The 107,526-nt window shown below is 43.8% G+C and overlaps 2 protein-coding genes and 1 pseudogene across 2 annotated transcripts; all 3 read left to right on the top strand.

The window, feature by feature from the left end:
* The first annotated feature begins 10,320 nt into the window (after window positions 1–10,320).
* On the top strand, window positions 10,321–15,808 carry LOC130834088 (40S ribosomal protein S12-like; annotated as a pseudogene).
* A 62-nt stretch (window positions 15,809–15,870) lies between these two features.
* Window positions 15,871–92,271, top strand: SLC4A8 (solute carrier family 4 member 8). Its single transcript, XM_057701185.1, has 25 exons — window positions 15,871–15,976; window positions 33,511–33,592; window positions 40,627–40,773; window positions 41,283–41,418; window positions 42,759–42,919; window positions 45,682–45,870; window positions 53,848–53,939; window positions 55,027–55,184; window positions 56,099–56,186; window positions 57,111–57,257; window positions 58,045–58,145; window positions 65,033–65,207; window positions 65,798–65,931; window positions 67,026–67,271; window positions 69,907–70,012; window positions 70,648–70,809; window positions 73,362–73,475; window positions 75,782–75,943; window positions 76,862–77,113; window positions 79,778–79,846; window positions 82,549–82,722; window positions 87,201–87,338; window positions 89,025–89,116; window positions 90,975–91,070; window positions 92,205–92,271. The coding sequence occupies exons 1-25, from the start codon at window positions 15,932–15,934 to the stop codon at window positions 92,215–92,217; spliced, it is 3,279 nt and encodes a 1,092-aa protein (XP_057557168.1). The 5' UTR covers window positions 15,871–15,931; the 3' UTR covers window positions 92,218–92,271.
* Window positions 22,815–24,151, top strand: LOC130832648 (iron-sulfur cluster assembly 1 homolog, mitochondrial-like). Its single transcript, XM_057701187.1, has 2 exons — window positions 22,815–22,988; window positions 23,047–24,151. Exons 1-2 carry the CDS (start codon window positions 22,907–22,909, stop codon window positions 23,400–23,402), a joined length of 438 nt encoding a protein of 145 aa, XP_057557170.1. The 5' UTR covers window positions 22,815–22,906; the 3' UTR covers window positions 23,403–24,151.
* Window positions 92,272–107,526: the final 15,255 nt, after the last annotated feature.

The following is a 107,526-nucleotide window of genomic DNA, read 5'->3' as shown; positions in this document are numbered from 1 at the left end:
ATCCAGGTGGCTAGTCGCTGCATCCAGGTGGCTGGTCATTGCTCCCCGTGGCCTTTTGTATCAGTTCCCAGAGAAGCATCCCCCAGAGTTTGGTGACCTTGGCAGCCACTGGGGAGGAAGACATCTGCCAGAATGGAGGAGGGCAGAATTGCAGGTTGGCTGCCTTTATACCCCAGGCACAGCACCCCCAGAAACAACAAAAATACCTCATAAGGCAATCATTCTGTTACTCAAGCCAGGTGACCCGAGTCTAAAGTGCAAGCCTTGAAATTCTTCCTGGATCAGCCTTGGGGCAGTCTGTCTCCCTTTATCTGTCCCTGTGCTGCAGGCAGGCAGTTCTTAGTCCGTAAAGAGCCTTACAAGTTGTGGGCAGGCCCTCTTTCCTCTGGGCAGATGCAGACCTGTGTCTGGTCACAGCTTGGCAAGCTAAGCATGAACCGGGTACAAGCTGCACAGCCACCCAGGATGGCCTTGGAGTTCCCATCTCTGTCCAGGGCCTGCCTCAGTGATCTCTGCCTCAGAGGCAGGGGAAGGGGCTTCACGCAGGGTGAAACCAGACTCAGGGGCAAACTCTAGGTATCCTCCTGCTTAGCCACTGTTGCTGTAAGAATGGACCCAAATCTCATGTCAGGAGCTGCATGGAGGAGACTGATGACTGCCTTGAACCTGGACTGCCTGCTGAACATGAACTTGTCAGTCTGTGAGGGTGAATCCCGACCAAATGCAGGAGAGACTGGGGAGCTTGACTTTGTACGGGGACAGATGGAGGTTGGGATGGGGCCAGTCAAGCGTAAAGGACTTGCTTTCTTTGTCCAGCATGTCTTCAGGGAACCACCTTCAATTCTTAGTCCACGGAGTTCAGATGAGGCCCACCTCACTCCCCAGCACCAAGGGTGGATCTATGATATGTATATTTATATATATGTATAGCATACCTATGGGCAAAGATCCTCTGGCCACTGTGATTATGGTTTAGGGTTCAGCACATGACCCAAGCCAGGGTACTTAGAGCCTTTCCTGAGATATTTCTTGGAACTAGTAAAAAAGATGACCCTCTCCCCCAGCCCCACACCTCTGATCCCCCACCCTACATGACCACTGATGGACTCATTAGCTGGGAAGGTGATGTAAGTTCAGAGCAGATAATGGAGAGTCAGCCTGAGTGTGAAGATAGCACTGAGAAAGCAAAGAATAAAGATAAAGCACGAGAGGACCCTAATGTTATATTTTTGTACTCCTGGATCCTGCTATAGCTGAAGTCATTTATTCCTAGATTTCTCCCTTCTTCTACTTTCTCTTTTTCCCCTTTCCTTTCCTTTCCTTTCTTTTCCTTTCCTTTCCTTTCTTTCCCTCCCTCTTTCCCTCTTCCTCTTTCCCTCTCTTTCTTCCTTCCTACTTTCCTTCCTTCTTTCTTGTTTCAGTTGAAATTTGTTTGAGTGTGTTTTTGTTACTTACAACCCAAAGAATCTGACCAATAAACAATATGATGCACTGAATTAACTTACTGCTACAGGGGAGAGGTAAAAGGGCTGTCTATGTTCATTTAAACCCAGGCCTGGCAGAGAGAAAGCAGAGAGAAACTTCTAAGAAAAGCTTAGGAAATGATGCTTCTCACTCTCCAAGGAGCAGAGAGTTGAGTGTTAAACTCATAGTGTGGTGGGGGGGTGGGCACTTCCTGGTTTGGGATGGATGGACCACCCATCCTTCTAGGCTTTATCCTGTGAGATACCCTTGAACCAGACAATTTCCTAGGCAGGACTTGGAGACAGCTGGGAGACCAGGGAACTGGAGGGCCTCTGCTTGGGAGACTAGAGAGGCAAGAGGCTGTTGCAGGGTCTGGCCTATCTCTCAGCCCCTCAGGACGTGGTGTGCCTCAGTCCCTGTTAATGCTGGGTGAGCAGAGAGATCACCATTTCTCCATTTCATTACTACCTTTGGTTCAGGCCTGTTGGTGTTCTCTGGCCAGCTGTGTCCCCCATGTTTGCTTTGGAGAGATTGTACCAAGTTCCCTAGTGAGGTCTTCCCTGTTGCATATGAAAAGTGCTGCTGTAACCTTCCTTTGTGCAAATTTTTGGCCATTTTCCTAGGGTTACCTGCTAGAAGTAGGACTTTCTGGGTCAAAGTCTATGAATATTATGAAGGGTTTTTTTTTTAATTTGGTTCTTTTTAAATTAATTAATTAATTAATTATTATTATTTTTTGGCTCCATTGGGTCTTCGTTGCTGCACGCGGGCTTTCTCTAGTTGTGGTGAGCAGGGGCTACTCTTTTTTTTTTTTTTTTGACACACTGGCTTAGTTGCTCCGCGGCATGTGGGATCTTCCTGGAGCTGGGATCGAACCCGTGACCTCTGCATTAGCAGGTGGATTCTTAACCACTGCGCCACCTAGGAAGCCCGGGGCTACTTGTCATTGTGGTGCATGGTCTTCTCATTGTGCCTTCTCTTGTTGCAAAGCATGGGCTCTAGGCTTGCAGGCTTTAGTAGTTGTAGCACAAGGGCTTAGTAGTTGTGGTGCACGGGCTCAGAAGTTGTGGCACACGGGTTTAGTTGCTCCACAGCATCTAGGATCTTCTTGACCAAGGATTGAACTCATGCCCCTGCCTTGGCAGGTGGATTCTTAACCACTGCGCCACCAGGGAAGTCCCTAAGGTTTTTGATTCTTATTCCAGGAGGCATTATTATCTGTTACTAGAAAAGAGATGTAAAAAGTCCCCACCCTTGTTGGCTAGAAGAGGGCTGATGGCTAAATAACTAGTGTAAGAGGTGACCTGTTTTTCAGAAAAAGAGCCATATCACAATGTCTATAATAAATTGAATTAAGACCATAAAATGTGGTGTGGGTGCAGCAGATCACATAGCATTAAACAAATTGGACTGCCTGGTTCCCTGAAGATACATGGGGTCAGAAAGCATCAGAAAGATGTAATGGGGTTATCAGGGTTCTTCCTTTTTTTAAAATAATTAATTAATTAATTAATTAATTAATGTATTTACTGGCTGTGTTGGGTCTTCGTTGCTGCACACGGGCCTTCTCTAGTTGCAGCGAGTGGGGGCTCCTCTTCGTTGTGGTGTGCGGGCTCCTCATTGCCCTGGCTCCTCTTGTTGTGGAGCACAGGCTCTAGGTGCATGGGCTTCAGTAGTTGCGGCACATGGGCTCAATAGTTGCGGCTCACAGGCTCTAAAGCGCAGGCTCAATAGTTGTGGCACAGGGGCTTAGTTGCTCCTAGGCATGTGGGATCTTCCTGGAGCAGGGATTGAACCCGTGTCCTGTGCATTGGCAGGCGGATTCTTAACCACTGCGCCACCTAGGAAGCCCCAGGTTCTTCCTTGAAAGTAGGAAGTGTGGGGGCAGCCACAGCTGAAGTCGTATTTACTGAAGGCGACTTTTGTGTAAGTGGGGTTAGGACCAGAGGAGGGCGAAGAACTAGCATTTCTCTCTCAGGGAGCTCTTTGTTCAATGAGAGAGATCACCAGCTACAAATCAAATTACCCCAGGAGGGAGAGTTTGTCCTGGTGTAAGCAAGAATGCTCTAACATTCTATCCAAGGTTGGAATGGTTAGATGCACGGGCAAGCTCTGTGGAAGCCGTAAAGCATCACTGGGGTAGGGTGCAGTGCTAGGCACTAGGGAGTCAGAGATGAAAAACTCAGTCCCTGTCTGTAAGGAGATCCCAGTCTACTGAGCAGAACGTTTAGAATGAGATAAGAGCTGTACTGTAATAGAGGAATGTGTGCAGGAGGTCCAGGATGGCACAGAGGAGGGAGTGATTAACCTACCTGCTGGAGGAAGAGTGAGGTGACCTGGTTTGTGAACAGTGAGTAGAAGTTTGCCAGGTGGTCAGGTGGGAGAAACACAGATAGAGGGAGGGGCATACGTGTGGCTGACCTGAGTGGCCCCCACAATTTGGAGTGCAGATAACATGCCCCAGGTTTCCCCAGAATTTAGTGCTCCAGGTCCCTTGGCCTGCCAGAGCAGATCCAGAGGCTTAGCCTGGGGCCCTCTGAGGCTCCATTCTCTCCCCAGCATCCCTGTGGTCACTGGTGTTGAGTAACAGCAGAGCCAGAGTGGTCCAGTCTAGGTGGGCTTGTTGCAGAAGGGGGCCAAAGCTAATGAGGAGGGGCCAGCCCTGGCCAGCTGGTCCTCAGGGCAAAGTTGGAGGCACGTGAAAGGACGAGGGTGCTGGAGCAATGTCTTGCCCTGAGAGTGTGTCATTCTCGCACTCTTGGCTGGACTGGTCAGAATTCCCTGTTTATAACTCTTTTGATTTTTCTACCAGGCCACTTCCAGTGGGTATACAGCCTTTTGCCCTAGTGGTGTGGAGTGCACAGGTTCTTCTTTTTTTTTTTTTAGTTTAATTAATTAATTAAATTAAAAAATGTATTTATTTATTTGGCTGTGTTGGATCTTTGTTGCTGCACGTGGGCTTTCTCTAGCTGCGATGAGTGGGAGCTACTTTTCGTTGTGGTGCACGGGATTCTCATTGTGGTGGCTTCTCTTGTTGCGGAGCACCAGCTCTAGGTGTGTGGGCTTCAGTTGTCGTGGCTTGCAGGCTGTAGAGCACAGGCTCCATACTTGTGGCACACGGGCTTAGTTGCTCTGTGGCATGTGGGATCTTCCCAGCCCAGGAATTGAACCTGTGTCCTTTGCATTTTCAGGCAGATTCTTAAGCATGCTCCACCAGAGAAGTTCCGAGTACACAGATTCTAATTGTAGACGTCTGTATTTGTTTCCTGTGGCTGCTATGACAAAGTACCACAAACTGGGTGGCTTAAAACAGAAATGTATTGTCTTACAATTCTGGAGAAATCTGCAGGGCCATGCTTCCTCTAAAACCTGTAGGGGAAGCCTTCCCTGCTTCTTCCTAGCTTCTGGTGGTTTGCCATTCATCTTTGTTATTTCCTGGACTGGAGATACATCACTCCAATCCTCCGTCTTCACGTGGTGTTCTCCCTGTGTCTCTCTGTGTCTTCACATGGCTGTCACTTTATAAGAACACCAGTCATATTGGATTAGGGGCCTGCTCTACTCCAGTATAATCTCATCTTAATTAATTATACCTGCAGTGATCAGGTATTTTCAAATAAAGTCACATTCTGCGGTCCTGGGGATTAGGACTTCAATGTATCTTTTTGCTATTGTTGGGATGGGCGCGTAATTTAACCTGTAACAGCATCTCTCAGACACATGGCAGAACTTGCAGATGGCAAGGAAAGTCTGGCAGCTCCCAGGGCTCTGAAGTGCCGCTCAGCGGTGACAACCCGGGAACACAGTGTTTACATTTTTCTGCTTGAAGACCCAAGGCTGCCCGGGGTTGTGGCTACAGGAAGGTGTGGGCTCCAGGGAGCTGGGGCTCTGCCACATCGCGATGATGTTGGGTCTGGAGGAGGTTGTAGAGTTGAGTCCCTGTGAAGGGAGCTGTTTTGGGCTCTTTTACAGCCATTCTTCAGGGAAAGAGGCCCCCAGTGTAATGCCCACTCTAGAGCATTTTCCTTCTAGAACAAGTAAGGAGTGAGGAAGGGATCTAACTAGAGACCTAGTTTTCTTTTTCCCCCAGAGTTTTCCTAGATATTTTTGTTTGCCCATTAAAAGAATAAGCTTTGTTGGTAATTTTATTGTGATGCCCTATAATTTATAGGTGAATGAAAAGATCAACAGCTTTAATAAAATCGAATTTTTTCCTAGCAGATGCAGTGTGTTTGATTTTCTCAAGACTGCTTTTGTGCCACTCAGTAATAGTTTTCATATACTTGCACGTTTCTCATCTGCTCGATCTCTTCATCTCTTTGCTTATTACTGTAATGGGAATCTTTTCTCTCATTCTGTTACCTGATCAGTTGTGTTCTGTGTTACAGGAAAGCTTTTGATTTTTGCTTAATAATCTTGTGCCCAGCCACTTTTCTCATGTCTTTTGTTTGCGGCTTAGGTTTTCCAGGTTTACAATGCTATAACTTAGGCAATTCCTTTCTGATCATTTCTCTATTTTAGTTTTTTCTGTTGTCAAATTCTGTTGGCTAGTTTTCACCTTACCATTAATGGTGGTGGTTGCAGTCATCTTTAACTAGTTTCTGACTTCACTGGGAATACTTTTATTGTTTCCCTATTAAGCATGGTACTGGGGACCTCCCTGGTGGCGTGGTGCTTAAGAATCCACCTGCCAATGCAGGGGACATGGGTTCAATCCCTGGTCTGGGAAGATCCCACATGCCATGGAGCAACTAAGCCCCTGCGCCACAACTACTGAGCCCTTGTGCCACAACCGCTGAAGTCTGAGAGCCTAGAGCCCAAGCTCTGCAACAAGAGAAGCCACTGCTTTGAGAAGCCCGCCCACCACAATGAAGAGTAGCCCCCGCTCCCCGCAATTACAGAAGCAATGAAGACCCCACGCAGCCGAAAATAAATTAAAAAAAAGAATGGTGCTGGCTTTGATTGTTCCAGTTAGTCACCCATGAATGCATCTGAGCTTGAACTTATTCATCTTTTTAATGGAGGGTATTTCTTTGAAACGTTCTTGTCCTTCCTCCCCCATCCATGGTTTGGATTTTCCATCTCTTCTAACAATCTCTCTTTTTATAGAGCATTTGCCATTCAGTTGAGTTTCTCAGTTACACAGAGTTGAGTGAGTGAGGTTTTGCATCAGTGAATTTATTTATATCATTTCTTATTTTTCACATTTATGCTTTTTACTCTTACCTGCCCCTCCCCACACTATGATTTGATTAACTGATGGTTTATCTTTTTTTCCTCTAAAGAATTAGTTTTGAATATATGTTTTCCCAGATTTATTGATATTATATTGACATACGATGTTGTGCAAGTTTAAGGTATACGATGTGATGATATGATACATACACATTGTGAAATGATTACCACAATAAAGTAATCCATTACATCACATAACTTTCAAGTATATAATGCAATATTTTTAACTATAGTTACCAGGTGTGCAGTAGATCCCCAGAGCTTATTTATCTTATGACTGGAAGTTTCCTTCTTTTTTTATTGCTAAATAATGTTCCTCTGTGTGTTTGTGTTTGTACACATCACTTTTTTTGTTAACTGAAGTTTAGTTGATTTACACTATTTCAGGGCTACAGCAAAGTGATTCATATATATATATATATATATATATATATATATATATATACACATATGTTTTTTCAGATTATTTTCCATGATAGGTTATTATATGATATTGAATATAATCCCTTATGCTATACAGTAGGTCCTTGTTGTTTATTTATTTTCTATATAGTAGTATATATCTGTCAATCCCAAATTCCCAATTTATCCCTCCCCCATTTTTTCCCCTTTGGTAACCATAAATTTGTTTTCTATGTCTGTGAGAGTCTATTTCTGTTTTGTAAATAAGTTCATTTGTATCATTTTTTTGATTCCACATATGATATATTTGTTTTTCTCTGTCTGACTTACTTCACTTAGTATGATAATCTCTAGGTCCCTCCTTGTTGCTGCAAATGGCATGATTTCATTCTTTTTTTTATGGCTGAGTAATATTCCATTGTATGTCTATACGACATCTTCTTTATCCATTTATCTGTTGATGGACATTTAGGTTGCTTCCATGTCTTGGCTGTTGTAAATAGTGCTGCTATGGACACTGGGGTGCATGCATCTCTTGGAATGAAGAGTTTTCATCTTTTCTGGATATATGCTCAGGAGTGAGATTGCTGGATCATGTGGTAACCCTTTATTTTAAGGAACCTCCATACTGTTTTCCACAGTGGCTGCACCAGTTTATCGTACATTCCCACCAACAGTGTCGGGAGGCTCCTTTTTCTCCACACCCTTTCTAGCATTTATTATTTGTAGACTTTTAGATGATGGCCATTCTGACCCATGTGAATTGATACCTTATTGTATGTTTTCTTCTAGGAGTTTTGTAGTATCTGGTCTTACATTTAGTTCTTTAATCCATTTTGAGTTTATTTTTGTATATGGTGTTGGAATATAGGACTTTTAAGTCCCATCCAACATCTCTTAGAGGACAGGGACAAGAAGTTCTGGAGAGACACCAACGAATATGTAGATTATAATTGAATTGTCATGGCCCTTGTTCATTTTGCCTGTCCCAAAGAAAGCTGAGTGTTTCTGTATCTGCTTCAAGGCTGGATTTTTTTCTTTGACTGCCCATTTCAGAGTCCTGGTTTTTCTTGGTAAATGTAGCAAATGCTCTTTCTTATATTTTATAAGAAAGGACCAGAGAAACTCTACCTTCTTTAAAAAGGAGGCTGGCCTTTTCAATTTGGCAAAAGATTAGAGGTAGAAAAAGATAAAACCATGAGATACATTCAAATTCTGTGTCTATTCCCTTTTGCCCCCGCCCAAATGTCTGAATGGGTCTCTTTTCTTTTTTATTAACTGCAAAATAAAAGGCCTCAAGGGGTGTTTGGTGTTTCAATAAGAGTAAGAGTAGCTTGGATTGAATTTATATCTATGTTAGATAATGTGTTTCTAGAGATAAGAAGCAGTAACAGTTATTTTCAGAACTTTCATGAGAGTTTGTTCAGTAAACTAATGAATGGGTATCACTGACAAGCTTTCCAGAGTGAAAATTATATGAAACTGTAATCTGATGGAAAAGGGTAACAGAGGAGAAGCCCTTGGTTTCTGCTATGGGGAGTTCATGTCAATTCTAAAGGAGATTCACAATTCACTGTTCAATTGAAGCCAATTCAATTTTATGCAGGAAGCAGCTGAATGGAATTATATTTCTAGGAATCTACACAATGAAGTGGAAAGCATGAATAATTCTTGACCCAGCTCTACTCTCAACTGGCTTGGGCAAGTCCCTGTTCTAGGCACATTTCAGCTTTCTAGTCCGAGAAATGTTCTGTGTACATTTACAGACCCATGGGAGAGAATCGAGATAAAGTGATTAAAAACACTGAGTATATAGAATTATACAGATGTGAGGTATAGAATTTGAAGCCATCTTAAGGATAGCCTAGGCCTACTAGCTAAAAGTGAAATAAGAACTTCCCTACTTAGTATAACAAGCTCAAGAGGTCTTATCCCCAAGAAGATAAGATGTGGAGTGAAACCACTGTAAACAGACTTGATTTCTAAGCAGGGCTAGGTTTGGTTAGAAATGGATAAGATAAATGTACTTAATGAATACAAATGTGTTCAAATCTGATATCAAGGACTTGGCAAGTGGTCCTTGGTTAACACCTCTTTCTCCTAAATTCCTGAATGACTTCTTATGTAGATCTGGAAGTCCCAAAGCTTCTTTCTTCAAGGCCTGCTTTTCTGTTTTGCTCTAATCCCTTTTAAAGCTCTTTCCTTCTGCCTCTGTCAAAATTCTCAGTTGTGATTCCAGGGAAAGCAGAAAGTAGATTTTTGCCAGTTTACATGGGTTCCGTCTACCAGAGCCTTACTTAGTCTGGAGCAAGGTATAAATGAGTAGAGTATAGGAAATTTCTCTCTTTTTTTGTTTAGTTGATTTTTTTTGGCTCTATGGCTTTCGGGATCTTAGTTCCCTGACCAGGGATTGAACTTGGGCCTGCAGCTGTGAAAGAGCCGAGTCCTAACCACTGGACTGCTGGGGAATTCCCCAGTATAGGCAATTTCAGTGGATGCTGTTGACGATGATGAATGGCGGGAGAGTAATTTCCCCAATCGAGAGTCAGTTTTTGTGGCGCTTTGTTGTTCTTCCCTATGATGTGTGGTGTTCCAAGCTGGCAGCGTGCTGTGAACAAAGAAAATTGTATTCTGTAGTCTCTCTAGATATGCTGTGACTTGGCAAGGGCTGAAGGCATATCATGCACCTGCATGACCTTTTCAGCTTGACAAAGAATAGTGTCTCTCTCTGGCTCCCCACTCCCTTCACAGGAAATGCTCCCAGACGACCAACTGCACAACAAGCCCTAATTAAGTCTTTCCTCGGATCCTGACGTCTTTTCCTCCAGCCTTTCCTTGGGTGTAGATGTATAATTAAGAGGAAGCAGGAGAAACCAAATCAGGCATAAGATGCAGCTGGGAGTTGGGAGCTACCTAATGGCAAATAAAGACTAGAACTTCTGCCCTGGAGGCTCTTTTGACAGTTTAAACAGGGCAAGAAATACGGTAAATGGATGGAGAAATTAAGATGCTTTAGATGGAAAAATTGGTTGCAATTATGTGAGAACATTTTCTCAGACCTTTTTGAATTTCTCATGTTTTTGCCTTTTTGTCTCCGAATAAGGGAATTTCAATGTTTTCCAGCCGATGTTTAAAAATAATACAGGTGCTCTTGCCCTGCTGCCGCGGAGTCAAGCCGAGGCAGAGGCTCGGGTGCATTCGAGAATCAGCTCCACTGCCATGGCCGAGGAAGGCATTGCTGTTGGAGGTGTAATGGACATTAATACTGCTTTGCACAAAGGATTAATCTCCAAAATATATACACAGTTCATGCAGCTCAATATTAAAAAAACAAACAACCCAATCAAAAAATGGACAGAAGACCTAAATAGGCATTTCTCCAAAGAAGACATATGGATGGCCAAGAGGCACATGAAAAGCTGCTCGATATCACTCATTATCAGAGAAATGCATATCAAAACTACAATGAGGTGTCACCTCACACCAGTTAGAATGGGCATCATCAGAAAATCTACAAACAATAAATGCTGGAGAGGGTGTGGAGAAAAGGGAACCCTCTTGCACTGTTGGTGGGAATGTAAATTGATACAGCCACTCTGGAGAACAGTGTGGAGGTTCCTTGAAAAACTAAAAATAGAGTTACCATGTGACCCACCAATCCCACTATTGGGCATATACCCAGAGAACACCATAATTCAAAAAGACACATGAACCCCAATGTCAATTGCAGAACTATTTACAACAGTCAGGTCATGGAAGCAACCTAAATGTCCATCAACAGATGAATGGATAAAGAAGATGTGGTACATATATACAATGGAATATTACTCAGCCATAAAAAGGAACGAAATTGGGACATTTGTAGAGACATGGATGGACCTAGAGACCGTCATACAGAGTGAAGTAAGTCAGAAAGAGAAAAACAAATATCGTATATTAAGGCATATATGCAGAATATAGAAAAATGGTACAGATCAATCGGTTTGCAAGGCAGAAATAGAGACACAGATGTAGGGAACAAACATATGGACACCAAGGGGAGAAAGTGGGGGGGGTGGGGTGTTGGGGTGGAATGAATTAGGAGATTGGGATTGCCATATATACATTACTAATAAAAAATAAATTGTACACTTTAAGTATATGCAGTTTATTGTACATCAATAGTATCTCAATAAAAGTTCTTAAAAAAAAATACTGCTCAGCAAGAGGTGCTGAAGACTGCCCTCATCCATGATGGCCTAGCATGTGGAGTTCAGGGAGCTGCCAAAGCCTTAGACAAACACCAAGCCCATCTTTGTGTGCCTGCATCCAACTGTGATGATCCTATGTATGTCAAGTTGGTGGAGGCCCTTTGTGCTGAGCATCAAATCAACCTGATAAAGGTCGATGACAACAAGAAACTAGGGGAATGGGTAAAACTGTAAAAACCCTATAAAGTGGTTGGTTGCCGTTGTGCGGTGGTTGAGGACTATGGCCAAGAGTCTCAGGCCAAGGATGTCATCGATGAGCACTTCAAACGCAAGGAAAGATCAAATAAAAAAAACTGGGCTCTTGTTCCTCAAAAAAAAATAAATAAAAAAATAATATAGTGCTTCCCTGGGCAGGCTGTGAACACATCCTTACAATGATATGGAAAATTTGGGGCTTTGTCTACTTACCTGAAAACAGAGTCCCACAGATTTTATCACATCCCCAGAGATTCAAGGCCTAACCTCTCCCCACCAAAGTTTAAGAACACTGGTATCAGAGAAGGGAAGGATCTAGAGACAAAATTAGAAGGATAGCCACATTTGGAGGCCACGAAGAGAGGGTGGGGGCCTACAAAAGGGAAGGACAAAAGCCCATGCAGCCCCATAGGAGGCAGTAGGTGGTTAAGTGTGTGCACTCTGTGGTCAGATACATCAGAGCTAGGAACTCAGTGTCTCCATTTATAAACTGCGCTTGCTGTGTGAACTGGGGCAACTTACATCTCTAAGCCCCAGTCTTCAGTGTTCTCATCTGTAAAATGGGATGATAGAACCTATCTCATAGAGTTGTTGCAAGCCTCCATGCTTCCCTGTGTGTGTGTGTGTGTGTGTGATCTCTATCTCTATCCGTATTTTGCATTTTTCTGTCCATTTTATATCTCCTTCTAGGCCAAGGATTCTGTGCAGTTCTCAGAAGTTTCTGAGCTCCATTTTGCTGTTTTTTCTGCTTTCTTTAGAAGAATAATCCGTGTGAGGTGGTGTCCTTGGCTGAATATCCTCCTTCCAGCTCCTCCTGTACCTCTTTGTTGGCCAGGCTGAGAGAAGCATATTTGCACTTTTCCAAGCAGTGTAGGGAGAAGTAGAGGCTGGGAGCCTAGAGCCTGGAGCCTGGAGCCGAGTGAGCTAGCCTCCTCTGGGAGGGGAGAGCCTGTTTCTGCAGCGCCCCAGATAGCAGTTGCCTCAGGGCAGCCTCAGAGGCAGCCTCTGCGGCCTAGTTCCTTTTGTAATTTGCACGATAGACCAGAAGATGGGGCTCTTGACCCTGGAGTCAAGGGCCAGAGACTGACTTTTTCTACATTTGAACTAGAGGAAAATCAGACCCACAGGCGCTCCCAGGACTCCTCTACCTCCTCATTCTCCCTGCCCTGACCACTCAGGCCCACTCTTATGAGAGCACCATGGGAGCTGGCTTTCTAGGGAGTGGGGAATGGAGGACACATCTTCCATTTGGTCACCATCCTTGGCCCCTCCTGAATTACCATGTTGCCAGAGTTAGTCTAAATGACCCCCTGCCTCAGGTTCCCCCCCGCAACCCATCTTGCCCCCAGTGGCAGATTTCAGCAATGGTACCAGTTAGGTAGGACAGTGTTGCATATTGGCCAAGAACTCTAGAATCAGACAGATTCATCCTTGACTCTTGTCATCAGATGAGACTGTCCTCAGCTCCTCAGAGAAGCCCTCCCTGACCACCCCATCTAATGTAGCTCCCCCACCCCCATGCCCATTAGTCTATCACGTAAGTTTGCAATTTTCTTCACAGCAGCTCTCATAACCTGTAATTGTCTTGTTTTGTTTTTTTTTCTCACTTGTTTACTGTCTCACTAGATTGTAAGGCTCAAGAGGGCAAGACCCTGTTTGTTTTACTGCTATTTCCCTAACACCCAATGCTGAATACATAGATTCTCAGTAAATATGTTCTGAATTAATAAATGATCAAATCCCAGCTTAATGACTGCTTAACCTTGAGAAAGCTGGTAAATTTCTTGGCCTCAGTTTTCTTACCAGTGAAATGGGGAAATAATGGAGTATTAGGAATATTAAATGGCACAATGCATTTCCACCACTAAGCCCAGGTCCTGGTGCATGGAAGTGTTCTTTAAAATCTTTGAGGGACTTCCCTGGTGGCGCAGTGGTTAAGAATCCGTCTGCCGATGCAGGGGACACGGGATCGATCCCCAGTCTGGGAAGATCCCACATGCCACGGAGCAACGAAGCCCATGTGCCACAACTACTGAGCCTGTGCTCTAGAGCCTGTGAGCCACAACTACTGAAGCCCATGCACTTAGAGCCCGTGCTCTGCAACAAGAGAAGCCACCACACTGAGAAGCCTGCGCACCACAACAAAGAGTAGCCCCCACTTGCCACAACTAGAGAAAGCCCAGGTGCAGCAACGAAGACCCAAAAGCAGCCAAAATAATAATTATAAAAAAATAAATAAAATCTTCAGCAGTGTCCTACTTTCTATCATATGAGAGAAAAAAATGTCTGAACTAATTAGCCGACTGTTTGTAATTTGGCCCAGTTTCTCTTTACCACAATTCTTACTTCCTACTGCTCTTCTCTATGACTTTCTGCTTTGGTCCAAGTTGTGGCTATCCTGAATGGGTCACATGCATTCCTACTGGTAAGCCTTTCCCCAGAATTGAGATGCTTGCTCTCCTTACCTTGGCTTGACTATTTTCACATTTAGCCCAAACCCATGTCCTCTGGGTCATGTTCCTGAACTGTCCCAAGTCATAAAGATCATCTTCTCTTCTGAATTTTTACACTCTTTGTTGTCTGTATTATTCACATGGCTCTTGTTGTGTTTTCTGTTATCTTGTCATCATATTAACATATATCCTGTTTCCCTGACTAGACTGTCAGCCCTTTGGAGATACGTATTTTATTTTAGATTTCTCTGCATCTTCAGTGCCATTTGGGCTAGTACTTAGTAGATGTTCAATATGTCTTTGGTTAGACTGAATTAAAAGCACATATATTCACTTATGTATTTATAAATTATGTATATATATTTATATATACTTATACAACTTATATAACTTACATGTTTATAACTATGTTCTATGTGCCCAGCATTCTTTGAGGCTCTGTGAAGTATACAGAAGGGCATAAGAAAAATATTTCCTTCAAAAACAACATTATAGTAAGCTAAAGTCAACATTTAAAGTACTTAACCACAGCATAGTAACTGCTATAAGAAAGGTACAAAGTGCTATGAAGATTCAGAGAAGGGAGTGATAACAACTCTTAGGGGTGTTGGGGAGAGTGGAATAGAGAAAGGTTTCTTGGAAGAGGTGGTCTCTGAGGTTGACTTTGAAGGATGTTTAAAATTTTGATGGGCAAAAATGGGAGTGACTTCCAGATTCAAGGGACAGGATTAGTGAAGAGATGAATTAGTGAAGAGACCGTGGCAATGAACACTAAGACTCAGACACGGGACCAGGGCCTAAAACTGGAGACCAGAAATATGGTTCTGCCTCAGGGACACAGGGCACAACCTGGCTTCAAATTTCAGGGCCAACGCAAGGTGTGGTACGCAGGGCTTGAAACTTTAACATGCACCAACCAGACTATATTCCCCAAGTGTAGCTTCTTCGGAGGCTGAGAATGATTTGCAACTGTTCTTTTTCCTTTAATAACGTGGACTCGCCTACAGTCTGATGTGATAGTGGACATAAAGCAAAACCCCCTGCCTCCTCTTGGGGACAGAGGATTGGTTGGATTATGGCCAGCTTCTCTTTTCTTTTAAACCCAAATCAAATTGAATGTGTTACTCATGGGTTTCTAACCTTGCCTTAGATCAGTAGTTCTTCTGTTGTTAAATAATTTGCCTTAGACCATTTCTCGGGAAAGCTGGAAGCATTTCTGTGGAATTATTTCAACATTGATCCTTAGCTCAACTCTGTGCTGTACTGCCAACCTGAGACTCAGGGAGAAGACCTAAATCATCGTGAGTCGATGGAGGGGATCGAATCACTGACTGCCTGCTTCTCTTTAAGACTCTAATCTGGCCACTAGCTCGAGGATTAACAAGTAATTTTAGAAGGCCCTTCCCCCTCATCCTCAATTACTTCCTTCTGCAACCTCAAGGGATGGTTCCCCAGAATGTAAAAATCAATACCCAAGGAACAAAATCATGATAGACAAAACCGACACTTTCTCAGTGTTCAAGGGTCAGGTGCATCCACAAATAGAACCATGAGATTTTCAATTTCTAGCAAGCAGTTGGAAGGACCTTCAAGCCCAGAGGCCCCTGAAGGGAGGGAGGCGGTTTCCACGGCAACCAGGCCCGGGAGCGGTTGGCTCCCCCAGCTCCCTCCTCCTCCCTCTTGGTAGCCCAGGGTACCGCCGGACAGCGTCCTCCCGTGCTCCGCGCCCTGATTGGCCGCACAGGCCGCGCGTTGATTGGCTGCGGCGAAGCCTCGCGGGCCGGTGGCTATGGAGGCGGCGGCGGTTGATGGTTGACCGTTGGCTCCAGGGCAGGGGTCGCCGCTCGGGCGATCTCCTCAAACCCGACCGGAGTGCGTGCACCGCTGACGTTCGGCCTGGAGCCCGCGGGCGAGACCTAGTTGGGCTCCGCCATGCGGGCGGGGAGTAACGAGCCGGACGGCGTCCTCAGCTATCAGGTAGGGCCCCGCCTCCCGCCCCTCCCCGGGGCTCAGCCTCCTCATCCTCTGCCCACCCTCCTTTCTCTGCCCCCGAGTCGGGGCTCCGCAGGCCTCTCCTTGAGGGCGAGGGGAGGCCAGCCCGGGACGCCAGGGGGCGCTCCGGGCGGTCGGGGATCGGGCCCGGGCTGCGAGTGGGTGACCTTGGGCCAAAGCGGAGAGCAGCGTCCTTTGCGTGGCCGGCTGAGGAGCCCTGACGGCCCGCGGCCGGTGACCTCTGTTCTCCTCGGGTCCTCCTGGCTGGGAAAGGGGCTGGCTTCTGGCCTTGCCGTGCCCTGCTGGAACGTGGGAGGAAGGATAGCCAGGGACCTTGCTCTGGTGAGGCAGGTCTCCTCTTTGTGTTTTTATTTCTGAGAGTTTCTGCTTCCTCACTGACCCAGAGCAAGAGCTGGAACGACCTGAGGCTGGGATCAAACCCTAAACCTTGTTAATGTGGTCGGCTTTATGACTCCCTCCATCCCAGTGCACAGCCAGCTGTCAGGTTCTGGATAGGGAAGTGGAAAGGGGCTGAGGAAGTGTTGAGGGATCAGGAACAGGTGTTTATTTAAAGGAATGAGGAAACTAGGTTAAAGTAACTATAACCCAACTGTTGGGGTGGCTAATGGAAGGTAAGGCATTGGACTAGGTGTCAGAGACTGTAGGTTCAAATCCTACAACTGCCTCCCACAGGCTTTGTGAATTGGAGTAAGTCACTTGCCTCTTTGAACCACAGTTTCCCCATCTGGTAAAGTGGGAATGACAGTATCTGCTTTGCTTACCTCACGGGGTGGTTTCAAAGACTAAATGGGGTGCTGTTTGTGAAAGGAATTTGTGATAGGATGTTTATTGTGTAGCAACCAGTATAGGAGTGGTAGCTCACTGAATCCTCACCTCCCTTTCCTGTGCCCGTCAGGTGATGATATGGTTACTGCTCCGGAAAGAGGTATTGGAGGGAGGTCAAGTCTGAAGTGGAGGGCTGTGGAGAGAATGACAGACCTTCTCAGAAGGATGATAGGTCTTGAAAGAAGGGCCATGTTGACGTCAGGATGGTTTCTGTAAAGAGACAGAGAAGACTCTTGTGTTTGTAGCAAAATGGGTATCACTAACTCACCCCTCTTCTTCCTGGTAATAGTTTGCTACTAGATGATCGATAATTCCTCCTTTGCTGGCTCTGTCAGAAAAGGAACCATATCTAAGATTTTGGACAATCTTTCCGTATCTAATCCTCCTAAGGTCTACTAAGAGTATTCAGCCTGTGTTTGTGATACCATGATGAACAAAAACAGGCAATGTTCGTGCCCTGCCGGAGTTTCCCATTTAGTGTGTGTGTGTGACCATTTTAATCAAACAGTCACACAAATAAATGTATTATTATAAACGGTGATGAGTGCTTAGAAAGGAATATATGCCGTGCTATAAGTGTGTATCACAATGGTTCCAACTTTGGTCTCAGATCAGAGATTTTGCTAAGGAAGAAAATTTGGGCAAAGATCTAAAGAATAAGTGTCAGCTGAGGGAAGAGGGAGATCAAAGGGCTTTGGAGACAAAGAGAACAGCAGAGGGGGCACATCTGGTTAGAAGACCTGAAAGAAGGCCACTGTGGCTGGAGCCACAGAGAGCAATGAGGAGAATGGTGTGAGATGTACTCTGGGGTCATAACATACAGAGAGAGAGAAAGAGAGAGGAGCCAGAGAAAGAATGAGAGCCAATGAGACCATGATCACATTCTCCTCCTGAAAGCTTTCTCTGGCTGCAGTGGGGAGAATAGGCTGGAACAAATGTGAGGAGACAGTGTCCTTAACATGCAGAATGTGTTCCAGTTGTATTGTCAAGATCATAATAACCCCCAGGCTTCTGCTAGTGCTCTGTGAAACTGATAATTCCTGAGTGCTTCTGGGGTAGGACAGAAAATAATTGTCTCTATTCTATCTAGTTCATGAAACTTTTGTGGGCATGGGGTGAGGAGAGAGAAAAGAAGAGTGGGAACAGCAGGACCTCGTAAAGGCTGTCAGATGATGGGCAAATGGGTACTTGAGATACAGGGTGGAAAAGAAATGAGGGTAGAGGGAGGAAAGGAAATCGGGGTGGCTTGGGGGAGACAGAGTCAATCTATTGAAAATTACCAACTAAGCCTCCTATGTGCCAACTGAGGTGTGGAGGGGAACAGGCATTGCAAAGTGAGCAGACTGTGTAACTTGATGTAAACTGAGATTCCAGGCATCGCATCTAAATATCCTAAGTCTAGGCTGTTTTCTCTGGTTTGGACTACTGTGATAGTTCCTAACAGTTCCCCCTGCTGTCTCTCCTGCTTTCCCTTTCTACAGTCCACTTGCCCCACGGCAGCGAGAGAGAGCTTTTAAAAACACAAATCGAATCATGTCATATCCTATCTTGAAACCCCTCAGTGGCTTCCCAGTGCATTTTAGAATAAAACCCAAACTCCTTATCGTGGCCTTCCAAGCTTCATCGTGACCAGGGCCTAGCCCACCCTCCCTGATGGCCTCTCCTCCACTCTCTCACCATGCACCCCTGCACTGGCTGTCTTTTTGTTCCTTCAATATGACCAGCTCCTTCATGTTTCAGGAGCTTTGTTCTTGTCATTCCTGTGGATGTTCTTCTACCCGGGCCTTCTCGTGACCCAGCTCAGATGGCCCCTCCTCAGGACGGCTTTCCTTGGCCTTGACTCACAGTTATTCTCTTTCATAGGATTCTGCTTTATTTTCTTAATAGCGTATATGACTTACCTGGAGTGTTCTTGTTTTGATTTCTTGTTTATTATCTTTTCAAATAGAAGCTTCATGAGAGCAGGGACTAGGTAGAAAATCTTGTCTTCTACACAGTGCCTGATATAAAATCTGTGCTCAATTGCTGACTGACTGAATGACTCTCTTGTATCCAAAGTCAATGTACTTCTCTTTAAGGAGCTCCTGGTTTTGTCAGTATTAGCCCAGAGCCTCAGGTGGCCATTGTTTTATTACACAAAACCTCTCCTTTCTCTGCTACTGTGCCTTCGCTCAGGTGTTCTAGCTGGAAAACTTTCCCCCTCCTCTCCACCTAGAATAATCCATTTTAATCTTTAAGGTCTGGCTCCATATCAGAATTTATCACTCAGTCTTTTCTGCTCACAACCTCCACCAAGTGCTATTACTTCTTCCACACTTACTTGTGGAATCTACATGTTCATCTCTGCTGCTAACCTGCCAGCTCCCTTTGATGTTGTTTTTTATGTAAGTGAACTTGTACTGAGTGCTTGCCATGTGCCAGGTACTGTGCCAAGTGCTTTCCATGCATTATCTCCTTTAATTCTCTCAGTAACTCTGAAACTTACATGCCCTTACTATGCTTTTTTTTTCCAAATGAGGAAACCAAGATGCAGAGAGGTTAAGTAACTTCTAATAAGTGGCAGAGCTGGCCCTCTCCAAAGAGAGTGCCCTTAATCACTCTACATTACCGTGGCTTGTCTCTGACACCTAGACAGGTGCCTGATTCAGAATGAGCACTTGAACATGTTTGGGAAGATACGTGTGGCAAGGTGGACAAAGGATGTATTAGAGTGGGAAGAGATGGAATGAAGGAGGCCAGCTAGGCGGCTGTTGGAATTTAGGATGAGTTGATGAAGGCCTGCATTATTGAATTTTTGATGAGATCTCCGGAGGTGGTTATCACAATTTTAGGAGTCGGTGAGTTCTTAAAGGGGATAGTAAGAATGGAAGAAGATCAGAAAGCTTGGGGGAGAGCCCCTAGTTTAGACTGGAACTAGGGACATCTTGTAGCTTCAGAATTCTCCTGATCAGCACTTCCAGAACCGAGCAGAAAGCATTTCTGGAAGAGAAGGCTAGAGAGGTTGGAACTGTCAGCACTTGAGCCACGTGCTGCTGGGAACCACAGGGAGGTTCAGAGAAGGTGCAAGTGGCAGAGAGGGGAGCAAGTGAGTCTGGACAATCTCCAAGGCTTTCATGTGAATCAGGCCGGCTTAGCATGGGGAATTTTGCAGAAATCTTCACACAAATCCTGGTGAATGGGTGATAATTGGGAATCTTGGTGGACGGGAAGAGAGTCACACTTTATGTTTTAAAGTAGACCTGAAAAAACTCTCAGGTGCTAGTGGCCAGCAGCCCTGGCACATGTTGGTGCTCAATAAATATTTGCTGAGCGAATGAATGAATGGCTTTATAGAGAGCGGATGACTTTTCTGAGGATCACGGTCAGTTCATGGGAGGCAGTCAGTATGTATTTGCTGAATGTTACTGCACAAACGCATCAACCATAGCAGCTTCTCCTCTCACTGCCTTGCAGTCTGCAATCCAGACGCCTCCAGCCTTTCCCACCACACACTAGGTGTTCCTTTCCTGTTGGGAATTGGGGAACATGGGAGCATTCTCTTTGCCTGGCGTGGCTCTACCTGGGAGCTTCAGTAGGAGAGATGTGGACTTTCCTGCCAAGCAGAAAATTGAGGCAGGCTTGGGGGACAATTCAGTTGCAAATTTACTTCCTTCTGAACGTGTAGATAATTGTCTTAGCTCATGGTTTGCCTTGGCAGGGTAGACAGGGCTCTCAGTTGAGCCTGTCACAGTGGTCATCAGGACACAGAAAAGCAATGTGTTTATTCTAAATCTGCTGCTAGGTAACAGCAGCAAATCTGAGATAACAGAGAGGTTGGTTGTTTCCTGTAAGGTAATAACCAGTTTACTCTGGTCTTGCTAGTTAGGAAGCCATTAATGTATGTATTAGTCTCTATTGCTGCCCTAAAAAACGACCACAAATTTATCGGCTTAAAACAACACAAACTGATTCTCTTACAGTTCTGTAGTTCAGAAGTTCAGCACAAGTCTCACTGCGCTAAAATCAACGTGTTGGCGGGGCTGCTTCTTTCTGGAGGTTCTAGGGGAGAATCTGTTTCCTTCACTTCTTCAGCTTCACGAGGCTGCCTGCATTCCTTGGCTCACAGTTCCCTTGCTGTGCAGTCAAAAGCATTTCTTAGACCCTGCTTTTGTCATCAGACCTCATTCTCTGACTCCACTCTTCTGCCTCCCTCTTCTGCTTTCAGGGACCCTTGTGATACCCACTGGATAATCCAGATGTCCTTATTTTAAGGTCCACTGATTGGCAACCCTATTTCCATCTGCAACCTTAGTTCCCCATTGCCATATTTTTCATAGGTTCCAGGGATTAAGATGTGCAAGTCCTTTGGGGGCCATTATTTTGCCAACCACAATGTGCTAACTGAAAAGTTGTGCTAAACAGGAGTGACTCCAAGTGGGGTTCAGAAAAAAAAAATCACTGAGAAACCAGAGCCACTTTGGAGTTTTAGGCCCATAGCAGGCTGCTGAAGAGTCAGGATAAGAAGCTCATGGGTGTTCAGGAGCTTGTGGCCACCGAGAGGAGGTGTAGAGCAGGTTCACACGTCCTCACGGAACCTCTTTTTGTTGCTATAGGTTGTCTGCATTCAGTGAGGAAGTCAAATTGAGGGCATTAGAAAGTTGGGGGTCTGTGGGTCAGGTTCAGTGGTGGGGTCTACAAGAGGTCAGAACTCATGGGCTTTCCCAGTGAAGAGGGAGTTGGAAGTGAATAAGGGGATGGAGAACTCTTGGAATTCTTGTCAGTAAAGGCAGTGTGAAGTACAAGAATTTAAGAAGGTAACAATGTGATAATCTTGAGCTGTTTTCACTGTGGACATGAATCCATGATTAGGTGACCTGAGCTCTTTCAAATGGCCAGGTTCTTTGCTATTGGCACTGTTGGTGTATGATGTTAATACGTTATAGTGTATAACATGAATACAAAGAGACTTGAGTTGGAGTTCCTCCTATCTCACTTAGTTCTTGTGAGATCTTACTTAGCCTTGATTTAGGACTGTTGTGAGGATTAAGTGAGGTGAGATATGTAAAGCATGATGCTAGGTCTACAGTAAGTGCTCAGGAAATATTTGTTCCCAATACTAATAGTAGTGACTCAGTTTGTTGATTAGAAACCCTGGAAGTCACTTCTATATTTGTTGATTTAAAAACGGTTAAGTGTATCAAAACTCAATAAATACTTGACTTGTTGTTGTTGCTAGGTGGGTGGGGAAGGAGGGTGTTATTTGAAAATGTTGGATAAAAGATGAAAGGGGTCTTTGGAGGTGAGAGAGTCTGAGACTGACCGCAGGAAAGGAGGCGGAGGTGAGTCTGGCAGGACTGCCACCCTGCAGGTTCAGAGTGGAGCCGCAGGGAGGGGTCAGGGGGAGGGCTCAAGGTCAGCTCCACTGCCTTCTGCTTCCCCTTCGCCTGCAGCCTCTGTGGCTGCTTCAGGGATCTGGGGCCATTATGTAAGACTCAGCCCTGCCTCTGCCTTTTAATTTGTCCATTAACTGTAAGTGAGAATCTGGTCTGCTACTCAGCTATAATTCATCCATTTTTCAAGGCTCGTAACAGGGCTTTATTTCTCACGATGTGCCTTGCAATTTCAATGTTTTAATGTGTATTTAACCCTCTTAGTTCTTTTTATCTTACTTAGTCCTTCAGCTAGGCATCCAAGTCCATTCGCATTTACACAGTGGGTCACTGTCATGAGCCAGTAAGACATACAGAAACAGGGTCTTTTCTCTAGTTCACCCTCCTTTCCCTTTTTCTTTCCCTCCCTCCCTCCTTTCCTTTTTCTCCTAAACTTATACAGTGTGGTTTTTACTCTAATATTTTTCTGAGTCACAAGGTCCCCTGAGAATCTGATGAAAGTTATGGACCCTGTTCCAAGAAAAATGCACACCCACACATAATCCTTTAAAGCCCACTCATAGGAACCCTGGAAATCCATGGTTAAGAAATCCTCTCTGGGCGCCGGAGCTGGTGGTGTCAATGCGCCCGCCGTGTCCATGGAGAGAGGCTGAGGTGGCCGAGCTCCGGCCCGAGGCAGCGGGGCGCCGGGACGGCGAGGATGTCGGCTTCGTTAGTCCGGGCCACCGTCCGGGCTGTGAGCAAGAGGAAGGTGCAGGCCACCCGGGCCGCCCTCACCCTGCAAAAAATGAAAATTGCCTGGGGAATGACTAAGGAAATACAGTATTGAGGATGGAAAGTTTCTGCTACAAGGAATAGAAACCCCTATGGCTTTGGATAAAGTAAAAACACCTTCAGCAGTAAACAAGATAAAACAGCTTCTTAAAGATAAGCCTGAACACGTTGGTGTGAAAGTTGGTGTCCGAACCAGGGGTTGTAATGGCCTTTCCTACACTCTAGAATATACAAAGACAAAAGGAGACTCTGATGAAGAAGTTGTTCAAGATGGAGTCAGAGTGTTCATCGAGAAGAAAGCACAGCTGACACTTTTAGGAACAGAAATGGACTATGTTGAAGACAAATTATCCAATGAGTTTGTGTTCAATAACCCAAACATCAAAGGAACGTGTGGCTGTGGAGAAAGCTTTAATATTTGACTCCTCAGGACTGCTTGGGCTGTAGGCCCCAGGAGAGCTTTGGAAGCTCTAGGGCTTATTGAAGAAATCATGTGACTGTCACATGCTTGAGGTTTGTAATGTATGGCTGCCTTACAAGAAAAATAAAGTGATGCATTTGAAAATGAAGCCAGTGTGTTAGTTTCCAGAAGAATTGATACTTGTGTTCTTTATAGGGGACAGAAAATGAGAGTCCATCGCTCTCTTTGGGTCATCTTTCTGGTCTGTAAAGAAAAAAATTTTTACCCTGCAATTCAATTCTCCTTCCTGCATCCTTTCTGTTAGAACTAGTTTCATGGAAGTTGCCTTCCTGGGAGGATTTCAGAAAACATACTCTTAACAGGTGTGCACTGTAGATCTTTTGAAAGCCTTGAATGTACATCTCCCAATAAGATTGATGGCTTTTAAAATTCAGAGGCAGGAAGTCTTGACTGCTGGTATGATGTGGTGGTGCATTGTTTTTCCACCCAAACTTGGCACAGCGTTTCTCTGTTTTTATCCAAAATTTCCTTGTTAACGATACCTCATTTGCTTACCCTGTAGCATCCCCAGCCATTAGATTAAAGTAATGGACAAAGATTTCCTTGAACTGTAGTGCAGAATAGTTCGGTAAATACTTCACGCACCTGATTTTAAATCCATTTCTTTTGCCACCCTAAATGCTCAGAGATGGGATGTCAAACTGACTTAGATCCTTTTAGTTCGAAGGCCTCTTAAAAGCCATCTAGCCCACCCCCTCAATTCTATACCTGGGGAAGCAAAACCCCAGAGGACTGAAGGGCTTTTGTCCTCCCTACACTGCAGGCTAGGTAGGGGTAGAGCCAGGACCACCCACATCTTCCCCTCTTGTAGGTGACAGGCCTCAGAGACAGCTCTGCACTCTGAGACAGTCAGTGAAGGTCAACAGGTGATCTGGCTTCTTTATCTGGTGAACATTTTGATAAGATTTTTTTGTAATTTAGAGAGCATATTTAGCTTTATTTTATTTTGGGTGAGAAGAATCTTATTTTAAAGCCCATTTATGTGAATTACCATTGTGGTTCAGGAGGAGGGGAAAGAAGACTTTGTAACAACCCAGAACTGTTCTTTTGGAATGCAGTTGTAATTGGGAAGCAGAACAAGTCCCAATACCTGTACACTCTGTATCTTAAGTCCAGTTGGTAAAATTTTAAGCCTAACATTTTAACCTAACATTTTTATCACCAACAGTATTCCTTTAGTCATTTAGTTTTTTGATTTTCCTGGGTTTGATATATTAAGTGTTGTGTGAGATGACATATTTGCTTTTTTTGAAAGCCGATTCTTATGAAGTAGCTGAGTTCCTTTATGTTTGTCATATTTAATAAAGTACTTAGCAAAAAATGCACCAAAACCTAGCAGTAGCTTTATGTAAATGCTCATGAATTTGTATTGTTAATATAATTATCAACCCACTTATAATTTGTGCAATACTGTATATATGTAGAGATTGAGTTGCCAATAAAAAAAAAGTAGCCTCTTAAAAAAAAAAAAAAAAGAAATCCTCTCTGCCATTAATAATGATGGTCTCAGAGGAAGTAATAATCAACTGGTAAGGAATCTGCAGCAAGCACAGACTGATGAGACTTGATGTTCCTTTCTTTTCATTTCTTATGATTTTAAGCAAACTTTAATAATTTGAAATTTATGGAACATTTGAAGCATATACCAAAGTAGAGAGACTTGAAAAATGAATCATCATGTACCCTATGACCTGACTTCAACAATGAACAAACAACCTATCTTGTTGCATTTATGGGTCTACCCATTGTCCAAATCCCAGACATCATATCATTAAGTATGTATCACTTAAGATTAAGGGCCCTCGGGACTTCCCTGGTAGTGTAGTGGTTAAGAATCTGCCTGCCAATGCAGGGGACTTGGGTTCGAGGCCTGGTCTGGGAAGATCTCACATGTCACAGAGCAACTAAGCCCATGCACCACAACTGCTGAACCTGCACTTTAGAGCCTGTGAGCCACAACTGTTGAGCCCGCATGCTGCAACTACTGAAGCCCACGTGCCTGGAGCCCGTGCTCCACAACAAGAGAAGCCACCGCAATGAGAAACCACGCACCGCAACGAAGAGTAGCCCCACTCGCCGCAACTAGAGAAAGCCTATGTGCAGCAACGAAGACCCAACACAGCCAATAAATAAATAAATAAATTTAAAAAAGATTAAGGGCCCTTTTAAAAAAAATGACATAACCACCTATCACAATACGGGCTTACCTTGGAAATATTGCAGGTTCAATTCCAGACCCCCACAATAAAGCAAATATTGCAATAAAGCAAGTCACACAAATTTTCTGGATATAAATGCATATAAAAGCTGTGTTTACACTATACTGTAGTCCACTGTATATAATAGCATTATATCTAAAAATGTACACACCTTAATTAAAAAATAATTTATTGCTAAAACATGCTAACTCTCATCTGAGCCGTTAGTGAGTTATAATCTTTTTGCTCGTGGAGGGTCTCCCCTTGATGTTGATGACTGCTGACGGATCAGGGTGGTGGTTGCTGAAGGCTGGGGTGGCTGTTGCAGTTTCTTAAAATAAGACAGCACAGTGAGGTTTGCTACATCCATTGGCTCTTCCTTCCATGAATGATTTTTCTGTAGCCTGCAATGCTGTATGATAGTGTTTTACCCACAGTAGAACTTCTTTCAAAACTGGAGTCAGTCCTCTCACACCCTGCCTCTGCTTTATCAACTAAGTTTACGTAACAGTCTAAATCCTTTGTTGTCGTTTCAACAGTCTTCGCAGCATCTTCACCAGGAGTAGCTTCCACTGTCTCTGCTCATCCATAAGAAGCAACTCCTCCTCTGTTCAAGTTCATCATGAGATTGCAGCAACTCAGTCCCATCTTCAGGCTCCACTTCTAATTCTAGTTCTCTTGCTATTTCCACCACATCTGCAGTTACTTCCTCCTCTGAAGTCTTGAACCCCTCAAAGTCATCCATGAGGGTTGGAATTATCTTCCTCCAAACTCCTGTTCGTGTTGATATTTTGGCCTCTACCAAGAATCAAGAATATTCTTAATGGCACCTAGAATGGCAGCTACAGCCTTATGAAATGTATCTCTTAAATATTAAGTCTGGAAAGTCAGAATGACTCCTTGATCCGTGGGCTACAGAATGGATATTGTGTTAACAGTATTGAAAACAACATGAATCTCGTACACCTCCATCAGAGCTCTTGGGTGGCCAGGGCCATTGTCAATGAGCAGTAATATTTTGAAAAGAATCTTTTTTTCTGAGCAGTAGATCTCAACAGTGGGCTTAAAATATACAGTAAACCATGTTGTCAACATATATGCTGTCATCCAGGCTTTGTTGTTTCATTGATAGAACACAGGCAGGATAGATTTAGCATAACTCTGAAGGGCCCTAGGGTTTGGGGATGGCAGATGAGCACTGGCTTCATCTTACAGTCACCAGCTTCATTAGCCCTTAACAGGAGAGTCAGCCTGTCCTTCGAAGCTTTGATGTCAGGCATTGACTTCTCTCTAGCTATGAGAGTCCTACACTGAAACTCTGTTGTTTAGTGTAGCCACCGTCATTAAATTATCTGAGATAGCTAGAGCTTCTGGATAGCTTGCTGCAGCTTCTGTATCAGCACTTGCTGCTTCACCTTGCACGTTTGTGTTATAGAGACGGCTTCTTTCCTTAAACCTCATGAACCAAGCTCTGCTAGCTTCAGACTTTTATTCTGTGGCTTCTTCACCTCTCTTAGCTTTCATAGCATTGAAGAGAGTGAGGGTCTTTCTCTGGATTACATTTTAGCTTAAGGGAAAATTGTGACTGTTTTGATCTTCTATCCATATCACTAACACTTTCTTCACATCAACAATAAAGCTGTTTTGCTTTCTTCTCATTTGAGTGTTCACTGGATTAGCACTTTTAATTTCCTTCAAGAACTTCTCCTGTGCATTCACAAGTTGGCTAACTGTTTGGTGCAAGAGGCCTAGCTTTTGGCCTATCTCGGCTATCTCGGCTTTCAACATGCCTTCCTCACTAAGCTTAATCATTTCTGGCTTTTGATTTAAAGTGAGAGATGTGTAACTCTTCCTTTCACTTGAACACGTAGAGGCCATTGTTGGGTTATTAATTGGCCTAATTTCAATATTGTTGTGTCTCAGGTAATAGGGAGGCCTGAAGAGGGAGAGAGATGGGGAACTGCTCATCTGAACACAGACAACGTTTATCGATTGTTTGCTGTCTTTTTTTTAAGCAATCAATTAATTAATTAATTGTTGGCTGTGTTGGGTCTTCATTGCTGTGCACGGGGAGAGTGGGGGCTACTCTTCGTTGCAGTGCACGGCCTTCTCCTTGCAGTGGCTTCTCTTGTTGTGGAGCATGGGCTCTAGGCGCTCAGGCTTTAGTAGCTGTGGCGCACGGGCTTAGTTGCTCCACGGCATGTGGGATCTTCCTGGACCAGGGCTTGAACCCGTGTCCTCTGCATTGGCAGGCGGATTCGTAACCACTGCATCACCAGGGAGGTCCCAAGTTTGCTGTCTTATATGAGCATGGTTTGTGGTGCCCTAAAACAATTACATTAATAGTACCAAAGATCAGTGATCACAGATCACCATAACAAATATAATAATAATGAAAAAGTCTGAAATATTGCGAATCACCAAAATGTGACACAGAGACATGAAGTGAGCAAATAATGTTGGAAAATGGTGCCAGTAGTCTTGCTTGGTGCAGGGTTGCCACAAGCCTTCAATTTGTAAAAAATACAGTATCTGTGAAGTGCAATAAAGTGAAGCACAATAAAACGAGATACTCCTGTATTATTATTATACTTAAAAATTGACAATAATTCTTTAATCATGTACCCACCCAATTGATTAAATTTCTGTTAGCAACCTTACAGGTTTTAAAAATAGTTGGCTTATTTGTACCAGGATCCAAGTGAGGGCCACACATTCACATTCAAGCCTGCCTTTCAAATGCTCTGGCCAATGGTGTTTGACAATGGCTGTTTTCGTTGGCAAGACAAAGAAAGTAGATGAACATTTATTCAGTGACTTTAGACTGTGATTGACCAATCTAAACTAGGAAAACAAATCAGTTGATTTTTAACCTGAATTTTTTAGAAGATTGACCTTGCTCTTTATATTTTGCTTTCACAGTTTTAGAGTCAAGAAATCAATCATCCCTCCCTCTGCATATCCCACGCCCCCATTTCCTGCTATATTCAATGCTGTGTGAGGTGTTTGTGGACAGTCCTAAGCATTGTAATTAATTGGTCCCTACCCTCTGGATATCACAAACCTTTGGGGAAGCCAACATGAAAAATTACTCATATATATGTATATAGGTAAACATATATGTGAAGTTTTATGAGGAAATATATGATCATATGAGAAAGAGTTAAAAAAACTAACAAATATTTATTCCTCAAAATATATTGGATACCCACCACATACTGGACATTGTACTAAGTGCTAGGTATGCAGTGGTGAACGTAAGACACAGTACCTACCCTCCTGTAACTTACAGGAGCGCAGGCTACTTACAATGGTAAGCTGCTGTATTAGGCTCTGGGAGAACAAAAAGGTGAAAATATGTGACTCTCGCTGTCAGGAAGTTCACAAATAACAAGTCTAAAATAAAAGTAACTTTTTTCCACCTAAAAGTTATTCTTCAGAAAGGACTTGACTTTCATAAAAAGTCTCTACAACCTAGATAGAAGTGAAACTGACATGCTCTGGAAAGCTGACACAAAGCATCTATGGTAATGAGGGAAACATTGATGTTAAAGATATATTTGATGATTTTGAATAACGTTATTTTATAAAATGTGAGAAAAGTAGTATTTCTAAGTTAACATGTTATTTTACATATCTGTAATTGTTCAGTTTTATCTGTAAATATTTCAGTATGAATACTAAAAGATAAGGATTCTTTAAAAAATAAGGATAGTATCACCTAAAGAGAAAATAACAATTTCTTTAATATCATAAAAGATAAAAATTTCCAATTGTCTCAAATGTCATAACTTTAAAAATTATTTTATAAATAACCAAAAATTTATTTTAGTTAGTTTAAATCAGGATTCAAATTAAGTCCACACATTGTAAATGGTCTGTTGTCTCTTTTAACCTATGGGTTTTGCCTTCCTCACTCTCTGTCTCTCTCTGTCTCTTGCAATTATTTATTTAAAAAAAGATGGCGGGGAGAGGATTTATTCTATAACTATGGAGTTTCCTACAGTCTGGACTTTGCTGGTTATATTCCTGTGGTGGTGTTTTTCCATGGAACTCTGTTTCTTTGCATTTTCGGTAAATTGGTATTTGGATTTAGAGTCCTGATCAGATTCAGGGACAATTTATTTGGTAAGATTACCTCATGGGTGGTGATAAGGTCTCCCATTAGGAGGCGCATAGTATCTGGTTCTCTCTCTTTTTGTGATGTTAGTGGCCTTGAAAATCAATGCAGTCCATTAGGGATTGCAAAATGGTGATGTTCTAATTCTAACATTCCTTTTTTATTTATTTTTCTCTATAATAAGAAGCTTCTCTCATCTACTCTATGGTACCACTATATGGTACAATTTATAAAAGGAAAGCTAGAATAAATTTTTGCCAGTTTGCAAAATAATGAGTTGGTTTGCTAGTATTATCCTCCAATGTTGACTGATTAGCTAATTTTTAAAGTGACATGGCGAACTCATGGATTTAAACATATTTGATATATTCAGTCTATTACAGTTATTACCCTTACTGATGCTCAAATTGTTCTATTTTTGGCAAGGGACCTCTCAAAGTTGGACCCTGAGTAGAAAATCGTATTTTACTTTGTTTTATTTATTATTTTTTGGCTGCATTGGGTCTTCGTTGCTGCGTGCAGGCTTTCTCTAGTTGTGATGAGTTGGGGCTAGTCTTCATTGCAGTGAGCGGGCTTCTCAGTGCGGTGGCTTCTCTTGCTGTGGAGCACGGGCTCTAGGCACTCAGGCATCAGTAGTTGCAGCATGTGGGCTCAGTAGTTGTGGCTCTTGGGCTCTAGAGCACAGGCTCGTAGTTGTGGTGCACGGACTTAGTTGCTCCACAGCATGTGGGATCTTCCTGGATGAGGGATCGAACCTGTGTCCCCTGTGTTGGCAGGCAGATTCTTAACCACTGCGCCAGCAAGAAGTCCCAGAAAATGGTATTTTAAGAGACACAATCTAGGTGCTGATGTTACTTATTGCTACTTGCTGATCGTTTTTCTCTAGGCCTTTTGTCTGGACAGAGATAAGGAAATATAAATTTATAAATTTTAAAACATTTAAAGATATAAGTATATCATGTATATATTCTTGTTGATACTTCCAATTCAGATTCAAGGCTACCTGGTTTTTACTTAACTTCATCTTACAACTGTATCTCCTTTCAGCCCTGCTGAGAACCCCAGGTCTCAATCGCACTGAAGATGCTGGAGTAACTTCACATAATCATTCATTTTATTTCACAATATACAACAGTCTTAGAGAAATAACACCAATACTACAAGCAACAATATGACAACTAAAAAGCAGTTTCAGATCTTTTCAAATCCTTTTTGTCCTTGGGGTGTATGTCACTAAAGAAGTTCAGTCAGTTGTTTATGTTTTAAAGTTACTGGGAATAATTTCTCTTGAAATAGTTATGTTGTCAATTTGGCATTTGTTTTCATTTTGTTTTTGGATTTCTAGGAGTTGCTTTTTAAAATTTAAAATTTTGGCTTTTTAAAAAATTAATTAAATTAATTTGCTTGGAAATTATGTAAAAATATTTGCAAAATAAGTTATCTTCGAAGAAGTCTAATTTCTATCCTTGTCTTCTTTACCTCATTCCCTCCTTCCTCTGTAGGTAACTATTTAAAAACTTTTTTTGGTGGCTTATTCTTCCTTTAAATCTCTTTAAGTGTAAGCAGATGTTTTTGTTCCAACACTCTTTCTTAGATAAAAGTTAGCAAATTAAACAGTTTTCTCCACCTCACTTTTAAACTAAACATTATTTCTTGGAGATTATTCCATGGTAGTAATAATATATAGTCTAAAATATGCCTATAAAACTAAATTCATAAATAAAACACTATAAGTAGACATTTGACTATTTCATCTGCTTCCCTAAAATTTTATTTGGCCTCAAAAACTTTTTTTGAATCTTTTCATTGGGAAAATGGATTGCCTTGTGTTCAGGGTTGCCTTATTTTGGAGCATAACTTCAAAATAGTAAAATTAGAACCATAAGCTGGAAATCTGAGCAGAATCTAGAAGGATGGTGAGGATATGGTGAGCTGGAGGGTTAGGGAAGGGAATGTTAGATGACCATTCAGTGGGCAGAGGTGTGAATGTGGGAATGTGCACAGTGCCCAGAGCCTGGCTGGAGCTGCAGGCTTCGTAAAGGAAATTGATTGGCAGGGAAATTAACTAAGACCTTTTTTGAAATAATTCAGGGTCTGGTAAGGGTCTTGTTAAGGTAGATGCCATTATATTCATTCTTTTAACAAAGATGTATTGAGCACCTACTATGTGAAAAGGCTGCAGGGTGCTGGAGAAACAGTGGTGAGGAAGACAGGTATGGTCCCTCCCTTAAGGGAGCAGAGACAGGTCCTTACTAAGGAGAAACACAGTGTACTATGGGGGCATACAAATGGGGGGTAGTCAGGGAAGGCTTCTAAGGAAGTGCATTTAGGCTGAGATGGGATGATGAATAAGTGTTAGCTGCCAGTGATGGAGGTGGGAGTAGCAGGCAGAGGGCGATAGTTCTAGGCCGAGGGAACAGCCCTCAGGGAAGAAAATGAGTACGCTTCCAGAACTGAAAAAATGTCCACTATGTCCAAAAGGGCTGGAGAGTGGGGGATAGAAAAGATGAGAGATGAGAGTGAATTCTTAAGAAGTTGCAAAGGAGGACTTGATAAGGAAAGGGACCTGTTTCCTGGAAGACATATGATGGGCCCTCAGTACATGGAATGGATGAATAAATAAGTTTGAGATTTCAAATGTGGACTAAGAAATGATGGAGTCATGGGTAAGAGTAAGTAAATGGGTACAGGGTGCTAGTTTGGAAGGAAGATTAGTTGGGTTTTGAACACATGGCTCTTGAGGCACAGCATTTTAGTGGTTTGTCAAATACTAAGCCTCACAGCTTCAGGCTGCGGTTGAAATTGTAAGACTCAAGCATGGGAAACAAAAAGTAGAGGACTCTTCCTTGGGAATTATGGTTGGAGGAAGGAGATGAGCCTTAGGATGGGACAGAGGAGCAGGACGGAGAATTTCAAGGAGAGAGTGGTAAACAGAGACATCAAAGAGACCAGCTTATACCAAATGAGACAATATGGTTGACACCACTTGCAAAATGCCAACATGTCAAACAGACGTATGGGTGGAGTGGGGAGGTGGGGAAGGCATGGGATCCGCAGTCACAAGACCTGGACTCAGTCCTAGCTCTGCCTTTTACCATATTTCTGACCTTGAGCAATAATTACTTAAAGTTTTCTGAATCTCAGGCTGCTTGTTTATGAAATAAGAAAAAAATGGCTGCCATGTTTGCATCTCAGAGTTATTGTGAGATTGAAATTAAAAATATCTGTAGGGCTTCCTAGGTGGTGCAGTGGTTAAGAATCTGCCTGCCAATGCAGGGGACACGGGTTCGATCCCTGCTCCAGGAAGATCCCACATGCTGGAGAGCAACTAAGCCCATGCGCCACAACTATTGAGCCTGCGCTTTAGAGCCCGTGAGCCACAACTATTGAGCCCATGTGCTTCAACTACTGAAGCCCATGTGCTGCAACTACTGAAGCCCACACACCTAGAGCCCATACTCCGCAACAAGAGAAGCCACGGCAATGAGGAGCCCGTGCACCACAACGAAGAGTAGCCCCCACTCACTGCAACTAAAAGAAAGCCTGCGCACAAGAAAGACCCAACACAGCCAATAAATAAATAAATAAATTTATTAGGAAAAAAAAATCTGTAAACCATTGGGTTCCCCCCCTCAGTGTTATGTAAAGGGTGTGGCACACACATGGTACTTGAATGAGTGTTTGAGTGAATGTATGGGTATTACTGTGGCTACTAATTTATGTTTCAACAGAGACCAGATGAAGAAGCTGTGGTGGATCAGGGTGGGACCAGTACAATTCTCAACATCCACTATGAGAAAGAAGAGTTGGAAGGTAAGCACTGCAATTCTATGTACTGAGGGAAATCAGGGAGAGGCACCCTGGTGTGGAAGGAACAGCTTTGCCATCAGGAGACCTGGGCTGGAGTCCTAACTCTTGTTCACTAATTGTGAGACCTTGGGGAAAAATTACTTAATTTCCTTTAGCCTCATTTTCTTCATGTGTTAAATAAAAGTAGGGATAATAGTATCTGTCTTACTGTTAGGATCTAGTAGACAGTTTGTGAGACAGTGCTTTGAGCACAGTAAAGTCCAATATAAATATTAATAAATGACCTATTCCTTGAGAATGTGAAGCACTCAGGTCAGTTTATTGATTCTTGACAACTGCTTAGAAATATAAATGCAAACCTATACAAAAGAAAATAAAATACAAATAGTTTTAAAACCTCAGTTCGGCTATAAAACCCTGTTTTTACCCCATTTCCAATGTTTGCTCTTCCCATTCTAACTATACCCTTTCTGCCTGGTGTTTTCATCTAGACAAGAAAAGGCAACACACCCACACACCTATAACATATTCACTGAGAGTTCATAGCACAGAGTTGTATGAAAATCCACTGAAGTGGAAGGGAAGGAAGAGGCCTTTTAATTGACCTGCTCTGTCTAGTTTACCTTATCAAGGCTCTTCTTCCTTTCTCTCCTCCCCGCCCCTAGCTCCCCACATGACCTTTTTGTGCTGTCCTTCTGCTTTCCTTTCTCCCACGGATCCTAGTTTCCTCATAATGATGGTGATGCTCAGGTTTATTAAATAAAGGCTCGTGTCCACTATGGCTTTAACGAGAACCCACATTTGGCTCAAAAGCCTTATGAAATCTCTGCAGCATCTCCTGCAATGTCGAAGGCTGTGATACAGCAACTTTCTAGTGACTGAGACAGCATGTGAAATGTTTTCTCTGTACCGCTTGTTCCTGTGCTGGTTTTTTCTTTTGTTTTTTTTTTCATCAAAGTTGTACAATCCCCAGAGAAAACTTGTCCTTTGGATGGGAGAGCCAAAGCTGTAGAGGATGACTCAGCCTCTGGGTCTGTTACCATGAGAACCTGTGTGGGTGGCTCTGTGGAGGTCAGTGGAGTTCGGCTATATCAAGGTCAAGCTTTCCAAGTTATTTTGACCAGATGGAAGAGGAGCCAATGTGGGTTTCAGCAGTTGGGAGAAGGAGGAAGAAGGAAGGGTGTGGAGGTGGGAGGCTAACATTTGTTGAATGCCCCTTGTGTGACAGGCATTTGATTAGGCACTTTGCACAAGTTGTCTTTTTAATCTTTACAGCAACCCAGGCAGATAGGTATCATCCCTATTTTACATGATGGGGAAACTGCTCAGGGTCATCTAACCTAATAGCAGGTGAGGCTGGGATGGAATTCAGCTCTTTCCACTCTGCCACACTGCCTGCAAGGGAGGACGGTACCCAGCGTTAACCACCCAACGTCATCATCCTGCTCCATCATATGAACATTTTTATGTGTTGCCGCACCCCTTCTTCTGCCCTGATAGTCCTTTTGCCTCTCTACCGTCTCACTGCACCGTGAGAGTACTTTTACTTTTAGTTTAGATGTCTGGGCCCGCTAGACCTTTGCCCTCAGCAAGGAGGTAACCATTTACGATCACTCTTATCTACTTGGGAGTAGAATAATAAGCCTGGGCGAACTCTCTTGGATCCCGAGGACTGGGTTCCATCATCACAGAGGTCAGCTGAGTAATTGGCAGCATCTTCTCAAGATGACATCATCTATTCCTTACGCAGTCTCCATTTTCCTGTAAAAGAAGGCCGTCTGTGATGATGGCATTGCTGGGGGTAGCGTATGGGGAAACAGTCCTTTATACACAGTACTTTTTGAAAACGAGAATCTTGTTTACATTAGCACCTAAAAAAAAAAAGCACCACAGGCAGTGGAGGACAAATAGTCCCCACTCCTTAGGGCTGATGTGGTTCTCGAGTAGCTCTGGAGAGGAACAGAGGAAGTTGGGATTTGCTGTAGGATCGACTGTGCTGTGGGTTCCATCCTGACTCACTCTGAGGGCAGACCTAGGGCTCAGTAAGGCTACACTCGAGGAAGTGCTATCTCTTGAAGACATGGAATAAAATCAGTCCCCGTCTGATGGAAGACAAATAAATTGTTCGAATTGTGTTCTAATTTGCTGTGTATGCCGTGATACAAGGTTCTGCGCCTGCAGGTAAATCTCTGGGTCTTCCTTCCCCTTTGTTCTATACCCTCTGCACCACATGACATAAACCATTTTCAGAACTACTTCTGAGATGTAGTCTCTGGACATTGTCAGAGACTTTTGTAAATGTGGGGGTTTTGGGGGGCATAAATTAACTCCATCAACAGGAGAAGGTGCATTAAACCAGGACATTTCTTCTTTATATATGTGGGAAGAGTCAAAAGCAAACATTAGGACAGATTTCCAAAGAGAAACTCAGGAAGAGCAGTAGTCCATGATTGCTTCAGTGGACTCTCCCAGTGCCCCCAGTCCCAGAGGAACACGGAGCAGTGGCTTTAATTAGAGGAATGGCTTTTCCCATCTTTTCTGGCAGATCATTATTACTGATTAACTATTAGATTAATGAATCCTAGAGTAAGTTTGGTACCTCCTAATAAGTTTTCAACAGAGGTAAGAGCCATTTGGCCTTAGTTATAAGTTGAAAAAAAAAAAAGGCTTGTATGTGCTCCACGTGTTAGAATCCCCCTGCGGTTACTGACTTTGAGTCAAGCTGGAGCCCAGGGGGTGGGACCCCCGTCGGTGTGCGCTAAGGAGTTCTGTGCGCATGCTCGATAAACAGCACGCTGGGAACGCCCTCCTCGGCAGGCTGGGCTCCATATGCAGGGTGGGCACCCCTGTGATTTCTGTCCTGCTCTGCAAGATTCAGTCCCAGTTCACTAGTGATTGCTCTCAGTATGTGTGTACACACTCGTTTAAAAAATAAACTCTACAATTACATCTTCTAATAAGTTTTACTAAATGAATACTTGTATTTACACACAGTCCCCAGAGAGTAGGTTTGATAATTACTGGAAAAAAGACTTGGAAGAAGGCAGAGTTTGGGTGAGTAGGTAGGTAGATGAGGGGGACGAAGACTGTGTGGGTAGCAGAGCCGTTGAAAGGCCAGCAAAGTGACTACAGGATTGATTTAGTAAAGTCACTGGGCTGCAGAATCCCCTTAGATGGACTGGATTTTATTGATGCTGTATTCATTTCCCAGTGTCCATTTGTTTGTCATCTCTTCTGATTTCACTCAGAATACCGAAGTCGCTGCTTCTGAGTCTCCAGCCTAGAAGCTGCTGTCTAGTTTTCTGGTAGCCACTTGGTCATTCTTAGCTCTGTCCCCTGCTGGGGCTTGTTTTCATTTCTGGGCCTGTCTCTCTGGTGTTTTCAAAAGGCAGGTGCTGTGGTTGGCTACTGTTTGTGGGAACTGATTGGACCAAAAAAGCTTAGAGAAGCAAAAGTCTTCCTTAGTAACTCTTTCCAAAAGTCCCCTTATCCAGGAACTGTTCTCAGGCTGGCTAGGACCTTCTCAATCATGTAATGCCCTGGTGAGTATTTCATCTACTCTAAACACACTCACTTTGGTCACATGTTCCTGTTGTGGCCCCTTTCAGATCAGTGGCCTTCTTAGGTCAGGTTGTAGTCTCCTGAGAGAGTCCTAAGGGGTTAAGTTCCTGGTGGAGGCACATAGGAGATATTCCATTTTCTGAATATTTGTGGAGTGATGACCATGTGGAAGATACTATGCTTTGTTATGTGATGGATTCCAAGGGGAAGAAGGTCTGACCTGGGACTTTGAGGAGCTTGCAGATAAATAGTGGGAGAAGGACCGATAGAAGCCTAACTTTAATGCAAGGCATACGATAAGTGCATAGGAGAATGCTAGCGAGGACTCAGGATTTACAGGAAGGAGGCAGGACATCTGATTGGGGGATCAGCAGGAATACCAAGCAGGAAGGTGCATTTGCAAGGAATCTTGAAGGAGTGAGCCAAGTCAGTGTCCAGAAAGCATTGGCATATCTGTGGAAGAGCAGTTTGGTTTGGGTGGAGGAGAGTGTGAGATGAGGGTGGGAGCATCAGCTGTGGCCATGAGGAGGAGACGGAGTCAAAACCAGGAGTTCTGTTGTTGGGGTAGATGCAGAAGGTGTACATCTCTAATTTTTTCCCCCAGAACATTTATTTGGTGTATGTGTGGGATTTCCACTTTGATCTCTCTTGAGCTGATCACTCAGTTCCTTTAGAGAACATTCCCTTTATTTCTCTATTGCATGTATAATTTGTTCTAGAGGAAGAAAAGACTAGAAAGGAGGCTGGGGCCCGAGCATTTTGGAGCATGAAGGGTCCTGACTGTAAGAGTGAGCTGTGATCAGAGCAGTGCTTCAGGAGGATTTATTTGTAGGATCGAATTGGTGGGGGAGGCAGGAAGGAGGCCCCTGCTGTTGTCAAAGTGGGAGGAGAGAGACTTGACATCCCTAATCTGTGGAATAGAGCGCTGAGGGGCAAGGTGGAAACAAGGTAATGCTGAGATTTCAAGCCTGGAATGTTGAGAGAATGCCATGAACAGAGACATGGAAGAAATTAGTATGAGTCTGATTTGAGATGGAGGATGGTGAGTTTGCTTTGAACATCCTGAGTCACTGGAGAAAAAGATTTGGGGGTCATTTGTAGAAGTAAACTTTGAAATCAGGAGAGTAAATATCACTAAACAGAGAGAAGAAAGGGGCCAAGGCAGAAACCTGGGAGGCCTTCCTTTGGTGGATTGTGGAAAGGCTGGAGAAGCAGTCAGAAGAGTACAAGCGGGCCAGGGAAAGCAGTGGCACAGTGTGGGGGGAGTCCAGACCACCGAGGGGAGGAAGTGGTCAAGGCAGGGGTGGGGCTGCTGCCTGGAGCGTGGTGAGCGCTCCAGAAAGTCTTTTGAATTGAACTGAGAGAGACATAAGCTGATGGAGATTTGGTGGTTTAGTGGGCTTTGGTGTCCCTCATGAGGGCAGTTTCAGTGGAGAGCGGCCACATGCGGAGGCTGTGGAACAAGGGGATGGTGAGGAAAGGGAACGAGGTCGGTAGACTGTTCTTGAACATGACTTGATAGGGAAGGGAAGGGGACAGGCAGAGAGTAGCACTGCATTGGGAACCTTTTTTAAAATTTTTTTAATTTTTAATTTTTATTTTAAAATATTTAACTATTTATTTATATATTTATTGAATGAAAGATTCTTTAAATCTTTATAGTTTTCAAAAGTTTCACACACATGATTTCATATGATCCTACAATAACCCTTTTCCCCCCACTCCTGCATTGCCTCTCTCTCCTCTCCCTGACCACTGCTAACCACTAGTTTGTTCTCTATAACTGTGTCTGCTTCTTTTTTGTTTTATTCACTAGTTTGTTGTATTTTTTAGATTCAACATAGTGATATCACAGAGTATTTGTCTTTCTCTGTCTGATTTATTTCATTTAGTATAGTGCCATTCAAGTCCATCCACGTTGCTGCAAATGGCAAAATTTCATTCTTTTTTTATGGCTGAGTAATATTTCATTGTATATATGTACCACATCTTTTTTATCCATTCATCAGTTAATGGACACTTAGGTTGCTTCCATATCTTGGCTATTATTGTAAATAATGCTGCTATGAACATTGGGTTACATGTATCTTTTCGAATTAGTGTTTTTGTGTTTTTAAGATTTATAGCCAGGAGTGGCATTGCTGGGTCATGTGGTAGGAATATTTCTTTTTTAGTTACGAGAGACTTGAGAAACCCATGGAAGGGATGGATGGAAAGGAGAGGCTGAGGATACCTGATGGAGTGGGACGCAGCGGGGTGGGAGGCGATGCTCATTAGCCTGGAAGAGAGGAGAAGCTGGAGGAGGAAAGTGAGCCTGGCTGAGAATGGAGGGAGTTCCCAGGACAGGGCCTGTCTTTTCAGTACAATAGTGTGAAGCAGGGTCACCTGCTCACAGGGAGGAAGTGTGGGTAAGGTTGTGGATTTGAAGGCAGTGACTAAAGATTGTAACAGCTTCTGTGGTGGAAGATGTGGGGAAGCAGCTTGAGATCTCGAGTGTCGAGCAGCAGTAACTGGGCCGAAGTGGGAAAGATCACGACTCTGTGTATCCCCGCGTGGCAGCCCTGCAGCTATTGATTCTGGGCGCCAGGCTCACCTGGAAGACCAGGGAACCCAGGTGGAGGTGAAAGAAACCTGGAAGTCAGGAACAAAACAATGTAAGGTTGATGGATGGAATGAGAGAGCAGGAAGGAGGAATTAGAGAGGAATACTATGGGATCACTTATTTTCTCATGTTCCCCTCTTTTTGTATGTCTTTTTTTTGTATCTGTTTTTTAATATCTCTCCCTTACGCTCCCAGCCTTATGCCCCTTACGCTTTGTCTCTCACTTCTATTCTAGACGGTATATTCTACGATGCATAAAAAATATAATGGAAGCTGATCCTGGAATTTACTGGCTGCTAACATTGATTCTAGGCATTGTGTTAAGCATTTTACATACATTATCTTATTTACTGCTCATGAGAATCCTCTGAGTTTAAAGAATAAGCTTCAGTTTTCCTTGTTAAGGCAGTCACAGAGGGATTCGATACTTTGTTCAGGGTCCCATGGCTAGTGAGTGGTGAAGTCAAGTTTTGGACCCAGGCAGGTTGACTTGAGCACTTAACCACTTTCCCAGACGGCCTCCCTGCCAAGACCTGCTGTAGGTGTCATGGCGTGACCACATCACGTTTTATCAGTTGCTCAAATTGTTGCTGTAGTAGCAACAACTGGCATTTGTTTTGGCCTCTACAGTATGCAAATCATGTTCACTCACATTATTTCCTTTGATCTTAACAACACTCCTGCAGCCACATACAGGATGGAGACCTTCAACTCCCCTGTCTCTACAGCTTCAGTCCTGGAGGTCTTTGATGTTTTGTCATTACAGAGTTGTGGCCAGGCCAAAGGACTATACTCTTTTTCTTCTCCCCTCTCGAATATACGAGCCTCCTTTTCCTAAAGGAGTTCTCTCTACAGACCTTCTGCTTCTTTTCAGGTCACAGGACTCTGTACGTGGGGGTCCGGATGCCGCTGGGCCGGCAGAGCCATCGGCACCACCGAGCCCACGGCCAGAAGCACCGGAGACGAGGGCGGGGCAAGGGAGCCAGCCAGGGGGAGGAAGGCCCGGAGGCCCTGGCCCACGGTAACACCCCGGGAGGGAGGGGATGTGTGTCTACGCTGGGAGGCCGGGTGAGGCTGAGGGGGTATGAGATGGATATGGAGCAGGTGGTGGTCTTGATTCTGTAGCCCTTCTGTAGAATTTTCCCAGCTTGCTTCCCAGAAGAAGAAATGCCTCCAAGAATCAAAAGTATCTTCCTGAAAACTTCATAGTTCAGGCCCCCCAAATCAATATCATCGAAGGTTAAATCGTTTGCTAGAGAATTAGCCATTCCTTTTGATCAAATTCATCAGATTTCTAGTTTCTCATGGGTTTTCTTCAAATGGTCTTACTTGATTTTTTCCTCCCATGAAACTGCTTCCAAAGGATAGCGTTTTTCTGGGAATAAAGAAATCTTTTTGATCGGAGTTCAGGATTATCTTCTATATGTTCCTGAAGTTGTAAGGCTCCCAGGTGTGCTGAGTATGACAGGATGCTATTTCTGTTCTAAGTTGAGGCTGGGAGCAGACCTTTCTCTGTGGCTGCTTTTCCAGACACACCATCTCAGCGTGTTCAGTTCATTCTTGGCACTGAGGATGATGAAGAGCATGTGCCCCACGAGCTGTTCACAGAGCTGGATGAGATCTGCCTGAAAGAGGGAGAAGATGCCGAGTGGAAGGAGACAGCCAGGTGAGGCCCTAAAATAGCCTAGGTCAGGATTTGCTTGTGCAGGCAAACATGTACCTTTCCATGAGTGACAGGCCTGCCTGCCTTTTATTTCTTTACGGGAGACATGATGACTGACATGGGGACTAATGTTCTAGGGTCTTCTGTGGGAAGTCTTATTGTTGGCCTCTTTGTCATGTCTGTGGTAACACCTTTGCCACTTGACCTTGAGCCTAGGATTGGTGACAGAAACACAGAACGTTTAGGGGGTCTTCTCTTACTTGTTCCTGGCCTCTTGATTTTAAAGGTCTGGCTTTTAAGATGCCTGAGGGGGCTACCTGAGTCTAAACTTAGCCCATCAGACATAGCGTAGGTCCAGCCTTTTCCTGTGGGTGAACCATAGCATCATTTGGGTTTTAATTCACTGGAAATTCCAGAATTTTTGAGACATCCTATGAGACAGTCTAACTTCATGGAGACCGTTGGCATTATACCCAGCCTGACAGTAGGCCTCCCTGGATTAGTTGTAGAGTAACTATGCTTGTCTAAGGCCCAAACTCCAGAAGAGCCCTCAGGTTGACCTGGGCCATGTCTAGGGCTCCTCCAGTGACTGACAAGTGAGCCTTCTGGGTGATACAAAGCTGGCAAGCCTGAGCCTCGCAGCAGAAGGTGAGGTGGCTAACCAGCAAAGTGTGGCTCCAGCTCTCATTGGAACAGCTCTACCTGGATACCTGCTATATCTGTGGGTGTGTTCCATGGGTAGAGAGGATTAACCAAGCCAATCAACCTGATACCAAGCAAGAAGGCAATTAGCCTTGTCATTCTGTCTTTGTAAACTTCTGAAGGTCATACAGATAGGCTTTTTTAAAAAGATAAATATTATTTTATGAATGTGATTTGTCCATGTATCCAAATGATACAGATTAGGTCTTTTTTTTTTATATATTGCACAAGTAATGTGTGCTCACTATAGAAAATTAGAAAATAAAGATAAGCAAAAAGAGGAAGAAAATTACATGAAATCCTACTACCTCGGGGATGAGGAGGCATATAACATTTGTTGTCTTATACATATGTGTGTTTGTATTTTAAAATTTTTCTTTAAATAAAGAGGGAATCAAAGAAAAAAAAACAAAAGAAAAAACAAAAGAAAAAAAAATAAAGAGGGAATCAAGCTATACTCAATTTTGCACTGTTTTACAACCTACTTTTTTCACTTACCAGTGTACCCTGAACGTGTGGATTAGATTACAGTGTTAAATATGATTATTCGGGTATCTCTCTTTGTGCCTTACGTTAAAAACTCTCTCCTGCAAATTCCTCATTTTCTGTCTTTGGCATCTGGTTGTGTGTAATGCTTCCAGGTGGCTGAAGTTTGAAGAAGATGTTGAGGATGGGGGAGAGCGCTGGAGCAAGCCTTACGTGGCAACCCTTTCACTGCACAGTCTCTTTGAACTAAGGAGCTGCCTTATTAACGGAACGGTTCTTCTGGATATGCATGCAAATAGCATAGAAGAAATCTCAGGTAAAGTTAGGTGAGGGAAAACAGAGGCATGTTTGTGTCAATTAAGAAGGGTGGTGTAGAGGAAAGAAGAAAGTGGCCATGTGTCCTTGGGCAAGTCGCTTACCTTCCTGACCTCAGCACTCTTAGCTATGGGATGGGTTTCAAACTTAGAAACTACCCTACCTATTCCACAGGCTTATTATGGGATGCAAATGGCATGGTGTGTGGTCTTCCTTTTGCCTGTTCATTCTTGGCAAACATTTCTTTTGTATCTATTTATGCTTGATAGTGTGCTAGGGAATAAAGATAAGATATAATTCCTGTCCTCAAGGAGCTCACCTTCTAGTGGGGGGGGGGGGGGAGGTGGGGGGGAGACAGCCATGGGGCAATTAAATTAAGTGCAACAACAGAGCTCTGGTTTGGTAATAATTAGAGAAAGGGACAACTGGGAGTTGTGCAGAGAAAAGGGGGTTAGAGTGAAAGAAAGGTTTTAAATATGGCAGCGAGGGAAGACACGTATGAAATTGAGCCATAGTACCCCCACTTCTTCAGCAAGACGTGAAGGGGAGATGTCTGATGGAGTTTCCTGGTACTAATTCTGTCTCTCTGGGATCACATGGGCACCCAGGGAGGGGTCAGCAATGATGGGATCTTGTGTCACCTCCAAAGGCTCTAAGGGAAAGTTATTCCTTGCTTCTTCCAGCTTCTAGCGGCTCTAGGTGTCCCTTAGCTCATGAATGTATAACTCCAGTCTGCCTCTGTCTGCACCTGGACTTCTTATCTGTGTCTCTCTCATAAGGATATCTGTCGGTATCATCCAAGATGATCTCATCTTGAGATCCTTAGTTATATCTGTGAAGACCCTTCTTCCAAATAAGATCATGCTCACAGGTTCTGGGGGGTTAGTACATAGACATATCTTTTGGGGGGAGGCACCGTTCAACCCACTACAAAAGCCAAGATGAGGTAGAGTTTCAATTCATCAGTGCCAGATGCTGTAGAGGGGTCAGGTTAGGTAAGGACTAGAAACATCACCAGATTTAGCAACTGGAAGGTTGTTGATGATTTTATAAAAACAATTTCAGGGGCTTCCCTGATGGTGCAGTGGTTAAACGTCCACCGGCCAATGCAGGGGACATGGGTTCAATCCCTGGTCCGGGAAGATCCCACATGCCAAGGAGCCGCTAGGCCCATGTGCCACAACTACTGAGCCTGTGCTCTAGAGCCCTCGGACCACAACTGCTGAGTCCACGCACTGAAACTGCTGAGGCCTGTGGGCCTAGATCCTGTCCTCCACAGCAGGAGAGGCCACCGCGAAGAGAATCTAGCACACTGCAGTGAAGAATAGCCCCTACTCGCCACAACTAGAGAAAGCTCGTGCACAGCAAAGACCCAACGTAGCCAAAAATAAATAAATAATAATAAATCTTAAAAAAAAAAGCTATTTCATTGAGGCAGCCAAATTGCAGGGGGCTGGGGAATTTTTATTTTGAGAACTTTAAGAGACGGGGGAGAGAGAGACAGAGAGAAAGAGAGAGAGAGAGAGAAAGGAGGCAGTAGAAAAAGGGAGACCTGAGGTGGGCATTCTTTTTTTTTCTCCCCAAGATGAAGGATCCTGAAGCATGTTTATAATATGGGGCAAGGAACCAATCAATATAAAGGTTAAATAAAGAGAGAGAAACCCGGATCTTCCACTTGAATATTTGAAATAGATTTTCTTTATTCATTGCTTGTAGCACTTGGATAGTCATGGATGGAGCTGGAGTTGAGAATAGGTTGGAGTTTTGGGGAGGCAGGGGGCTGGGTGCATAGAGCTGAAGTAAAGCTGCTGTGGTTCTTCACATTAGGAACCTGAGATACTCGTGTTAGTGATAAGGGTAGGTAAATGGTCTCAGGTGTTTACTGTGAACCAGCACTTTATATATCTCAGTTTTTTTTTATAACAACCTTCTAAGGTAGGTGATAATATTAGCTACATATTCCAGGTGGGGAAACTGAAGTGCAGAGAGGTTATCACACAGAAAGTTGTAGAAGTGGGATAAATGCAGACCTTTAGCCCTAGAAGCTATGCTGTTAACTGTTGTGCTGACTGCCTCTCAGTAGCAGGTATTGGGATTTTTTTCCCCTCAGTTCTGCCGGGCTTAGCGGGTAAAAGTTGATGCTTGGTAATTGTCTGGGGTGCTTAATCAAAAAAACAACTTAATTATTGTTATAAGTTCCACCTTCACATAGTCAACTGGAGTTCTACAGTTGCAGTTTCTCTTGACAGTCACAGCAATGTTAAAATCTCTGAGGAAGGGAAAGTAGAGGAACTTTGGCAGATGACAGAACAGAATGCTGATAATGTGGACTTCTGAGTCAGACAATCAGGTTTGAATTCCAGCTCTGCAACTTCCTAGATGTGAAAACTTGGGGAATTTTGTAATGTTTCAACCTCGGTTTCCCGGTCTGTAAAAAAGGTTATAATACGACTGACTTCTCAGAATTTTTACAAGTATTAGATTAGATAATTATGTAAAAAGTTCAGAGTGTAGTTCCTGGCACATGTTAAATGCTCAATAGTTTCCATTTCTAATAATAATGATTTGTTACATGAATAACGTATAATGTGTCACAGCTGCTATCATCAAATAGCTCTTTCAGGCACTGAAACAGAGATTGTACATCAATGACCCTGGTAGAACTGCTTCCTCCTACTCCTTGTCCCTCACCCTACCTGACCTTGATCTCTTTGGGTTCATTGACCATCAGTATGAGTGTTCATGTTAGCACCTGCTTTCCAGACCTGATCCTGGACCAGCAGGAACTGTTCAGTGATCTGAATGACAGCACGAGAGTTAAAGTACGGGAAGCCCTTCTCAAAAAGCATCATCATCAGAATGAAAAGAAGAGAAATAACCTCATCCCTATTGTTCGCTCCTTTGCTGAGGTTGGCAAGAAGCAATCTGATCCACATTCAATGGATAAACATGGTAAGATTATTGGGAGTAATTGTTTCCTCTTTTGATTAATAAGACATTTAGAAACTAGCTGGAGATGCTAAGTTACTAGAGGGTAGGGGCTGTATTCCTCTAATATGCTTTCATGCTCACTTTTTTTTTAAATCTTACTATATTTTATTTATTTATTTGTTATATTTTTTGGGGGGGTACACCAAGTTCAATCATCTGTTTTTATACACATATCCCCGTATTCCCTCCCTCCCTCGACTCTCCCCCACCCTCCCCGTCCCAGTCCTCTAATGCATCATCCGTCCTCGAGTTGAACTCCCTTTGTTATACAGCAACTTCCCACTGGCTATCTATTTTACAGTTGGTAGTATATATACGTCTATGCTACTCTCTCACTTTGTCTCAGCTTCCACTTCACCCCCCGCCCCCCCAAAACTCGAGTTCTCCGGTCCATTCTCTGCATCTGCATCCTTATTCTTGTCTTGTCACTGAGTTCATCAGTACCATTTTTAGATTCCATATATATGAGTTAGCATACAATATTTGTCTTTCTCTTTCTGACTTACTTCACTCTGTATGACAGACTCTGGGTCTATCCACCTCGTTACATATAGCTCCATCTCATTCCTTTTTATAGCTGAGTAATATTCCATTGTACATATATGCCACATCTTCTTTATCCATTCATTTGTTGATGGGCATTTCGGTTGCTTCCATGTCCTGGCTATTGTAAATAGTGCTGCAATAAACATTATGATACATGTTTCTTTTGGGATTATGGTTTTCTCTGGGTATATGCCCAGTAGTGGGATTGCTGGATCATATCGTAGTTCTATTTGTAGTTTTTTAAGGAACCTCCAAACTGTTTTCCATAGCGGCTGTACCAACTTACATTCCCACCAACAGTGCAGGAGAGTTCCCTTTTCTCCACACCCTCTCCAACATTTGTTGTTTCCAGATTTTGTGATGATGGCCATCTGACTGGTGTGAGGTGATACCTCATTGTGGCTTTGACTTGCATTTCTCTGATGATGAGTGATGTTGAGCATCTTTTCATGTGTTTGTTGGCTATCTGTATGTCTTCTTTGGAGAACTATCTATTTAGGTCTTCTGCCCATTTGTGGATTGGGTTATTTGCTTTTTTGGTATGAAGCTGCATGAGCTGCTTGTATATTTTGGAGGTTAATCCTTTGTCCGTTGCTTTGTTGGCAACTATTTTTTCCCATTCTGAGGGTTGCCTTCTAGTCTTGTTTATGGTTTCTTTCTCTGTGCAAAAGCTTTTAAGTTTCATAAGGTCCCATTTGTTTCTTCTTGATTTTATTTCTATTATTCTAGGAGGTGGGTCCAAAAGGATCTTGCTTTGATGTATGTCATAGAGTGTTCTGCTTATGTTTTCCTCTAGGAGTTTGATAGTGTCTGGCCTTACATGTAGGTCTTTCATCCATTTGGAGTTTATTTTTGTGTATGGTGTTAGGAAGTGTTCTAATTTCATTCTTTTACATGTTGCTGACCAATGTTCCCAGCACCACTTATTGAAGAGGCTGTCTTTTTTCCATTGTATATTCGTGCCTCCTTTGTCAAAGATAAGGTGCCCATATGTGTTTGGGCTTACCTCTGAGTTCTCTATTCTATTCCATTGATCTTCCTTTCTGTTTTTGTGCCAGTACCATACTGTCTTGATCACTATGGCCTTGTAGTATAGTTTGAAGTCAGGAAGCCTGATTCCACCAGCTCCATTTTTCCTTCTCAAGATTGCTTTGGCTATTCGGGGTCTTTTGCGTTTCCATACATATCGTAAGATTTCTTGCTCTAGTTCTGTGAAAAATGCCATTGGTAATTTGATCGGGATTGCATTGAATCTGTAAATTGCTTTGGGTAGTACAGTCATTTTCACGATGTTGATTCTTCCAATCCAGGAACATGGTACGTCCCTCCATCTGTTTGTGTCATCTTTGATTTCTTTCATCAGTGTCTTAAAGTTTTCTGCATACAGGTCTTTTGCCTCCTTAGGCAGGTTTATTCCTAGGTATTTTATTCTTTTTGTTGCAATGGTGAATGGGAGAGTTTCCTTAGTTTCTCTTTCTGCTCTTCTGTTGTTAGTGTATAGGAATGCAAGAGATTTCTGTGCATTAATTTTGTATCCTGCTACTTTACTAAACTCATCAATGAGTGCTAGCAGTTTTCTGGTAGAGTCTTTAGGGTTTTCTATATATAATATCATGTCATCTGCAAAGAGTGACAATTTTACTTCTTCTTCTCCAATTTGGATTCCTTTTATTTCTTTTTCTTCTCTGATTGCTGTGGCTAAAACTTCCAAAACTATGTTGAATAATAATGGTGAGAGTGGACACCCTTGTCTTGTTCCTGTTCTTAGAGGGAATTCTTTCAGTTTTTCCCCATTTACAACGGTGTTGGCTTTTGGTTTCTCATATATGGCTTTTATTATGTTGAGGTAATTTCCTTCTATGCCCATTTTCTGGAGAGCTTTTATCATAAATGGATGTTGAACTTTGTCAAAAGCTTTTTCTGCCTCTGTGGAGATTATAATATGGTTTTTATCCTTCAATTTGTTGATATGATGTATCACGTTGATTGATTTGTGTATATTGAAGAATCCTTGCATCCCAGGGATAAACCCCACTTGATCATGGTGTATGATTTTTTTTAATGTGCTGTTGGATTCTGTTAGCTAGTATTTTGTTGAGGATTTTTGCACCTATATTCATCAGTGATATTGGTCTGTAATTTTCTTTTTTTGTGACATCTTTGCCTGGTTTTGGTATCAGGGTGATGGTGGCCTCGTAGAATGAGTTTGGGAGTGTTCCTCCTTCTGCAATATTTTGGAAGAGTTTGAGAAGGATAGGTGTTAGCTCTTCTCGAAATGTTTGATAGAATTCACCTGTGAATCCATCTGGCCCTGGGCTTTTGTGTGTTGGGAGATTTTTAATCACTGCCTCAATTTCCGTACTTGTGATTGGTCTGTTCATGGTTTCTATTTCTTCCTGGTTCAGTCTTGGAAGATTGTATTTTTCTAAGAATTTATCCATTTCTTCCAGGTTATCCAATTTATTGGCGTATGGTTGCTGGTAGTAGTCTCTCATGATCTCTTGTATTTCTGTGGTGTCCGTTGTTACTTCTCCTTTTTCATTTCTAATTCTGTTGATTTGTGTCTTCTCCCTTTTTTTTTTCCTGATGAGTCTGGCTAATGGTTTATCAATTTTGTTTATCTTCTCAAAGAACCAACTTTTAGTTTCATTGATCTTTGCTATTGTTTCCTTCCTTTCTTTTTCATTTATTTCTGCTCTGATCTTTATGATTACTTTCCTTCTGCTCACTTTGGGGTTCCTTTGTTCTTCTTTTTCTAATTGTTTGAGGTGTAAGGTTAGGTTGTTTATTCGATATTTTTCTTGTTTCTTAAGGTAGGACTGTGTTGCTATAAACTTCCCTCTTAGAACTGCTTTTGCTGCGTCCCATAGGTTTTGGGTTGTTGTGTTTTCATTGTCATTTGTTTCTAGATATTTTTTGATTTCCTGTTTGATTTCTTTAATGATTTCTTGGTTGTTTAATAGTGAATTGTTTAGCCTCCATGTGTTTGTATTTTTTGCAGTTTTTTTCCTGTAATTGATATCTAGTCTCATGCGTTGTGGTCTGAGAAGACGCTTGATATGATTTCAATTTTCTTGAATTTGCTGAGGTTTGATTTGTGACCCAAGATGTGATCTATCCTGGAAAATGTTCCATGTGCACTTGAGAAGAAAGTGTATTCTGTCATTTTTGGATGGAATGTCCTATAAATATCAATTAAGTCGAGATGGTCTAATGTATCATTTAAAGCTTGTGTGTCTTTATTTATTTTCTGTTTGGATGGTCTGTCCATTGATGTAAGTGGGGTGTTCAAGTCTCCCACTATTATTGTGTTACTGTCAATTTCCCCTTTTATGGCTGTTAGCATTTGCCTTATGTATTGAGGTGCTCCTATGTTGGGGGCATAGATATTTACCATTGTGATATGTTCTTCTTGTATGGATCCCTTGATCATTATGTAGTGTCCTTCCTTGTCTCTTGTAATAGTCTTTACTTTAAAGTCTAATTTGTTTGATATGAGTATTGCTACTCCAGCTTTCTTTGGACTTCCATTTGCATGGAATATCTTTTTCCATCCCTTGACTTTCAGTCTATATGTGTCCCTTGGTCTGAAGTGGGTTTCTTGTAGGCAGCATATAGAAGGGTCTTGTTTTTGTATCCATTCAGCCAGTCTGTGTCTTTTGGTTGGAGCATTTAATCCATTTACATTTAAGGTGATTATTGACATGTGTGTTCCAATTACAATTTTCTTAATTGTTTTGGGTTTGTACTTGTAGGTGTTTTCCTTTTCTTGTGTGTCCTACTTAGAGAAGTTCCTTTAGCACTTGTTGTAAGGCTGGTTTAGTGGTGCTGAATTCTCTTAACTTTTGCTTGTCTGTAAAGCTTTTGATTTCTCCCTCAAATCTGAATGAGATTCTTGCTGGGTAGAGTATTCTTGGCTGTAGGTTTCTCTCTTTCAGGACTTTCAGTATATCCTGCCATTCCCTTCTGGCCTGCAGAGTTTCTGTAGAAAGGTCAGCTGTTATCCTTATGGGTTTTCCTTTATATGTTATTTGTTGCTGTTCTCTTGCTGCTTTTAATATTTTTTCTTTGTGTTTAATTGTCGTTAGTTTGATTAATATGTGCCTTGGTGTATGTCTCCTTGGATTTATTCTGTATGGGACTCTCTGTGCTTCTTGGACTTGGTTCATTATTTCCTTTCCCATGTTGGGGAAGTTTTCCACTATAACCTCTTCAAATATTTTCTCAGACCCTTTCTTTTTTTCTTCTTCTTCTGGGATGCCTATAATTCGAATGTTGGTACGCTTAATGTTATCAGTGAGGTCTCTGAGCCTGTCTTCTATTCTTTTTATTTTTTTTCTTTTTCCTGCTCTGTGGCAGTTATTTCCCCTATTCTATCTTCCAACTCACTTATTCGTTCTTCTGCCTCAGTCATTCTGCTGGTTATAGCATCTAGAGTATTGTTAATTTCAGTTATTTTGTTATCCATTGCTGTTTGTTTTTCTGAGTTCTTATGAACTGTTTCTTGTACTTTATTTTGTTATCGAGATTTTGTATCATTTTTACTATCATTACTCTGAATTCTTTTTCAGGCATTTTTCCTATTTCTTCTTCATTTATTTGGTCTTGTGGGTTTTTTTCCTGCTCCTTTGCCTGCATGGTGTTTCTTTGTTTCCTCATGGTAGTCCAAACTTTTGAGGTTGCTTGTCCCAGTGATAGAGGTGTTTATAGAAGACTGTCCAAGCCTCAGACTGATGTCCGTGTGTTGGGTTAAACAAATACTAAGTCTAGGAAACACATACATGTATAAGACACACAATTACTGAATCCATTAGGACATAAGGCTCTGGAAAGACCTGATAGAAGAACCCCAGTATGCTATCAGATATTCAAAGAGGAACCCAACAGAAATTGACAACCAAAACAGAACAAAACAAAAACAAAAGCAAAAACAAACAAACAAACAAATAATACCTTACACATACAAACACTAATCCAGGGAGATTTTGTAAGCTAGGATCAAATATAAAAAAGAGCTAGAGTACCACCAGACAGAATAGAGATTCTCAGAATGAAATTAGACAATTGTACTAAGAACTAAGATAAAGACAAAATCCTAATATTAAATACCAAGGCGGTGCGTCATCTGGAGAATAGAGCAAGGAGTCTGAGCAGATCGATAGTGTTGCTTCTAAGTATGTTAAGATAAACTAAAAATGGATGGAAGACAGGGGAGCAGAAGAGCATAGTGTGATTGGAAATATGCAAATAAAAAGAAAGGAATAGAAATGTATAAAAGATATGGATGAAAGGAAGGTATGAGAGATATATTGTCCGTACTACCAAAAACTTAGCTAGAAATAGAAGTATATAAAAAGGCAAAAAAATAAAGAGAATAAAAAATAGAATTAAAAAATGTTATAAAACTTGTAGATCCCTTAGGACTAAGATCGTAATTAATAAAGGAAAAAAAAAATCCAGAACTGATCCCAGAATGGGCCAGTTCAATAAAATTGATACTAATATTTCTGTTTCCTTAGAGTCTCAGCTGTAAGTGTCCTTCTACTCACCTTGGGTTTTTTTTTGCATTATTCTGTGACCAGCAGAGCTTCCTTTATTGTTGGTCTGCAAGCGTTGGTGTGTGGGGAGGGAGAGGGTACAATAGTGGCTCCTTCCCCTGGGAGTGAGTGAGCAGTGGCGCACTGTTGTTTCAGTCGGGCTTGGAGGTGCCTGTTGCAGAGGGACGCCGGTGGCTCAGGTGTAAACAGAAAGTCTCAGAGTTGGGCCTCTCTCGGGGTTTGTTTGTTTGTTTTTCTCAGCAGCTTCCCTGCTGCCGGCGTTCCAAGGGGTTTTAATCCAGCCCCACCCGAATGCCTGAGGGTCCTTGTTATCCCTGAGCACCTTAGGTGGCCCACAGGGGGTCCCTCCACTGCCCACTGCAGGCACTGAAAGAGAGAGAGAGGCTATGCGCGCGGCTCCCCCCCCCCCCCCCCCCCCCCCCCCCGCCCGCGAGCCTGCAGCCTCCAGCCGCCATCATGGCCGGGCAGCTCTCAGGGGCAGGCACTCCTCACCGTGGACCTCTTCCCTCCTGTCCTCTCGGTCCGTCACCTTACTGGCAACAATGTTTCCCACCCTGAACCAGCTCTCCGGTTCCCACGCTCCCGCTCCCAGACCCTCTGTTCAGCTGTGAATCGACGTCTCGGTCCGGGAACGCTGAGCTGCTGAGCTGCGGTGTGGACCCTCTGTGTGTTTTTCACTCCCTCCCGTCTGCCACAGCTCTGCTGCTTCACCCTCTTTGAGCCGTCGTAGATGCCTCCCTACCAGTTATGTCGGGATCCTTCCGGTCCTTTCTGGTGCCCGAGGCCGTCTGCTAGTGTTCACCTGGTTCTCTGTGGGAATTATTGCGTCTTTTGGTGCATTCCCAATGTGTCTGTGGAGAGGGATGCCTTCCACGTCCCTCTACTTCGCCGCCATCTTTTTCTCCTTCTCATGCTCACTTTTTGGTGCTCACAGTCCTTTTTGGTGATTGGCAAGATGGGTGGCTGGGTCTGGTGACCATCATCTTTTGTGGCACTAGGGATGCATGCCTCAGAATAGATTTCAGTGGACCCCAGGGGAGACGTTTGTTCCCAGAATGGCCTCAGAACAGATGTGGCTTTGGGGAGATGGCCACATTAGGGATAATTTGGGGTCAGAGAAGGTCAACTGGAGCTTTTTAGAAGTAAATAAATGTCTTAGATTACGGAGGCAAAATACAGTAGGATAGACTCTTGAGTCAGATTTCCAGGCTTGAGATTCTGCCTTCACCTTTTGCAAAGTCTGTGACCTTGGGCAACCTCCTAAACCTCTTTAAGTCTCACTTTCTCCTCTGTAGAATAAGGATGATAAGATCTGCGCCATCAGTCTATTGTGAGGCTTCAAGAAATTAATCCGTGTAAAGCCCTGGGGCCAGGTACCTGGTGGGTTGTAAATATTCAGTGAATTTCAGCTGCTGACTGGTTTCCTTTTCTTTGGCCAGGTGGGGCCTGATCTATACTGGTCTCCTTGTCGCCACATTTATTGAATCACAGTGTGCAGGGGATATGCCCGGGAATCTATGTATTTGAAAAGTTCTGCATAGGAGTTTATGGTATGCACTCCTGCTTAAGGATTACTGCCTTTAATAGAGGAAGAAAGGAGGATCACGAATGTTTCAGGAAGAGGGTGCAGGAGTAATAAGACCTCTGTGCCCCTTTTACCGCTGATTGGTAGGTAAGGAGATAGGCATGTGTGAGTCCTTGCTCCTTAGTCATCTGGACCTCTCCTCTATGTGGACTTTGCAGGAGATAGTCATAGCCAGCCCATGATGGATGGGGTGTGTCAAAGGGGGAAAGGTCAGGACTCAGAGAATTCTGTTTGATTTTCTTCAAATAGGTCAGACTGTGTCTCCCCAGTCCGTTCCAACTACAAGTCTTGAAGTAAAAAATGGAGTGAATTGTGAACACAGTCCCGTGGATTTAAGCAAGGTGAGCAGAGACATGGAAGTTGGCTTACAGGCCTAAGCAGATCTCTGGTGGAACCCAGAGTCTCATTGCTGGAAGCTGGATAAGGTTTGGCATTTCAACACCCTTTCTCCAGGACCCGAGCGCCTTCTGTGGAAAAGGAGGCCCACCTGCTCACGTCTTTTTCCTTCTCCAGCTGGGACCTATCTGACTCATCAGCTTGTTTCCCAGGTTCAACATGCTGAAAGCTACTAGCCACTGACGATCCTCCCTGACACGCCTCTCCTGGTGTTTCAGAATTTTTTTCTGATACCTGCTCTCTGGCAGCTCCTTCTTAGCCTCCAAGGGTTTTGCAGAAACAATATTTTTGTTACTGTCTCCTAAAGCTACTTTGTGGTGGAAAGTAGTTCTTCTTGGGTGTGGCTTGGGTAAGGTCCGAGGCCTCCTGCAGGAGCAGGGCCCCCCTGTAGCTTCTGGCTCAAGCCTTGGTCTCCCTGCCCGCCAGCCTCTCCTTGCTCTGGTCTCTCCCTGACACTGTCTTTTCCAAAACACAAATAGAGTCATGTCACTTCTCAGCTCATAAGGCTCCCTGAAACCTCCAACAAAGCATTCAAGTATTTTAAAATGGAAGTAATTTGACCTGGGGCTTCAAAAACATTCTTCTTTGAGGAGGCCTGGCGTAATGGAATTCAAATCAGAGCCCCCAGATTTAAATTCTCTCTCTTAGAAGCTCTGTCGTCCTGGGCAAGTCAACTTCACTTCTCTGGGTCTCAGTGGCTTCATTTTTTTTAAATAAAAAATGAGGCTAGGGCTTCCTAGGTGGCGCAGTGGTTAAGAATCCGCCTACCAATGTAGAGGTCATGGGTTCGATCCCAACTCCAGGAAGATCCCACATGCCGCAGAGCAACTAAGCCTGTGTGCCAAAAAAAAAAAAAATGAGGCTAATTAGACCTGTCTTATCCACCTTACATAGTCATTGTAAGGATTAAGTGAAGTAGTGTGAGAAAATGCATTAAATCATAAAATGATTTATGAATGTAAGTTGTGAGGAGGGTGATGGATGTGTGAGGTGATGGCTCCCACACTGTCAGGGGTACTTTTGGATTTTCAGGTAGACCTTCATTTCATGAAGAAAATTCCCACTGGGGCAGAGGCCTCGAATGTCCTGGTTGGAGAGGTGGACTCTCTGGACCGTCCCATTGTCGCCTTTGTGAGGCTGTCTCCAGCGGTCCTTCTCTCAGGCCTGACAGAAGTGCCCATCCCAACAAGGTAAAGACCAGAACCGCAAAGCTCAGTGCGTTCTGCCTAACGTACAGGTTTGTGTGCTCTGGTGGAAGAAATCAGCTAATGCCAAAATGTAGGATTAATTAATTTAGGGAGTGCTGTCTAAAATGCAGCAATGATTTCAGAAAACTGGAGTGTATTTGATTAACCTCTGTGCAGAAGAATTGTAAGACTTCTAAGGCTATGACTGTGTGGTTTCTATTACCTTGGAAATGGGGAACCAAAGAGCATTCAACGGCCACTCACTTGCTGGGAAGGGAAGCCTCTCTTGCTCTCCCAGTTCTGCAGAGCTGTATCCCAGGGAAACGTCTCTGAACAAAGGTATTGATGTCTCTTTCCATAGTTCTGGCAGTATTTGTATGGTTTGCAGATATGTCCACGTTTGTTCAAAAGGCTATTCATGCGCTCTGAAGGTGGGGATTCAGGTGATTCAGAGCCCCATTAATTACAGAGTCTTCAGATGTCCAGGACACAATTTAGACTCCTCTACAGGGCTTGATCATTTCAACTGCCTTACCCCTCTCCTCTCCCAATCATTTTCTTATTAGAGCAATGAATGAGATTCCGATAACCTTGAATTTGCACTACAATACCATGTTTTGAAAAAATGTCCTTTCTATAGCAAGGAATTGTGTCTATGGAAACCCTGAGAATTAAAACCACATTATTGAATGGAATTGTACAAATGGCTTCCAGTGCCTGTAATGGAAGGTCAAGGCTACTTGTATTGCCAATACATTAGGTCACGGCTACTCATATTGCTCCATCATTAGTCCGTCTCCTTTTATTGAAGGTACTGTGATGGTTTCTGTTTGATAGGAAAGAGAAATGTTTAGGGAAGAAAGATGCCACTTCTTTATATTTACTTACATAATTTCACCCTGTTTGTGTGTTGCCAGATTTTTGTTTATCCTATTGGGTCCTGTAGGGAAAGGTCAGCAGTACCATGAGATTGGCAGATCCATGGCCACCATCATGACAGATGAGGTATGCACACCACTTCTGTTTTTCATGCATTCATCTGGTAAATATTTATTATTTACTCTGTGGCAGGCATTGTGCTCGTTGTTGGGGATAAAATAATTCTAATCGCAACGTCTACTGGAAAGCAGTGCAAGTCATGCACGTCTCTGAGGCCCAAGCCTTCCTCTGTCATCTCTCCCTTTTTGAGTAATCAAGGATGCAGAGAATCTTTTTTCTGGGAAAATTATTATTGACAAGTAGGATACCTAGAGAGAAAGCCGTAAAGCTCACAGCTTTCTAGAGAAGATGGTTATTAATTAAATGCATCCAAGCTATTTGCATAAAGAAACCTCACTCCCATTTCTTTTAAATGAGACCAGTTAGTATAAAGGTCAGGGGGATGATCTTGGGCTCTGTCATGTGAATGTACCAGGGTGACTAGACGTTTCGGCTGCCCTGGTCCTAAACTCCCACTGCATCCCTGTTGAGGACTGTGCTGCTCAGGTAAGTTGCAAAATAGGGCCTGGGAAAGGAATATATGTTGGCAGGCAGAGGGACGTGGGCTGTGTTTTATCAGCTCTCTTTGGTTGGGAGGCTTATTTCATGGGGGACCTTTACTAGTAATTCCATCCAGTTTTTCTACCTCATGCATCTTTGCTTTTATTCCATTCTTTGAGGAGATAACAGAATTATAAAACTTTAGAGTCATGTCTCATCTCTTTCTACACTAAGACATATATTTAGTTCTTTTTGACTCATCTCATCTTTAGATTCATTTTTTTATTCTTTTATCCCTGCACTTCTGTAAGTGCTAAAGTTGTCTGCATTTCAGATCCCCCTGACAGAGATAAAAAAATCAAGAGGTTTTATCCATCTTTCACCATATTCATTGGTGATTGTTTCAAGTAAAGTGACTTTCGGTTTTCCTGAGAATTTTTTCTTCTCTAGATTTTTCACGATGTGGCATATAAGGCCAAAGAGCGAGACGATCTCCTGGCGGGGATTGACGAGTTCCTAGACCAGGTGACAGTGCTGCCTCCAGGGGAGTGGGACCCCTCCATTAGAATTGAGCCACCCAAAAATGTCCCTTCCCAGGTAATGTATGCACATGAGCGGGTTTAGTATCACTTACAGAGTGCACACTGTGGACAAAGCAGAGATCGTGTGGTTGTATGCTAAATAAACTGAGACATGGTTCTGTTTCTGGGCACCTAGAATGTCAGAACAGTAATAAAATATGAATATGCAGTAACATAGATTGGCTCAGGTATGATGGGGTTGGTCAGGATTACCCTGGGACGAATTTTAAGCCAACTTTTGAAGGATTGATGTAGAATGGCAGAGAGGAGAGGAGAGGACATTTCTTGGGAGCATATCATGAATGAAGCCATTAAGTGAAAAGAGCTAGTTGTATAGAGAGAGCAAAGAGAGTTCCCCACACTTTCTTTGAGAGGTTAAAGGTGGATGGGAACTTCTACTGTACACTAGTCCCTATGCTAATTCAATCTCCCAGCAACATCTCCATATAGGTATTGTTATTCTTTGTTTTACAAATGAGGAATAAAAAGACTGTCTTCAGGATTTTAAGGTAAAGATTACACACAGATTTGAAACTTGAATTTAGGTTATATCTGATGCCAAAGCCTCCACTTTTCTGTTTCTGGGTGAGACAGAGTCAGGTGCCAGCGGAGAGGAGGAGAAATATTTTTTTCTCAGGAAAGTTAATAAACTGCCCCAAATCGGTAAATGCATTTGAAAGCTATAGTAAACACTTGGGTATTTTGGGGCTGCTTTTGGATTTTCTCATCACCACTCCCCCTACCCAGCAGGAAAGACAAAATATATGGCTGACTTTGTTAATTTTGTGGTCTTCTGTTAAAAGGAGAAGAGGAAAATGCCTGGAGTTCCAAATGGAAATGTTTGCCACATAGAACCGGAACCACATGGGGGCCACAGCGGTCCAGAACTTCAGCGTACCGGGAGGTAAGTTCTGGAATGTTTCACAAATGATACTGCTTACTGGACAGAAGTTGTGTAAAGGAATGAGTCATCCTCTTTGCTTTCAGCCTTCTTCTCTATAGTATCTTTATTGGCTGGGAATGACTTTTCAAATGGAACCACTGACTATAAATATTACAACTATATCAAATATTGTATGCATTCATTCAAGTTTCTCAAACCACCAACCATGTTCTGTCTCACCTCCTGTCCTTCCCCCACATTGTTCCCTCTGATTTGAACACTTGTCCCCTTCCTAATTTCCTGGCTGACTGCTACTTATCCTTTGACTCAGCTTAGGTGTCACTTCCTTTGGAGAGCCTTCCAGGACACTCTTTAGAGGAGGTTAGTTGTTCCTGCTTATGTGGTGTCACAGCTTTGAGCTCTGTCCCCTGCCCACCTGCCACCCTCCCCACCAGCCACCTGTTATAGTCCTGATCCTTCTTTATTATTACTTATTGATTCAATGTCTTTCCTGCCAGAATGTTTGCTCCATAAGGGCAGGGACCCCATTACATTCCTAGCACCCAGCACAGTGCCATGCACAGAGTAGGCATTCAGTTAGTATCTGATGGATGGATGAATGAATGAATGAATGAATACTTTCAGAATGATGGCTGTTCTGTAGCATGTATGGACAAGGGATGGATAAGTACTGGAAGGTTTTTTTAAATTAAGAAACCCCTTGGGATAGGGAAATAGGTACTATTTTAGGTGTGTGTCTCAGAATAGGCAACCTACTCTTCTGTGCCCAGACAGATGTCCAAGGAGGAGGTTCTCTGTGGCAGGTGAGGAAAGCAGATCCCCAGGCTGGGAAGCTTTCTATTCCAGGTAGGAAGGTAGTAAAAGAGGATGATATTTTGGGTTGGAGTGGCATTCAGAGGTGTCTTCCAGACCGTGGGGGAAGGTTCAGACTATGGTTCTGGCTCTGTAAGTTGTGCTTATGTCTAAGAAGGATCTCTTGGGGCAGAGATTCTCAGGACAGGACTCAGATGATGGAGAGGAGCTTTTAATGCCCTCCATTCTATTGCTTTCACTTTATTTTTATTTCCTTCCTTGAAGTTGCTTTCCTTATTTCTCTATCCTCAGTACCCTACCTAATGGAAACTCAAGGTGGTTGTTGTTTTTGTTTTTTAATGATGGAGAGTGATTTATTTTTCCATTCTTGGAAATTCAGGGGGAGACAGGAGAGGAGACTGAGAAGCAGGAGAGAATGGCATTTAACTAGCAGTGTCCTGATGGGGAGTGTGCATCCTGGTTGGAGAAATGTATTAGAGGGCGGGGAAGGATCACTGGGCTCCGGGGAAGGATCACTGGAGGAAAGGAAGAGCCTTTTGTTGGAAGGGGTCACTGAAAAGAGGGAGCAAGCTCCAAGAGTAAGTTTCACATTTTCTTTACAGTTGGAAGAGGTCTGGATTGGGTGGGGAGGCCTGGTATTGAGAAGCAGTTCAAAGGAAGCATCTATCTTTAGAATAGTTTCCAGGATTAAGGCTGTCTTAGACGAGGTGGTGTTTTTTAAGGGAAAGGGTCTTGGGTTTGGATTTGATAGAATTTCAGAGTTATGATTTATCCTTTTGACTGTAAAGGTTGTCCATACCCCAGGACTTCGAGTTTGAAAGTAGTAGAAATGAGGTCAACAGCTTTCCTGCAAACACATAATCCATGCAGAGGTGAGATCTCATCTTTCTTTTGGTGTCAGAAAGAGGAGAATAACTAGGGGGGCACTCACTTATAATCAACTCTACCTGGGGGGTTGGGAGCCCATTAGATTGGATCTCAACAGTTACAGAATCTCGGAAGTGGTGCCTTTCATCCCAGAAGAAAATTCCATATAGCCAGGACCATCATATACTTAATCACCAACCCCAAATACTTTTACTCACACATTCAAATGGAGTTTGAGGAAGTTCTCCCATCACGTTGAGTGAGGACCTGCTGGAACTGACAAAGTGAAAGGAATGGTCATCTGGACTCAGAGCTGCACTCTGCTTGCTGCGGGAGATGCTGCCCCTTCCTGAGCTCCTGAAGTTTTCCTCAGAACCTTTAGGGAAAGTCCTCAAGACGAATCAGCTTCCTCCCCTTGTAGCCTCTTAGGCCAGGTGACCTGCTGCTCACATTGGGGATCATAGTTCATGCCGACTCTGACTCCTTTCCCAGTCTCAGGTCACGTGGGGGTGAACGTGGACCTTCCCCTGCAGATGGGCATCCTAGAATTTTCTGGACCTTCCTGGACTTCGCAGACTAAAAATGCGTTAGCCTGGGCTCTACAACTCTTCATACCTTTAGCTGTGTTTCTTTGAGGTGGTGCACAACCTAGGGGTGCCGTCCTCGTTGGATGGAGAGGTATTTAAGATGCAGTAGTGTGGACTCTAAGAAGGTGGGAAGGAGGAAAGTGGAGAGCAGTCTGAGTTGTATGTGATCTGACCTGCCAAGCCAGGGCTGAGACAGTGACCTGGGTCTCCCTGATGTGGACGGATGCTGTGATGCCGGGGCATTCCCACACAAACAAAGAGGAAAGTCTGACTAGAGTGTTCCTAGGCCAGAAGCTTCACAGCAGAGAGGATACGCTGCAAGGGGGTTTTCCAAGGGAGATTTGTGTACCTCATTGGGGAGGCCGTGTTTGGGAAGGGTTGGTGAAGAAAGGAGTCAGGAGCTTCTGTCTCGATGATCCCCCCCACCCCCCACACGTCAAACAGGTTTCTTCCAAAGCACAGCAGACAAATGGATGGCTGGCCTGTCCCTAAAGCCCTCCTGAGAGGGCTTCCTAAGTCAGTGCGGCAGAGCCTAGTGACCCTCTGCACGGGTAAGTCCTTTGCTGCATAAGGCTTAAATTCAGATCCCTGTGTGCCTCCCCCCCCGCCCCCAACTTGAAATCAAGGGTAGTGTTGAAAGGGAAAGGAGGTCTCACACGTGGAGAGAAGCATCCACGTCTGATTACTGTCCGCGCGAGCTGTGCAGTTACCGTCTGCGTGAGTGAGGGATGAGGCTGACTCCATAAACAGCATTCGGAAATCATTCTGTTAATTTATAGTTACACCATCAATAGGAGCTTCAGATCTTTCCTCTCCCCTTTCAATCACTAGGCAGACAGATGTGTCCTCCCTTTCTATGGCTTCTCATACATCCATTTCAAATAAATCTTTTGCCCGTTACTCACAGACACTCCTCCCTGAAACATGAGCCTCCCGCATCCAGGAGGACCAATCATGGCAGCATCATAGGGTGAGGCTCATTACTGCAGGAGGTAATTCTCCCAGAATAATACCCTTCCGAGGAAGGTCATTGGTGATTGGGAGGTGATATTCACACAGCACTAAAGATGCTGTGTTGGTTAAGGACCTAGAAACACTGGAATCTTGCCCCAGACTAATTGTGGCTGCCTATAAGGTCCTTGAGGGGCTATCTACTCAGAGGAGAAAGACCAAGTGACATTTTATTACAGACTGTAACCTTGGTTCCCAAACCCTGAGACAGAACTTTCGTGCTCCAGGTTAGACCCTGTGGATGTCTCCTTACCTCGGCTAGGTTTCCCAGACAGGCTAAAACCAAAGCAGGGCACAAGGCTGGCTTTACCTTCCTCCCCTAAACCCAGACCCAGCTTGTGATGTTACTGCTGGAAGTTGAGGAAGGGTGAATCTCAACTGTGTCCCCCAAACCAGAGGAAAAGAGCAAGTGGGTCAGATAGAACAGTGGGAACCCTGTGTCCACCTGCACACCCATCGTACCTGGCTAGGTGAGCGAGGGAGCTTTTGAATGAAGAAAGAGAGCTGGCTGGGCCTTCTTGCCTGGCATACAGGTCCCGGGCCTCATGGGACATGAGGGCAAAGAGAAATAAAGAGCTAGCCAAGCCTCTTTTCATGAGAGAGTAACTTTTGTTTGTTTGTTTTGTTTTGTTTTTTATTTTAGAAAATTTCAAACATAGACAAGAAGAAAGTGTAGTGAACCCCCATGTGACCATCAGTAGTTAGCAACATTTTGCCAATCTTATTTCATCTATTTCTTCCCCACTTAATTGTTTTATTTTTGTTTTCTAGATTATTTTAAACCAAATCACCAGTAGCATGTCATTTCACCTGTAACTACTTGAGCAGGTATCTCTGTTCGATAAGGACATTTTGAAAAACAACTATCATGCCATTAGGAAATCTAACAAAATTAACAATAATTCTTTAAGTTTTCTCATGCTCAGTCCATATTCACCTTTCTGTGATTGTCTTAGCAGCATCTTTTTAGAGTTCATTTGTTTGGCATAGGATCCAGTGGAGAGTTGCGTTTGGTTATTATGTTCCCATTCTATAATAGCCCTCCTCCTTTTTTTCCCTATGTCATTCACGTGTAGAAGAAACTAGGTAATTTGTCCTGTAAAATGTTGAATGGCTCTCTTTGTTACTCACCTAACAGCTCTTGCCCTGGTGCAGTGATTCCACTCGTAGAAACAGTGCCCCAGTCTGGGAATGTTCCTCCTCCTTGGTGTAGGACACCTTGCTCTTGATCTGTCTCCTGCTTGGGAAGTGGAGAGGGGTCCTGAAGTCCTGCCACCAAGTCCTGTTGATTCTGCCTCCTGATTTGCCCTTGAATGCCCACACTTCTCCTCTTTCCAATCCACGGCCTCCAGTCTTGCCCTACGTTCCATTCATTACACCCCCATCAGAGTGATCCTTCCAGAATGCCTGCTTGCTTATGCTGCCTCCCTGTTTACAGCCCTTCAGTTATTGACACACCATTGGGATAAAGTTCTAATTTCTTTTTTTTTTTTTTATTTTTTTTTATTTATTTTTATTTTTATTTTTTTTATTTTTTTTATTTTTTTTTATTTTTTTTAATTTTTTTTTAATTTTTTTTATTTTTTTTTATTATTTTATTTTATTTTTTTGGGGGTACACCAGGTTCAATCAACTGTTTTTATACACATATCCCCATATTCCCTCCCTTCCTTGACGCCCCCCCCCCGATTCCCCCCCACCCTCCCTGCCCCAGTCCTCTAAGGCATCTTCCATCCTCGAGTTGGACTCCCTTTGTTATACAACAACTTCCCACTGACTATTTTACAGTTGGTAGTATATATATGTCTGTGCTACTCTCTCGCTTCGTCTCAGTTTCCCCTTCACCCCCCGCCCCCTCCCATACCTCGAGTTCTCCAGTCCATTCTCTGTATCTGCTTCCTTGTTCTTGTCACTGAGTTCATCAGTACCATTTTTAGATTCCGTATATGTGAGTTAGCATACAATATTTGTCCTTCTCTTTCTGACTTACTTCACTCTGTATGACAGATTGTAGTTCTATCCACCTCATTACATATAGCTCCATCTCATCCCTTTTTATAGCTGAGTAATATTCCATTGTATATATATGCCACATCTTCTGTATCCATTCATTTGTTGATGGGCATTTAGGTTGCTTCCATGTCCTGGCTATTGTAAAGAGTGCTGCAATAAACATTATGGTACAAGTTTCTTTTGGGATTATGGTTTTCTTTGGGTATATGCCCAGGAGTGGGATGACTGGATCATATGGTAGTTCTATTTGTAGTTTTTTAAGGAACCTCCAAATTGTTTTCCATAGTGGCTGTACCAACTTACAGTCCCACCAACAGTGCAGGAGAGTTCCCTTTTCTCCACACCCTCTCCAACATTTGTTGTTTCCAGACTTTGTGATGATGGCCATTCTGATTGGTGTGAGGTGATACCTCATTGTGGCTTTGACTTGCATTTCTCTGATGATGAGTGATGTTGAGCATCTTTTCATGTGTTTGTTGGCCATCTGTATGTCTTCTTTGGAGAACTGTCTATTTAGGTCTTCTGCCCATTTGTGGATTGGGTTATTTGCTTTTTTGGTATGAAGCTGCCTGAGCTGCTTGTATATTTTGGAGGTTAATCCTTTGTCCGTTGTTTCATAGGCAATTATTTTTTCCCATTCTGAGGGTTGCCTTTTAGTCTTGTTTATGGTTTCTTTTGCTGTGCAAAAGCTTTTAAGTTTCATGAGGTCCCATTCATTTATTCTTGATTTTATTTCCATGATTCTAGGAGGTGGGTCAAAAATCTAATTTCTTTTTACAAGGCCCCTTGTGACTCACCTTTTCCAGCATCTCTAGACTTGTCTGCTGCTATTTGCCCCTCACACTGTCTTATCCAGCCGTACCTCTTCCAGCACCTTGAGCCCACCATGCACTCTCACCTCTAGGTGTCCTCCATGCCAGCTCCTCTGCCTCATCTGGCTAACTCCTGGTCCATTCTCCAGTGCCCTCTGCAACGCCTCTCCCTGTTCTTTGCTGCCATTGTGCCCTCACAACACTACCTGTCCCTGTGCTAGATTGCTGGTCCTAGAGAGAAGGACTGTGTTTGCCTTGCTACTGCTGCATCTCCAGTACCTGGCACAGTGTTTAGCACGGAGTATCTGCTACTTCTTGTCAACTGCATGAATGAATTGTTATGCTAATTTCTCAAGAGCAAGGTGGGTAGTTGTTCAGAGTAAGAAAGTACATGTGATAGGGGCTTTTTATCTAGAAAATATATAATAAAACTAATAATTTTAATACCTTGATGATTTTGTATATTTCTTCCTAACATTTCAGAATTTGAAATTTGAAGCTAATACTTACTTTCATGTTAAATTTTGGGAACTTTTTATTGAATGGGTAATAGGCACACCCAAATTAATTCTTTATATGCTTGGTATAAACATTCAAATTCATGCCCTTGGTTGCAAATAGAATCTGTGCTGGCCCCAGAGAGATCTCTTGTACTTGGAGTCAAATTGAAGCCAAAATATTACCTCAGTACAGAGCACATTTGAAGTGCTTTCAGATGTGTGCTGTTGACACGCTTTCGTGGGAGAGGAACTGCGTTAGATGCCTGTCTGCCATGTTTCCGCAGGCTATTTGGGGGCTTGGTGCTGGACATCAAGCGGAAGGCCCCCTGGTACTGGAGTGACTACCGGGATGCACTCAGCTTACAGTGTCTGGCCTCCTTTCTGTTCCTGTACTGTGCCTGCATGTCACCTGTCATCACCTTTGGGGGACTGCTCGGAGAAGCCACTGAGGGGCGCATAGTAAGAACTTTTAACCACTTCTAATGGTCCCAAATGAGAGTCAAAATATTATGATGGCAGCCAAGTCCACTGGGGGGAAATTCCCTGGGTGAGGCCTGAGGAGATTGGATTCTTTCTACTGCTATGCTCTTCTGACTTCATACCAGCCAGCAACACAGCTTTCCCTTTAGAACAGATCCTCTTTTGCTTGAACATCAATTTCAATTGCCCAGTTGCATTGCCTGTTGCTCCAAGGATGGAAAAATGATATATTGATGTCATTGAAAATAAGATTTAAGGTGACTCTGGATGACAGCCCATAGTGTGAATAGTATCATTGTGCTTTCATGTATATTTGTAAATACTGAAGTGAGTCGTACAGAACAGGACTAGTTAAGGAATCAGATGTGGATGGATTTGGGCACCTGAATTATTGAAGTGGTATCCATTTAAAGGATGATTAGATTGTGTACACATCACTCTTGCTAGGACAAAATACAAGTGAATGCCTTGTCGGGCACACCAGAGAGCTGAGTTGGGAATGTATATAAGCCTGCATCACTCATCGCAGATGGGCTGTGGACTCACTGATGATTCTTTCCGCCTCTTAGAGTGCAATCGAATCCTTGTTTGGAGCCTCCATGACTGGAATTGCCTATTCCTTGTTTGCCGGACAGGCTCTCACCATCCTGGGAAGTACTGGGCCAGTGCTTGTGTTTGAAAAGATCTTGTTCAAATTCTGCAAGTAAGACATTTGGTTTTTTGAAAACTCTATCTGGATGTGTTAAGTGTGCTGTTAGGGTTGCAAGCCAGGGTCCTAGGCATGTATAAGCAGGCAAAGAACATCGTTTGGTCTATTGCCCAGCCCTCAGGTAAGGCCATACTTAAGATAGCACATCTCCTGGCCTTTAAGAGCTTTATTAACATCCCTCAGCCACTACTAAAGTCTTGACTTTTTATCTTTAAAAACAGTTCCCCTAGCTAATCCAAACTCCACCATTTCCATTTCCAGTTAATTTTTATTTTTATTTTTTAATTTTTAAGATTTAAAAAAATTGTACAGATATTTGTGTGTTTTTTTTTAAATTTTCAATTGGTGTATAGTTGATTTACAATGTTGTGCTAGTTTCAGGTGTACATCAAAGTGATTCCATTATACATATACATATATTCATTCTTTTTTAGATTGTTTTCTCATATAGGTTATCACAGATTATTGAGTAGAGTTCCCTGTGATATTCAGTAGGTCCTTGTTGGTTGTCTATCTTATATATAGTAGTGTGTGTATGTTCATCCCAAGCTCCTGATTTATCCTTTCCCCTGTGTTTCCCCTTTGGTATCCATAAGTTTGTTTTTGATATCTGTAAGTCTGTTCCACTCAATTTTTAATTTACCTAATACTCTCTTTTCATATTCTTATTGTTTGTGGTGGTGGGCATCAGCAATGCCCTCATTTCCCTACTTTTCCTACAAAATCTTTTTTTCATGTTGTATTAGAAGTAGGAGCACGTGGAACAAGGGCCAGCTCCTTTTTCTTAACTGTAAGAATAGGATCTTAATCACGTCGGGCAGTAATGGCAGAAGTGCATGGCAGACACTGTCCACCTTCTCCACTGTCCCTGTCCTTGCTGTGGCAAATACCACTCGTAAAGCAAATCTTTGTCACAGCTGTCCCAGGGCAGCCTTTAGGATTGAAGTGCAGTCAGAATTAGGGACAAATACTGGAATTGATAGTAGGAGATGAATTAACCACGTTTCTGACCCTTTGCCTGTAATGCAATGGGTCAGAGTGTAATGCCATCCACCCCTGACTTTTGATGAACTTTGGTTTTCTTTCAGAGACTATGCTCTTTCATACCTCTCGCTGCGAGCTTGTATCGGACTGTGGACCGCCTTCCTGTGTATTGTCCTTGTGGCAACTGATGCCAGTTCCCTTGTCTGCTACATTACCCGCTTCACTGAAGAAGCTTTTGCCTCCCTGATCTGCATTATTTTCATCTATGAAGCAATAGAAAAGCTGATTCACCTGGCAGAGACCTATCCCATCCACATGCACAGCCAGCTGGACCACCTTAGCCTGTATTAGTAAGTATGCTTTCTGCTGCTGTTGCTTCTTTTTTTTTAAAAAATAAAGTGAAGGGCCTGAGCATAATGGCTGAGGTAGTGTGCCAGGCAGTGCTTGTAGCTTCTGTTAAGGAAGTGTCTTGACCCTCTGGGAAACAGAGCTCAGACATGGATGTGGAGACCTGGGGGGCTGCCAGAGGAGAACAGTCAAAAGTGATGATGGGGAAGATGGATTAAGAGTGAAACTCAGAGGGGACTTGAGAAATGCTTTCTAGAGCATGTCTTTTGGGTCCAGGTGTTGAGACAAAAATAGGCTGCAAATGTAACAAGGACAATTCAAGTTAGCTGTTGGGAAGAACTACTTTTGCAAGGACTTGTGAGGCCTTGGACCACATCAAGATCTCTGAAGTATATATAGGCTACTCCTAGGAATCATTGGGTAGAGAATATTCATAATTCCTTACAGACCCACAGTTCTCCTACTCTGCATCCTAAAGATCTAGAAATCTACTTACTTACCTAGATTTCAACTCAAAAGATTGTGTTTTCTTCAGTTATTCAATATAGTTTGGATAAGTTGGAAAAGAGACACAGTATTTGGCTATGTTTTCAACCCTCTAGGAGAGTCTGGTCCTATAAACATTTTTATCTGGAATAGTGTTCTCCAAATTATGACTAAATAGAATTCTCCTCTTCCTTTAGCTTTGTACATCAAGTTCCCTCCCTTCTGGCTGTACCATTCTGATGTGGAAGGTCTGGTTGTGAAGTGAACAATGTCAGTCTGAAACTGCCTAAGCAGAAGGCACACTGCGTGGAAGTGCCTGCCAACCAGCCACAGATACACTTTTCTAGATTCTAGCTATCCTTTCATTTACCCTTTAAAAACCAGAACTCAAAATATGTATTAGAATTTTAAAATTATTTTATTACAAAATAATCACCACTAGGGAGTATAATCTTTGAAGCGTAGTAGATCGCTGATTGGCATTGGAGTAAAGTTCATTCTTTGACTTTTTTTAATCATTCACTTATTCATTTAACAAATATTTGTTGAGCACCTACTGTGTGCCTGGCACTGTTTAGGCCTTGGAAACACAGCAGTGAACATGACAGACAAAGGATCCACCCTCATGAGGCTTATATCTAGTGGGAGAAGACAGACAAAAGTGACCAGCTCTGGACTGAGCAGACTTTGGGTCTGGATACGGAAGTTCTTTGTTAATAAAGCTCGAGATGGTATTTTTCTTATATTCCAGTTGCGTTCCGCTGTTGACTCATATAGAGCTGATGTGAAGCTAGAACTCCCCAATTCTTTAAGTGATTTTATGGTCATATGTGTATAACTGATTTTTTTAAATAGACAGCTTTTTAACAGCGAGTTTTAGAATCACAGCAGAACTGAGCAGAAAGTACAGAGAGATCCCACATAGCCCTGCGCACACACGTGCAGCCTCCCCCGCTATCAACATCCCTCACCAGATCGGCGTGTAGGTTGCAGTCAATGACACTTTGTTGTTACCCACAGTCCAGAGTTTACCTTAGAGTTCACTCTTGGTATTGTACATTCTGTGGGTTTTGACAAGTGTATAATGACATCCACCGTGATAGCATCCCACAGAATAGTTTCCCTGCCCCCAAATCCTCTGTGCTCTGCCTGTTCTTCTCCCCACATCACCCCAACCCCTGGCAACCACTGATCTTTTTACTCCACAGTTTTCCCTTTTCCACAGTGTCATATAGTTGTAATCATACAGTATGTAGCCTTTTCAGATTGGCTTTATTCACTTCATAATATGCACTTAAAGGTCTTCTGTGTCTTTTCAAATGGCTTAATAGCTCATTTCTTTTTAGCACTAATAGTCCATTGTCTAGATGTACTACAGTACATCCATTCACCTACTGAGGGACATTTTTGTTGCTTCCAAGTTTGGAATTGATTTTTTTTTAATACCTAAATGTAGGACTTCATGGCTTTCCCTGTTTTCTTTTTGTTGGTTTCCTTCTATTGTTATTCCCTGTTGGGATCTTTTTGAATTTGAGTATACTGGGAGCCAGTTTAGGCCTGAAGCACGTTGGGACTGGGAAGCAGCAGGGTGGCCAGTGGGACTGGTCTGATCTGCTCTGGTTTGGGTGCAGGATGAGGCCTGGGGAAGCCAGGGAATGGCCAAGATACTGGGATATTGCCAGGGATAGTGTAGCGTCCATAATAATTTCAGGAGGCTCTGATTTTTAGAGCAAGAATGTGATGGGGGTTTAAGGAGCAAGATATTTAGGCTTGGGGAGGCTGTTGAGGGCTGAATGGGGTATCTGGTCCTTCTTATTATATAGAATGAATTTCAGAGGAAGAGCCTGACAGATAGAAAGTAAGCAAGGAAACAAGTGGGGCTCACGCAGGGCACATCAGATGCCGACCTCGGTTGTCAGCACAATTTAACCCAAAACCTGCATGCTGAGTTGAGCCCAATTTTAGTAATGATTGACTGGAAAATCAGGTTGTGGTTGGGTCTCAATGAACAGGACCAACCTCAGGGATCTGAAGTGGGCAAAGGAGAAATAATGTGGGCTTTGGCCGTGCCTTTTAGCCCTGTCATGGCTAGAAGTGTTTAATTGAATACTTAGCTACTTCCCTTAGGAATCTTTTTTCTTTTTCCCTCAGCTGCAGGTGTACTCTCCCAGAGAATCCAAACAATCACACCTTACAGTACTGGAAGGACCACAACATCGTGACAGCAGAAGTCCACTGGGCCAACCTGACTGTTAGTGTAAGTCTGGGCGCTGCTAGGTGGCTCAGCCTTGTGACCACCAGGTTTAAGGGGATCTTCTAGGTAAAAGTGGGGTAGCCCTTCAGCAATCTCTGGAGTTTACAGAAATAAGGCTTTTTTTTTAAAAAAAACTGTTCTTACTGACTTTCCTTTCCCCTTCAAAATTCTCCCCAAATAAAGGGAAAGGAAGATTACCTCTCTTCTCTCCCACACGACCCCACCCAGTGACCCTGCACTCAGGATGTGTGGGGATGAAATCGGGGTCGGGGGGGCACATCCAGGTTTTGTGGGGCTTGAAGAACATTCAAATTTGGAAGTCCTCTGTAATAAAAATAATACAGATTTCTAGGGCCCTCCTAGGACCTCGTGTTTTCTTGAGACAGTTCTGATTTCATTTACAAAAGTATCTTAGTGAGGACTATAAGTAGTCAACCTACCTGCAAGCGAGAGCCCCGTTGGCCAAAAAGTTTGTTTGGGTTTTTCATAAGAACCCAAACGAACTTTTTGGCCAACCCAAAAGATGCTGCAGGCAGCCTGCACTTCCTGGCAACCGTGGGGTGACAGTGATGGTGGATTCAGTAGGTATTTCCTCCCTCGTGCCTGCCTTTCATCACCCAGATTGCCTGTTGCTCTAGGAGTGCCAGGAGATGCACGGAGAGTTCACAGGCTCTGCGTGCGGCCACCACGGACCCTATACTCCTGATGTGCTCTTTTGGTCCTGCATTCTCTTCTTCACCACCTTCATCCTCTCCAGCACCTTGAAGACATTTAAGACAAGCCGCTATTTCCCAACCAGAGTAGGTAGCACGCTCTTGAATTTCTTTCATGTTTGACTTCTCATATAACAGAGCCTGTTCTCAGCCTCCATGGTGCTTTTGAGTAGATTGGCAGGTGCAGAGCTCCAAAAGTCCTCATTTTGGAGGCCTTCTCTTCTTCCTGTGTCCAGCAGCCTCTTTCATAAATGTGTGGGATGAGGGGTTAATACTTAAAGAGTTTTTGACTGAAAAGTGTCAGGTGAGTTTCAGGTGGTAGTCGTGCTCTCTAAGAGCAATTAAGTCTCATTTCCAGGGTGCTGGGGCCCATGGCGAGCAGTAGCTGGAGCTGGCTCCTGAGGATAGGAAGTTGGGATGGTTGCTTGGGATGCGTAGGGGATCCCGGAGTCTCCTCCTGGGGATGGCTCTGGTAATAGCTTGTGAAATCACTGCACACACTGACTGTAGCAGCCAAAACACTCCTGACTTGGTTTGCATGGAGGTTTGAAACCTCAACCATCTCTCCCTGACACAGATGGCATTGTTTGTATCGTGACTGATTTTGGCAGGGTGAGATCAGAGGCCAAGCGTGGAGTGGCTAAAGTGGTCTTTGCTTTGAGGAGGAGCTTGGATCAGGAGGAAATGGTGGTTTTTCTGTGTGTGAGTCTTCAATCAGGCACATTTGCAGAGCAGGATGTGTTGATGGGGGGGAGGGGGTGCTCCATTGATTACACATTTTCTGTGCACACATGCATGACGAAAACACATTCGCAGACGCCGGTCAACCTACACAACGGCTGAGGAAGGCGCCTGTCAAGTGTTCTGGGTCCGCTCCGGTCTGGACAAATAGTTAACAAGTGGCATTTGTGCACTGACTCCTTGCTCAGGCCTGGGTTAAATGCCACGGGGGATTCAAAAGAAGTTTAAAATATGGTCTCTGTAACATATACACGCTACTGTATATAAAATAATCAACTAAGACCTACTGTAGAGCACAGGGAACTATACTCAATATCTTATAATAACCTATAATGGAAAAGAATTTGAAAAAGAATGAATATATATATAACTGAATCACTTTGCTGTATACCTGAAACATTGTAAATCAACTGTACTTTAATAATAAATAATAAAATGAACTGTAAAACGTGAATTATATCTCAATAAAGCTATTCTATGATTTTAAAAAATATATGGTCCCTGCCATCAGATAGGAAGGGGAAAGCCATGAAACAACCAGGCCCATAGGAGACAGTAGTCAATAGCCGGATGCCAGCCTGGGATATGTAAGTGCCATAGGAGTGCAGAGGAGAGAAGGCCCCAGGGTGGTCAGGATGGACTTCATGGTGGGGCAGCTACATGTTCAGAGAATTTATATAACATTCAGAGGAGAACTAACAAAACCAGGGAAGGAGAGCTGGAAACCTCAGGTTTCAAAGGAAAGCAAAGTCAGATGAAGGGGTCAGTCGTGTTACATGTGGCTAAGATATATTTGGCTCTGTGTCATTGGAAGTTCAGATTAAGGTGGGCACTGGGCATTTGAGGAGCATTGTATTTTATTAAAGCTACGCTAAACTGTAAAGTGGGTTAGTGAGTGCTTTTAGGGGCAAAATGGTGATAAGTGCTCTGGGAAAAAAAAGTAGGAAAGGAGACAGGAAGTGCTGGGATGGAGGGTGGTGACCAGTTTTAAGTAGGAGCGTCAGAGAAGATCCAGTGGGGATATTCACGTGAATGCAAAGGAGGGAGCTACCCCCAGGATGACCTGGAGGGCAAGCAGTTGAGGCAGAGGGATGAGCAAGTGTAAAGACCCTGAGGTGGGAGTGAGTCTGGCATGAGTAACAAGCAGCAAGGAGGTCTGCGTGGCTGGAGCAGAGTGAGTGAACCACGGGGCGCTGGGAGCTGGGGCAGAGCAGTAAAGATGCCAGAGGTGTGGGCCTCACAGGCCAAGAAGGGCTCTGGGTTTTTTAACTCAGTGAAATGAGGAGCCATTTCAGGGTTCTGGTAGAGGAGTGATGTGATCTGACGTGTTTTAAATGATCACTCCAGCGGCTTTAATTAAGGACAGAGGCAGGGTTAGGAGTCTGCTGCAGCTACAGAGACAGGAGCTGCCGGTGCCTTTGATCTGGGTGGGATCCATGGGGGTGGCGAGAGGGGCTCAGATTCGGGGCCTGAGCTGAAGGCAGAGCCAACAGGACTTGCCGATGGATTCGATGTTGGGTCTGAGAGAGGAGAGGAGTTGGTGCTGCTGCGAGGTTCTTGGCTGGCACAGCTGGGCCTTGCTGGTCCCAGCAAATCTTATCCCAAGTTCTCACAGCTCATCTCTAAATGCAAGGCCTAGGTGCTCTGAACAGAACTGCTCAGAGTTCTGAGTGGGTTCCAGTGGAGTTTGTCAGAGGATTCATTCTGCCCCGTCACAGCCACACCTCGGGGATTAATTTCGGCATGTTAACATAGTCCTGTTGTTTAAATATGCTTGTATTAATTGAACCATAAAATGAAAGCATTCTTCTGAGGATGTTTAAGCCTTTTACAACACCTGAGTCTTTGCCATCGTATTTAACCTACTGAAACACGTCTCCAATCCTTTCTTGCGCCAGGTCCGCTCCATGGTGAGTGACTTTGCTGTTTTCCTCACTATCTTCGCAATGGTGATTATTGATTTTTTGATTGGAATCCCATCACCAAAGCTTCAAGTTCCCAGTGTGTTCAAGGTAAACAGATCTGAGGGTACTTGATGCCATTATGTAGTTGCATAGAATCTGATCCGGAGTTATTTCAAAGGTCTTTACCCATCCTGATCATGAATTTTTGCAGTCCTCTGAATCTGAACCTTGCTCCTCATGCCTCACCATTCAGAAAAGCAAACTCTTCAGGCTTGGCTGAGTTCAAGTCAGAAAAGTCAGAGAACAGAAAACCCAACATTGTTGAATGAAAAGTATTCCTTCTTTTCATTAATGCCACTTATTGTTGTTAATATGTGAAGATTTAAAACAGTGGAATGTGCATATTTACTCTGGAAATGTGGGTCTCTGGAACAAGTCCGGTTAACAGCTCTTCATTGAGCATCAGCGGTGTAAGGGTGTCAGGAAGGATGAGAAGGCTCTTTATAGGCCTCGGTCCCGCCCCTCAAGGCTCTTGCCAGGTGAAGAGGTGAGCTGGCCAAGAAGCTTCCTCCTCAGTCTGGGGCCCCCACCAGAGTAATCATGACATCTCTTCAACCCTAATTCAGTGTTTGTATCACTCTCTGTAATCTGTACTGTTTGTCCAAAAACCTATGCAAAAAGTAAAACAAATGATCAAAACATGGGGACTCCAAATCTATTTCAGTGTGGGGGCACTAACTGAGGAAACTGAGAAGATGGAAGAGCTGAGCTCAGTTTCATAGATCTCCACGGGGTGGAGAGGAGAGAAAACCTGGGCGTTCTCAGGGACTGGAGAGGAGCCAGGAGCTGAGAGAGTGGGGAAGGCAGGGGAGGAGGAGGAGGCCTTCTCCTTCCTTTCTCTCTCCCTGAAGTAGGCCTGGTTAAAAATATCTTTTTCCATATTGCTTGAAAATTTTTTATTTTATTTTGTTAAATTCATTGAAATGCCACCAGTTAGAAAATCGATGGGTTAAAAAACACCCTCTTTAAAAATATATACTCCTAGAACATTTCACTCTCACCTTTGTGTGAATGAGTGCCGTCAGTTTTTTCTCTATACCTGGCTGAGGGCAGCCCTGCAGGAGGAATGGATTTTGTGTAAAAATTAGTAATCTGGGAGCATTAGGCAGTCCTTGGAAAGGTTCCCTGTTGGGTAGGCTTAAGATAGTCAGAAGGCACTGAATTTCTGGGACACCTGGGAAGAAGGCCTCTGGGAGGCGGGAGAGACGAGAGGGGAAATGGGAGAAGGTCAGAGGAAGTGTTGCTCGTTGGTAGCCTCACTTTCAGGACACAGAGAAGACATTTTCTTCCTTCTTCTCTTCCCTGTTACACCACATGGCCCCCAGTGACCAAGATCCAGTCTGAAGGCTAGTGCTATTACTGATAGGTTAACGTCAGTCAGGGTTTAATAAGTTTTTGTGTGGAACTAACAATTTAACTGCCACTTAGAACATTGTTCCTAAGGGATCGTAGATTCTGTAAACTTTCAGAACCTAACCTGTTCATAATTTGGGACTTGGTGACGTTACTGACGAGTCTTTGAATCTTAGAATCGTAACCAGTACGGAACCAAATGTTTTGGATGTAACAGTCTTTGCTTTGTTTGTTGAGTTTGGGTGAGTTCTGGGCCAATTTGTTTCCCTGGCCTTCTATCCTCCATTAGTACTTGCCAAACAGAGTAAACTTTCCTTCCCCAGAGTACCTTGGCATTTTTTTTTGAGATGTAGGAGAGTTAAGGAATTTTACAAACACCCAAATAAGGTTTATGAACAGTGGTCTTATAGGGGAGTTGGAGAGGCTCCTAAATCACTCAAGTCCCCAAGTCAGCAGTCTTGGGCTCCTCTTTCAGGTCTCTAGTACCTGGACCCCTGTTTCACTGCTGATGGGAGGAGATCCTTAGATCAATCCCCTGAGATTCCATGTAACTGGCTCTATGTTGCCTTTATTTGTGCTGTAGACATACATTTTTGGCTTCTGGAGGGGAGCAGTGAGGAGGATAACCAAAGTTATTTATATTTGCCTTTGGAAGTTGTTAAATTCTTTTTTGACAACAGATTTTGTTGTTAATTATATTTTACTCGGGCTAATGTTGAGATAATGTTCTGTACACAGGGATTTGGAGAGTAGGGGAAGGAAGTGAAGGATTAATGAATATTCCATAATAAGCTGACAATTGAGGACCGACTCTTTCAAAAGGGGATTTGGAACAATGTCCTAGATCTCCTAAGGAACTGCTGTATTTCATGCTTTTTTTTTTTTTTTAAAGGATTCTCATTCAAGAATAAAAAGAAATGTGGTTGTTGTGATAGTTTGATCTGTTTCGCCCTAATGATTATAGTTAAAATACAAAATAAAACCTTGTTTTTTCCCTTTAGCCAACACGGGATGATCGAGGGTGGATTGTTAGTCCCATTGGCCCCAATCCCTGGTGGACTGTAATAGCTGCCATTATCCCTGCTCTTCTCTGCACTATCTTAATATTCATGGACCAGCAGATCACAGCTGTCATCATTAACAGGAAGGAACACAAACTCAAGGTAACAAGGAGTTCTGACCTAGAAAGACTAATAAAGGCAGCCTATTTCATTTTTTTTTTTTTTTTAAATTTTAGGGTAAGCCCATTTAGACCAGGAACCGTAGAACCTGGATAAAAGCAGTCATGGAAGGAGCTCGTACAGAGTTTCCAGGGGTTTCCAATCCCTCCATTAATGACAAAGACTGGTTTGGAGATGAAACTAGAGTAGAGCATGATTGTATGATGTGAAAGACGCTTGGAGTCCATTTCTCTCCTCTCAAACCTGTCGGGGAGGTTGGTGGGCAGAATTCTTGGTGGTCCCTATATAGCCACATGCTCTGAATCAGGCTTATTTTCCTGAGGTTCAGATCAGGGCTTGGGCCACTGTTTCCTAGAGACACGTATTCTCCCATTGATGTCCATTATTAAGGTTTCCAAACTGAACCTTGAGCCCAAGGATTCTAGGAGGTGGGGTTGGTGCCGATGTATTTATTAGAGAGAGGCTTTGTGCCTCATCTCTATTGCTTCCTTCTCTAGAGTAGGCAGCATCTGTGTTTGGTGAGGAATGGGGAATGTTTGTAGGAACCTATTTATCTCCAACTCCTGTAGGGTCGACCCTCTAGAATGGTCAAGATGTGGCTTGGTCTCTGGTTATTCTGCCAAGAAAGGATGAATCTTTGAATATGTGAGACTCAGGGTGAGATCTGGGGGCACGTGAATAAAAATTGGATATTAGCATGTGTAAGACCAGCTAAGGTTTCTCTTTCTTCTCTGTTCCCTCCAAACCAGGAGGGGCTGGAAGACTCTGCTGGAATCCCTGGACCCCTTCCTTCTTATCCATACACTCCTTCCTGCTTTGGGCCTGAGACTCTTAGCTCACTGTCCTATGTCCCACCACAACCAGCCCACTGATGGTGACGGAGACTCTGTTTCCCCACAGAAAGGATGTGGTTACCACCTGGACCTGCTGATGGTGGCCATCATGCTGGGTGTCTGCTCCGTCATGGGCCTGCCCTGGTTTGTGGCTGCAACTGTCCTGTCCATCACACACGTGAACAGCCTCAAACTGGAATCTGAGTGCTCTGCCCCTGGAGAACAGCCCAAGTTCTTGGGTATCCGAGAACAGAGGGTGACAGGCCTTATGATCTTTGTGCTGATGGGCTGCTCAGTCTTCATGACAGCTGTATTAAAGGTAACCATTCATTCATTCATCAGGTAAATCTTGAGTGCCTGATTTGTGCCCAGAATCCTGTTAGGTGCTGGGAATACAGCAGTAAGACAAATAGATACACATACAAATACTTGCCCTGAAGGAATTTGTTCTAGTGGGATAGACAGATCAGGTGTAGTTAAGAAAGTTAGTTAAGAAAACAAACATGGTAATTACAGAACATGATACGTGATAAAAGGAAATATATAGTGCTCTATGGTACTATAGAGAATTAAGGGCATGTGTTTTAGTTAGTGTGGTCAGAGAGGGCTGCTCTAAGGAGATGGTATTTAAGATGAGATGGAGCCAGCCAAACCATGGATGGTGGGACAGGGCATGGCCGGGAGGGAAAAAGCAGTCTAGACAGGCCCTGAGGTGGGAAGTAGTGATGTGTGTTCTATGGGCTCAGGGGTGTTGAGTTAAGGCAACAGCATTGAGGTGAGATTGAAAGTCATGCAGGGCCTTGTTGACGCTGGTAAAGGTAACCTCTGAAGGGTTTTAACAGGAGAGGGACATCATCCATTTCATATTTTAAAAAGATCTCCCTGACTGACATCTAGAGAATAAGTTTTTAGAGTTGAGGAAAAACAGAGGCAGAGAGACCGGTGAGTCTATTACAGGTGAGAGAGGATGGTGTCTTGGGTAAGAAAGTTGGGAGCATGGAAGCATAGAAGGCATGGCTTCTGTATACCTTGGAGGAGAGCCAAAGGTCTGGCTGGTCCACTGGATGTGGGATGGGGTGAGGGAAATGGAAAAAATCAAAATGCCTGCTAGGTTTCTGACTTGACCCTCTGGGTGGAGAGTGGTGGCATTTAAGAGGGAGAAGACTGTATGAAGGAGGAAGTGGTTTTGTAAGGGGTGGGCAGTGGTCAGATTTGAGGGAGATGTCTGGGAGGCACCTGAGTGAACAGGCTAGAGGAGGTTTCTGGACTAGAAATGTGAGTGTGGGAGTCAACAGCGCATCGGTGGTATTGACAGCCAAGGGAGTAGATGAGATCACTCAGGGAGAAGGGTAGCTATAAAAGAGGAGGACTAGAGAGAAGAGCAGGGTCTAAGGAGATTCTAGTATTCAGAAGCTCGGTAGAGGAGGAGATAGCAACAGAGACTCAGAGGAGCTACCAGGAGTGTATGATGTGAGGGAAGCCAAGCTAGGGGAGTGCTTGGTTAGAAACTGTCTGGAAAGATGAGGACTGAACCAAGGCCATTGGATTTGGCAACATGGAGGCCCAACGGGACTTGACAAGAGCAGATTTTTTGGAACAACAGAGCAGAAGCCTAATGACAGGAGCCTGGAGAGTACTTAGGTGGTGAGGAAGTCAAGGGCATGAGAGATAACTCTCTCTGTGATGCGGAACAGAAAAATGGGCAGTGGCTGGTGTGAGATGTGGGGTGAAAAGAGGATTTTTGGAAAGATGGAAGCTACCTTGAACATGAGAAAAAAATTTTTTTGTGGGTGTATAGCCTGCATCTGGGAAAAATGGAATAAAAAGGGAAGCTCTATCTGCAAGCCCCAACCGTTCTGGAGCACTTATCTCCCTTGCCTCCTCCTCCTCTTTTTGGTGGAATGCAACCACCTTGGCCTGAACCACAAATGCTACTTAAGGGTGAGAATTGGGAGAGACGGGAAAGGATTCTGAACCATCTTCCTGTCCCCTTACCTTCCACTTAATCTTGCCACCTTTCCTCATGCCCCTTCCCCCTTCTACTTTCTGTCCCCAGCCCTACCCCCCGCCCCCACCTCTGGTCTAGATGCCATCTGGAGGAGCCCAGAGGTTGCTGCTCCTCTGGGAATGTAACCACAAAGGCCTGGTGATGAGCATCGCCTGGCCTTCCTGTAAGTGTCTCAGGAGGGTTCTTTTAGGAAACCATTTGCTAGTTCTTCCAACAAGGTTAGCACCAAATTGAGATGTCTACTTACTCTAGAGCTGGAACAACATTAAATCCAATGGGGATTTCCTAGTTCAAAGAAGAATTACGTTTGAGAATGTTCTGTAGCCCCAGAATAAAAGCAAGTTGAGTTCAGTCTTTGCAACAAGACTTTCCTTGTCTTGATTCCATAGGCCTCATTACTCTACCTCATAAAGTTGCTCTGAAAGTTACCTAGATTGATACAGTGTGGTAAGTGTGTGTGTATATTCAAGTGTAATAGAATAATGTTGATGTTTCTCCCCCCATTATTCCTTCTTTGATAAGATACCTCCCTACTCCTGCCCTCAAGTCTCTGGTTAGTAAAAAAGCAAATGTTTTTAGTGTGTATTAAAATACACGAAATCCCTGAGGAGACAAAAAAGAGATTTTGTGTGTGTGTGTGTGTGTGTGTGCTTGCGCGCGCGCGCGCGTGTGCGTGCCCATTTCCCAGGAGGAGGAAGAGCCAGATGGGGAGAAGATGTGAGGCCTATGATTTAACCAGGACCAGATTACACTTACGTGTAATCATTTAATTTCAGAACAAAATGATTTTTATCATTGTCAGCTTCTGTTTTTGCTTCTACTTTTAAGCCATGTAAAGGCAGCAGCAACGAACGCAGCATTTATGCAGTGATTTTGTGACTTTGCTTCCTTCTTGGGGATTTGGAAGTTTATGTAATCTTGAGTGTGCTGTGATACCAAATTTAATTTCTGGCCTTTCTGCCCTTTTGTCTTCAGTTTATCCCGATGCCGGTACTCTATGGAGTTTTCCTCTACATGGGAGTGTCTTCACTACAGGGAATTCAGGTATTGCATGGTTCAGCCAGGCAATGTCTTCTCTTGGTGAGCTTACCTGTCCTGACCAGGGAGGGACAGCTTCCCTAGGGGAGTACAAACCAGTTCTTGAGAAACCATTTCCTAGTCGTGCTGCTTTAGCTCATTTAGACATTTCTTTGGACAATGGGCAAAATACGGTCATGTTGGCATGAGAGCACAGAGACTTCCAGGGTGGCCTGACTCAATGTCATGGTTCCAGTCATTCATCAGTTATTCAACAGAATTATAAGGCATATATTAAACACTAGATATTTTGTCAGATGCTGGTAAACTTAGATCTGAAAGGTTGGTCAAGAGCCAAACTGGCTTCCTCACATGGATGACCGTAGTTTTAGTGCCAGGCTAAAGTGTGTATGGGGGGGTTAACTGGGTGTACATTGGTAAAGAGATTAGGGCATCGTGGGAGCTGCTCCAGGTAAGCAGGTATTACTTTCTGTCACACCCTGTCTTTTCCCATCTATCAACTCATTCCTCTGTGTCCTTTGAACAGAGAGAATCAAGAGCTAACTTGGGTACCCAGATAATATAATTTAGCTGCTTCTTCTGTTGGTGGCTGCTTCCTCTTTGTTATTTTGGAATGTCCAATGGTTATACACTCTTATACACAGAGTTCTAATGTAACTTTGGGCAGGTTATTCATTTATTTTTTAAATTAATTTTTATTGGAGTATAGTTGCTTTACAATGTTGTGTTAGTTTCTGCTGTACAGCAAAGTGAATCAGTTATATGTATACATATATCTACTCTTTTTTAGATTTCTTTCCCATTTAGGTCACCACAGATCACTGAGTAGAGTTCCCTGTGCTATACAGTATGTTCTCATTGATTATCTATTTTATACGTATTAGTGCATATATGTTAATCCCAATCTCCCAATTCATCCCACCTCCTCCTTCCCCGCTTGGTAACCATAAGTTTGTTCTCTACATCTCTGACTCTTTTTCTGCTCTGCAAATAAGTTCATCTGTACCAATTTTTTTAGATTCCACATATAAGCAATATTATACAATATTTGTTTTTCTCTTTCTGACTGAATTCACTCTATGTGACAATCTCTAGGTCCATTCATGTCTCTGCAAATGGCACTATTTCGTTTCTTCTTATGGCTAAGTAATATTCCATTGTATATATGTACCACATCTTCTTTATCCATTCATCTGTTGATGGACATTTAGGTTGCTTTCATGTCCTGGCTATTGTAAATAGTGCTGCAATGAACATTGGGGTGCATGCCTCCTTTCGAATTATGGTTTTCTCTGGATATATCCCTAGGAGTGGGATTGCTGGGTCATATGGTAGCTCTATTTTTAGTTTTTTAAGGAACCTCCATACTGTTCTCTGTAGTGACTGTACCAATTTACATTCCTACCAACAGTGTAGGAGGGTTCCCTTTTCTCCACACCCTTTCCAGCATATATTGTTTGTAGATTTTTTGATGAACGGCCATTCTGATCGGTGTGAGAGTGATACCTCATTGTAGTTTTGATTTGCATTTCTCTAATAATTAGTGATGTTGAGCATCTTTCATGTGCCTCTTGGCCATCTGTATGTCTTCTTTGGTGAAATGTCTATTTAGGTCTTCTGCCCATTTTTTGATTGGGTTGTTTGTTTTTTTGATATTGAGCTGCATGAACTGTTTGTGTATTTTGGAGATTAATCCCTTGTCAGTTGCTTCATTTGCAAATATCTTCTCCCATTCTGAGGGTTATATTTCATTTTGTTTATGATTTCCTTTGCTGTGCAAAAGCTTTTAAGTTAATTAGGTCACATTTATTTATTTTTGTTTTTATTTTTGTTACTCTAGGCAGCGAATTGAAAAAGATCTTGCTGTGATTTATGTCAAAGAGTGTTCTGCCTATATTTTCCTCTAAGTGTTCTATAGTATCCGGACTTACATTTAGGTCTTTAATCCATTTTGAGTTTGTTTTTGTGTATGGTGTTAGGGAGTATTCTAATTTCATTCTTTTACATGTAGCTGTCCAGTTTTCCCAGCACTTATTGAAGAGACTGTCTTTTCTCCATTGTATATTCTTGCCTCCTTTGTCATAGATTAGTTGACCATAGGTGCGTGGATTTACCTCTGGACTTTCTATCCTGTTCTGTTTGATCTATATTTCTGTTTTTGTGCCAGTACCATACTGTTTTGATTATTGTAGCTTTTTAGTATAGTCTGAATTCAGGGAGCCTGATTCCTTCATCTCCTGGGCAGGTTATTTAATCTCTCTGGTCTCTGTTTTCCCTTTTATAATATAAGAATGCTCATATTTTCTGTATCCAGAATGTTATGAGGTTTCATTTTATCTTTTTACTGTAAACAATCAATGAAAAGCTCCAAATTCCTCAAAGAACAATAAAAGATTTGGTCTTTTAAGTGGAAAGATGCCATTGGCTTATTTTCAACACTCCCTGAAAAAGATCTTTCTCAGGAGCTACAGTGTGGCAGAGAAGAAAGAAAGCTAAACCCAGAATTAGAAGAGATAGGTTCAAATTTTGACTCTGTCACTTATCATCCTTGGCCAAATTACCTGTTCTCTTTTGAGACTCAGTTTCCACTTCTGTCAGGTAGAAATGGTATTACCTACCTTTCAGAGCAGGTGATATAAGAGACATGAATGGGATTAACAAGGCCCAGAGAAACTACCTGAAAATAAATGCCAATTCCCTCCTTTCAGTTTTTTGATCGTCTGAAACTCTTTGGGATGCCTGCAAAGCACCAGCCGGACTTTATCTACCTTCGGCATGTGCCGCTGCGCAAAGTGCACCTCTTCACCCTCATCCAGCTGACCTGCCTCGTCCTGCTCTGGGTTATCAAGGCATCTCCAGCTGCCATCGTCTTTCCAATGATGGTGAGTTTAAAAAGGTATTGTTCTTTATTTTTTTAAATAGTGATAAAATATACATAACATAGAACCATCTTCACTGTTTTTAAGCGTACAATTCAGTGGCATTAAAAACATTTACGTTGTTGTGCAACCATCACCACCATCCATCTTCAGAACTTTTTTCATCTCACAGAACTGAAACTCTGTAGCTATTAAACAATAATTCCCTGTTTCTCCTTCCCCTCAGTCCCTGGCAACCATCATTCTAGTTTCTGTCTCTGTGAATTGGACTCCTCTAGTTACCTCTTAGTGCAATCGCAGTATTTGTCGTCTTGTGACTGGCTTGTTTCACTTAACTTAATGTCTTCAAGGTTCATCCATGTGGTGACGTGGCAGGTGTTTTAGATAACAGCCATCCCAATGGGTGTGAGTTGGTATCTCATTGCGGTTTTGATTTCCCAAATAATTAGTGATATTGAGCATCTTTTCATGTGCTTATTGACTATTTGTATATCGTCTTTGGAGAAATGTCTGTTCAAGTCCTTTTGCCCACTTTAAAATTAGGTAGTATGTTTTTTCATTGTTGAGTTTTAGGAGTTCTCTATATATTCTGGATTTTTTTTTGGGGGGGGGCGTACACCAAGTTCAATCATCTGTTTTTATACACATATCCCCGTATTCCCTCCCTCCCTCGAGTCCCCCCCCACCCTCCCTTGAGTCCCCCCATCCTCCCCATCCCAGTCCTCTAAGGCTTCTTCCATCCTCGAGTTGAACTCCCTTTGTTATACAAAAACTTCCCACTGGCTATCTATTTTACAGGTGGTAGTATATATATGTCTGTGCTACTCTCTCGCTTCGTCTCAGCTTCCCCTTCACCCTCCACCCCCTCCCAAACCTCGAGTTCTCCAGTCCATTCTCTGCATCTGCGTCCTTGTTCTTGTCACTGAGTTCATCAGTACCATTTTTAGATTCCGTATATGTGAGTTAGCATACAATATTTGTCTTTCTCTTTCTGACTTACTTCACTCTGTATGACAGACTCTAGGTCTATCCACCTCGTTACATATAGTTCCATCTCATCCCTTTTTATATCTGAGTAATATTCCATTGTATATATATGCCACATCTTCTTTATCCATTCATTTGTTGATGGGCATTTAGGTTGCTTCCATGTCCTGGCTATTGTAAATAGTGCTGCAATAAACATTATGGTACATGTTTCTTTTGGGATTATGGTTTTCTTTGGGTATATGCCCAGTAGTGGGATTGCTGGATCATATGGTAGTTCTATTTGTAGTTTTTTAAGGAACCTCCAAATTGTTTTCCATAGTGGCTGTACCAACTTACATTCCCACCAACAGTGCAGGAGAGTTCCCTTTTCTCCACACCCTCTCCAACATTTGTGGTTTCCAGACTTTGTGATGATGGCCATTCTGATTGGTGTGAGGTGATACCTCATTGTGGCTTTGACTTGCATTTCTCTGATGATGAGTGATGTTGAGCATCTTTTCATGTGTCTGTTGGCCATCTGTATGTCTTCTTTGGAGAACTGTCTATTTAGGTCTTCTGCCCATTTGTGGATTGGGTTATTTACTTTTTTGGTATTAAGCTGCATGAGCTGCTTGTATATTTTGGAGGTTAATCCTTTGTCCGTTGCTTTGTTGGCAACTATTTTTTCCCATTCTGAGGGTTGCCTTCTAGTCTTGTTTATGGTTTCTTTCGCTGTGCAAAAGCTTTTAAGTTTCATGAGGTCCCATTTGTTTATTCTTGATTTTGTTTCCATGATTCTAGGAGGTGGGTCAAAAAGGATCTTGCTTTGATGTATGTCATAGAGTGTTCTGCCTATGTTTTCCTCTAGGAGTTTTATAGTGTCTGGCCTTACATGTAGGTCTTTCATCCACTTGGAGTTTATTTTTGTGTATGGTGTTAGGAAGTGTTCTAATTTCATTCTTTTACATATTGCTGTCGAATTTTCCTAGCACCACTTATTGAAGAGGCTGTCTTTTTTCCATTGTATATTCATGCCTCCTTTGTCAAAGATAAGGTGCCCATATGTGTTTGGGCTTACTTCTGAGTTCTCTTATATTCTGGATATTAATCCTTTACTGATGGTGAGTTTTTGTTTTGTGGTTTGGTCTTTGCAGGAGCAGCATTATTTTGGGGACCTTTAGGTGTGAATGTATGTGTGTTGTAGTTTAACATGTTTAATTTTTAAAAATTTTATTTATTTATTTATTGGCTGTGTTGGGTCTTCGTTGCTGCGTGTGGTTTTTCTTAAGTTGCAGTGAATGGAGGTTACTCTTTGTTGCAATGTGCAGGCTTCTCATTGCGGTGGCTTCTGTTGTTGTGGAGCACAAGTTCAAGGAGCAGGCTCAATAGTTGTGGCTCGCGGGCTCTAGAGTGCAGGCTCAGTAGTTGTGGTGCACAGGCTTAGTTACTCCACAGCATGTTTGATCTTCCCAGAGCAGGGCTTGAACCGTGTCCCCTGCATTGGCCGGTGGATTCTTAACCACTGCACCACCAGGGAAGTCCCAGTTTACTATGTTTACTTTTAAGGCTGCTAGTCTGCCTGTCTGTCTGAATTTCTTTCTTTCTCTCTCTCTTTCTTTCATGCATCTGATATGGAGAGGACTCTTCATGTTTGCAATAATTTGCATTTACCTCAAAGCAATATGTTTCCAATTTAGAATTTATTGCAATCAGAAGTGTCTATGGTAGTGGAAATACATCATTTCAAGCCACTTGGAGAAAGGAAGAGGTTGGTCTAGCACTGACAAGTGACTGGGACATCCTTGCCTCTTTTCTAACTAAAGCAAGTGCTTTGGAAAGGAGACCAGGAAAGCTGAATTGTGTGGTGCAACAGGTGACAACCTGTTTTCTAAAACTAGGGTGATGATGAAATTCTTGCCTCCTGTTCCATCTGGTCCTCTTGATGCCTTGCTCTCTCTGGCTCACTCTGTTTCATGAGGATGCTGAGAATTCAGTGGGCTGTTTGAAAGTTCCCCAAATGGTGGGCCTCAAGAGGGAAAAGCCAATGAGGGTAATATCTGGTACTCCTTTAGGTACTTTTGAACTCTGTCTTACTGAGAGAATATTCAAGGGTGAGAAGACTGCAGGGTTCTTTTTCCCTAATCTCTTAGGTATATACCCTCCTGATGGGTTTCTCAATTTTGTCAGAATGTGTAGGGTTCTGCATTTGGGTGTTATGTTCAGGGCTTGAGTGTTTGGTTAAAGAAATAGCAAGTTCCTGGCAACTCCTGGAAGGGATACCATCAATTTTGGCTTTATTGGGCAAATAGTCATTGAAATTAGGGAGAAATGAATTTTTTTAATGGTTTTTTAAAATTAATTTATTGGCTCTGTTGGGTCTTCATTGCTGCACACGGGCTTTCTCTAGCTGCAGTGAGTGGGGGCTACTCTTCATTGTGGTGTATGGGCTCCTCATTGCAGTGGCTTCTCTTGTTGCAGAGCACAGGCTCTGTGCACGTGGGCTTCAGTAGTTGTGGTGCATGGGCTCAGTAGTTGTGGCACATGGGCTCTAGAGCGCAGGGTCGGTAGTTGTGGTGCATGGGCTTAGTTGCTTCGCGGCATGTGGGATCTCCCTGGAGCAGGGCTCAAACCCATGTCCCCTGCATTGGCAGGCAGATTCTTAACCACTGCATCACTTAGGAAGTCCTGGGAGAAATGGACTTAAGTAGCCTGATTTGCCCTGTTCCTGGTGCAGTCAGTAGGTTTAGCTGGGGGAACACCAGTCAGTCCAGGCAGGTCATTCTGGGTTATTATTGGTTCTCTTTTGGCTGAAATGGCCCTTATGGGGTGAAAGTGGAGGAGCAGTTGAGAACCCTGGTCGTTTCTATTGAGGAAATTAGCTGTCAGATTTTAGGCACTGACAGCTGTGAGAAAGCTGTTACTTTCTCTCCCAGGCCTTAGTTTCCTCATTTATAAACTTAGTGTCAAGGCAGGCCAGAGGGCAGAGACGAACACCATCCGAGATCCATGATGCAAGCATAAAGCAAGGATTTTGCAAGTAAATGTATAGGCAGAGGACCCAAGCAAATCCAGGTGGTCCTTCAAGGCCCTCTCACCCCGTGGTGACCCATGTTTGGTTTGAGCTTGGCTGGCCCCACCAAAGCCATCTCCTGGAGAGGCGCACCACCTCCACACTGCCCGGTAGCTCTTGCTGATGGCCTCAAGCCAGGGGAAGGCAGCTCTGAGGGCCATCTGTGGATGAAGGGTTTCTCTTTCCAATGAAGGAATTAAATTAGTTCAATTAGGGAATCAATAAGTCGTAGCGTTATTATGATGGGAGTTAAATAAAATATTGTATATAAAACACTTAACTTTGTATCTGGTACATAGAGCCTCAATAAAGGCAAATCTTATGATTATTATGAGTTTGATTTTGCTTGACGTGCCCTAGTCTGCTGTGAAAATAAGACTTTGCTTTTAACTCCAAGGAGTAAATGAACCCCTTTTAATTCACTTTCTTTATTTTCCTTCAGGTCTTGGCCTTGGTCTTTGTCAGGAAAGTCATGGATCTCTGTTTCTCTAAGCGGGAGCTGAGCTGGTTGGATGATCTCATGCCTGAAAGCAAAAAGAAGAAGTTGGATGATGCCAAAAAGAAGGCCAAGGAGGAAGAGGTCATAGTTCTTGCACCAACTTCACGCTTTGGGGCAGCTTCAAATTACAGAACATAGGAAGGGCCACATGAAAAGTCAGCATGTCTGGAATCCCAAGGGTTATATTTAGGAGCAGGAAAGATTACTCCAAAGATATTCTTAGCCGATGTCTGTCCTTCATCTTCAGATTTGATAACCAGTTGTTTTTCCTCTGTTTGTCTACAGTCTACTTATCAGGTTCACACTTAGAATATGAACATGGAAGCTGCTCTTATTATCAGATCGAATGATTCATGTTCTCCTGAAGGTCTAATTTGACAAGTATATAAAACCTATTATTTTCTGAGAGTATTTGTTACATACCTAATTGCAGATGATGTTGTGGTTTGTGAAGGTAACTTGCAGAGGACTTTCTGTCCTTCCTCATCTCCCTCAGCACTTGGCATCTGCCATCTGCACAATGAACCTTTAATCAGTGACCTATATGTGCAAAGAATGGATGTGTAGCAAAATGAAAATACTAGTCCAAGAATGAGGCTGAAAGGGCTTCCAAATACAGTTAGTGCCTGAAATAGTGTCCTTTGAAACTCATTTTAAAGGATTTTTTTCCCCTAAAATCTTGAATTTTAAAAATCTTGTATTGTTTTTTCCAGCATTATTCAGATATAATTGACATATAACATGGTATAAGTTTAAGGCGTACAGTGCAATGATTTGATGTATGTGTATACTGTGAAATGATTGCCATAATAGGGTTACTGAACACATCTATCACCTTGCATACTCACATTTGTGTGTGTGTGTGTGTGTGTGTGTGTGTGTGTGTGGTGAGAAATTTTAAAATCTAATCTCTAAGCAATTTTCAAATATACAATACAGTATTGTTAACTGTAGTCACCATGCTGGATATTATATCCCCAGAACTTATTCTCACCTCATTGACCACCTTCACCCATCCCCACTCCTACGCCTGACAACCTGTTCTCTGTTTCTATGACCTCAGTTGTTTTAGATTCCACATGAAAGTGGGATTAGACAGTATTTGTCTTTGTGTGACTTGTTTCACTTAGCATAATGCCCTCAAGTTTCATTCATGTTGTTGTAAATGGCAGGATTTTCTTCTTTTTTTTATGGATAAAATAATATTCTATTGTGTGTGTGTGTGTGTGTGTGTGTGTGTATTTTATTGTGGAATATTTCAAACATATACAAAGGTAGAAAGAAGAGTCAGTATTCATATTTCCCCAATTGCCTGATAATTGTTTTTAACCATCCGTTTGAATCAGGATCCAAATGAGGTTCATATATTACAATTGGCTGATATATTTTAAAATTTTCTTTAGGGGTTCCCCTCCTACCTTTTTTGTTTTTGACCTATAGGGTTTCCTGCCATTTCGATTTTACTAAATATATCTTTTGGTATCATTTAACATGCTCTTCTGTCCCCTATATTTTCAGTAAATTGGTAGTTGTATCTAAAGTTTTACTCAGATTCAAGTTCTTTTTTGTAAATACTGTCCCATAGGTACAGATATTGGGTTGTCTCTCTTTTTGTGGTGACTCAAATCTATGAAAGAACATAATTACACTCTCTTATAATGAATGTGAGAGAAAATTAGGTAGAAATTATGGTGATTGAAAAATGGGCTGGCGTAGACCATTGGTTTCACTTGATCCAAGGTGAAATAATATCTCCTTTTCTTGCAGGAGGCTGAGAAAATGTTAGAAATGGGGGGAGACAAGTTTCCCTTAGAGAGCAGGAAGTTACTAAGTAGTCCTGGAAAGACCAACAGTTTCAGGTAAAACTCCCCCATCACCAAGGAGTTGACTGTTCTGGTGGAAACGTTCTGGCTTTGTGGTGGGGGGTGGGGCCACAAATGCAGCTGCTGGTATGAAGAGCTAAACATTCAGCCTCCCGGTTCCAACCTGTGAAAACACCTTTCCTTTCATGGTTTCCTGAGGGCCTGCCATGCACTGGGGACTATGCCAGGTGCTGGGAGTCACAGGAGGACAGAGCTGCGGGAGCCCATGTACTCTTCAAACCAGTGCTCCTTCAGCCTTTTTCTGCCACCTTCCAAAGGTGAATAGGATGTAGTCTTTGCTTCTCAGCCTGGTGGGCATGAAATTCCCATGCTTAGGCAAGCCTTTGGGGGATGGGCAAAGACAGCCCCTTCCAGCTGGGCTCATGGCGGCTACAGTCCTAGGAGCCAAGGGGGAACCGAACTGGGATTCCCCAAATTCCTTACTGCTGCCAGCCATCTTAGCCCTTTGGTCTATTAAACCTGCTGCTCACCACAGATCACAGGAAGCTAAACTGGTCCATTTGTGGTTTCATTCCTGGTGTTTTGTTTTGCTTTGGAAGAGGAACACACACGCTGAAAGAAGCCCAGAGGTGGAGAGGGTGCAGAAAAGGAAGAGAGAGGGATCTGGGTCATCTGGGTGCTGGATAATTTGCTGCTGAATTATTGAATTGACTGCGGTTTATACTGAGGGGGAGATGAGAAAGTCTTTTCCTTGGTTATTTATTTATTTGTTTGTTTGTTTATGACAACTAAAAATAGTATATATTTAAGGTGTGCACCTTTCTATATATATGTAAAATGATTACTACAATTAAGCTAACGACATATCCATCACTTATTATACTTACTTTTTTTATGTGTAGTGAGAACACTTGAGATCTACTTTCTTAGCAAATTTCAAGTGTATGATACATTATTATTAACTATAGTCACCATGCCTTACATTGTCTGCAGAACTTATAACTAAAAGTTTGTACCCTTTGATCAGTATCTCCCCTTTTCCCCCACCTCCTAGCCTCTGATAACCACCATTTTATTCTCTGTTGCTATGAGTTCGATTTTTTTTAACTAACCCTAAAGAAGTGGAATCTCTGATCTTTAATAAACTTTCTGCAAGCTGTCATGGAAGCAGCCATAGGCTTTGCATTCTCTGCGGCAAAGCAGGAGCCGTGTTCCTTCTCTAGCAGATGCTACCTGCTCTCCTGGCCTTTTAGGAGAGTCTGGCATGTGGAAAACTTTAGAGTACTGGGCAGCAGGGGGTTGGGGGTTGGGGGGGATCCTAGGAGACCAAGGACTGGATTCAAGGTCTTGATTCTCCACCTACTGACATTTGACTTTGGACCGTCTTTTAGCCCTACGAGATTTGGTTTCTACACATTCAAAATGAGGATGTTAATAATCTCTGATACTGCGATAGTTAAGATAATGTATTGTAACAGTCCTTTGTAAACCGCAAATGGAAGAGATCTGGCCAGGTGAATGAGGAAATGAACGGAGGTGCTTAGCGCCATGCCTGGCACACAGCAAGCGCCCAGTACGTGGTAGCTCCCTATGCTGCCACTTCTGGCATCAAAGCACGGGCACTAGCATCCCCAGAGGGGCCCTTCAGAGGAGAGAGGAACGATGGGGGCAGGGCTGGCTGCTAGCCAGCACCCCAGCCCAGCCCTCAGCTCTGACTCCCAGGCCGCCTTGCCTCTTGCTATTCCAACCATCTGGTTCCCAGCGGTCCCGAGAGCTGGGAGATGAGCTCCCTCAGACCTCATCTTTTCCCTCCCAGTGGGTGGTGGGCATCATAGACGGAGATGTATATCTTATTTGTATGTCTGACATTGACTGTCCTAAGCATTGATTTCAGATGTGACCCCTCTGAGATTAATATATCTGATGAAATGCCTAAAACCACAGTCTGGAAAGCTCTCAGTATGAATTCTGGGAACACAAAGGAAAAGAGGTATAATTGCTGATTTTTATTTCTGACTTTTAAAAATAGCAATCATGTTGAAAGTAAAATGTATTTTAGTTGTAAAATTGAATTTATCTATTAAATAGCACATCTAGAACTGTTGCTAACCCAACAGAATAGCTATAAGCCTAAGAAAAACAAAAATGTTTTCTAACTATTTGAGCGGATACACTGTTTTGAGCTGCCCATTTACACAGGCCCAAAGTCAGGATGGAATTATTTTGGAATGTAAATTTGCTTTATCTGTTTTGTTCCCTTAATCCTCTTTCCAGCTCCCATTCAGAATCTGTAGAGCATCTCTTTGGTTATTGCAACCACACAAACTGAAAAATCCCTAAAATATTTGGGTAGTGTTGGTAGTATGGATACAAACTTCAACCTATTTAACTTATCCTATAATGAGAATTATTGTCAAGTAAAGATTTTGAAATATTAAATTGTAACTGTTTTCTTATTTTAGAAACTAAATTCTGAATGTTATTTGTCAGTAGCTTAGACCAATTTTAATCTGGTTAATGAAAAAAATGGAAAGACTTGAGACACTTTTGCCTACACTGAAGTAGGCTATGTACTCAAATTACATGAATAATTTGGTCTAAACACTAAGTCATCAGATAACTGAAGGTACAATCTTAGGTCTTATGAAAGACAACTTGTTTGAAAAAAAAAGCAGTAGGGTAGTTTAGGAGATTTGGCTTAGCTATTAATTCCATGTGTAACCTGGCAGTCCACTGTTTCTGGCACTCGATTTATTCAGCTGTGAAATGGGGGTAATAATAACTGTCTCACTCATAAGGCTGCTCTGAGGAGAAACTGATGTGCTTTGGAAAGTCACAGCCACAAGTGGGTGGTAGTGATGGGCTATTTCTTCATCGAATGGGTTAAAATAAATCTGTGCTGAATGTGAGTGAAATATAGAATCTTGTTTCCTTCAGAGGAAAATCCAGGCAGCTGTCGAAATGTATAACGCACACGGTTATTTTTAGTTGAGAACTAGTCTACTTGTAAATGAACTTAAAATATAGCCAGATCCAAATTGTGGTGACATCTTCAAAGTACTGTGTTAAAAGCAGGAATGAATCATGTGTTCCCTTTGTGTCTAATTGTAACACTTTTATTCAGTCTCTTCAACTAAAAGTCTTTGCTGGCATGGAGGATGTGGGCCGTGAGGTGCCACAGGGAAGACGGCGAGTGTCTCAGAGAAGAAGCGAGCCCAAGTCTGGCCCTGTCCTTGGTCCCGTCCAAGCCATGCGAGCATTCAGTTGTTGGTGACGTGCATTGGAGGGCATTGCCAGGTGTGAGCGTGGAAGCAGAAGACCACCTCCCGTTGGTACTTCTCCTCTTCCTTCTCTTTCTCTTCAGAGCTGCCACCATTGAAGACCCAGCTTCCCATTTGCCAGACATTTCCTCTGAAACCCTCTGCTGGCCTGCTGAGCCGCTTGGGTCCATTCTGCCACTGGGTGTCTCCTCAGTGAGGTCCCTCTTGCTCAAGGTTGGGGTGAGGAAGTGGCAGGAAAGCAGAGAGAAAAGGGAAGCCTCTCCAGTCCCATCGTGACTGCAGGCTCCTGGGCAGCCCTGGGCCTTGGTTTGGTTGCCTACTCTGGGGGATGCTGGTCAGACCCAGAGGCCGCCAGGAGAGTCTGCTCCTAGGAGGGCCAGCGCCCTGAGCCTTGGCAGTGCCCACCACTGCAGCCAGAAGATGCCTCTGCCCTGGTGCGTCTTCGTCACTCCCTAGCAGCAGCCTGCGGAACTCAGCAAGAACCTTGAATGATGAAAGGGCCAAGAGGGACACTGGCGTTGCTTAGCTTAGACAGGAAAAGGCCCGGGGAAAATCCATGATGATGAGTGAGGATGAGCTTTTCTTGGTTTCATTGATAGAGTACGAGAACGAGCTTCAGTGGCTACAGAAAGAATTAGTTTAGACGCCAGGAAGGAATTCCTAGCCTGAAGATTTGTTGTAGTGTCTGCTTTCTAGATATCTGAGAAAGGTTTGATTATAGTCGTTTGTGAGTAGAAAAGGAGATAAGGTTTTTTATTGGCCATGTTGTGGAAACATCCATGTCTTGCTGCTGTCTCTTGAGGACACATTCTGATTCCCGTTCCTGGAGAGATCCAGGTGCTTACGTAATGTCTCCTTAGCTGCCTTAGTAGCAAACCATCATCAAACTCAATGGACCAAACCACCTTCATCATCCTGGATTTTTTTGTTGACAAATGTTCTGACTTTCAGATGTAAAAAGCCACACTGGGAAATGAACTATGAGTGGTGAAATTAATTTTGGTATTTAGTTTAAAACCATATTTATAGTTTTTGTCTCCTCTTCTCTGTTGCAATGAATATCGAGCGTTTGGGCTCCATTGTGTATAGACTTTCCCTTCCTTTATGCACAGAATGTGACTAGCAAACATGTCGGTACCCAGGGGATCAGTTCAGTTTCCATCCTGGCAAATATTTGTACACTGGGACCATCCCTCGGTGTGCTCTCCTTTCATAGGTGAAGAGTTGGCTATGTAACTTTATTGAATTTTGTATTCCTTAGACTCCAAAAATATATTAATGTTATTCTAGTCTTACTCTAAGGACTTTTGATATTGAAGGAATCTTGCATTTTCCTACTTCCCTATCTCATAGAGCCAGTTCTTTTAATACACAGATGATTTTCAAAATATTTAACTGGTATAGGATGGACACCAACCACTCAGAATGGATGCCTGCTGTAAACAAATAGTATGTATGGCTGTACTAGTGCCTATTGGCTGAATGTCATGCTTCTTTCAAATACCAAAATGGCATCCCTTTGAATTATGGGTATTGTTCCTGGTTTATCTGATTTCTACTCACAAGGCTGTTTCAGGGACAGCCTCGGCTTCCTTTTGTATGGTGCAGACAGGAACAGGCATGCTTCTTTGAACTACATGGGCATTAAAATCTTTGAGAGCCAAAGCTTCACATTTTATCACCTTAGGATAATTATAATCATTGTACCTATTTAGCTACCTAATTTAGAAAAATCATAAGGCGACCAGTCATTGGGCAAAGCTTTCTTGCTTACTTTCCTGTCTCTCTCTGGCTGCTTCTCTGGCTTGCCTCCTTTTTCATCTTCTCTGTTCCCTGAGGACACCCCCCTCCCCTTTTCCTCCCCCATCTTGCCCTGCCCACCTTTTCCTGCCACTTCTGTATAGGGAGGGTGGTGGCCACTTCCCCTGTTCCCCTGGCCTCAGCATGGCAATAGGGAATACAGCAGGGAAGAATCTCTCCATCATGCAATAGAGTCACTCAGAAAAATCTCTCCTTGCACGCGGACATCTTGTGATGCTCTGTGCTGCCAGGGTTCCTGAGAGTGGGGCGCCTGTCTTTGCAGTGCACTTCCCGAGCCAGACCATTCTAGGATACTGCGCCTTCGTAATGTTAGCTACTTTGGAAGGCTGTGCCAGTCTTTTTAGGCTGCTGGATTTTCCTCAAACAACAGCTAGCCTCGTTTGTGCTACATCTCGGTGGTAGGAACCATTCCCTACTCTTCCTTTCTTGCCTTTCCCAAGTCCCACCCATCACTCAGCCCCAGTCCTGGCTGCTTCCCTGCTCAGTGGCTGGTGACTATGGGTGGCAGAGTCAAGTGGGGCGATGTTTAGGGTAGGAAACTGGGAGTGGTGGTGAAGAAGCAGCCACTTGTGTGTGTGTGTGTGTGTGTGTGTGTATTGTATATGCATGTGCATTTACCAACAAGTGAGAGTGTATCCATGAGATTTCATTGCTGCTACTAAACAACCTCATGTACCTGAGCTATGGGGACATCAAACGAATATGGTCATTCTCCCATCTAGGGCTTCCTCTCTCTATTCTGATAGAATTGCCTGAGGGCAAATACAGGTAGATTAGTCTTAGAAAAAGATGTTTAAGCTCAACACTAAGGAGAAACTGATTTAGGGGTAGAAAGCAAGGCAGATAGTTAGGTAATTCCCATGCCCAGGCTTGCTTGGGCCAGAGAAGTAGTCCACGTCTTTTATGAAAGGGGAAATTTCAGGAGTAGTTTAAGTGTTGGCAGGCCAATGCCCTGATAAGCTGGTAGTATATAGTTGGAAGGGAGGGAGGCCAGGGATTTAAGAAAGTGATGGTGAGTGGAATCTTGGTTCTAAGCAAAAGAACTGGCATCACTAAGTAGGTGGGTTACTTCCTAGCCTATGACTTAGGGAAGGGTTGGTCTAGATGGAAGGTGAAGGCCAGCAGAAATATGCCGTGAAATTGCTCAATATATTTGGTTGCGTAAAATGCAGGCTCGTCCTTTGTAACTGTGTATGATTTCAAATTTCTGATAATGGGATTATCAGGAGAGCTGGCCTTTACTGCACATAGCTCCTCTCCCCTGCTCCTTGTTTGTATAAATTTGCCTTTGGGGTAGAGAGGTAGGGAACCATATATTTTCTTTTTTTTTTTTTTAATTTTTATTTTATTTTATTTTTATTTTATTTTATTTTATTTTTTTGGGGGGGTAGATATATTTTCAAAAGAAGTTATAAATATTGCTATTACTATTTGTCTGGGATGTGACTGGCTTTTAAATTAGTCATAAATGTTTGATAAAAATCTGGTATATGCTAAGTCTTAGGTTTTGTTGACATCTCAGGCTGACAGCTATGACTTTCAAGAGTTCTCTGGTTTGGGGAATCTGGTTTCTGGTCATCTGAAAAAGACAATTCCCTGGTCGACTTTATTTTCTACCTAGTCAATGCTCTAGTCTTCTCTCTTAATAGAGGAATCAGTAATTCTCCCTGCAGCTTCTCCGTCAATTTCAACGTCGGTGTTCGGCGTCTCCACATTTTCCTGACTCACAGGAGAAGGCCTGACCTCAGGACCTGTGGCTTTCATTTTAACCAGCATCAGCTATACTATGTGGTATGTTCTCCCTGCTACTTCGTCAGCTTCTCTAAATGTCTTCTTCTGCAGGAGAGTTAGTACCTCCTCTGAGGGTTTTTAATCACTCTTTGCTCGTTCACCACTGCATTTTCCTCAGACTTCTCAGGTTCCCAAGCCACATCCTGGCAGGACAGTCAACATGCATCAGATGCTCTCAGCCTTCTTGACTTTCTTTTGGTTGTAGCTGCCAGGCCTCCTAAGGTAGAAATCCTTCCTTCTGGCCCTGACTGGCCAAATGAGACATCGTCTAAGTTCTGCCCCCCAGCTTTTTCAAGTAATCTTACCCCTCCTTTCTGTTTCCTCAGTCTTTCAAGTTCTCCTTGGAGGGAAGAAGTTCTTGGTCGGAGGTCCTAACCACCGTCACCAGTTAGGGCTGGTGAGAGGGGGAGGAGGCTGGACAGTTCTGGGGCTTGTCAAAAAGGGGACTTTATGGTTATTTGCCTTATTTAAGATGAGGGACTAAGGATTCTCAAGCCCTCAGGCTCATGCATATTTCAGTGTAAATAGAGAAAGACATTCCAAAGCCAGACAGGAGGGATTTTTCTACCAAATCTACTCTTGATGATTCTTGGTGCCCTTGGGGTCTTGCATTAATTATAGAGAATGGTTAGTTGACTCAATTCGTATTGCTTTATCAGAAAGGAGGCTGATTTTCACAACCAAGAGAGGTGTGAAGTAACTATATCATTGCTTGAAGCTTGAAAAGAGGAAAGGAGTGTCACCTGAATCTTTTCAATAGGAAAATTCAGAAAGTGGAATGATTCAGCCATAGGCATAATTCTTTTAGGAGATTCTGTGCTCAAAGGGAATGGAATGATTTCTGATCCTTCTGAAAAGAAAAGGAATAGCATTTTCTTAAGCCTAACCCGCTTTCAGCATTGGAGAATACAGACTTTTTCTTCTAGCTGATGGCATTAATATTTTTGAGAGGGAGAGCAAGCCCACCCACAGCCCTTTCTGGAACCCAGCAGAAATCAGCAGAGCTTGGATTCTCTTAGCAGGTTTGCAGTTGACTCCAACATGCAGGTTTTTCACACGTGCAATAACATTGGAAACGGAAGTACCAAACTGAATGTGCAATTACTCCTTTTGCAAAAGAGGCCAAAATCCTCTTCCCTGTGTCCCTCTCCCATATTCACTCCTCCAAGATGATAAGCCTCCCTGTTATTTATCTGTGTCCGTCTGTCCGATTGGTTAGCTACGGCTGCCCTCCCAAGCACATGCTGTCAAGTGGAGAGCAGAGCGACCTTCCCACGGAAGGGGACGGCTTGAGGTGCTGGTACATTTCCCTCGTTTTCTATGTTCTTCTTTCTAGTAGGTCTCCTGTAGAGATAGAGATATTTTTGTTTTAGAGATTCCAAAATATATATTTTTAGTGTAAGAAATGTACCCTCTCCACACTCCATGGTGTAAATAGAACCGAGAACAAATGTGCCGTTGTGATAATCCCGTAGCGATCTGTGGTAGGACCCCCTCCCTCACCGCCAAGTCTCATGGTCTGTGTCTGTGAACCAGGAGAGGTGATGGTGACACCTCTGCCTGCCAGACCTTCCTGTGCTCAATGGGTGAAAAATAAAGTCTGTGTAACTGTTCACACCTGTGGTGTTCTTTGAGCTCGAACCATGGGGCTGGGCCAAGGTGACCACCTTCCAAACTTGGGAAGGAGAGTTATGAAGGTGGGGAAAGGTGTGGGGTCTGCTGAGCAGGCCTGAAGAGGGGCCCGGACACTTCCTGGGTGCACCCCCTGAGCACCCTCTGGGCAGAGCTATGGAAGAGGCCAGAAGGCCCTTTCTTTGGGGACCACTTAGGTTTATGTTTGGGTGGGGGGACAGGACAGCATGAAAAGAAAGCCCACTCTGGAGATACAACCAGGCTGATGAGACCAATTGCTAATATTTAAGGACTCACCACTGCACAGAAATCCAGATTTAAAAAATCTACTGTCACTCAGGATATTTTTGGTTTTGGGGGGCAGGGTGGGGATGCTCCTCTTCTCTTCCTCTCAAATCCAGTCGTTGGAGGGATGGAGAAAAGGGAAAGAGGGAAGCCATGGAGTAAGAGTAGAGAGATGAGTGAGGGGGTGAAAGGCAAGGGTGGGGGGAGAGCTGGGAGAGCCAGTCAGCGAGCTTTGTGGGACGTGACTAGGAGGGCATCAGCTGGTAGTGTCCTGCACACCAACCCCGTGTGGATCTTCCAGTAAGGAGAACCAGGGCAAGTGGGCTGTGGACACGAGTTGAGCCAGCTTTGAGGCCTTTTATTATCTTTGGCTATATACGTTATGTCACTTTGTCTCACAGAGAGACGTGCTTATATTGCATTGAGTAGTGGGTGGTGTATGGGAAGGTGCAGGGAATGGAGCCAGTTTTCGTCCATTAAGACATGAAAAGCACTTAGGATGGCACCTGGCATGCAGAAAGCATAGAGTGAGTAACAAGAAATCTGGAGCTGGGTGGTTCCTGGGTGGTTACTGGCAGCAGTCACATCAAGCTCTGGTCAGATTCTCTGAAGTTCTCTTGGTTTTTACCTCATAGTCACAAAATGGCTCCAGAAGCTCCAGGCATCACATCAGACAGCATAACTCCCAAATGCAAGAGAGGGTGAGTGGACTTTTCTCTAGCTTCTCCCTCTCTCTTTTAAAGGGGAAAACCTTTCCCAGAAGGTCCCCCCTACCCAACATGTTGTTGGTTAGAACTGGGTCACATACCCACCTCTAAGATGGGGGAATACGATGGGATTACCTTGTTTGGCTTGGACCAATTGTCTTCATCTTCCAGGGTTGGGCCCATCTTCTTTGACCATATTGCTGCTCTGTTACTTGTATAAAAGTAGGATGCTGTTAGAGAGGAATAAAGCAGGAGCTGTAAGCGATTAAATATCCGAAAGGGGGCTTCCTTGGTAGCACCATGGTTAAGAATCTGCCTGCCAATGCAGGGGACACGGGTTCAATCCCTGGCCGAGGATGATCCCACATGCCATGGAGCAACTAAGCCCGTGCACCACAACTACTGAGCCTGTGCTCTACAGCCCATGAGCCACAACTACTGAGCCCAAGTTCCACAACTACTGAAGCCTGTGCACCTAGAGTCCGTGCTCCACAACAAGAGAAGCCACTGCAATGAGAAGCCCGCACACCACAACAAAGAGTAGCCCCCGCTCTCTGCAACTAGAGAAAGCCCACACACAGCAATGAAGATCCAACGCAGCCAATAAATAAAAATAAATTTATTAAAAAAAAAATATCCAAAAGGGTCTGCCAAAGGACCCAGGGGAACCTGAACCACGGGGCCTCCTGCAGAGCTGGAGCCAGGGCGCCGCAGCAACAGGAGCCTCAGGAGGCCTGGGATCCTCCCTGCAGGTCAGTGGTTCTCCACCTGCCTCTACCTGAGAGTCACCTGAGGAGATTTTTTAACCTACTAATGCCCGGCCCCAACTCCACGCCAGTTACGTAGACTCTCTGGGGATAAGCGCAGGCAGTGGTATTTGTTAAATTCTCTCCAGATGATTCTTACGTGCAGGCAGGGTTGAGTGTCAACTGCTATCACGCTTCACCTTCATCTTGGCCTGACTCAGCTCGTCTGTGTCTGCTTCACTTCCAACCGGCTTATTCTCACCCACCACCCTCTGTATATGTTCTTCTACCTTACAGCTCTTCTGCAATGTCAGTGTGTCTCTGCCTAACCTATCACAGCCTTAACCACCTCCAGATTCTTTCAGCTCCAGTCCCCGTGGCTCACAGCTTTCACTGTATCAGATTCCCAAGGCTGAGAATGTGACTGGTCCCTGCTCATTGTTGCTTAAACATACTGTAGGTCCCTGACCAGCCTATGAATCAGAGGCCTTTGGGTCTGGACCCACCCCTGGGCCAACTGGGGGAGAACTAGGGTCAAGCAGTAAAAAATATGGCAGTTGAGGGGATGTTCTTTCAGCCAGAGCTGTGACTTGTCAGTTTCCCTTAGAAGGAGACAAGTGCTGGGGAGACAGAGTAATTTATGTGCCTGTTATCTTAGCGATGTCCAAGGCTGATCCCTGGGTTACAGAACCTGGTCACGAGTTCACCCCTTTTACTGAGACTCACAGGTGATGCTCGCAATAAAAGTGGACGAGTATTGCATTGCTCCCTCCTTCAACCATCGCCCCAAAGGTCCCTGGCAGAGCACACTCCCCACAGTCTCCCCTGCCTGGTGGATGTCAGTGCCCACAAGTGGAGGGAAGTGCAGAGCTTTCCCGTCAGGAGGCTCCGGGGGTGTGACTGAGGCTCCCGGCAAGCAGGAGGGTAACTGACAGGAAACCAGGGACAAGCCTGCCTGGCTTCACGTCCGAGCTCTGCATTCACAGCTGTGTGACCTGGGGCAGCTTGCCTCATTGTGCCTCAGTTCCTTCCCTGAAAAATGGGAGTGATGAAACCGCCTGCTTTATAGGCGTTTGGGTGACCAAGTTCACTAAGCATGTAAGGCCGGCCCCTCACTGTGTACCCCCTGTGCCTCCCCTGGGAGCAGGTCCACCCCTCTCCTGCCCTTGCGGTCCTCAGACTTGCAGCTGTGGCGGAGTGGACCTCTAGAGTCAAGGGGAAAGGGGTCTCCGTCCCTGTAACCTTTGCCTGTGTGATTTATAGGTTTTAAGTCAGAAAGGAAGAGGCCTCACTGGGGCTTTCTGGTCTCAGCCGCGCTCTCCAGCTCCGCTTCCATTTGGGGCTGTGGGATGCTAGTCCAGTGTAAGAACATCCGTTCAGCCATTGATCTGTGGGGGTATACTCCCTGGGGGCAGAGGGGAGTGGTGGGGTGACTAGGGGATTCCTAAGCCCCTAAAGGGTAATGGCCATTTCTTCATTCTTCCTAGAGCCCCCAAAGCCCCTCCCCACTCTCAGAAATTACAAGATGACTTATCACCTGACTTCCTTAATAGACACCAGAGGGTAAAGAGAAGATGCCCAGACCTTGGCTGCTCAAAGTAGTGGTAAGTTTTCTAGTAACTTTGGGCTGTGTGATTCTAGCTGTAATTTTGAGTCAGAAGGGCCTCCATGCCCTCTTTTAACAGACCTATCATCACTCTCATCACCATCAAAAGCCTTCCTTGGGCACCTCATAACCTACCATGCGGGGCTGAAGCCTTCACCAGAAAATCACTGGCAATAGTGGCCAACATCTGTCACATGTGTGACGTGCCTGCCCAAGTGTATCACACACACATTATCAGATCCTCACAGAACACGGAATGGGTACCATTTCTCCTACAGATGAGGAAAAGGGAAGCTCACAAAGATTACAGTATTTAAGTCCACACAGCTGGCAGAGCAGAGACTTGAGTGAGCCCTTGTTTGTGTGTGTGGAATCTGTGCCCTCAGCTGCCACTCTCTACTGGCTTCATAAGGTTCCCAACTATGGGGTCTGCATCTAAAACACGTGCCCTGATAAATACAGAAAGGAAAAGGGCAGACTGAGAAACTGATTATAGAAGTATACAATTAGAGAACATACCAGTTACATGACGTGTAAATAGCAGGCAAAGTTGAGAAAACAAACAAAAATTCCAGAAAGAGTGCCTACGATATGGCAGGTATGCAATGATTTTTTCTTTTCTTTTTTTTTAACTGAATGGCCAAGGAAGTGGTCACTTCTGAGCAATCCTGGAAATGCTTTCTCAAGAAAAAGAACTTTAGGATGCATTGTTAAGATATGAAGAACTCAAACACTAATCAGATATTTGGGGAACCTGGGTAAATCGCTGTTGGTGGGCAAACTGTTGCATCATAATCCACTACATCCCTCTCCCTACCTGGGCTCAGGGGAGCTGTGGTTTCATCATACCCCTCGGTAGTCAGACCCCACAGAGACTCCTGTGTCCTACTCAGAGGCTGCTGGAAAAACAGAGGAGGGGGAACATTTGGAGAAAGTGGAGGAGAGTCTCAGGGAGTCCTGGCAGCTGGGTTGATCTCATCTTTGTCCTCAAAACTCGTGTTGAGTGCCTACCAATGGAGGGGGTGGGGGAAGAAAAGTTCTCAGAGGACCAACAATGGGAGTCATATTAAAAATAAGATAGCATATGCAAAGCAGAGTAGTGAGGACTGTGGGTTCTGTGGAATATGGGAGGGGATCCTTTTAGAGCCCAGGTAGTCAGGGAGACCTCCAAAGACGATACAGGAGAGAAAGAAGGAGAGAAGAGAAAGAAGACGGTATATAGATCAGGTCCCAGAGGCAAGTGTGCTAATGGAATGTTCTGATGTCAGTGAATTTGACTGGTTTGCCTGCAGTTAAGGTTTTGTGTCAGAAAACAATTGTACGTGATCTTGAAGACAGAGGAAAGAATATCTGGAACCCCAGGTTAAGGAGGACTTTCCTATAGGTTCCAAGGCACTTTCACAGGGAGACGTGTGCTCTTTGATGTTTTGGAAAAATTCATCTCGTGGCAGTGAGGAAGAAGACTTGGAAGAAGGGACAAGATGTGGGTGGATCAGCACAAGGTGGTGAGGCTGTGGAGCAGGAGTGGGCCGTGGTGATGGAGAGGAAGGACAGATGAGGGAGATGAAGGGGAAAAGCAGCTGGAGGTAGGGGACACACAGGCAGAGTGGACATCACGCCAATGTCACATGTCTGCGCGAAAGGCATAAAGAAGTGAACGTGTTTGACAGAGCTCCGGAGGACATAACTGAAACCAGCTTCTCTTCTAAGGTGGCAGATTTGGGCTCAAGGTTTGAAACTTAGAGCTAAAGCTGACCAAGAACAGAACCAGCTGCTTCAGGAGCCAGGGCCTGCCCAGCTCACAGGGGCGCAGGGTAGACGCTGGCCAGGAACCTGCAGGTGTGGGAGGATGGACGGGCAGGCCCGTGACTCTGTGACGGGGATTGGGGGGGGGTGCTGCTGCAGACAGACAGCGTCTCCTGGGAGGAGGATGAGAAATGGGAGGGTGGTGATGAAGGAGTGGGCGGGGAACAGATGTCTGAGACGAGTGGAGGGAGCAAATGGTGCAGGAAAGAGAGCGAGTGGGATGCAGTTGTCTGCTTCTGAGGCCGAGCAGAAGGATTAGGACCTCAGCACTTTGCATCCCCACTGCTCCAGGACAGGGTCTTTGGGTTACGTGGGTCCTGGATTATGCGGGTCTAGGTTAAAAAATTAGAGTTCCAGAAGGACACAAGAGGGTATTTTCCTGACTGCCTCCTGCCTCCCACCTGCTATTATAGTACCTCCAGGCCCTCTCAAAATCCCCAGAGCCGACTCATGAACATGGTGACCTCAGTGACAATCTCATATCCAAGTTCCACACCCACTGCTGAGCGAGACCCCACTGCCACCGCCACCTCTGTCACTTCTGCGGACACGCTGTGCTGATCCACTCTGCACTGGGCCAACACCCTCGTGTACTGACGACATTGGCTTCCTGGGGCCATCAAGGCAGCAGCACCAAGCTGCTCACCCTGATCCGGGACTCCGGAGCCTTTCCTCCCAGCGCTGAGCCACCCTCTGCCAATGGCTTCCCAAAACTAAAGTGCCTTCGTTCCCCCAGTGGCCAAAGGGAGAGCATTCATTACAAGATGGCAACTGCCTGGAAGGCCCAGGTCCCACAAAGAGGGAGACTGAACAGGTTGACCCCTACTAATTCCCCACCTTGGTCCAATCAGCTGTGTCCAAGGTCAAGGTCATGTGGGCAGCAGAGGCTGTGAGTAGGGGTCACTCCTAGAAGGCAATATGGGTAGGATCAGCATCATTGCTCTTGTAGCATCTCTAATATAAAAAGCTACCATACTTTAAGGTCTCAAGATGTGTCAAACACTGAGCCACATACGTTACATGCATAACTCGTTTAACTCTCACAACAGTTCTTTGAGGTAAGCATTGTTATTCCTTTCTTACGGGTGTGGAAACTGAGGTTAAGAAAGGTAAGTGACATACAGCCTGTAGATGGCAGAGCTGGGATTCGAACCCAGATCTTTCTGAGTCCAAAGCACATTCCCGCTCAAAACCACATCAGTGTTCGTTGTTCTGACCACACTGTTCAGCTCATCCAATTTCTAGGCCCAATTGACCCTTTGAGGGCTGAGGAATTTGGTTTGGTTGTGTGTCTCTGACTTGCTTATTGATTCAACAAATAAGGATGGTGCATTTACTCTGAGCCAGGCACTGCCCCTAGGGCTTGGGGCACGATGGTGAACAGTTGCAGGACTTCCAGTCTAGGAGAGGGTGACTTAGATGAGCACATTATGTTGGAGGGGGAGGCTGATCTCACCAACAGGATGGGCAGTTTGGAAAACTTTGTAATGGACCCCCAGCCCCATGGTCGTCACTTGGCTCTGGGAAAGGGGAAGTCAGGAGATACGGTTCTGGCCTGACTCTGTCTTTTGCTAGCTTCTGTTTCCTTCTCTGGGCTTGTTTCTTCACAAGTATAAATGAGAGGTCATGTTGAGATGGTTTCTTTTTAAAAAAATTTTATTGAAATATAGTTGATTTACAATTTTGTGTTAGTTTCAGGTATACAGCAAAGTGACTCAGTTACACACATACACACACACATATACATATATGTATTCTTTTTCAGATTCTTTTCCATTATAGGTTATTGCAAGATATATTGTTTCCTGTGCTCTACAGTAGGTCCTTGTTGGTTATCAATTTTATATATAGTAGTGTGTATATTTTAATCTCAAACTCCTAATTTATCCCTCCCCCATTCCACCTTTGGTAACCATAAATTTATTTTCTCTATTTATGTTTTGTAAATAAGTTCATTTGTATCATGTTTTTTTCAGAGTCCCGATATAAATGATATCGGGATTTGTCTTTCTCTGACTTACTTCACTTAATATGATAATCTTTAGGTCCATCCATGTTGCTGCAAATGGCATTATTTTATTCTTTTTTATGGCTGAGTAATATTCCATTATATATATATACCGCATCTTCTTTATCCATTCATCTGCTGATGGACATTAAGTTGTTTCCATGTCTTGGCTATTGTAAATAGTGCTGCTATGAACATTGGGGTGCATATATCTTTTCGAATTATAATTTTCTCTGGTTATAATCCCAGGAGTGGGATCGCTGGATCATATGGTTAGATGGTTTCTTAACTCTCTTCCAAGCTTGATGTCCCCTGAGTCTATAATGGGGGCAGGAATTGGTTGGAAGAACCAACTCTGTGGTGAACCAGGAGCCACTGGGGTGGGGCAAGTACAGAAACTGGCCAGGTGCAAGTCTGGGGAATCCTGTTTAGGGGACCAGAGACATCGATGAGGGTCCAGGCACATTGGAGTCTGGAATCCAGTGGGTGAAAGCTTGAGGCAGCAGCACCAGTGGCAGGAAGTCCCTCGCAGGACCTAGATTCTCAGAGACCCTGTTAGGGGCAGCCTGGTGCCTATGTCCATGCGTGGTCTCCCAGACCTGGCATGCTGATGAAAGTGATGAAAGTCCAAAAGAAGGGATTTGTGGCCTCTAATCTACCTGCAGAAGGGAACACAAATCCATTCATGTCATCACAGGGTCACAGACTCAGCTTTGTACGGCTTTTAGTGAGTTATTGGAAAAACTCTCACCTGAGGGAAACTGCCTTAGGTACTGTTGTGGTAACCACACCCCCAGACACTGTGACCTTGCAGATCAAGTCCCTGGAACTGGGGTCTCCATTGCAGTGGCAGTATCCCAACCAGAAAGGGTAGAAGTGAATGCCCATAAAGGAAGAAGGCACTGATCTAGCCCTCCCGATCAGCCACCCATTGTCTACAGGACCAATATCTCATTACTGGTTACGTCGTCGCCAGCTTCCCTGGGGAGGTGATGAAAGCTGATCATCCACGTGCATCCGGGTCCTGTCCTTCCCACCTACTTCTCCTCTAACACAGCCCCTCCCCACATCTCCCATCCTTCCCACCGGTTCCTTCTCACTCGCCTCTCCCCTTGCACAGGACAAACATACCAAGGGCGTCATATCTCAGAGGACACTATGGGGCCTCATTCTCCTCTCCAGTCCCCAGATTCTGGTCCCTTCTGGTTCCTGCTGACATCAACTCACCACGCATCCAGCAAAGCCCTCTCGTACCTCCAGCTGCTCTCCCGTGTACCTACTCTGCTCAGCTTCACCAGAGAATTGGAACTGGCTGAAGCATATGGATGCTGTTGGGCTAGTTGAAAATAAAACAACCTTTCATGGAGCACCGTATAGAAGGTATAATTAGTCCTGTTTTTTAGATCAGAGATGCCAAGTAATTTTCCTGAAATCACACAGCTTTTAGGTGGCAGATATGTCTCCAAAGCCCTTCCTCTTTCCACTAGATTAATTTACCTCCCAGGGCCTCCAGAGGAACTTTTTTTTTTTTTTTTTGGCTGCACCATGCAGCTTGTGGGATCTTAGTTCCCCCACCAGGGATCAAACCTGTGCGCCCTGCAGTGGAAGTGCGGAGCTTTAATCACTGGACCGCCAGGGAATTCCCCAGAGGAAGTTTCCTTAAGTCTTTTAACCTGACGGTCACTATCCAAATATAAAATTATTACATAATACTAAGCGTGCCTTTTCCTACTTTGTATCTAGCTGCCTCCCTGTCCCCCAGAGAGCCTGCTGTGCACATTCACAGGAAGAGATTCTCCATACCCCAATGAGCCACTTTAGAGTCGTGTGATTCCATTTGTGGAGAAGCCAAAATGCCCCTGAATGCCCAAAATGTGCTCAGCCGGAAGAGTGCGTCGGAAAGAAAGGTACCTGCCAGTGCCTTAGAGCGGGACGCACCAATGGCTTTCAGCAGGAATCAGTTGAAATACAAAAGGACAGACGTTTGGGGTCCTAGGGTGGGAACAGGGGCCTCTTCTTCCTCTCTCCTTTGCCTGCACTGTCTGGGCCGGAATCTGGAACGCCCCCAAGTTCCCTAGAAAGCAACTCTTCTTCTGTTCAGTTTGTCCTGAACTGGAGGGAAGTGAGCAGGCCTAATAGTCCAACTGCTATTCCCCCAGCAGGGGGTGAGCACGCCCATCGTGCAAGGGGCACACGCTGCGGTGGGGTCCTGGTTTGGGACCACTTGGTTTGGGTTGAGTTGAGATGGTGGAGCCTCCCTGAGCAGGATCACCGAATCTCCAGCTCCGTGTGCCCACCAGACCGAGCACCTACCAGCAACAGATAGGGGTAGCCCAGATTCTTCATCAGCCCCCAGGACTTGAACAGAACCCTTGCCAAAAAGCACAACTGTTCCTGGTCCAGAGAAAGTGACAGATGCCAGGCTGGGTGAGGGCCTCCTTCAGACCTCCCAATACAGAGAAAAGTAAGAATGGGTTCCCTACTGTCAGGGTTTTACCTGATGTTTGAGCGCAGTATAGGTGCCCTTCAAGAGAAATAGGAACTTCAAGAAATATTTTAATATGTAGAAAATCTGTGCCCAGATTCTCGGGGACTTCTTCATTTTTTTAGGGAAAACCCTTCCATGAATACCACAGTTTATTAGAGAGCAACCTCCCCCTTCCCTGTTGAGATTCACATCATGGAGACGAGAGATTTTCCGTTCAGTACTCAGCATGGTCAGTGAACAGGGGAAAGCTCTTCTATTCTTTCTCTACTCAAACT

The sequence above is a fragment of the Hippopotamus amphibius genome, chromosome 12, assembly GCF_030028045.1.
Source record: "Hippopotamus amphibius kiboko isolate mHipAmp2 chromosome 12, mHipAmp2.hap2, whole genome shotgun sequence".
In the NCBI taxonomy this organism is placed as follows: domain Eukaryota; kingdom Metazoa; phylum Chordata; class Mammalia; order Artiodactyla; family Hippopotamidae; genus Hippopotamus; species Hippopotamus amphibius.
Note: the sequence above shows the minus strand (reverse complement) of the source record. Positions and strands in the feature narration are given on the sequence as shown.

Excerpts from the sequence above, each read along its gene's own strand:
- SLC4A8 (XM_057701185.1), top strand. The coding sequence starts at position 15,932 with ATGCGGGCGGGGAGTAACGAGCCGGACGGCGTCCTCAGCTATCAG. Across the intron at positions 40,774-41,282 it reads CCCGGAGGCCCTGGCCCACG|ACACACCATCTCAGCGTGTT; the intron begins GTAACACCCCGG and ends CTGCTTTTCCAG. Across the intron at positions 75,944-76,861 it reads GGAAGGAACACAAACTCAAG|AAAGGATGTGGTTACCACCT; the intron begins GTAACAAGGAGT and ends GTTTCCCCACAG.
- LOC130832648 (XM_057701187.1), top strand. The coding sequence starts at position 22,907 with ATGTCGGCTTCGTTAGTCCGGGCCACCGTCCGGGCTGTGAGCAAGAGG. Across the intron at positions 22,989-23,046 it reads CCGGGCCGCCCTCACCCTGC|TTCTGCTACAAGGAATAGAA; the intron begins AAAAAATGAAAA and ends AGGATGGAAAGT.